The 144,179-nt window shown below is 43.6% G+C and overlaps 1 protein-coding gene across 1 annotated transcript; it reads left to right on the top strand.

Annotated features, from left to right (window-relative positions):
• The first annotated feature begins 53,625 nt into the window (after positions 1 to 53,625).
• KRCC1 (lysine rich coiled-coil 1) lies at positions 53,626 to 135,609 on the top strand. The gene is made up of 8 exons (XM_077477986.1): positions 53,626 to 53,820; positions 96,430 to 96,536; positions 102,534 to 102,641; positions 111,655 to 111,687; positions 115,018 to 115,210; positions 117,486 to 117,752; positions 124,973 to 125,066; positions 134,508 to 135,609. Exons 1-8 carry the CDS (start codon positions 53,679 to 53,681, stop codon positions 135,220 to 135,222), a joined length of 1,659 nt encoding a protein of 552 aa, XP_077334112.1. The 5' UTR covers positions 53,626 to 53,678; the 3' UTR covers positions 135,223 to 135,609.
• The last annotated feature ends 8,570 nt before the right edge of the window (positions 135,610 to 144,179 follow it).

The following is a 144,179-nucleotide window of genomic DNA, read 5'->3' as shown; positions in this document are numbered from 1 at the left end:
CAGTGCATCCAGAAAGTATTCACAGCGCTTCACTTTTTCCAAATTTTTTTATGTTACAGCCTTATTCCAAAATGGATTAACCACTTAAGGACCAAGCCTCTTTTTGAGATTTGTTGTTTACAAGTTAAAAACATTTTTTTTTTGCTAGAAAATTACTTGGAACCCCCAAACATTTTTTTTCTAACACCCTAGAGAATAAAACATTGGTCTTTGCAAAAAATGGATTCCCAACTCACTTTTGAAGCTCATATAAATCAAGTATGCAAGACTTCTTTCTACCACCTTCGTAATATCTCTAAACTTCGTCCTATCCTTTCTTTTTCCGATGCTGAAAGGTTGATTCATGCCTTTGTCTCCTCCAGGCTGGATTATTGCAACGCACTTCTCATTGGGATTCCGAGAAAGAGCATGCAGAGGTTGCAATACGTTCAAAACTCTGCAGCGAGGATCCTAATGAGAGTGCGGAAGCATAAGCATATCACTCCAATTTTAAAATCTCTTCATTGGCTGCCGGTCTCTACAAGGATTGAGTATAAGGTCTCTCTTCTTGTGCATCAATGCATACATGGACAAGCTCCACCTTATCTTAAGGAACTTCTTAGATTGCAAAATCTACCGCGTTCCCTTCGCTCAACTAATTTGAATTGTTTAGAGGTTCCAAAAACTAGGTTGAAAACCATGGGAGATAGGGCTTTTTGTGCTGCTGCCCCACGTCTGTGGAATGCTTTGCCTGATAGTCTGAGGGTTTCTCAGTCTACTGAAAATTTTAAAAAGGGGTTGAAGACTTTTCTTTTTAGCAAATGTTTTGTAAATTAAGCGGTTTGTTTGTTTTTATTGTAATTATGTAGCACTTTGAGGTCTTTTGATGGAAAGTGCATTATAAGGGCCGGTTCACACTGCGGCGCGAGGCGAGGCGACACGGCTCGCCTCGCCTCGCTCCCGCAAGTCGTCCCCATTGAGTACAATGGAACCGTTCTGAGAGGAGCGACTCGAGTCGCTCCGACTCAGAAAAAAGGTTCCTGTACTACTTCGGGGCGACTTCGGGGGCGACTTGCATTGACTTCTATGCAGAAGTCCTCTGCAAGTCGCCGCTGACCCCCCCTGCAAGTCGCGGCGAGGAAGTCGGAGACGCCTCGCCGCGGCTCGCAGTGTGAACCGGCCCTTAATAAAATTTATTATTATTATTATTATTATTATTACTTTCTGTCACACTGTATTTGCACAGCGGTCTTCCAAGCGCACTTTTTTTGGAACAATCGCGGCGATACCTCACATGTGTGGTTTGAACACCATTTTCATATGTGGGCACTGCTCGTGTATGCGTTCGCTTCTGCGCACAAACTTGGCGTGACGTCGCGTGTTTAAAACATTTTAATGTTATTTTTTTCTTATTTATTTTACCTTTTATTTTTATTTTTACACTGTCCTTTAAAAAAATAAAAAAAATGTGTCACTTTTATTCCTATTACAAGGAATGTAAACATCCTTTGTAATAGATAAAAAAAAGCATGATATGACCTCTTAAATATGAGATCTGGGGTCTAAAAGATCTCAGATCTCATATTTACACTAAAATGCAATAAAAAATAAATTATTTTCATTTAAAAATATGTTAAAAAAATGGACCTTTAAGAGCTATGGGCTGAAGTGACGTTTTGACGTCGCTTCTGCCCTGCAATGGTATGGAGATCGGTGGGGGCCATCTTCCCCTCACTCGTCTCCATACCCAGCACGAGAGAGGATCCGATCACCTCGGCCGCTGCCGGCGGCTCCGGTAAGCGGCGGAGGCCACTGGAGTGCAGCGGGATGAGGTGGCCTCTCCCGCCACTGATAAAAGTGATCTCGCTGCAAATCTGCCGCAGAGACCACCATTATCGGAAACCGGACCTCTGGCCGAAGAAGAAGATATCAGGGTTATGGCAGCTAGCTGCTGCCATTACAACAATGTTCAACAAAGTTAGGACGTATATCGGCGTGCGGCGGTCCGGAAGTGGGTAAATTCATTATTTTCCTAAAAATTCTACAGCCAATACCCCAAAATGACAACATGAAAGAAGTTTGTTTGAAATATTTGCAAATTTATTAAAAAAAATAAAAAATCCCATGTACATAAGTATTCACAGCCTTTGCCATGACACTCTAAATTGAGCTCAGGTGCCTCCTGTTTCCACTAATCATCCTTGAGATGTTTCTACAACTTGATTGGAGTCCACCTCTGGTAAATTCAGTTGATTGGACATGATTTGGAAAGGCACACACCTGTCTGTATAAGGCCCCACAGTTAACAGTGCATGTCAGAGCACAAACCAAGCCATGAAGTCCAAGGGATTGTCTGATTGACCTCTGAGACAGGATTGAATGGAGGCACAGATCTGAGAAAGGATACAGGAACATTTCTTCAGCATTGAAGGTCCCAATGAGCACAGTGGCCTTCATCATCTGTAAATGGAAGAAGTTTGGAACCACCAGGACTCTTCCTAGAGCAGTCCACCTGGCCAAACTGAGGGATCGGGGGAGAAGAGCCTTAGTCAGGGAGGTGGCCAACAACCCGATGGTTACTCTGACAGAGCTCCAGAGTTTCTTTGTGGAGAGAGGAGAAGCTTCCAGAAGAACAACTATCTCTGCAGCACTCCACCATTTAGGCCTGTATGGTAGAGTGGCCAGACGGACGCAACTCCTCAGTAAAAGGCATATGACAGCCTGCCTGGAGTCTGTCAAAAGGCACCTGAAGCTCTCCCAGACCATGAGAAACAAAATTCTCTGGTCTGATGAAACAAATATTGAACTCTTTGGCCTGCATGGCAAGCCTTATGTCTGGAGGAAACCAGGCACTGCTCATCACCTAGCCAATACCATCCCTACAGTGAACCATGGTGGTGGCAGCATTATGCTGTGTAGATGGGAGACTAGTCAGGATTTAGGGAAAGATGAATGCAGCAATGTACAGAAACATCCTTGATGAAAACCTGCTCCAGAGCACTCTGGACCTCAGACTGGGGTGAAGGTTCATCTTCCAACAGGACAACTACCCTAAGCACACAGCCAAGATAACAAAGGAGTGGCTGCGGGACAACTCTGTGAATGTCCTTGAGGGGCCCAGCCAGAGCCCCGACTTTAACCCGATTGAACATCTCTGAAGAGATCTGAAAATGGCTGTGCACTGACACTCCCCCCTCCTTATGGAGCTTGAGAGGTCCTACAAAGAAGAATGGGAGAAACTGCCCAAAAATACGTGTGCCAAGCTTGTAGCATCATACTCAAAAATATCTGAGGCTCTAATTGTTGCCAAAGGTGCTTCAACAAAGTATTGAGCAAAGGCTGTGAATACTTATGTACTTTTTATACTTATGTGATTTTTATTTTTTATTTTTATAAATTTGCTTTTTCAGATTTCAAACAAACTTCTTTCACGTTGTCATTATGGGGTATTGTTTGTAGAATTTTGAGGAAAATAATGAATTTAATCCATTTTGGAATAAGGCCATAACATATTAAAATGTGGAAAAAGTGAAGCTCTATGAATACTTTCCGGATGCACTGTATCTACTTTTATTATAGATGAAGTTTAGGTAAGGTCTATATTGCATAGTTACATTGGTCCAACTTGGACCAATGTATGAATGCATGTGCCCTACTGGCTGACCCCCATGGAAGCTGGAAATCACTATAAGAGTCACAGTTCCTACGGTGATTGGCGCTAGCTTCCAGATCCCGTACCAAGGGGCTGCCTTGTTGATAGTCAACACAGGAAGTTGCTCCTTTCAGGCACCATTCAGAGAGCACTTTGCATTTTTTTACCAAAAATATGTACAAGTATACATATTGGCCTAAACTGATGAAGAAATTTGTTTTTTGTTTTTTAATTTGGGGGGATATTTATTATAGCAAAAAGTAAAAAATATTGTATTTGTTTTTTTTAAATTGTCGCTCTTTTTTTATTTAAAGCGCAAAAAATATAAACCACAGAGGTGATCAAATACCACCAAAAGAAAGCTCTATTTGTGAGAAAAAAGGAAGTAAATTTTGTTTGGATACAGCGTCGCACGACCGCGCAATTGTCAGTTAAATCGACGCAGTGCCATATCACAAAAAATGGCCTGGTCATTAAGGGGGAAAATCTTCCGGGGCTGAAGTGGTTAATATAAAGCTTTCTTCGTAGAAATATGCAACAATGCATTGTTGACCTTTTTCTGGAAATGCTAATTACCTGGCAGCATCCATGATTTTTTCCAGGAAGGATTACCTTTAAAAAGAAGGTGTTCTTGTTTCATATTTATCCAACATTTATAGACCAGGTTTTTCAGATTTCTTAGGCTGGGTTCACACTGCTGCGGTGATGAGATCGGATGTGACTCGCACCGCACTGCAGTGCAAATCACATCCGATCTCTGTGCGATGCGAGTTCAGCCATACAGATAGTATGGCTGAATTCGCATCGCATCCGGCCCAAACTCGCACAGGACCCTTTTTTTGGTCCGCAGCAGAATCGGATCGCATGGGTGTTCACACCATGCGATCCGATTCCTGTCCGAGTTTGCAGATCGCACTGCGATATGCGAACTGATCTGGGGGTGTCATTAACGTTTCACTGACACTCCCAGCAGTTCGCATAGGGCAGTGTGAACTGCCGCCGGGAGGCATGCGATGCGGGAACCTGCAGCGGATTCACAGCGTTCCTGCATCGCAGCAGTGTGAACCTAATGCTTTTTCGGTCTGATTTCTTTCCTGAGTATAAAAAAAATCTGGTTTTGACAGGCAATGCTCACTGATTGGTTGACTGTGTTGTAATTGCAGTGTCAGCAGCAAGTTGCCAGGAGCCTGTAAATTAGTGCGATCGCTAAATGGCTTCTGTTCAGAATATAAACACTTGATATCTGCTGCTGTGAGTTGGTGAAAAGTATTGTATTGTAGCTGATGCATTCTTTCCAGAGTTTATTCTGAAGCAGCACTGTTTAGCGATGTAGAGATTAAGCAGACAAAGAAATTAAATCACAGAGACGGCTCACATGTTCTTTGGACTAGTCCACGAATCTAAATAAACGGATGCACTATTCAATGATATAATGCACACTTAACATTTTTATTCGATCAATGTGTGATTTAGTCAAAGCTTTCAAATCCACAAATGATCGAATTGTCATAATTTCCCTTGTGATCAATTTAGACAATTTCGATCGGATTCACACTGAGTCGATTACCGTTTTGTATCATTCACAGCATTATTGTACTTTATTCAGTTGGACAAAAAAGAAGTCCTTCCACTGACACCAATAAATGGGGCACTATTTCTTCCACTGAAACCAATCATGGGGCGCTATTCCTTCCATTGACACCAACACTGGGGCACTATACCTTCCACTGACACTAATGATGAGTCACTGTTTCTTCCACTAACACCAATAATGGGTCACTATTCCTTCCATTGTGTCAGGGCTGGGCTCATTCCTTCCTTCTCTGAGTGGGCCACTCAGCTGTTGGCTAATTGCCAACTCCCATCTCTCTCCACAGTTACCCAGCTGTTGTTGATTCTGCTCGTCAGTCCTGCCTACTTAAAGCCATCCAGCTCACTTGATCCCTGCCTTCGCCACGGCCACATCACAAGATACCATCTCCTGCGGTCCTGTTTAAAGACTGGCTTTGCTGACATCCCTTCTGGCTCCTTATCCTGCTTGCTGTTCCTCTACTTGGATCCCTGACTTCTGGCCTGGCTGATTAACTGATCTGGTTACTGAACTCTGTCTTGGCCAATTACCCGATCTGGTTACTGAACTCTAGATCGGCCGATTACCCGATCTGGTTACTGAACTCTGGCTTGGCCGATTACCCGATCTGGTTACTGAACTCTGGCTTGGCCAATTACCCGATCTGGTTACTGAACTCTGGCTTGGCTGACTAACCAATCCGTTTACTGGACTCTGGCTATGCTTTCAATACGCTTACTCTATTTACCTTTTTATTATTATTAATAAACAAGTGTGATTTTACTGTACTTCTGTCTTTGGTCTGGTTCATGGTTTCTGACACATTGACACCAACAATGGGGCACTATTCCTTCCACTGAAACTAATGATGGGGCAGTATTCCTTGCATTGACACCAACAATAGGGCACTAGTCCTTCCACCGACACCAACGTTGGGGCACTATATCTTCCACTGACATTAATGATGGGTCACTATTCCTTCCATTGACACCAACAATAGGGCACTATTACTTCTATTGACACCAATGATGGGGCACTATTCCTTCTATTGACACCAATGCTGAGGCACTATTCCTTCCATTGACACGAACAATAGAACACTATTACTTCCACTGACCCTAAAGATGGGGCATTACTCCCCCCACTTACACCAATGATGGGGCACTGTTTCTCCCGCTGACACCCACTATGGGCCACTATTTTTTCCACTAACACTGACTATGGGGCACTATTCCTTCCACTGACACCATAGATAGGCCACTATACCTTCCGCTGACACCAATGATGGGCCACTATTTCTCCCACTGACACCAATGATGGGTCACAAATCCTTCGACTGACACCAATGATGTGGCACTGTTTCTCCCACTGACACCAACTATGAGGCACTATTCCTTCCACTGACACCATTGATATACCACTATACCTTCCGCTGACACCAATAATGGGCCACTATTTCTCCCACTGACACCAATGATGGGTCACAAATCCTTCCACTGACACTATCAAGGGGGCACTTACTATTCCTCCCACTGATAGCAATGACAGGGCCCTCTTCTTTCCAATCACACTAACCATGGGACACTATTCCTTCCACTGACATGCTTTAATTTTTTATTTGATCAATGCATGATTCATAATTTCCCTTCTGATTGATTTAGACAATTTAGATCAGATTCACTCACACCAGCGATTCGGCACTGCGTCGCTTTAACTGACAACTGCGCAGTTGTGCGATGTGGCTCCCAAACAAAATTGGCGTCCTTTTTTTCCCAAAAATAGAGCTTTCTTTTGATGGTATTTGATCACCTCTGCGGTTTTAATTTTTTGCGCTATAGACAAATATGGAGCGTCAATTTTGAAAAAAATTCAATATTTTTCCCTTTTTGCTATGATAAATATCCTCAAAAAACATATAAAAAAAACATTTTTTTCCTCAGTTTAGGCTGATACGTATTCTTCTACATGTTTTTGGTTAAAAAAAAATTGCAAAAAGTGTTTATTGATTGGTTTTCACAAAAGTTATAGCGTCTACAAAATAGGGGATAGTTTTATTATTATTATTATTATACAGGTTTTATATAGCGCCAACAGTTTGCTCAGCACTTTACAACATGAAGGCAGACATTACAGCTACATTACAATTTGGTACAAGAGGAATCAGAGGGCCCTGCTCGTTAGAGCTTACAATCTAAAAAGGAAGGGTCAATTGGTACAAAAGGTAATAGCTGTGGGGGGATGAGCTGATGGAGGAAGTAAAACAGTGTTAGTTAGAAGCAGGATAGGCTTCTTTGAAGAGAAGGGTTTTCAGGGATCGTCTAAAGATGGATAGATTAGGGGACAGTCGGACAGATTGGGATAGGGAGTTCCAAAGGATGGGAGAAGCTCTGGAGAAATCCTGGAGATGAGCATGGGAGGAGGTGACAATGGAACTAGAGAGCAGGAGGTCTTGAGATGACCGAAGAGGGCAGTTTGGTTGGTATTTTGGGACTAGGTTAGTGATGTAACTAGGGGCAGAGTTATGGATGGCTTTGTAAATTATTGTTAGTACATTGAATTTTATTTGTTGGGTGAGTGGAAGCCAGTGGAGGGATTGGCAGAGAGGGGTGGAGGACACTGAATGGCTGGTAAGGTGGATGAGTCTGGCAGCGGCATTCATTATGGACTGGAGGGGGGATAGTCTATGTAAAGGTAATCCAATGAGGAGGGAGTTGCAGTAGTCGAGGCGAGAGATGACCAGGGAGTGAATAAGAAGCTTGGTGCAGGGCCAGATTAAGAACATCGTGGGCCTGGTGCTGAGGATTTTGATGGGGCCTTTTATAAACAATAAATAAATAAAAATGCTAACTATTTTTTGTTATAACAAATTAAATTAAAGAGAGAGAGGGAGGAAGAGAGAGAGAGAAAGGGGATGAAAGAGGTGTGAGGGGTAAGGGAGGGAGGATGAGAGAGAAAGGGGGGGATGGGAGAAAGAGGGAATGACATCAACGCAGCCTGGCCAAGGCAAATGACGGAAGGCACAGAACCCAGAAGGAAGACCGGGTGAAGATGGAAGTGCCCGGGCCCCGCTGAACTGATCACAGCACAGCACTGGATGTCTGACAGGTAAGTGTACCCTAATGTGCTAATATGCTGGGCACACTTGTACATTATGGCATAACCTCCCCAAGGGCCTCTAAAAAGTAGTAATGTTAGAAAAGTTTACTACCGCTTCACTATCACCGGAGCCTCTCATGGGGCCCCTACTGACCCTGTGGCCCTTGGGCAGTGCCTAAGTACATGGTTGTCAACATTTCAAATATATTTTAGGGACGCTTTTTTTACAAGTGCTATATTTAGAGTAGCTGACATCTCCCGTGTTCCTCTATACATCACAATAGTAATTACAAAATAAAATAAGTACTAATAATGGGGCAGAACAAATATGAAGACTGTGAGATTTCCTTTAGTGGAACTGACAAAAGTGCCCATTCTAGAGCTGGTAACATTGAGGAACATATAATTTTAACATATAATTTTAAAGAACAGTTTTTGTGGGTAAGAGGCATAGGGGAGGAGTGTGGATGGTATAAAAGTGTGAAGTATGTGCAGGTGAGGGAGAGGAATGTGGAGGGTCTAACAGTGGGCACTATGTACAGGAGAGGAGTGCAGAGGGTATGGCAGAAGGCACAATGTACAGGAGAGGAGTGTGAAGGGTAAGACAGTGGGCAGTATGCACAGCAGAGGAGTGTAGAGGGTATGAAATTTGGCACTATGTATAAGAGAAGAGTGTGGAGGGTATGACAGTGGGCACTATGTACAGGAGAGTAGGACAGTAAGCAGTAATTACAGGAGAGGAGTGTGGATGGAGGGTAAGACGGTGGACACTATGTATAGGAGAGGAGTATGGAGGGTATGAAAGTTAGTAGTATGTACAGAGGTGGAGGGTATGACAGTGGGCACTATGTATAGGAGAGAAGTGTTGGAGGTATGGCAGTGGGCACTATGTATAGGAGAGAAGTGTTGGAGGTATGACAGTGGGCACTATGTATAGGAGAGGAGTGTGGAGGGTATGACAGTGAGTAGTATGTACAGGAGAGGAGTATGGAGGGTATAGCGGTGGGCACTATGTATAGGAGAGGAGTATGGAGGGTATGGCGGTGGGCACTATGTATAGGAGAGGAGTATGGAGGGTATGTCGGTGGGCACTGTATAGGAGAGGAGTGTGAAGGGTACGACAGTGGACACTATGTACAGGAGAGAAGTGTATGACAGCGGGCACTATGTACAGGTGAGGAGAGTGTAGGATATGACAGCTGGCGTTATGTATAGGAGAGAAGTGTGGAGGGTATGACAGTGGGCACTATGTATAGGAGAGAAGTGTGGAGAGTATGACAGTGGGCACTATGTATAGGAGAGAAGTGTGGAGAGTATGACAGTGGGCACTATGTATAGGAGAGAAGTGTGGAGAGTATGACAGTGTGCATTATATATAAGAGAGGAGGATGAAGTAATCTGGGAAGGAAAAATTTAAAGATTTGTGGAAGGATGTTTAGGGACTGCGTAGTGGTTAAGCGGGCCAGACATGGATTGAAATTACACCAATTAAGCAGAGACCAGCCATAGTCGATCTATGTATGGGCTAGCTGGTTTTATGCAAGTCAACCTATTAAGCGACTTGAGTGCAACCAGCCTGTCAGGTTTTCCCCAAAACAATCAGTGCTGCCAGCTATAGTTAGCAACACTGATCATTGTATTCACTGGCAGAACACAATAACACTGCGGGAGTGATCGCCTCATTCACAGGTCAGCAGTAGGGATGAGCTTCGTGTTCGAGTCGAACATACGTTCGACTCGAACATTGGCTGTTCGGCCGTTCGGCGAATTCCGAACGTTTGGGCCGTTCGCGTCAAAATTCGAGTGACGCGCGCGCGGACCACAATGCACTGCGGTGGTGCAGTGCATTGCTGCCCCATGATTGGCCAAGCACTGTGACCCCGCATGCTTGGCCAATCGCAGCGCCGGCAGCGGGGAGAGCCATGATTGGCCACAGGCATCCTGCCTGTGGCCAATCATAGCTCAGGCTGTGTAGTGCACGCCCCACACTATATAAGGCCGCCTTTGAGGCGGCCTCGTGTAGTGTGTTACTTAGCATCTGAAGCAGTGGGTGTTCTGTGTACCTTCAACACAGTACACACCAATCGTTTTTGGCTGATTTCCTATCTTGCTGCTGTGTAGTGGTTGTTGTCTGTGCCCTGACTGCAGTATACACCACTATATTCACCTCACCTATATAGCTAGTGATCTAGCTTTAACCACTTAACAACTGCCCATTGCCGATTAACGGCTTCAGGGCGGTTGTTTAACTCTGAGAGGCCGTTAATTAACGGCCTCCCAGAATTCTGCTCTCGCGTGCCCCGAGGTGTGCGCACTCGAGAGCATCCGTGACTGCCGGGTCGCATCACGGATCACGGTAAACGGCCGCTCATAGCGGCCGTTTACCACGTGATTGCTCCGTCAAATGACGGAGTGATCACTTGGAAACAAACCGGCGTCATGTTATGACGCCTGTTCCTCCCTCCCCTCTCTGTACCGATCGGTACAGCGGAGGGGAAAGAGATCGGTGTCAGCAGCGATGTGGGCTGCATCTGCAGTGCCCACATTGCTGCTCACCGAATTTAACCCCTCAATTCCCTGCCAATACTCTGCAATACCAGTGCATACTCTGCAGTACCCTGCCATTACTCTGCAGTACCCCGCCATTACTCTGCAGTGCAGTACCCTGCCATTACTCTGCAGTGCAGTACCCTGCCATTACTCTGCAGTACCCCCCATTACTCTGCAGTAACCCCCATTACTCTGCAGTACCCCCCAATACTCTGCAGTACCCGCCATAACTCTGCAGTACCCACCATTACTCTGCAGTACCCCCAATACTCTGCAGTACCCTGCCATTACTCTGTAGTACCCCCCAATACTCTGCAGTACCCTGCTATTACTCTGTAGTACCCCGCCAATACCCCGCCAATACTCTGTAATACCCTGCCATAAATTGCCATACCCAGCCATACTCAGAGATACCCAGCCATACTCGGTGATACCCTGAAATACCCAGCCATAGACGCCCCCCACCCCTCACCGCCCTCCGGTGCTTCTACCAACTCGCCAGTACGATCAAAGCCAGAATCTTTTTTTTATTTTTTATTTCAGGCTTCCCAGCCTAGAGGTGAGATGTGGGGTCATATTGACCCCCCAGATTTCACTGTAAAGAGGACCTGTCACCCCATATTCCTATTACAAGGGATGTTTACATTTCTTGTAATAGGAATAAAAGTGATCAAAAATATATTTTTGGGGAAAAAAATGTCAAACTAAAATAAATAAAGTAAAATGAACAATAAAAAAATAAAATAAAAATTAAAGCGCCCATGTCCCCATGTGCTCGCATGTGCCACACATGTGAGGTATCGCCGAGAATGTTAGAGCGAGAGCAATAATTCTAGTCCTAGACCTCCTCTGCAACTCAAAACATGTAACCAGTAAAAAAAAAATTAAAGTGTCGCCTATGGGGATTTTTTAAGTAGCGACGTTTGGCGCCATTCCACGGGCATGTGCAATTTTGAAGAGTGACATGTTTGATATCTATTTACTCAGCATAACTTCATCTTTCACTTTATGCAAACATTGGGCTAACAAGTGGTTAATAATAGAGCTTGCAGTCAGTAGTGTTAGGAGATAGTGCGTGCTGTCTGCGTGCTCTGTACCCAGTACATACCGCTATAATATAGGGCAGGCCCCTACTTTCAAACATCCAACTTACAAACATCTCCTACTTGCAAACGCAAGGAGACAGCAGCAAGTGAGATGAAAAAAGATGGACGACAAAACAAATTATACAGGGGTGATAACCCTTCCCTATGTTTTCCAAAAAGCTTAAAGATCGTTTTTTTGACTGGAGCTACACTTTAAAAATGTACCGGTTGAAAATGACAAACAGATTCAACTTAACACAACAAACCTACACAGTCCCTGTCTTGTTTGCACCGCCTGTATACTGCTGTTCTGAGTATATAGGGCCTGGGGGCCACACGCATTTCCTTTTTTTAATATGGGTACGGGGTTCCCCTTAATATGCGTACAAGACCCAAATAGGCTGGTAATGGGCAGGGAGGGCTACCCATGCCATTTTTCTCAATGATTTTCAACCATATTGCAGGAACCAGATATAACATTAAAACTGCAAGCAGTTTTAAATGGTGTTATTTCCGTTTAATGTCATTTTGTGCAGGGACTGTTCTAAACACGGGAAACACGTGGCACTTCACAGGCATACTACAGACACCCCCCAGGCACCATATTTAAAGGAATATTTCTTTTTTTTTTTTTTCACTTTAATCGTCATTAAAATCAGTGCTCCCGCCAAAACGGCAGTTTTTAAAACTTTTTTTTGCAGTGACCCATTTCCCCTGAGGCAGGAGGCAGGTCCCCAAACCCTTTTTAGGACACTATCTTGCATATGAGCCGTTAAAATTAGCACATTCCAATTCGAACGTTCGAGTCCCATAGACTTCAATGGGGTTCTAACGTTCATACCGAACGCGGGGGTCGTTCGCAAGTTCTGGTACGAACCGAACCGGGGGGTGTTCGGCTCATCCCTAGTCAGCAGGTGAGAGGGTGTGTGGGGACAGGCTGGGGAGAGATACTAGTCAGTCCCTGGGTAGGTACTGGTTAGTATCAGAGCCAGATACACACAGGTTACATACGCCAAGATCATTAGAGCGAGAGCAATAATTCTAGCACTAGACCTCCTCTGTAAAAATGTAAAGCATCGCTTAGTACACAACAAAAAATCGTGATAACTTTAGTGTTTTTTTTTATGAATGAAACAGTTTCTTTCCAACATAAAAAGTTGCAAATACCACCATTTTATTCCATAGGGTGTCGGCTAAAACAATATATAATGCTTGAGGGTTGTGAGTAATTTTCTAGCATAAAAAAATGATGATTTTTACATGTAGGAGAGAAGTCTCAGAATGGGCCTTGGTGGCAAGGGGTTAATTATCATAAGTAATATACAAATAATTATTATGAGCTCTGTGAGGTCATCCTCTCCGTCTGCAGCAGAGTGTTCCAGCTTGTATTTATACTGCCGCTCTGTATGTAGCTTCTGACAGGCTGCGCAAGGAGACTTGTATCTCCGGAACCATATATGATAGCAGCCCCATATTTTAACCAGTGCTGGGGTGGGTCTCTAGCTACATACCCACCAAATATGGGGTCTCTGTGACTCCTGATCGCCGAGCTACAATCCTCGAAGTCGATCTTTTTTTTTTTTTTTTTTTTTTTTTTTCTGGGCAAATGGGCCTATCTTGAGAAAGGGGCCTGGAGCTGCAGCTCCAATAGCCCCTATGTTAATCCGGCCCTGGCTTGGTGGTGTCATTAGTTAAAAAGGGGCGTATTCTGGAAATGTTGCAGGGGGTTAGGTTACATGATTTGGACAGGGCTTGTATGTGGGCCTGAAAGGACAGTTCGGAGTCTAAGGTTACCCCTAGCACCCTGGCATGTGGGGACAGACTGATAGATGTGCCATTGATCTTGACAGAGAAGTCAGGCGAAGGGGCACGTGGGGGAGGAAATATTAAGAGCTCGGTTTTAGATAGATTAAGTTTGAGGAAGTGGTGTGACATCCAGGCTGATACGTCTGTTAGTAGATCAGTGATGTGTGAGGAGATTGATGGGGTGAGCTGAGGGGTAGAGAGATAGATTTGGGTGTCATCAGCATATAAATGGTAGTGAAAGCCATGGGAGGCTATGAGCTGACCCAGGGAGGACGTGTAGATCGAGAATAGTAGAGGTCCAAGGACAGAACCTTGGGGGACCCCCAACGGAAAGGGGAGTTGGAGAAGAGGAAGTGGAGTTGTAAGTGACACTGAAGGTGCGATGAGATAGGTAAGATTCAAACCAACGGAGAGTGCAGCCATGGAGACCAAGAAAATTGAGTTTTTTGAGGAGGAGGGGGTGGTCAACGGTATCAAAGGCAGCAGAAAGGTCCAAGAATAAGAGTATGGAATAATGGCATTTTTATTAATAATTTTTTTTTCACTAGCAATGGCAGTGATCAGCGATTTTTATTGTGACTGCGACATTATGGCGGACACATTGGACATTTTTGACACATTTTTGGGACCAGTGGCATTAATACAGCGATCAGTGCGATTAAAAATGCACTGATTACTGTAAAAATGTCACTGGCAGTGAAGGGGTTAACACTAGGGGATAGTGTAGGGGTTAAGTGTGACATAATGTGTGTTTTTTTAACTGTAGGGGGCGTGGCTTGGCGTGTGAGGTCACTGACCGTCTTTCCCTATGACAGGGAACAGACGATCATTGACAGGCTCACTAGGAAGCATGGGATGAGGTTTGTTTACGCTTACTTCTTCCCGTTCTTCAGCTCAGTGACCTGATCGCAGGACACCGTCACGGTCACAGAGCTCAGGACCGGGTCGGGAGTGCACCGCGGCGGGACGCGCGGGACCTATGGCTGGGCTCTTAAAGGGCAACGTACCTGTATGTGCTTGTGCCCAGCCGTGCCATTCTATACATCTTACATGAATGTAGAAAACCTTCAGTATGCAGCTCCCCCCCTGACCCCCCAATACTTACCTGAGCCCCATCTTGATCCAGTGATGTGCACAAGAGTAGCTGCTTTCCTGGGTCTCTCCCTCCTCATTGGCTAAGACACAGCAGTGAGAGCCATTTGTTCCCAATGTTTTCAATCACAGCCAGTGAGGAGAGAGTGGGATAGGGCCGAACTGAGCTCTGTGTATTATGGACACACAGAGATGGCTCGGGAGTGAGCATGCACAAGTGCCCCCACAGCAAGCGGCTTGCTATGGGGGCACTCGGCAAGGGAAAGAATCCAGGCCTTTTTCAAAACAATATACTGAGCTGGCCAGAACCAGCTCCGGAGGGAGACCTCCACATTTTCACAGATCTTAGGCCCCTTTCACACTGAGGTGCTTTGCAGGCGCTAAAGTGCTAAAAATAGCGCCTGCAAAGCGCCCTGAAAGAGCCGCTCATTGCACTCCAATGTGAAAGCCCTGAGGACTTTCACACTCGAACGGTGCACTTGCAGGAAGGTCAAAAAAGTCCTGCAAGCAACATCTTTGGCGCGCTGTAGGAGCGGTGTATTTAACGCTCCTAAAGTGCCCCTTCCCATTGAAAACAATGGGGCAGCGCTCCAAACCCGCCTGCAAAGCGCCGCTACAGTGGCACTTTGCAGGCGGTTTTAACCCTTTTTCGCCCGCTAAATATATCGCCGCTTTACCGCCAGCACGCTGAGCGCCCAAGTGTGAAAGTAGCCTTACTGTGAAAAAACCTTTCCGTATTTGGGGATTAAATCTTTTTTCCTCTGAATAACTCTGCACCAAGTTCACTATATGGACCCCTTATGTACTTGTACATATTGATCATACCCCCCCCTTTATCTCCTTTTCTTAAGAGAAAATACCTTCAGTTTCTCTAATCTTTCATCATAGCTGAGCTCCTCAATGCCCCTTATCAGTTTGGTTGCTCTTCTCTGCACTTTCTCCAGTTCCCTGATATCCTTTTTAAAAACTGGTGCCCAAAACTGACCTACATATTCCATATGAGGTCTTACTAATGACTGTCAGGAGTCTTTATGTCTTCATGGACCTTGCTTTGTGCACTGGTCCAAATCATTTGGTGGAGGGGGGATTATGGTGTGGGGTTGTTTTTCAGGGGTTAGGCTTGGACCCTTAGTTCCAGTGAAGGGAACTCTTAAGGCATCAGCATACCAAGACATTTTGGCCAATTTCATGCTCCCAACTTTGTGGGAATAGTTTGGAGATGGCCCCTTCCTGTTCCAACATGACTGTACACCAGTTCACAAAGCAAGGTCCATAAAGGCACCAATGAGTGAGTTTGGGGTGGAGGAACTTGGTTGGCCTGCACATAGTCCTGACCTCAACCTGATAGAACACCTTTGGGATGAATTATGCTGCATACAAATGATCGGACATTCTGACAACAAAACCGTGGATTTTTTTCCGAAGGATGTTGGCTCAAACTTGTCTTGCATACACACGGTCACATAAATGTCGAACGTCAAGAACGCGGTGATGTACAAGACATACGACGAGCTGAGAAAAATTAAGTTCAATAGCCAGTGTGGCTCTTCTGCTTGATTCCGAGCATGCGCGGAATATTATGTGTCGGAATTGTGTACTCACGATCAGAAAATTTGGGACCCAGCTCTCAAACATTTGTTGTCAGAAATTCCGACAGAAAATGTCCAATGGAGCATACACACGGTCGGATTTTCCGACAACAAGCTCAAATCGAACATTTGTTGACGGAAATTCCGACAGTGTGTACGCAGCATTACAGCGGAGACTGCGAGCCAGGCCTTCTTGTCCATATCAGTGCCTGACCTCACAAATGCCCTTCTGGAAGAATGGTCAAACATTCCCATAGACACACTTCTAAACCTTGTGGACAGCCTTCCCAGAAGAGTTGAAGCTGTTAAAGCTGCAAAGGGTGAGCCGACTCAATATTGAACCCCCACGGACGAAGACTGTAATGCCATTAAAGTTCATGTGTGTGTAAAGGCAGGTGTCCCAATACTTTTGACAATATAGAGTACATAAAATATGCAAAACAGATTGACTACAGTACATGCGTACAAGCTATATCTGCCTACCTGTATGCAGGCAGTCTGCCTTCAGGGAGTCTTATGCAGCCCTGTACGCATGTAATCACTTGGATTTGCGTATACTTGAATATATTTGCATACAGCCACCACCTGTCATTGATTTGTCAAGGATGACTGCCAGAAGCTGTGCGTTCCAGTCAGTGTTGAACAAGGTCACCTGGAGCCCAGGGCAAACATACCAAACTACACCCCCCCCCCCCACCCAAGATGTATCACCCCTCCTAGCACAAATGCTCAACCCCTCCTAGCGCAACCTCTCCTAACCCTCAAATTACACATCTCCCCCCCCCCACTCCAAATCCCCCCCCATCATCTCTACTAGCACAACCCCCCAACCCCCCAAATATTTGCTATCCCCCAGCACAAATGCCCCCCTCAAAAAAAATCACCCGTCCAAGCACAAATCCTCGATCCCTCCTAGCACAACCCTTCCTACCCCTCAAATTTACCCTCGAAGTACACATCCTTCCCCCCACTCCAAATCCCCCCCAGAACAAATACCCCCCCAATCATCCCTACCAGCACAACCTCCCACAAATCTTTGCCATCCCCCTGCACAAATGCCCCCCTCATCAAAAATAAATAAATCACCTCTCTTAGTACAAATCCTTAACCCCTCCTAGCACGACCCCTCAATTTTCCCCTTGATGTACACATCCCCCCCACTCCAAATCCCCCCCAGCACAAATATCCCCCTCCAATCATCCCTACCAGCACAACCCCCCCCCCCCAAACCCCCCCTCCCCCAGACACACACACACACACATATACACAAATTTCCTTACCCCCTGCTGTCCCCAAATTCCCTCTCCCAACACAAATCCTCCCCACCACTTGTAGTGCCCCCTAACCGCACATAATACCACAGTGCCCAGGGCGGCCGCCTCCCTCCTGCCCACCCCTTGTCTCAGCCATGGTTGCAGTTGTCACTCCCGACTAAGAAAATCTGCCCATGTATGGCCATGTGCATAAAGAGCACACCTGATATTTCTGTGTATTTTAGGAGTGATTTACTAAAGAAGAACTTATTTTGTTTATTTTTTATTTTTTTTATCTAACTAGTTTTTGCACTTTGAATCCCTGATCATGTGCAGAGGAATGGAATAAAAAACTGTATTTTCTTGGCACATGATTGGATGACTGGGTAGAGCTTCAAAGAGCTAAGTTAGAAACACATTCAAAAAGCATCCAAGACTAGAGAGAGTTTTCTAAACATAAATGTATGCAAAGTGTCCACATCTGATAACAGATAGTATTCCAATAAGGAGAGATTATAGGAAGGAAACATAAATAGCATCAGTCCTAAGTGGAAAATGCAATGCCAAATTCCTCCTTTATCTGAAGCTCAGCAATACCCAATTCCAGACTCTTGAACACACATGTAATATCTAAATATAGCTGACAATAGATATTTGTCTTTTTACTTAATCCAGGATCCCAGAACAACAAGCCTAGGTGACAGCTGCTGGAATCAGACTAGTACAGCCAGCGCTGACTTGATTTTCCTGCGAACTCCACATTCATGTGATTTTTTAAATAATTACCAGTATACTATAATGTCTCGGTTATTTTGGTGGTAGTTGATCACCTCTGCGTTTTTTTTTTTTTTACGTTTTGTCATATAAACGAAAAAAACTGACATTTTAACCACTTCCTATAGTAATATGATGTCCGCAGGAGGGATCTCCCATCCTGGGCAGGTGTTATATGACGTCCTGGGCTTCCCGGCCGTCTATGGGGCGCCTGCACCCGCCGCGTCGCTCGTGAGCCGTCAATCGCGCAACTGCGATTGCCCCGATAACAGAGCAGGACAGGCTCCTCCCCTCCCCCCACAGTTAGAATCACTCCCTAGGTAACACACTTAACCCCTTGATTGCCCCCTAGTGTTAACCCCTTCCCTGCCAGTGACATTTATACAGTAATCCGCGCATTTTTATACCACTGATCGTGGTCCCAAAATAGCGTCAAAAGTGTCCGATGTGTCCACCGCAAAGTCACGATAAAAAAAAATCGCAGATCGCCGCCATTACTAGTAAAAAAAAATGATAATAAAAATGCCATAAAACTATGCCCTATTTTGTAGACGCTATAACTTTTGCGCAAACCAATCAATAAACAATTATTGCATTTTTTTTTACCAAAAATATGTAGAAGAATACATATCAGCCTAAACTGAAGGAAAAAATATGTTGTTGTTTTTTTTTAAAAAATGTAGATATTTATTATAGCAAAAAGTAAAAAATATGTTTTTTTCAAACTTGCCACTCTTCTTTTTTTTATAGCTCGAAAAATAATAACCTCAGAAGTGATAAAATACCACCAAAAGAAATCTCTAATTTGGGTGCAGTGTCGCATGACCACGCAATTGTCATTCAAAATGTGACAGCGCTGAAAACTGAAAATTGGCCTGGGCATAAAAGGGGTGAAAATGCCCTGTATTGAAGTGGTTAAAAAAAAACAATATTTTTTACTTTCTGCTATAAAACATATCCAATAAATTAAAAAAAAAAAATCGAATTTCTTTATAAATGTATTCTGCTACATGTTTTTGATAAAAAAGAAAAAAGAATCCAAATAAGTGTATATTGAGTGGTTTGCATGAAAGTTATAGTGTCTACAAACTATGGTATAAACATGGGAATTTTTATTTACTTTTTTATACTAGTAATGGCGGCGATCAGCGACTTATAGCGGGACTGCAATAGTATGGTGGGCAGTCGGACACTAACTGCCACTTCTTGGGAAGCAAGTGGCACTAAGGCTGGGTTCACATACTGTATATGTCAATTGTATATGGGTTTCCAATTCAAGTGTGACCGACTCTCAATGGGGCCGGTTCACACAGGTCCAGGGCGGCCACGTTCCGGATTGCAGAAGGGTCCTGTGTGCGTCTTTGGGTCCAATTCCAGTATATATATATATATATATATATATATATATATATATATATACAGTGGTGTGAAAAAGTGTTTGCCCCCTTCCTCATTTCCTGTTCCTTTGCATGTTTGTCACACTTAAGTGTTTCGGAACATCAAACCAATTTAAACAATATTCAAGGACAACACAAGTAAACACAAAATGCAATTTGTAAATGAAGGTGTTTATTATTAAAGGTGAAAAAAAATCCAAACCATCATGGCCCTGTGTGAAAAAGTGATTGCCCCCTAAACCTAATAACTGGTTGGGCCACCCTTAGCAGCAACAACTGCAACCAAGCGTTTGCGATAACGTGCAATGAGGCTTTTACAGCGTCCTGGAGGAATTTTGGCCCACTCATCTTTGCAGAATTGTCCTAATTCAGTTACATTAGAGGGTTTTCGAGCATGAACGGCCTTTTTAAGGTCATACCACAACATCTCAATAGGATTCAGGTCAGGACTTTGGCTAGGCCACTCCAAAGTCTTCATTTTGTTTTTCTTCAGCCATTCGGTGGTGGACTTGCTGGTGTGTTTAGGATCATTGTCCTGCTGCAGAACCCAAGTTCGTTTCAGCTTGAGTACACGAACAGATGGTCGGACATTCTCCTTCAGGATCTCTTGGTAGACAGCAGAATTCATAGTTCCTTTTATCACGGCAAGTCTTCCAGGTCCTGAAGCAGCAAAACAGCCCCAGACCATCACACTACCACCACCATATTTTACTGTTGGTATAATGTTCTTTTTATGAAATGCAGTGTTCCTTCTACGCCAGATATACTTGGACACACACCTTCCAAAGAGTTCCACTTTTGTCTCATCGGTCCACAGATTGTTGTCCCAAAAGTCTTGGGGATCATCAAGATGTGTTGTGGAGAAATTGAGACGAGCTTTGATGTTCTTTTTGCTCAGCAGTGGTTTTCTCCTTGGAACTCTGCCATGCAGGCCATTTTTGCCCAGTCTTTTCCTGATGGTGGAGGCATGAACGCTGACCTTAACTGAGGCAAGTGAGGCCTGCAGTTCCTTGGACGTTGTTGTGGGGTCTTTTGTGACCTCTTGGATGAGTCGTCGCTGCGCTCTTGGGGTAATTTTGGGCGGCCGGCCACTCCTGAGAAGGTTTACCACTGTTCCATGTCTTCGCCATTTGTGGATAATGGCTCTCACTGTGGTTCGCTGGATTCCCAAAGCTTTGGAAATGGCTTTATAACCCTTTCCAGACTGATAGATCTCAATTACTTTCTTTCTCAATTGTTCCTGAATTTCTTTGGGTCTCGGCATGATGTGTAGCTTTTAAAGATCTTCTGGTGGACCTTACTGTGTCAAGCAGCTCCTATTTAAGTGATGCCTTGATTGTGAACAGGTGTGGCAATAATCAGGCCTGGGTGTGGCTAGAGAAATTGAACTCAGGTGTGGACAACCACAGTTATAGTATGTTTTAACAAGGGGGGCAATTACTTTTTCACACAGGGCCATGATGGTTTGGATTTTTTTTCACCTTTAATAATAAACACCTTCATTTACAAATTGCATTTTGTGTTTACTTGTGTTGTCCTTGACTATTGTTTAAATTGGTTTGATGTTCCGAAACACTTACGTGTGACAAACATGCAAAGGAACAGGAAATGAGGAAGGGGGCAAACACTTTTTCACACCACTGTATATATACAGGACTTTTTTCTCAGAGAATAGGTGCAGGAACACCCCCTTTTGGGAGTTACCCATTGTCTTCGCCCCTACCTACCTCTGAGCACCAGTGCTTGGTTCCACCCCCTACCCACCTCCCAGCACTGCCCCTTTTAGAGAATACAAAGCCAAGTAACATTTGTGGTACTAAGTAATTTGTATGGAATTTGTTATTGATAACAAGAAAAGTAGTAAAATAGACCCCCCCACAGCCAACAACAATAGACCCACCAGCAACAATAGATCCCCCCCACAACAATGGACCACCTACAACAAAATACCCACAGCAACAATAGACCCTCTAGCAGCCAGCTATAATAGACTGCTCCCTCAATGGTAGATCCATCCCAGCGACAACTGACCCCCAGCAACATAAGACCCACCCCAGCAACAATAGATTTCCCACCAGCAACAATAGACCTCCCTAGCAGAAATCAACCCTTCTGCAGAAATAGATCCCCTCCAGCAACAATAGATTCACCAACAGCCAGCATCAATAGACACTGTAGTACAACCCAGCACTCCTTGCCATTACATACATTCAGTGGTAGAGGTGCCGGAACTGCGTTCCCGCTGAAAAAAAGCAATATATATATATATATATATATATATATATATATATATATATATATATATACATATATATACACACACATACATATAAATACACACACTGACATTTTTATACATTTTTCTTTATACTGCTAATGGGGGGGAACTGACTATCTGCCACAGACATCACCAGTGCCATTAATACAATGATCAGTGCTAAAGATATACACTGTCACTGTACTAATGACACTGACTGGGAAGGGGTTAACATCTAGGGCGATCAAGGGGTTAAACATGGGCCTAACTATGTGTAATGTGTGTAAAGTGTGCTGATTTTTTACTACTGATCTCTCAGTTTCTCATCCCTGAAACCGACAGCTTCCTGTGTACAGCGCTCTGTGTTGAATGACAATCACAGCCAGAGCCAGCCGGCGGGCACGCATGCGCGTGTTCTAAATCCAGAAGTAGGCAGCAATGTACCAGTATGTCACTTAAGCGTTAAGTGGTTAAAGGTTGAAACTACAACTTGGTTTGTAGATATAAATATTTTTTATTATGGTCATAACTAAAAAGCATTAATTAATACATTTTTTCAGCACAGATAATTATAAAATGTGGCAGATTAAAGCATACTTTCCATACAAAGAGTCAGGTTCCCTGCCAGCCCCCACTGTCAATACAAATAAATTGTAAATAAAACAATAAAATATTGATTTCACTGGAGATGCCTACTACACATATGGTGGGACTGGACGCTCATCCATCCCTTTTGGAAAGAAGTTCACCATTTAACTACAAATATCACGTCATACTCCACCGATTACACAGCCGCGCAATTTCTCCTTCACCATACTTCAATCCCCCAATCGGTGTATCGGAAGTCCCTGACCCTCTACTTAATCAATGTGGCCAAATTGTGCATTCCCATGCATTTGAAAGACCCCCCCCCCCCCCCCCAACAATTGCTGAATGGCTACAATGCATTAAAAAAACTGCGGAAATTGAGCACTTGGTTCACCAGGCCCATGCGACCCCCACCAAACTGCAAAACCTGGGCATGCTGGCACAACTTCAGAGAATCAGCAGAATACACCAGGCTCACGAACGTTTAGAACCCTAAAGCCCCATACACACTATCAGTTTTTCTGCAGAGTTTTTCCTTCAGATTTACCAAAACCATATAATATGAGGTCAAACCTTAGGAGTTTCAATGTGTATGCAATCAAGCAGGCCCTTCTACTACATGGTTTTGGTAAACCTGAAGGAAAAAATCAGCAGAAAATCTGATAGTGTGTATGGGGCATTATAGCGTACGGGAGTTTTACCTACATTGAGAAAAAGAACCTAGGGACAAGGGTTTTTCTGAGATTTGGTGTTTCCAAGTTAAAAACATTTTTTTTTGCTAGAAAATTACTTAGAACCCCGAAACATTATATATTTTGTTCTAACACCCTAGAGCAGTGATTGGTGAACCTCGGCACCCCAGATGTTTTGGAACTACATTTCCCATGATGCTCAACTACACTGCAGAGTGCAAGAGCATCATGGGAAATGTAGTTTCAAAACATCTGGGGTGCCAAGGTTTGCCATCACTGCCCTAGAGAATAGTTGCAATACTTTCTGTCACACCGCATTGGTGCAGCGGTCTTACAAGCGCACTTTTTTTGGAAAAAATACACATTTTGAATTACAAAACAAGACAACAGTAAAGTTAGCCCAATTTTTAATTTTTTTTTATATTGTGAAAGATAATGTTACACCGAGTAAATTGAAAAAAAATGGAGTCACTTTTATTCCTATTACAAGGAATGTAAACATCCCTTGTAATAAAAAAAAAAGCATGACCTCTTAACCACTTGCCGCCCACCATATAGCAATATGACGTTGGCAAAGAGGTTGCATTATCCTGACCGGATGTCATATGATGTCGCCAGGATATCAAGCTGCTGCGCACCCCCGGGGGCACGCATTGCGCCGATCGTTGTTGCGGTGTGTCACGCTGACACACCGCAATTCCGATCTAGGTAAAGAGTCTCTGATAGAGACTCTTTACCATGTGATCAGCTGTGTCCAATCACGGTTGTAAACAGGAAGAGCCGTTGATCGTCTTTTCCTCACTCGTGTCTGTCAGACGCGGGTAGAGGAGAGCTGATCGGCTGCTCCTCTGATGGGGGGGTCTGTGCTGATTAATTGTCAGCACAGCCCACCGAGGATGCCCACACTGGACCACCAGGGAAACCACCAGGACCACCAGGGATGCCTACCACTAGTCACCACCAGATATGCCATCCATGGCCACCAGAGATGCCAATCAATTCCCACAATGGATGCCAATCAGTGCCCACAATGGATGCCAATTAGTGCCAAACAATATTGCCTGCCAATCAGGGATGCCCATCAGTACCATCTATTAGTGTACATCAGTGCCACCTATCAGTGCACATCCGTGCCGCCTATCAGTGCCCATCCATGCTGCCTTTCAGTGCCCATCCATGCCACCTTTCAGTGCCCATCAGTGCCAGCTTTCAGTGCCCATCAATATTGCCTGTCAATCAGGGATTCCCATCAGTACCATCTATTAGTGTACATCAGTGCCACCAATCAGTGCACATCCGTGCCACCTATCAGTGCCCATCCATGCCGCCTATCAGTGCCCACCCATGCTGCCTTTCAGTGCCCATCCATGCCACCTTTCAGTGCACATCAGTGCCAGCTTTCAGTGCCCATCAATATTGCCTGCCAATCAGGGATGCCTATCAGTACCATCTATTAGTGTACATCAGTGCCACCTATCAGTGCCCATCCATGCCGCCTATCAGTGCCCATCCATGCTGCCTTTCAGTGCCCATCCGTGCCAGCTTTCAGTGCTCATTAGTGCCAGCTTTCAGTGCCCATCAGTGCCTATCAGTGCCACTTATCAGTGCCCATCATCAGTACCACCTCATCAGCGCCCATCAGTGCCACCTTATCAGTGCCTGTCAGTGCAGCCCCACCGGGGCCCATCAGTGAATCAGAAAACTTACTTAGTTTTGTAACAAAAACAACATTTTTTTATGTGTTTAGCAGAAAATGAAAATCCCAGAGGTGATTAAATACCACCAAAAAGAAAGCACTGTTTGTGGGAATAAAATTATAAAAATTTAGTTTGGGTACAGTGTAGCATGACCGCTAGTTAGCTGCTGCCATAATGCCCTGTACACATGGTCGGAAATTCGGATGGAAAAGGTCCGATCAGATTATATTGTCGGAAAATCCGATCGTGTGTTGGCTATATCGAACTTTTTCCGTCGGAGAATCCCACGGAAAAAATTTGAAGCAGGATCTCAAATTTTCCGCCCAAAAAAATCAGATCTGACTTTTTCCAATCGTTTGTAGGGAATTCCGATTGGACAAAGTGCCACGCATGCTCAGATCAAATTACGAGACCAAAGCTATTGGCTACTAGCCTGAACGTAGTCCCGTCGTAACAAATGAACGTCATCACTTTCCGAACGATCGGATTTTTTGGTCGGAATGTCCGACCATGTGTACAAGACATGTACACACGGTCGGACATTCCGACCACAAAATCTGTGAAAGGGGCCTTACAGAGTCGTCACCGGAAAGGACTTTTATTCAGACCAAGCATAGCTGTTCTGCTATGCTATTTTGCTAACTCATAGTGCTCTAGAAATCCTAGAAATTGATTAAATGTTTATTATAAAACAAAGTCTGTAAAAAAAATATATATATAGAAAACAACAGTTTTAGTCTCAGTTCACACTATGAACCGCATAGGAAACGCACCGCATTGCTGTTTAATACACATGGGGCTCAGTGCAGTGCGATTTGAGTCTATTCATCATGAATGGATTCAAATCACACCTCATTACACCAAAGTCATGCATGCACCGATTTTGGAACCCCACTGCAACTGTATCGCATGGTCGTTTTGTAACATGTGATCCGGTGTAGGCAAACACACTGCATTTGAGTTTGGGGTCTTGTTAAGATTGTACTGACACCCACTGCAGATCGAAAGTGCAATGCGATCTGAATGCAGTGTGGGAAACATGCATGGGTCATGGGTTTTCCCGCACTGCATTCTAGTGTGAACCTGAGTGTAAAACATAAACTTAAAAAAAAAATGATTAAAACATTATATGAGACTGCGTACACTTTGGAATGTGCCTGGTGGTCCATGCAGGTCCATGCACCCGGCCACCTGTCATTGATTTCAACAGGCTGCCTGCACAACCTTGCAAAGAACACCTGTGCATCCCGGACAGCTGTAGGCTGCCCTTCGCTCAGTACGCCTGTGTGAACGAGGCTATACAGAGGGTCAATATTCAAATCTCTCTCCCCTCTATCCAAAGCAAAACCAAAAAATCTTTGCTTTTAGTTTTTCTTTAACCACTTGCTTACTGGGCACTTAACCCCAACCCCCCCCCCCCCCCCCCCCCCCCGCCGGCCCAGACCAGAACAATTTTTAGCTTTCATCACTGTCACACTTTGAATTGTGCAGTCATGCTACACTGTACTCAAATGAAATTTTTATAATTTCTTTCACAAAAATTGAGCTTTCTTTTGGTGGTATTTAATCATCACTTGGGTTTTTATGTTTTGCTAAACAAACAAAAAAAAAAGTTTCATAGCTTGTTATAAAATTTTGCAAATGGTAATTTTTCTCCTTCATTGATATTCATTGATATTCACGGATGAGGCTGCACTGATGGGCACTGATGGGCTGCACTGATAGGCACTGATGGGCTGCATTGATAGGCACTGATAAGACGGCACTGATGGGCCCTGATGGGTGGCATTGATAGATGTCACTGATGGGCACTGGTAGGTGGTATTGATAGGCAACACTGGTGATGAGGCACTGATTGGTGACATTTAAAGGTGGCACTGTGGGCACTGATAGGTGACACTGGGGGCATTGATAGGTGACACTGTGGGCACTGATGGGTGACACCGTGGGCACTGGTAGGTGGAGCTAGTGGGCACTGGTAGGCAGCACTGTTGTGCACTGGTTGTACACTAGTAGGTGGCACAGGTGGGCACAAAAGCCTCTGCAGAGGCTCCACAATCGGGACTGATGTCCCTCTCACAGCCGCCGGTGATCAACTCTGTTTACATCACATGTTCAACTGTCATTGGCTGACAGTTGATCCCCTGGTAAGGGGTTGGGAACGACCCCTTACTCCTATCTGTGATCAGCCGCATCTCATAGACTCAGTGATCACAGAGCGTGCGGCACGTGCCCTACAGGGGGCGCGCAGGACGCTTGAGCCTTCCCGGCAAAGTAGGTCCGCACTGTAGCCATCTTTCAGTTAACCACTTGACCTTTAGAAGATTTACCCCCTTCATGACCAGATATTTTTTTATTTTTAACAGATTTTTTTTTTTTAGTGAGCAACCAATAAAGTGCAAAAACATCTGCATGTTAACAATTAATAACAATGCATGACAATACAGTCCACACTAGTAACTCCAATGTAGATTTCCTAGTTGGGCTACACTACAGCATACATACACCAAATAATGCAATCGGTAAGAATTATAAAAATTATTCAAAGCAAAGCAGAATATAATTTCAAACATTAGGACACAACTACCTATGTGCTACCCACTACAGATAGCAAAGGGATTGGGATAAGGGTGTAAGGGGGGAGGGGGGGGAGGGGAGCAGGGAGACAAACGTTATTCAGGAATGGATGGGGGGAGGGGGGGAGCCAGGGACAATAAATCCCAGACAAGGATATACAAAGGTAGTCGCATAGCATATGTTGCTGGGCTCTAGCCACACGCATCAATCCAGTTCAACTTCTTCGGGCAATTTTTACTCTTATATGTAAGTCTATATAATGGTAACACCTTATTAATAATCTGCCGCCACGAGGCTCTCGAAGGGAGCTCCACTGATTTCCATTGTAACAGGATTTCCCATCTTGCATAAAATAAGGTGAAGGTTGTACAGAGCTTGGTATACCTGTCTCCCTCTATGTCCTCCAGGTAACGCCAAACCTTAGGCAGCATTCACACTGGGGCGGGGGTCCGTAAAAGGTAAAATGCCGCTAGTTTGAGCGGCACTTTATCGTTGTTTTAGCTGTGCTTTTCAGGCCACTAGCGGGAAGCTTTTAACTGCTAGTGGCCAAAGAAAGGGTTAAAAGCTCCCATATTGCGGCGCTTCCGAAACGCTTTTCAGGTGCCTAGGAAGTGCTGCCCATGCATTCCAATGGGCAAGGGCAGTGTAGGAGTGGTGTATAAAGCACTCCTACACCCCCTCAAAGACGCTGCTTGCAGGAATTTTGTTCCCGTCCCGCAAGCGCACCGCCCCACTGTGAAAGCACTCGGGCATTCACACTGGGGAGGCTTGAGAGGCAGGTTTCAGGTGCTCTACAGGTGCTATTTTTAGCGCTAAAACGCGTGAAAACTGCCTCAGGGTGAAAGTAGCCTGATGCCCCATACACACGATCAGAAATTCTGCCAGAAAAAGTCGGATGTGAGCTTTTGTTCAGAAATTCCGACCGTGTGTATGCTCCATCGGACTTTTGCTGGCAGAATTCCCGCCAGCAAAAGATTGAGAGCAGGTTCTCTATTTTTCGGTCAGAAAAAGTTCCTATCCAAATATGCGTTTATCTGTATGCAATTTGGACGTGCAAAAAATCATGCATGCTCGGAAACAATTTGATGCATGCTCAGAAGCATTTTACTTCATTTTCTCATCGCGTCGTAGTGTTGTACGTCATCGCGTTCTTGACTTTTGTGTGACCGTGTGTATGCAAGCCAAGCTTCAGCGGAATTCTGTCGGAAAAACAGAAAAAGTTTTTTCTGACGGAATTCCTGATCGTGTGTATGAGGCATTAGGGTCCAGCTGTAGCGCTGCATTATCTTAACCACTTTAGCCCCGGAAGATTTTACCCCCTTCCTGAACAGAGTGCTTTTTGCGATTCGGCACTGCGTCGCTTTAACTGACAATTGAAAAAGAGCTTTCTTTTGAAGATTTGATCACCCCTGAAGTTTTTATTTTTTGCGCTATAAACAAAAGTAGAGTGACAATTTTGAAAAAAACGCATTATTTTTTAATTTTGCTATAATAAATATCCCACAAAAATATATATATAAACGATTTTTTTCCTCAGCTTAGGCCAATGTATTCTTCTACATATTTTTGGTAAAAAAAAACGCAATAAGCGTTTATTGATTGGTTTGCGCAAAAGTTATAACCTTTACAAAATAGGGGATAGTTTTATGGCACTTTTTATTAATATATTTGTTTTTTTAAATGGCGGCGATCAGCGATTTTTATCGTGACTGCGACATTATGGCGGATGTTAGGGTTAATTCTGTGTCTAGGGGGGTCCCTTCAACCTCTCAGACCTTAGATCCAATGTATTGTATAAATTCAGAGTACTCTGGAATCAATTCTCAAAGGACAAATAAATTCACACACACACCATGGCGTCCTTCGAGAACTAATTGTATTGAGATTTTACAAAGCAAATAATATAGTGTATTTTACGTCATACAGAATAAGACATGCGCAGTAGACATCAAGACGATTACAGCTGGTCAAGACAAATTGCTATTGTTCTTTGTTCTAAGCTAGCTGAATTAATATAAGAAAAAGATACATAATTCCTTCTGTAGCTAAAGCAATGCTGAGAAACAGTGTGAAGGTTATAGATAAGTGTGTGAGAACACACGGGTTAGAAGAATCTCATGTTGAGACAGTTATCTGAGAAGTTAAAGGGGTGTTCAAACTGTACATATTGTGAAATGGAAGTTTGTGAATATTAAGATGGCTGACAGAAACAAGATGGATGCTTAGCATAACCTTTCAACCCCCTCTTTAAGTCATGAAATGACTTCTACAGATCCGCAGCCTCCTGAAATCTACGGTTCTTGCTACGTTTGTTATATTCTTTTACATAAAGCTGCAGATATTGTGTATATGCGTGAGAAGGTTGGTCTGGTGTAGTACACTTGCTAATACAAAGTAGAATAAGCTTGAAAATCAAGTAGCCTATCAATCCTAACAATAGTACTATGATAATCATAATCACTATGTCCTTTAACCATGAAAACATTCCACCTAAACCCAAACTAGAAAAGGGATTCCATCCATAATTACCTATGTCCCTTGCTTGTTTCATTAATTCATTTACCTGTGTTCGGTGTTGATTAATAACATCATAGTAGTCTGGGATTTCCAGGCTGGTATTGTGAAACCATGTACAACATTCATAATCTTGGGTCATTTCGCATAAACCTGTCAGAGCTGCACTCATGCTTTCAATAGCTAATTCGTGTAACTCTAGTTGTCTTCTAATTGCTTTGAGCTCGACATTGAGTAGTCCTATATCTTGGGAGTTTTTTTCCATAACATCATTTATTAAACTAGTGTAGTTATTTAATTTGTCCATCATGGTTATGCCCCATCCTGTCCAGGATGGAAACCATGTCCATGACTTATCTGAAGTAGAAAACATAGGTGGGTTTTCTCTCTTGTATTTATAAGTTAACCTATGTACTGGACTTGAAGTAACTTGTATGTGATGTTCCTGATTCTGGCCTAGGGCTGACATGACTGGTACCAACTGTGCTAAATAACACCATCCTTTCACTCCTGCGGGGATCCATGGGTAACAAATTTTAGCACAGCATACATATGTATTGTTTCCCAATGAAAAACTTCTTAGAGAACTACGTTGGGGCTCAGTTCCAGCCTCAAATGCAGCACTAACAAGTTTACTCACAAGTATCCCAGAGGTTGTGTTCCTGTATGTAGTAAGTTCACTAATGGTGTTGTTAAGGGATTGATTTTTGTAACTACACATATGACCTATGATAATGTTACTGGTATGGAAGGGAATACCCTTTGAAATGTTAAATACAGACTTGGAACACATACCTATTCCGTTGGATGTATTGCCTAACTGAACACACCACTCAGGTTCATGTGTCTTTCCTAAAGTGTAAAACATAATACTCTGATTGCGGTACCCTTCCGAGACATTCTTAATACTTAAGACTAGAGTATTTTCCAATAATGACTTGAGGTTCAGAGGGACAGCTAAGAGTGGGATTTTAGCAGTTTCTGGGTGCAACCTACTACAAATCCAGCATTTTTCATATCCTGACTTTCTAGCGTAAGCATATTTAAATTTTAACAGTAACATTTTTCCAGAAAAACTTGTTTCTTTGATCAATTCATTAGAGACATCTCTTTTACTGCGATTTCTGAGGTGAAAGTCAGTATGGTTGGTGTGTATTTCGCTTTTACCACATATGAGTTTCAAGGCACCTAAGTCTTCAGGATGAAAAATACAGTTAGTTATTATCCACACTGGGACAAAGATCAGAAGTAGAAACATCACCAGAAGGCAAAAGGCCTTCCCAGAAGTCTGTGGTGAAATGAGTGACATCACTGTCCTTTATGTCTGCGCTTGTCTTTTGAGGACTTAAAACACCTGCTTCACCTCTTTTCAGCCTTTCTTGAATTCCTGGGCTTAGATCAACCTTCTTTACTCTGCTGGCATGGATCCAAGTAGGACTTTCCTCTGTAAGGATGGCGGTCCTGGTGACGGCTACCACTTTGGTCACTGGTCCGAATGGAACCTCTTGCGGCTTTCGACCTTTCTGAAGCCTTTGGACCACAACTTGATCACCGACCTGGAACGGGTGGGTTGGTATCTGTGAAGAAGAAGGAGAGGTGCGAGCAACTCTTCTTTCGACAATATCAAGAGTTTCAATCAGTTTTTTTACATATTCCTCCTGTATTTGTTCCAAATCACCTTTCTCTACCATCAAGGGATGATTAGCCCACGGTGTGGGGAATGGCCTACCCATGAGTACCTCAAAAGGGGGAATAACCCGTCACACTGTGAGGGGTCATTCTGATTTCAGCTAATACAGCTGGGAGAACTTTTTTCCACTTGCCAAAATTCCCACCCGTAGCTTTCCTTATCCTGTCTTTAATTGTTCTATTCATTCTTTCTACAATTCCTGAACTCTGTGGATGGTAGGGGAGGTGAAATTTCCAGTCTATTTTTAGTACTTTTACAAGATCTTGGCATATTTTAGCTGTGAAAGCTGGGCCATTGTCTGAATTTATTTGCAATGGACACCCCCATCTAGGAATAATTTCCTGTGTGAGGATCTTCACTACAGTTTGTGCGTTTTCATTGTTGGTGACAAAAATTTCGGGCCAGCGTGACATTATGTCCACGATAACCAAAAGATATTGTTGTTTCTTTCCTTCTTTGGGCATATGTGTAAAGTCTATCTGTAAATGGGTAAACGGTGTTGTTGGGTATTCAAGATGTTCATGCTTTGATTTCTTTGGGTTTGTTGGATTGTTCCTAATGCAAGTGACACATCTCCTTACAAAAGCTTTGACTAGATTAGGTAATCCTGCAATGAAAAAATCTGCATCTAGAAGTTCACATGTGGCATGCCATCCCTTGTGACCCAGTCCATGGTATTGTGCAATGAACAGGGGGGCGCTAGCAACAGGAATACACGGCTTCCCCTCTTTGAAGATTAATCCTGTTTTAGGATCCTTTTGTATCATCCCATCACAGTTCCATTGCGCAATATCATCAGGGGTGGCAAAAGCCTGTAGTTCCGTGAGCCAATGTGTCTCTTTCAGGGAACATGGCTGAGGTGTCAGCATGGGCATTTGAATGTTTGCCTTTTGTGTAGATGCAGCTTCTTTAGCTATTCTGTCAGCTAGTGCATTACCTTTGGCTATATCAGTCATTTGGCCTGTATGTGCCTTACAGTGCATGATAGCTAGTTTTGAAGGCAACTGAATTGCATCTAGTAATGCTGTGACTAGGTCAGAGTGTGAGATGCTCTTTCCATCTGCTGCCACATATCCTCTGCGAAGCCATATCACACCATGGTCCCAAACCACACCATGAGCATACCTGGAATCAGTGTAAATGTTTACCTCTTTTCCTGCAAACAGCTGGCATGCACGGGTTAATGCTATCAATTCAGCAGCTTGTGCAGACTGATAGGGTATTGGATTGGCCTCGAGGACAGTATCCGGCAGTTGGACAACAGCATATCCTGCATGATAGACATTATCACTCGGTCTGCTGCAAGAGCCATCAACAAAAACTGTTTGTGCAGTAGGAATTGGTACTGAAAGCATATCTGCTCTAGGTGAAGTGTCCTGATGTATTGATTGTGTACAGTCATGAGGTGGTGGTAAGTCATCCTGTTCTCCTTTAAGACCTAATAAGGCATTCAAAATTGGAGCTGGGCCAGAGTTTATATTTGAACTTTTTATTTTCAGGTTTGGATTGGACAGGAGGATGACTTCATACCCACTCAATCTTTGTGCTGACATATGCTGAGTATGTAAAGTTTTGAGGAGTGTGGTAACGCTGTGTGAGGTGTATAAAGTAGTGTTATGGCCCAAAGTAAATGGTGCTGCCAACTCTGCGACCATAGAACAAGAAGCCAACGCTCTGAGGCAAGCAGGCATGCCTTGCACCTGTACTGGAACCACCTTTGAAAAAAAAGCTACAGGGCGCAGTCTCCCACCATGTTCCTGGGCCAGTACTCCCGCCATGGTTCTGCAATTTTCCCTAGCAAACAAGTGAAACATTTTGCTAAAATCAGGGAGGCCGAGGCTCGGGCTGGTAACCATTGCACTTTTCAACATGGTAAAAGCATTTAACATTTCATCAGACCATTTTACAATATCAGACATTTCAGAGAGGGTTGCTTGTCTCAATATATTGTCATAGAAAGAGCAGTCAGGTATCCATTGGCGGCAGTAACCAATCATTCCAAGAAAGGTTAGCAGGTCTTTCTTGGTAAGTGGGCGGGGCAGACCCACTATAGCAACAATTCTTTTGTGACTGACTTTCCTAACTCCCGGAGACAGCACAAACCCTAGGTACTCAACCTCCTGTTTACACCATTGTAATTTTTTCTTAGACACTTTGTGACCACACGTATGTAACCATTTCAATAAGGATAGGCTATCAGCTCGGCAGTCCTCCTCTGAAGAACTACAAATCAAAAGATCATCAACATATTGCAACAGTACAGAACCATGAGGGGCAGTCCAAGGCCTGAGGGTGGCTTGGAGTACTATAGAATAGACCACAGGTGAGTCTATATATCCCTGGGGCATTCTACACCAGGTAAACTGGCGATTGTGTTGGTCAATCGACACAGTAAAAGCAAAGAGTGGCCTTGTCTCCTTGTCTACAAGGACAGAGAAAAAAGCATTCTTTAAATCAATCACAGTAAAACATTTGGCTGTTGCTGGAATGGAGGACAGCAGAGATGGAACATCAGGTACAATGGGTGCTATTGGGACTATGAGGTCATTTATGGCCCTCAAGTCCTGTACAAATCTGAAGGAGCCATCCGGCTTCTTTACAGGGTTAACAGGTGTGTTGTATGGAGAAATAATTTCCTCCAGGATTCCATCCTGCAGAAACTTTTTCACCATTGGCACTATGCCATCCATCTTTTCTTTAGAGAGTGGATACTGTTTGTGATAGATAGGAAATGCACCTTCTTTGAGAGTGGCCTTGTATGGTGTGCATGAAATAAGTCCTACATCCAGATCTGATGTAGACCAGACCTGGGGGTCTATATCCTCAAAATCTTCTTCACTATTTTGTTGTGACAGCATCAATGAACCTGGTTTGCATGCTACTATAGTGATTTTATCTGAGGAAATGTCTAGACCTCCTTCTGAGTTGGTTCTAATTGTGATTCCTAGTGGCCCAAACAAGTCTCTTCCCAACAAATTTACAGGACACCTTGGTATTATCCTGAAAGAATGTGTGCATATGGTGTACCCTTCATCATCTTCTATTGGTAGGGGTGGAGTCCTATATGTTTTTGTCAGTATCCCATTAATTCCCAAAGAGGGTTCCGCTGGTTCCCATTTGCCTCTGAAATGATCTTCACAAATAGTACTCCTAGTGGCCCCGCTATCAACAAGATAGGGGAGGAGTCTCCCATTTATTGAAATAGCAACCATTGGACTGTCAGTGAAATCATCTGAGACAAAAGGAAAAGCTGGGACACTACCCTCCGGGCAACATCATTGTTGTTGATTTCCCCATTTGATTGGAAATGTTGGACCTTGTTGGATGGATGCCTGTGGTTGTTGTGTCTGGTTAGGGACAGAGCTGGAATCGGGAGTCTGAGAAGGGGTGGGGTGAGGACACTGACTCACCCAGTGATCCTCAGCACCGCAATTGAAACATCCATTGTTTCTAGAGCGACTCATCCCTCTTCCATTTCTGCCTCTAAATCTGCCTCTAAAATTTCCTCTGCCTCTAAAGTTCCCCTTATTCCCTTGGAAATGTTGTGTGGAGACATCTTTCTGTGAAAGAGCTTTGCCAAAGTCAGTTCTAGAAAGTGTTGACCATTCAGTAATCATTTGTTTGACTGGGACCACTAAATGGGGTTTGAGATTACTCAGGAAAGTCTGGATCAATAATGGATCCATAGTTGGCACAACACCCAAACCGGCTTTCTGTCCATCCTGCCATATGGTCCACCTAAGGGTTAACTAGGCATTGCTCCGTTTCATTTTCCTATGAAAGCAAAACAATTTATTTGCTTGACTGCCACCTAGCGGTGCAGACAATCAGACAATTAGGCAATACCTCAACCTAGATTCCTTTAACAAAAACTATCAGTACTGTCCGTGACACTTTTTTGTACTAATACAGCTACAATCACTTCAAGACTGTAACAGAATAAATTTGGAACAAGTTCAAGAGTATTTCAGACATACAATAAACACACAATCTTGCTCATGGAGCTGCCGTTTTGTTTCAGACAAATTTAAACCACAGATGAATTTAACTTGCAATGTACATTAATCTGTTTACCTTTCACAAAATAACTTTACCCAAATTGTAACTTTATAACCTTCAGGAATACTACTCACCAAGTATGCCTTTTGGTTCTGGAAACAAAATAGCAGTCCACATATACACACTCAGCGCAATTCATTCAGCGTGATACATTTAAAGCAAAGCAGTTATACAATCATACACAAAGTTTACACAATACATTGATCGTCAGTCACCAGTTCTGTGCCGAACAGAACGAAAACTCTAGAGTACTCTGTAAATTTTTCTAGGTCCCCAAAACCTATTCTTCTAAGATTACCAAAACCTTTTCTTTTAAGGTCACCAAAACCTTTACAAGTGTCCCCAAAACACTATATGACCTCCAAGGTCATGACCGGTCAACTTATGTATACTTATGAGAGGTTCTATAACCCAACAGCAATCTCTGTGGGATGGAAGCCAAGTCACACACCTGACACCTGGACTGCGGCAAGTCAATTTCACTCAATAAGAATAGAATTCACTTACCGAGCCGTTAGTAGCTTTCCAAGTCCTTTAAGGGTTAATAAACATCCATCCCGAGACGAGCCCCCAGTTCTGTTAGGGTTAATTCTGTGTCTAGGGGGGTCCCTTCAACCTCTCAGACCTTAGATCCAATGTATTGTATAAATTCAGAGTACTCTGGAATCAATTCTCAAAGGACAAATAAATTCACACACACACCATGGCGTCCTTCGAGAACTAATTGTATTGAGATTTTACAAAGCAAATAATATAGTGTATTTTACGTCATACAGAATAAGACATGCGCAGTAGACATCAAGACGATTACAGCTGGTCAAGACAAATCGCTATTGTTCTTTGTTCTAAGCTAGCTGAATTAATATAAGAAAAAGATACATAATTCCTTCTGTAGCTAAAGCAATGCTGAGAAACAGTGTGAAGGTTATAGATAAGTGTGTGAGAACACACGGGTTAGAAGAATCTCATGTTGAGACAGTTATCTGAGAAGTTAAAGGGGTGTTCAAACTGTACATATTGTGAAATGGAAGTTTGTGAATATTAAGATGGCTGACAGAAACAAGATGGATGCTTAGCATAACCTTTCAGCGGACACATCGGACATTTTTGACACATTTTTGGGACCATTGTCATTTATACAGCAATCAGTGCTATACAAATGCACTGATATGACACTGGTAGTGAAGGAGTTAACCACTAAGTGGCAGTGTGGGGGTTAAGTGTGTCCTGGGGCATGTTTCTATATTATCTCTGCTCCCGCTCACAGAACGGGAGATGTTTGTTTACATTAGCATCTCTCCATTCTTCCTCCCCGTGAGGTGAGTATCCCTGTGGCGATCGAGTCTGCAGGACCCACAACCCGACTCATGGAGCTTGCCGCTGGCCGCCTCTTAAAGGGCAATGTACAGGTATGTGATTCTGCCTGTACGAGCCCTTCTGCCAACGTATATTGTCGTGAGGCGGTCGGCAAGCGGTTAACTGACAATTGTGTGGTCGTGCAATGCTGTACTCAAATGAGATTTATAATTTTTTCACCACAAATAGAGCTTTATTGGTGGTATTGGTGGTATTGATAAGCACTACTGCGCTTTTTATTTTTTGTGCTATAAATGAAAAAAGACTGACAATTTTGAAACAAAACAATAATTGTATCTGCTTTAAAACATATCCAATAAAATAATTTTAAAAAATCGAATTTCTTCATCAATTTAGGCCAATATGTATTCTGCATATTTTTGGTAAGAAAAATCCCAATAAGCATACATTGATTGGTTTGCGCAAAAGTTATAACGTCTACAAACTATGAGATATATACTGGACATTGTATTTTTATTTTTTTTACTAGTAATGGTGGCGATCAGTGACTTGTGATATTGTGACGAACATTTGGACATTTGGAACCAGTGACACTAATACAGTAATCAATGCTAAAATATTGACTGTCACTGTACTAATGTCATTGGCTGGGAAGGGGTTAAACACCAGGGTCTATCAAAGGGTTAAATGTGTGGGTAACTAGTATTTTTGTGTACACAGTGTGGTGCTTTTACTAAAGAAAGTAATGGATTTTATTCCCTGCTTTGTGGGGAAAGAAAATCCATGACTTCCCCACTGGCAGGACAGGGCTTTGTCCGGAGTGAATTCATGATAATCGGCAGGTGCCAGTGGTATTCCATTGGCCGGCACCCGCTGATCGACATCTGCTGTATTTTAATCACAGCACAGCCAGGTCGCCGGCGGTGTGCACACACCCCTTACCCGGAAGTGCCGGATCACATAACTAGTACATGTGGTGTAGGCATGGGAGAGCCGGCCTTCCCACCGTATATGTATGTGTAGGGGTCTCCCAGACTTCCAAAGGCCTGATGGTGACCCCCAGAACCAGGGAGAACTGACATTCCTCCTCAGGGTGCAGGTTACTAGGCATAGAGGGTGTGGTGCAAGGTGGAGAGATTGGGCTCCATTCCCTTTTTAAATTAACAAAGAGATTTTATTTCTCTTAACAGGAACGCTGGGGACAGAAGGTTTAGGGCACAGGACACCCTTAGGCAAATGCAATAGCAATAGGCAAACTTTGCAGACAAAAATAGAATTAGGCAGACAGCAATACAGAAAGAGGGCCTTTAAGCTGAATGCAGCGATCTGTATCTTGTAGCAACTGCTGTCTCCTATAGCAACAACTTCTTTCACAGCATCCCATTATAGATCTTCCAGCTTATCTCACAGTATCCCACTGTAAATCCTCAAGCTAAACTTGCCATCTCTCAATAGACTTCTTAGACTCTCAGCTACCTGCTGGATCTCTCGAGCTTCACCCACAGGTAACCGCTACTTATCTTCAAGCTTTAATCACAGGTACCCACTGTATTCCTGGATTAGTCTCCACTGAAGCTTTCCCACTACTTCACCGTCCCGGGCTAGTGAAGCATCTGCTCTGGTACTCCTTCAGAACTTCATCCCTATCCAAACTTGCCTGTGGTAACAGGAGTGGTCTTCCCTCTGGCAACTGCTTCTCCTTTACCCCCGGCAACAATCAGCCTCTAACATACGTGGTTCTGCCCCAGGCTTTGGGCTTAACCTTTGCTGCTCCTCCTTTGCGGAAACCCTGAATTACTGGAGAGGCCTCATGTAGACCTAGCATCCAGTAGGACTCCTGGATAGGCCTCATGTAGACCTAGCAGCCAGTAGGACTCCTGGATAGGCCTCAGGCTTCAAGCCTAGCAGCCTGGAGCTGTCTGACACACATCCACCCAGGCCGCAGCCCCAGGTGGGAATAACCCCAATCACCTGACTCCTCCCTAATAAATAGCCTATCCCAGCATGCACAGCGGCCAAAGAAACTCCTGCTGATTGTCTGAGACAACTTATTTACCCATCACCTCTATTCACTGTAATCCATCACCCTAGTACCAAAGGCAACAGTGCCACCTATTGATAGAAGAGAGAGACTACAAATTGAACTCAAACTTAGGACAGAAATCAGTGGATCAAAGATCACCAATTAGCCAGCCTAGTTACCACCTAGCACAATTAGATTTATTATTAGCCCTGTTTAGAACCAGGCTGCTATACGGTTGGCAAGAGGTTAAGGCTGGGTTCACACCTATGCAAATTGGATGCGGGTTTCAATTTGCATGACAGCAGATTGTGAGCCGGTTCATACATCTCCGGGGGAGCTGCGGAGAAAATTGCACAGAGGTCCTGTGCATCTGATCCTGTGGTGTTGCTGAGCTCACGGTGCATTCTTTCTTTTTAAGGATGTTCCAAACAGTTGATTTGGCCCCACCTAATGTTTTGCTATTTCTCTGATGGGTTTGATTTGTTTTTTCAGCCTAATGATGGCTTGCTTCACTGATAGTGACAGCTCTCTGGATCTCATATTGGGCGTTGACAGCAACAGATTCCAAATGCAAATAGCACACTTCAAATGAACTCTGGACCTTTTATCTGCTCCTTATAAATAGGATATTGAGGGAATAACACACACCTGGCCGTGAAACAGCCGAGCAGCCAATTGTCCCATTACTTTTGGTCCCTTAAAAAGTGAGAGGCACATATACAAACTGTTCTAAATTTCTACACCACTCACCTGATTTCTATGTTAATACCCTCAAATTAAAGCTGAACATCTGGAGTTAAAGTGCATCTTGCTCGTTTCATTTCAAATCCATTGTGGTGGTGTATAGAGCCAAAAAGATTAGAATTCTGTTAATGTCCCAATATTTATAGACCTGACTGTATGTTTATTGATGATATACTGATAAGATGCTAAAAAAAAAAAATACAATTAAGATAAGAGAGGTAAGTAAGTGCGTAGAGTTTTGCAGTTAAAGCGGGAGTCCGCCCGGAGTTCCGCCGTTTTTTTTTTTTTTAAAGCCAGCAGCTACAAATACTGCAGCTGCTGACTTTTAAAGTAAGGACACTTACCCGCCCAGCGCGCCCGCGATGTCGGCACCCAAAGCCGATCTCTCGATCGTCTCTCGAGTGCTGCCGCCGCCATCTTGGGTATGGGAATCAGGAAGTGAAGCCTTTCGGCTTCATTTCCTGGTTCCCTACTGCGCATGCGCGAGTCGCTCTGCGCAATAAGGATGGTCCCCGCTGTCTCTGGGATCCATGTGTTTCCCAGCAGGCAGCGGGGGAACTTCGGAAAGGGGCGTAGATTCTGCGGAAAGGGGCGTACCTTCTGCAGAATCTACGCCAGAAGTGGGTGCAGATACCTGTACTGTACAGGTACCTGCACCCCCCTCCCCCCTGAAAGGTGGCAATTGTGGCGCCAGAGGGGGGGAGGGTTCCAATGAGCGGAAGGTCCACTTTAGGGTGGACCTCCGCTTTAAGTGTGTTGGTAAGTATGTATGTACAGTTGTGCTCATAAGTTTACATACCCTGGCAAAATTATTCCTTAGCCATTTTTCAGAGAATATGAAGAATAACACAAATACTTTTTCTTCACTCATGGTTAGTGCTTGGCTGAAGCCATGTATTATCAATCAACTGTGTTTACTCATAATCACAACAGAAACTACCCAAATGACCCTGATCAAAAGTTTACATACCCCAATACTTAATATTGTGTATTCCCCCCTTTTACATCAATGACAGCTTGAAATATTTTGTGGTATTTGTGCATGAGGCTCTTCATCTTCTCAGATGGTAAATTCTTCTTGGCAAAAAGCCTCCAGTTCCTGCAAATTCTTGCGCTGTCTTGCATGAACTGCATGTTTGAGATCTCCCCAGAGTGGCTCAATGATATTGACTTTTTTCTGCTGTAGCCAATGACAAGTCGACTTGGCCTTGTACTTTTTATTTTTTTAATTATCTTATCAGTATATCTATATACATACATACTTACCAACATACTTACCTGCAAAACTCTACACACTCACTTATCTATCTTATCTTTCTTTTTTTTTTTATTCCAGCCTCCAACCTTCTCTTATAGCCGGCCAAGCACACTCCTTTATTGCTAGATGGTAAAACAGTAGACATGTGCATTCGTTTTCGTCCGAATGCATTTTCGTACGAATTTCAGCTATTTTCGTTTTCGTTTTGACAAACGATAACGAAAGCAAAAATCCGAAAAACGAAAGATCCGACATAAATAAATGCTTTATTTTCGTTCGTTTTCATTGTTACAACAGTTCGATATAGAATAGGAGATTGGGTCCTGCCCCAGGGGACATGTATCAATGCAAAAAAAAGTTTTAAAAACGGCCGTTTTTTCGGGAGCAGTGATTTTAATAATGATTAAAGTGAAACAATAAAAGTGTAATATTCCTTTAAATTTCGTAGGGGGGGGTTGTCTATACTATGCCTGTGAAGGGGCGCATGTTTCCCGTGCTTAGAATTGTCCCTGCACAAAGTGTCATTTATGCAGGAAAAAAAGTCCTTTAAAATCACTCGCAGCTATAATGAATTGTCGGCTCCGTAATACAGAGAACACTCATTGAAAGTCATTGATAAAAAAATAAATAAATACATTTTAAAAAAAGCGTGGGGGGTCCCCCAAATTCAATTACCAGGCCCTTCAGGTCTGGTATGGATATTAAGGGGAACCCTGCCTCAAATTTAAGAAAAAATTTGACGTGGGGTTCCCCCTAAATATCCATAACCAGACCCTTCAGGTCTGGTATGGATATTAAGGGGAACCCTGCATCAAATTTAAAAAAAAATTGACGTGGGGTTCCCCCTAAAAATCCATACCAGACCCTTTATCCGAGCACGCAACCTGGCAGGCCGCAGGAAAAGAGGGGGGGACAAGAGAGCGGCCCCCCCTCCCTCCTGAACCGTACCAGGCCACATGCCCTCAACATTGGGAGGATGCTTTGGGGGTCTGTGACCCCTCAAAGCACCTTGTCCCCATGTTGATGAGGACAAGGGCCTCATCCCCACAACCCTGGCCGGTGGTTGTGGAGGTCTGCGGGCGGGGGGCTTATCAGAATCTGGAAGCCCCCTTTAACAAGGGGACCCCCAGATCCCGGCCCCCCCCTGTTTGAAATGGTAAGGGGGTACAAAAGTACCCCTACCATTTCACAAAGAAAGTGTAAAAAATGGTTAAATAAAACAAACACACTTTTGAAAAATTCCTTTATTAAAAATAAAAAAATAAAAAAAAGATTCCAGCGGCGGTAATCCACTCTTGCTATCCAGCGACGGACGATCATCTCTCCAGCGATGTCTCATCTCATCCAGCGCAGCGAATACATCCTTCTTCTGTCTCCTCCACGGAGACACTGCAGGCAGGCTGACGTTTCTTATATACGGAGGGCGGGGCCACCCGTCACCTGACCCCGCCCCCCCCTCTGACGCAAGGGGAAACCCGGGGTTCCCTGTGACGTAGGGGTGACCCGCACCCCTCTGATGTAACACAGGCAGGTTTCCGTTACATCAGAGGGGGGGCGGGGTCACCCATACGTCACGGGGAACCCCGGGTTTCCCCTTGCGTCAGAGGGGGCGGGGTCAGGTGACGGGTGGCCCCGCCCTCCGTATATAAGAAACGTCAGCCGCCGGAATGCCTGTAGTGTCTCCGTGGAGGAGACAGAAGAAGGATGGATCGCTGCGCTGGATGAGATGAGACATCGCTGGAGAGATGACCGTCCGTCGCTGGATAGCAAGAGTGGATTACCGCCGCTGGAATCTTTTTTTTATTTTTTTATTTTTAATAAAGGAATTTTTCAAAAGTGTGTTTGTTTTATTTAACCATTTTTTACATTTTCTTTGTGAAATGGTAGGGGTACTTTTGTGAAATGGGGGGGGGCCGGGATCTGGGGGTCCCCTTGTTAAAGGGGGCTTCCAGATTCTGATAAGCCCCCCGCCCGCAGACCTCCACAACCACCGGCCAGGGTTGTGGGGATGAGGCCCTTGTCCTCATCAACATGGGGACAAGGTGCTTTGAGGGGTCACAGACCCCCAAAGCATCCTCCCAATGTTGAGGGCATGTGGCCTGGTATGGTTCAGGAGGGAGGGGGGGCCGCTCTCTCGTCCCCCCCTCTTTTCCTGCGGCCTGCCAGGTTGCGTGCTCGGATAAAGGGTCTGGTATGGATTTTTAGGGGGAACCCCACGTCAATTTTTTTTAAAATTTGACGCGGGGTTCCCCTTAATATCCATACCAGACCTGAAGGGTCTGGTTATGGATATTTAGGGGGAACCCAACGTCAAATTTTTTCTTAAATTTGAGGCAGGGTTTCCCTTAATATCCATACCAGACCTGAAGGGCCTGGTAATTGAATTTGGGGGACCCCCACGCTTTTTTATTTATTTATTTATTTTTTTTTTTTATCAATGACTTTCAATGAGTGTTCTCTGTATTACGGAGCCGACAATTCATTATAGCTGCGAGTGATTTTAAAGGACTTTTTTTCCTGCATAAATGACACTTTGTGCAGGGACAATTCTAAGCACGGGAAACATGCGCCCCTTCACAGGCATACTATAGACAACCCCCCCCCTACGAAATTTAAAGGAATATTACACTTTTATTGTTTCACTTTAATCATTATTAAAATCACTGCTCCCGAAAAAACGGACGTTTTTAAAACTTTTTTTTGCATTGATACATGTCCCCTGGGGCAGGACCCGGGTCCCCAAACACTTTTTAGGACAGTAACTTGCAAATTAGCCTTTAAAATTAGCACTTTAGATTTTGAACGTTGGAGTCCCATAGACTTTAATAGGGTTCTAAAGTATGCTATATAGTTAGCTCCGTCAAATCTTCTTTATACATTGACAGACACCATAAGCCTTCCAAGACAGATTCGAACGTATTTCATGTGGATTTTCGGACGAATGCAATTTTTGAACGAAAAACGAAATAAATAAAAACGACTTTCGGGAGTAACTAAATAAATTAAGTTTTCGGACGAAAACGAAATTCCGAAACGAAATATTTTACTCTGCACATGTCTATAAAACAGTATATCTATACACATACATACTTACCAACAAACTATTTTTTAAACTGTTAAGGCCCCTTTCACACATGCGGACAGTATGTCCATATTTCATCCATCCGTTTGCGGATGAAATACGGACATACATGCATCCCTATGGGATAGCGGATGTCTGTGGATGAACATCCGCAGACACCCGCTATTGTCCGCCTCCGCAATTGTCCGATTCTGCAGACGGAGGAAAATCCTATTTTTCTATCCGTCTGCAGAGCGGATCTGATGAACACGGACAGACGGTCCGTGTTCATCCGATCCCCCATAGAGGAGAGCGGGGAGCTGACAGGGCGGTCCCTGCACAGCGTGCAGAGACCGCCCTGTCCACTGCCGGCTCAGCGGGGACAACGGAGCAATCCCCGCTGAGCGAGCGGATCATCGCGGGGCGGATCATTACTGATCCGTCCCGTGTGAAAGGGGCCTAAGTTTAAAAAAATTAAAAAAAAAAGATAGATAAGATAGTATAGTTTGTATAGTTTTGCAGGTAAGTATATATATATATATATATATATATATATATATATATATATATACTGTTTTACCATTTAACAGTAAAGCAGTGTGCTTGGCCGGCTATAAGGGGAGGTTGGAGGCCGGATTAAAAAAAAAGAAATATAAGATAGATAAGTGAGTGTGTAGCATTTTGCAGGTAAGTATGTTGGTAAGTATGTATGTATATAGATGATATACTGATAAGATAGCTAAAAAAATAAAATAAATTAAGATAAGATAGGTAAGTGTGTAGAGTTTTGCAAGTAAATATGTATGTATATAGTGATAAGATAGTTAAAAAAACAAAAAAAAATGAAAGATAAAGAAAAGTGAGTGTGGTTGGTAAGTATGTATGTATATAGATGATATACTGATAAGATAGTTTAAAAAAATAAAATAAAGATAAGTTAGATAAGTGAGTGTGTAGAGTTTTGTATGTTGGTAAGTATGTTTATATATATAGATATACTTTTTTACCATCTAGCAATAAAGGAGTGTGCTTAGCCAACTATAAGGGGATGTTGAAGGCTGGAATTTAAGATAATCTAAAAAACAAAAACCATTAAAGATAAGATAGGTAAGTGTGTAGAATTTTGTAGGTAAGTATGTATGTATATAGATATACTGATAAGATAGTTAAAAAAAAAATGAATTAAATAAAGGAGTGTGCTTAGTCGACTATAAGTGGAGGTTGGAGGCCGGAACAAATAAATAAAAAGAAAAAAAATGTTTTTATACAAAGATAAGATGTATAATTAATTTATATACATATAAGATATAGAGGGATAGGATAGAAATTATATTGTAAGTTAACCACTTGACAACTGGGCACTTAAACCCCGCTCGTGAGACCAATTTTCAGTTTTCAGTGCTCTCACACTTTGAATGACAATTACTCAGTCATGCAACACTGTACCCAAATGAATTTTGAATTTTTTGTCCTTTTTTTCCCACAAATAGAGCTTTCTTTTGGTGGTATTTGATCACCTCTGGGTTTTTTATTTTTTGCGCTATAAATGAAAAAAGACCGAAAATTTGGAAAAAAAACAAATTTTTCTTTGTTTCTGTGATAACATTTTGCAAATTATTATTTTTTCATTAATTTTGGCCACAATTTATACTGCTACATATAAAAATATAAAAAATAACCAAAATTTGTGGATATTATTTGGTCTTTGTGAAAGTTAGAGAGTCTACAAACTGTGGTGCAAATCATACAAAATTGATCACATCTGATGTACTGGTGGCCTCACTCATTTCTTGCGACCTGAACAAGCCAGAAAAGTACAAATACCCCCCAAATGATCCCTTTTTTGAAAGTAGACATTCCAAGGTATTTAGTAAGAGGCATAGTGAGCTTTTTGGTGTTGTCATTTTTTTCCCACAATTCTTTGCAAAATGAAGATTTTATTTTTAATTTTTATTTTTTTCACAAAATTGTCATTGTAATAGGTTATTTCTCTCACTTACGCATGTGCATACCACAGATAACGCTACAAAATAAATTCTGCTACTCCTTCTGACTATTATGATACCACATATGTGGGACTTTTCCACAGCCTGGCCTCTTAGAGAGGCCCAACATGCAGGGAGCGCCATCAGGTGTTCTAGGAGCATAAATTACACATCTAGTTGTCTTGTTGACTACCTATTACACTTTTGGAGGCCCTGGAGCACCAGGACAGTGACACTAACGTGGCACTGATGACAGATGGCACTGCTCCGTGGCACTGATGACACGTGACACTGATGTGGTACTGATAAAGGATGCCACTAACACGTGGCACTGATGACACGTGACACTGATGACAGATGGCACTAATATGTGGCACTGATGACACATGGCATTAATATGTGGCACTGACAGATGGCACTAATACGTGGCACTGATGACAGATGGCACTAATACGTGGCACTGACACGTGACACTGATGACAGATGGCACTGATACGTGGCATTGATGACACGTGACACTGATAACAGATGGCACGTGACACTGACAGATGGCACTGATGACAGATGGCACTGATACGTGGCACTGATGACAGATGGCACTAATAAGTGGCACTGATGACACGTGAAAGTGATATGGCACTGATGACAGATGGCACTATGTTGCACTGATGACACGTGGCACTGATGACAGATGGCATTATATGTGGCACTGATGACAGATGGCACTTATACGTGGCACTGGGGAAGATGGCACTGACAGGTGGCACTGGGGACAGGTGGCACTGGGGACAGGTGGCACTGACAGGTGGCACACTGGGGACAGATGGCGCTGACAGGTGGCACACTGGGGACAGATTTATTGGCACACTGGGGACAGATGGCACACTGGGTACAGATTTATCGGCACACTGGGGACAGATTTATCGGCACACTGGGGACAGATTACTTACGGCCGCTGCAGCCGCTAATCTCTCCCTCCTCACACGCTGTCTGTGTGAGGAGGGAAAGCCAGCGATGAGAGATGATCTCATATGCTTACATATGAGATCATCTCTCATTGGGCACGCTGATCGTGCTGTAAATGGCCGCTGTGATTGGCCGTTTACAGCGATCAGTGACTGGCTGTGTCCAGGGGACACAGCCAGCACAGAACTTCCCCGATGCACGCTCGTGGGAGCGTGCAACGCGGAAGTAAACAGGAGGACTTCCAGGGACGGCCTCCCGGCAATTGCCATCCGCGCTGCAGCCGTCTTTCGGCTATAGCGCGGACGACTAGTGGTTAAGATAAGGTATAAGATAAGATAGATGGATAAGATAAGTTGTAAATGTTTGTCTTTGCTTTTTATTTTACTAACTAGAAATAAAGGAGTGTGTTTGCCCAGTTATAAGGGGAGGCTGGAGGCCGTTTTTCTTTTCTTTTTTTAAACAAAATAACAAAAAAATAAAAAGTTTAGAGATGAGATTAATAATTGCCCTATATATGTATAAGATAGATGTATAGGATAGAAGTGTTATTGTAAGATAAGATAAAGATATTACATAGAAGAGGATAAGATACCTACACTCATCCCAAAGGTAAGTGTGTAGCGCTGTGTAGAAAATTATGTAGGTAAGTAGGTATTTCCATATTAATAAAATAAGATAGATATACTGATAAGATAGCTAAAAAGAAAATCATGTACACTGCTGCTGGTAAACGGACGTTTAGGAGCCGTTGGGCGTTTTTTTCAGCTGTCCCTGAACTCTCCTCTATGTTATCTTATCAGTACATATACATTTATAGTAGTTTCTAGGCAGTTTGGAAGCATTTTCTGGAAAGCAAAAAAATGCATTCAGGACGGCTGTTCAGAGGCATTTGAAACGCCAAATGCCTATAAAAGCCTGTAAACGCGGTAACTCACGTTTAGCCGCATTTAGTTTACAGACGTTTTTCATTTTTGACTATTTGCAAAAAGAAAAAAATATATATATATTTTTTTTAAATGCAAGGGAAGGTTGGCGGTGCGGAAGCAATGTATACAGTCCACGAAAACTACCCCATGCACAAACTTGAGTTCCTGGCCTTGAAGTGGGTGGTGGTGGATAAGGTGAGGGATTACCTGTATGGAGCGAACTTCGTGATCAAGACTGACAACAATCCTCTCACCTACATCCTCACTACCACATCCTCACATCCTCACTACCACCAAGTTGGACGCCACGGGTCACAGATGGTTGGCTGCTCTATCAGGGTTTATTTTCAGCCTGAAGTATCGATCGGGGTCGGGAAACAAGATGCGGATGCTTTGTCAAGAATGCCACATTGTTCCAGAGACCCTCCAGAAGAATAGGCCCAGCTGACACCTGAAGGGATTATGTCAAGGAGCAGAACATCAACTTGGATTAGGATACAGGACCGAAGAGGTTGGAATATCAGCTGGTGTCCTCAGATGTTATTGCAATGTTGCCTAAGTTGGGGATGAAGGTCTGCCTAAGCTGTCAAAGAAAGACCTGCAGAGGGACCAGTTGGAGGACCCCTTCTGTAGCTTGGGATTGAAGGCCTTGGAGAGCCAATGCCCTGACTTGCTCCTCACCGACTCCCCGAAGGAAACCCATCTGCTGCACCAAGAGTGGGATCGGTTTCAGGTGCACAGAGGGTTGGTCTAACAAAGGGGCCCCTCTGACAATTCTGAAGAAAAATGCCAGCTATTCCTACCTGAAAAACATAGGGAGACAGTATTAACTGCCCTACATGACAACCATGGCCACCTAGGGCCCAAGAGGACTTTTCACCTGGTGAGGGACCGGTTCTTCTGGCCCTGCCTGCAGGCAGAAGTTGAGGACTATTGCCACTCCTGCATCAGATGTATCCAAAGAAAGACTTTGCCTCACCGAGTTGCCCCAATGGGCTATCTTCAGAGTGAGGGACCCATGGTGTGCATTGACATTCTGTGCTTGGAGCCTGATCTGAGTGGGCAGGGAAATATCCTGACAGTGATTGTCCATTTCCCTCGGTATGCCCAGGCGTTTTCCACAAGGGACCAACAAGCATCCATGGTGGCCAAGATCTTCGCTGAGAAATTGTTTGTGCACTATGGTCTGTCCCAACGCATCCACTCTGATCAAGGGAGAGATTTCGAGAGTAGTCTCATCAAGAGGCTTTTAGACCTGTTGGGCATCAGGAAGTCTAAAACCAGCCCGTATCATCCTCAAGGAGATCCTCAACCAGAGATTCAATCGAACCCTCCTGGATTTGCTCAGAACTCTAATTCAGAGCAAAAGCAGCACTGGAGCAACATACAGTGGCTATTGTGCATGCTTATAACAGCATGCCACGGTTACTCTCCCTATAGTTTGGTGTTCAGACCGTAGGCCCGGCTGCAAGTAGACTTGGCCTTCGGCACATCCCTCGACCATACCTCAGCAACTTCCCACAGAAGGTATGTGAATCGCCTGCAGAGACGTCTGAAAACCACCTATGATAAGGCCCAAGCTGCCTCATATGCCCAAGGACAGAGAAACAAAATAAACTTGTGTGCAGGACCTACAGCCAGATGACAAGGCACTGCTGAGAAACCTGGGTGCCCCTGGAAAGCACAAGTTGGCTGACCACTGAAAGTTGCAGCCCTATGTCATTTGCAAGCATCTGCCAGGACACCCAGTATATCAAATCTGGCCAGAGGGAAGCACAGGCCCGCTGAAGACTTGGTATCACAATCATCTGTTGCCTCTGTCAGAAGCAGTTTTACTTTTATTATTAAACAAGTTTGATTTAACTGTATTTCTGTCTTGGCCTGATTTCTTGGTTTCTGACACTCACTCCCTGGCACATCTAGCTGGGCCATTCCAGTTAAGGTGGCCTGTAGGCAGGACAACCTCCTCTCCTATGCTAATTGGTGGGATGTTCCTCTGCCAGGGTTTTATGCAGATTTAAATTGTATGGTTTCCTGTGCACACTAACCTTTTTTTTTCCATGTGTATATCAAAAGCATGTAACAGGTCATAGACTCTTCACCTCCTTTGACGGACCAAAGGTTCTTTGGTGGGGGGAGTGTGTAGCGGGGGCTACTCTATCACCCGTGGCCCCGCACCTCCTGCCATTCCCGGCAGCGACCACTGGACTGAATAGACACTGACACAGGCACTCACTGAGGGAGAGCATGCCTGTCAGTCCCTGTGGGGGATTTCTCCCCCTCCCTCTCCTCTTTCTATGTCCCTATTGGTAGGGAGAGGGAGCCAATCAAGCAGCAGCAGGCAGAGGACCATGGGACTTGAAGCCTCATCACAATACAGCCCCATTGATTTCTACAGGGGGTGGAAATACCAAGCCCAGCCTGCTTTGCAAGAGGGGGGCTAGCTAAAGACTAAGACCCCATTCACACCTGAGCGTTTTGTAGCTTGACGCCTGAAGCTACAAAACGCTGGAGGGGAAAAAATCCATTATTCTCAATGGAGATGGTTCACATCTCCACTCCAAGTCGCCTGAAGCCCTACGCCTGAAGCTCAAACAAGTTCCGGACCCTTTTTTGTCGAATCGGGCTGATTTGGGCGTTTTTATTCCCATAGAAACTAATGGAAACGCTCGATTCAAGCGTTTAGCGCGACAACAAGCGTTTCTATGGGCGTTTTGTCGCTGTATCTGCTCAAGAGAAAATATAATTTACATACGGAAATGACATAAATTACATAAAAAATTCACAGGAAGTGCACAGATCACCATTTTTAGCTCAAATGGAGACCAGCAATATGGAAGGAGAACTGGATGAGACAGTATGTCTCCTAGATCAGGAGAGCTTCATAAGAATGGTGAAGGAGCACCCCTGTCTGTATGATACTAGAGATCCATGCTACAAACTGCGAGCGAGCAAGAGGAGGGCATGGAACCAGATTGCCATCCAAGTTTTTACAAACTGGGCAGACCTAACTGGCCGTGTGAAGGATGAGAAAGGTAAGAGAAACCCCTGCAAACATAACCACAATAGGGACATAATAGGATGATTAGTACATTATAAGGCCCCTTTCACACTGGGGCAGTGCGGGTGTTGGTGGGTTGGCGCTTTGCCGTCGTTTTGTTGGCGATATGCGGCCGCTAGCGGGGCTGTTTTAACCCCCGCTAGGGGCCGAAAAAGGGTTAAAATCGCACACAAAGCGCCGCTGCAGCGGCGCTTTGCCAGCGTTCTAGCGGCCGCTAGCAGGGCGGTTTTAACCCCCGCTAGTGGCCGAAAAAGGGTTAAAATCGCACACAAAGCACCCCTGCATTAACCCTTTTTCGGCCGCTAGCAGGGGTTAAAACTGCCCTGCTAGCGGGCGCTAGAACGCTGGCAAAGGGCCGCTGCAGCAGTGCTTTGTGTGCGATTGCGGCCCTTTGCCAGCGTTCTAGCGGCCGCTAGCAGGGCGGTTTTAACCTCCGCTAGCGGCCGAAAAAGGGTTAAAATTGCACACAAAGCAACAGCGGATGCTGCCACAAAACATGCCATCTCATCATCACTCATCTTTGTAGTAGGTAGTAGATAGTAGATATGGAGCAGGGAGCACAATGCTGAACCGGAAGTACAATAACCAAGTGCGGTACCCAGGAAGCAGATGAAAAAAGAGATGAATATTTTTCCTATTGGCTGAAAAAAAACGCTGAAGTTAAAAAATGCTGGAAAACTATGTCTGCAAACGCGCGCATACGCGCGACAAAACGCTGGTAAAAGCCTCAAAAACGCTACGCTGAGGTGTGAATGCAGCCTTAAGCTTGTTAATCTGAGGAGAGATCACTATGAGGCAGGGAGGTGAACGAAGGTGTGAGGAGAGACTACAGGCACCCGCTGAAGAACCATACAAAGATGGTTCCAGAGACCATCCAGAGACAGTCGAAGATGGATGTACATTCTGTACCACCTAACATCTCTATTTTTATGTGGAATATCTCTGAAATTATGTGAGAACTAACATTAAAACCACTTGATCTTACCGGATCTAACGAATATCTATTAGCCTGAATGATTTTTTTTGGGGGGGGGGGGGCAACCTGTCCTTATGTACCACCTAATATCTCTATTTTTATGTGGAATTATGTGTAGGTGGTAATGCTGGGGTTTAGTATTGCGTCCGCTGACTCCAGTGCTGGGGGTTAATATTGTGTCCGTTGACACCAGTGCTGGGGGTTAATATTGTGTCCACTGACACCAGTGCTGGGGGGTTAATATTGCGTCCGCTGACACCAGTGCTGGGGGTTAATAGTGTGTCTGCTGACACCAGTGCTGGGGGTTAATATTGTGCTGGCTGACACCAGTGCTGGGGGTTAATATTGCGTCCACTGACACCAGTGCTGGGGGTTAATAGTGTGTCTGCTGACACCAGTGCTGGGGGTTAATATTGTGTCCACTGACACCAGTGCTGGGGGTTAATATTGCGTCCACTGACACCAGTGCTGGGGGTTAATATTGCGTCCGCTGACAGCAGTGCTAGGGGTTAATATTGCGTCCGCTGACACCAGTGCTGGGGGTTAATGGTGCGTCCGCTGACACAAGTTCTGGGGGTTAATATTGCGCCTGCTGACACCAGTGCTGGGGGTTAATGGTGCGTCCGCTGACACCAGTGCTGGGGGTTAATATTGGGTCCTCTGACACCAGTGCTGTGGGTTAATATTGCGTCCGCTGACAGCAGTGCTGGGGGTTAATGGTGCGTCCGCTGACACCAGTGCTGGGGGATAATATTGTGTCCAATGACACCAGTGCTGGGGGTTAATAGTGCATCCACTGACACCATTGCTGGGGGTTAATAGTGCATCCACTGACGCCAGTGATGGGGGTTAATATTGTGTCCACTGACACCAGTGCTGGAGGTTAATAGTGCGTCCGCTGACACCATTGCTGGGGGTTAATAGTGCATCCACTGACGCTGACACCAGTGCTGGGGGGAAAGGACAGTTTGCATGTGGCCCCCATTGGATGTGAAAATTTGTCTTGTGGCCATCAGGTAATTTGAGTTTGAGACCCCTGGTTTATACTATAAAAAATTGTGTTCGGGGTTTGACTTGAAGAAAGGGTGGCAACCCTAGAAGTTATCTTCTTTTTTTTTAAGGGAAACAAGCTTCCAAGCATGCTCACATGCTCACACAAATAAACGAATCTTAGCGCCCAAAATGTTTTCTATTAAACTTAAATAACATTGTTTTTCTTTTCCGGTAGTTTTTAAAAGCACGTAGTACGTCCACAGGAAGCCTAGAGGCGCTTGACCACAACAAAGATGGCGCTACCACGCAGCGCGAATCGCAAACAACTTCCGGTCACGGGACTCGCCCAGCCGCTGGGATCTGTCCATGCGTCACGGAGTGACGTCGCCGGCCCACACCCTACTGCTAGACCAGTCCCTCCGGAGGGGTGGGGAAAGTAGGAGAGTGAGACATGGCGTCGGAGGGTGCCATCAGCCCGCAGCTAGTGGAGAGTATAACACAGAGCAGCAGCCCCTCCGCACCCACTTGTAGCGTGCCTATGGCGGGGGGTGACATTAGTAGTAGTGCCCAACCCACCATCCCCTGCCAGACAGGTGAGTGTGAGTGAGCCCAGCCAGGGACAGGCCCCAAACATGGGGGGAGGGGAGGAGGGACTCAGCCTGCCCCATAGGGCTCTCTATGCCTGCTATGGGTGGGGAATGCTGGGACTTGTAGTTCCTCAAGGTTGCCCAGCCCTGAGTCTGGTTTGTTATGAGACATTACACTAGTCACTATTACTATGGGGCTTGGTTGCCTAGACTGCCCATGTTTGTTTATGTTGTGGGACTTCCCTTGGTCCCTGTAGATGGTGGGGGAGGCGGCCTCTGGCTGTCCTGGTTGCCATGGCACCCCCAATGCCCCCCTATCTGCCACTTCAGCCACAAAGTCCTGATCTGTGGGGTGCAGCAAGGCCGGTGTAAGGTGTCCACTTCTCTGAGCCCCCATCTGTAGCATCAACGTGACCAAATATTGGGGGTGGGGTGCGTCCGGGCGCCGCAATCATCTACATTTGTACCCTTAAGGACTTGTTTACACTTGCAATTGGAGGCAGGGGGGCTTTAAAGAAGATCTCGTGCCCCCCCCCCCCTCCAAACCAAAACATTTAAAGGGAAAAATCTGTAAGGTGAACCTTACACAGGCCCAGCTACACGTCCCCCCACGCCCGCTGACCTGGAGCATGGCAATCTTCGGATCTAAGCCCCGGTATATCCGCGCCAAGCGTCTGGGGCTCAGAAATCCTCTCTTCTGCAGGCACTGACCAATTAGAAGGCTCCAAAACGTCCCTCCCAACTAGGGTTGTTTTGGACATTCATCTAGGGATTTCTAAGCCCCGTACTCATGCCGCGGATGTACCGGGGCTTAGAACCGGAGATTGCCGCAGGGGGAGGGGGACCTATGTAAGTTCACCTCCACAGGTTTTTCTGCAAAGGGGAACTTACACTTTAGGCTGCATTCGCACCTGAGCGTTTCAAAGTCGCATGTTTTTACTGTGATTTGCTGCGATTTTGTTCAGGCGCTAATGTAGAAGGCAGAGAAATGCTTGTAATCTGCCCCAAAGAAGCTCATGTTCTTTTTTGAGCTTATGGCGTTTTCCAGGTGACAAAACGCTAAGATGTGAACAAGTGCCGTTGAAATTAATGGGATTTGGCTTCTTGGGTGTTTTTCAATCGCATTTCCAGGCGTTTTATAAGCTGAAAACGCTCGGGTGTGAATGCAGCCTTAAAGTCAGCAGCGTAAAATACTGTAGCTGCTTATTTTTAGGGCACGCACTTGTCCAGGGATCCCGCAATGTCGGCACCCCAGGCAATTTTTCTATCGGCTCTTGGGTTCCCTACTGTGCACGAGCGCTGCGCTTTGTGAATAGCCTGCCGGTGGGGAAAGGAGGAGGGTGCCAGACTTCCGGGCAAAGGCACGAGGAAGTGGGTACCTATCAAAAACAGGTACCTGCTCCCCCTCCCACAACCCAAAAAGGTGCCAAATGTGGCAGCAAACAAGCGGAGCTTCCCCCTTTTGGGTGCAGCTCTGCTTTAGCTGGGTTCCCACTGTGTGCGGAGCCGCTCGCTGGCAGCAGGGGGTCTGGTGCGTCCCTGTTCTCCATTTCAGGGGCAAATCGGGTCTGAATTTTGGGCTCATTTTGGACCTTAAACGGAGGAGCCAAAGACACAGAAGACTCTTCTGCAGTGTGCTCTGTGGCTGCCCCAGAAATGTGTGAACTGGCTCCATTGAGAGCTTGTGACAGTCTCCTGTCATGCGAATTGGATGCGGAGAAACCCACATCCAATTCCCAATAGTGTCAATCCTGCCTCAAACCAAATGGTTGGGCTTCATTTTTACCCCTCACCCCCCCCCCCCCCCCCCAATACTACCACCTTCCCATTTTCCTGCAGCCGCCAGGGGAGCATGTCATGAAGCTTTGGAACTATACCCCCGTCTCACGCAGCGGGCGATACTGCATGCTGTGGGTGACCCATTCAAGTGAATGGGGCCATACTGCAACATGCACAACACATGGTATTTAGGGGGTTATAGCGGATAACGAGGATTTGATGCATCGTCTCCCCACCGCCTTGCTTAAGGGCGGACTCACACTGGTGCACTGCGGTTTAGGTGCAGTCTGATTTATCCCATTGGCTTTGGTTAGAAGGTGCATTTTTAAGAAAGAGCAGCAAGGTCCTGCATCTGCTTTGATGCCCTTTCAGAAAATGCAAACGTAGAACTCCATGGGAACCGTGTGTAAAATACGGATACATTCGTGATGTGACCGAACCACAGCGCATTGGTGTGAGCCCAACCTACTTCTCTGTGAAGGACAAAGCCAGGTGGAAACCATCCTTAAGTGTCGGTTCACACAGGGCCGGCTTCAAAGTCGTCCGACTGTGAAGCTGCCCCGTACAGCGCGGCTTGCAAAACCACTTCTGTATAGAAGTCAATGCAAGCTGCTCCGAAGTCGCCCCAAAGTAATGGTCATAACAGCTGCTATAGAGCTTGGGGAAAGAGGGAAGCCCCAATAGGTAGGCCATTAGGCAAGTTTAAGTATATACACACACACTCCACTGAGCTGTGGGCTGGGTCTTTCCGAACAAGAAAACCTCTAAACTTCACCAATCAGCTGTTACGTACAAGCAGGTACTGAGCACGTAGTGCTAGGCTTTCTCTCACCTTAAAGCCTGTTTTCTTAAATTAATTCTGTTTGCCATAAACTGTGATGGGGTGCTTTCATTTTGAATGCCCCCCGTTTGCACACTCATGGATATTAATGCTCTGTGCCTTATGGTATATCGCTTTGCAAAAAAAAAAAAGTGCAGTTGTGTGACCTAAGCGTTAGCAGACCATGCAGCTGCTATGGGGTCGGGATGGAGGGGGCCCCCAATAGGTAAACTTGATGTGGGAGCTAGAGATGAGTTTGGACTCATCTCTAACCAAAACTCATGCTTTTTTGTACTCTTGTGAGCCACAAGGTGAGGAATAACCCAGCACACAGCTCATTGGAGTGTAAAGTTTGGGTTCGAAGGTTGTCCAAGTTCGTCTATAGTTGCTTAGCGTTTAGCACTTCTGCCTTGAAGCATGGTGGTCTTCGGTTTAGTCCCAGTCAGGACACTACCTGTATGGAGTTTGCATGTTCTCCCTGTGTTTCCTTTTGGAGTCTCCAGGTTCCTCCCACACTGCAAAGACATGCCGATAGGTAAACTGGCTTCAGTTTGATGTTCTACTTTACAGGCCCAGGATGGTTGCCTCACCATTTTCCCTATCGGCATGTAGAGTCCTCTGAGGAAAAATTAGAGGAAGTAAACCCTGATGACGTTGGCGCATGCGTATATGTTAAATATCTTCTAAACTGTACAGGTTTAAAAGATATTACCAGTCCAAGGCTTACCTGTAGGAAAAATATGGTCTGTAAGGGTTTGCAACCACTTTGCTTCCAGCATGGAAGTGCTGAAGTCAGACCTCAAAATCATTGCTGGACACAGATCCCTTCTGTGCAGTAAGAAGTGTTTGCTGTACAGTTTTAAAGAATAATTTCACTTTGGAAAAAAATAAAAAGAAATGCACATTCTTTTGCAGGTAAAAAAAAGTGCATTTATTATTGTTGCAGGAGCCTGGGAAGCATTGCACCAGTGATCAGTAGATAGCTGATGCAATGCATGTCTCCTGCACAGTGTATCTGCTTGCCTGTACATCTCATACGGGTTCAATGATACTCACGGACAGGAAGACTCGATGAACTACCACAGCGCTATGGTAGTGCATTGAGAACTACAAGCTGACGGCTGCAAAAGATGTTAGGGCTTGTAGTTCATTCAGACACACAGAGCTCTGCGTCTGAATGACGTGGCCGCGTGGGCAGAGCTCCCACAGTTCGCTGTTTTTCAAACCGTGGCAGCTAGTACAGGAAACTTCTCCCCGTACGGCTGCCACAGGGAGGGGGCTGCAGCACTGGGAACATGGAACATGTTCCACCCTAAGAACAGATGGAACATGTTTCCAAAGGTGAACTTATGTTTTAACCTGGCTATACACCGTTGAAAATTTCAGCTAGTTTCTGATGAAGCGGATGATATTCGCTCAGCTGGTGGCCCTGGGGCCCCATGATTCATTGTTTTTGAATCATGTTTTGGTGCAATGTCTTTTTTTTTTTTTTTTTGCAAAGTCAGACTGGCACAACACCACGATTCTGACATTGAAAGGTCTGGCTTTGAAGCCACCCAGAAAAGACACCCGAATACTGCTCAGTTTCTGCAATAAAACAGCTGATCGTTAGAAGTTCTGAGTGGGAAGCTCTTTCCAATTAGCTGCAAGGGGGGATTTCTAGCCTGGGTTTAAGTGACACCATACACTCTCCTTGATCCAGTGTACATTTTGGGACTTTGTGGCGTTCTTTATTGAAAAAACAAGAATCCTTTCCCCAGTAGAAGCCTCTGATCTCCCTTTTATTGTCCTGGGAGTAATTATAGTCTCATTAATGTATGTTATGGGAGTGGGATTTACCGCGCAGTGTGATTTGGGACTAGTGCTCTTTCCAGTTCTCCTGGATGCACAGTATGTGAGTAAGAGAATCTATAAAACATATCTTCTGTTTGTAGTATGCCGATGGGAATCTCTTAAAGGTTCCAAAATGCGTAATATGCATCTAGGGATGTAACCAATATCCTCAGTGCAAGTATAATCACAGCAGTCAACACCGGTGTCCCTGGACTAGTAAGTGTATAATCTATTGTGAGACGTCCTGTTCCTCATGTGTGTCTATTCTTGCCAAAGTATGTAATCAATTCAACAGGCCATGGAATTTCCCTGCAAATAAATTCCCCTTAATTTTTCTTTTGGAAGTTCCTAAGTTTTTAAATGGGACTTTATTAAACACAATTTCATGTTTTTATTTTTATTTTTCTTACATGGCTGAAGTTTGCACCTTACTATTTTGCTTTCATATATGATGTGATTGGGAGCCCCCTGGATCTGGTCTATGGTACATGATGGAACTGGGGAGCCCCTTTATCATTTCTATATATGGATTAATAAAGTTAACCACACCCTCCTTGACAGCCTCTCCATGTAATTTGACTTAAATATACAGTTTTGGTTTAGTTTTGTGTTTGCATCCTTTGAATTTTTATGTTGAGAGATGACCATACTTTCTGTGTTCTTAGAAATAGGGATGGATACATCTTCTTCGTAGCTAATACACCTCATTGCAACCAAAACCTTTGGAGCATCAGTTTATGTCGGAGGACAATGTTCTCTGGCTCCTTAATTATCAGACTGGACCTACTGTCTGCTGATTTCTTTGGTACATTCATAATACATGTAGGCCAGTTATTCTGGACTCCAAAAACGTGTCATTTTAGTTTTGCTTCTGTCAGCTGAGCCAAGATCTTTTTTTATCTATTTATACCTATCATTAGTTTGGCTGTTTTTCAACTGATCAATGCTGACCTGTAGTTCTCCTTGCTGTTCCATCAGTATGGCCTCATGCAGACTGGGCATTTACCCCTTGTGCTCGAGATCTCTGTTTAAGTGCCAGTGGGTGGTGCGAGTTCGCATGTAATTCGCACCGCACTGCAAATCACATGCAATGTCCATGCAATGCGATTTCAGCCATACAGATAGTATGGCTGAGTTCACATCGCATTCAGACCAACTCTCACAGGACCCTCCCCTTTTTTTTTTTTTGGTGTGCACCAGACTGGGATTGCTTGAGTGTTCACACCCATGCGATTGGATTCATGTCAAAACTGTCAGTTTGCAGTGCGATATGCAAACTAAAATGGAGGTGTCATTAACATTGTATTGACACTTCCCGCAGTTGGCATATGGCAGTGTGAACTACCTTGCGAGTCAGGTGCGATGCGGGAACTCAGTGGGTTTCTGCATCGCACAAGTACGAACCGGCACTTGGTGTGGTAGAAGACACTGGTGCACCGTCCAGCCCTGCTACTGGCAGCCTGTAAAACAGAGGCTGAAAGCTGCTGCAGCTGGATGGTGCACAGGGTGGTATGAACATTTAGGCTGGGCTTACACTATTGTGAATTGGATTCGCGTTTCCTGCATCCATTTCACAGTAGCAGGTGATTTTGACCGGGTCTCTGCCAGTTCACATATCTCTGGTGCAAATTTGCACAGGAGCCCTGTGTATCTTTTGATCTGTTTCAGGTCCGAATTCAGCCAAAATTTTGGTCTGAAATCGGACCTGAAATAGTGAATGGGGATGTACCGGACCCCCGCTGTGAGCCACATGTGAAGATGGTGTGAACCCAGCCTAAGGTTAGTATGTATGCAGGGAGAAACGCCTGGAATGCAGAATACTTGTGTTCTTGGCATTCATCCCTGGGTGCTTAATGGTGTAAATGTCATTAGCCCTTGGTGCACTGTCCAGCCACAGGAGCTTTCAGTGTCTCATAGAGTTTAACAGGCTGTCGGCAGTGGGATTGATTGGGTGTACCTGTGTCTTCTGCCTGCACAAAAGTGCCAGGATCTCGCTCTAAATGCCCAGTGTACACAAGGCCTATGACAGCCACTCTTGTTAAGACACAAAAGATCGCATGTAAGCAAGGCCTTTAAATGCTGAGCTTGCTACTTTTTAAAATGGCACACTTTCCTAGTATGTGCTGTTTCCAGCATACAACCGTCCAGCTACGTTTTGACCAGTGGGGAAATGTTTGAATTTTTCTTGTGTTCTTATTGCTATTGCCCCACCAGAGAGATTTCCCCTTTTCCTGTTCTTTTGACAGCAGGAGAAACCATTGTCGATAGAACAGGGAGTGACTGCTATAAAAGCCCCATAGTTTCTAAAGAGGAGCTTTGGGCGTGAATTAAAAATGGGCCAACAGATATGCTTTGTCTCTTCTGCATTAAAAGAAAAGGTTTTTTTTTTTTTTTTTTTTTTTTTTTTTTTTTTTTTATAGAAATCGTACTTGGGTGAATGCAGTATTGGCTCTAAGACCGAGAACTGAGCAATCAAACACCGCTGATCGCTCAGTTCTCAGAATGCTCTGTGAGCAGAGCTGGTGACTCAGTCACCGCTGTCCTGTGCCCTCCCACACTTGGAGCACTGGGTTGTGGGGGAGGGGGGGCAGGAGTGGCTAGGGTTAGCTCAGGCTCTCAACGGCTCGCTGAGAGGCTGAGCCAGGTGATGATCCAGGCTCGTGAGTGAAACGTAACCATATGTTCACAATCTTTTCTCAGCTGGCTCTGACATCTGCTAAAAACAGGTCACAGGAGTGCAGAACGAGCTGCACTTCTGTGATCTATAAAAGTACAGCCAAACGGCAGAGTTTCAGTCGATTTTGTGTTTATTAAAAGTCAGCCGCTACAAAATTGTAGCTGCTGACTTTTATTAAACACACACTCGTCTGTCCCATGGTCCAGTGATGCGGCTGCCCGAAGCGTTGGCTCAAGTGTGGGCACCTGGCTGTGACAGCTTGCGGATTCACATCTGGATGCTCATGCGCGAGTTGCGCAGCGCCTACCCATTGGTCCGGCAATCTTCTGGGACCTGTGACGTGTCCCAGAAGATTACAAGATGGGAGGGGCAGAGAACTTCCGCTTGAGCCACCTAGGTAGCCCGAGTGGAAGTGGGAATAGGTACCTGCTCCTCCAACCCCCCCCCCCCCCCCCACACACACACCCCAAAAATGGACATCACAAATGTTGGAAATTTTGGGGGAGGGGGGTTTTGGAGTGCTTGAAGCGAAACTTCCCCTTTGGAATAGAGCTCCGCTTTAAAATTTTAACTGGATTTTATTGTGGTGAGATTTATATTTATGGGATCATACATTTGCAATCGGAGGACAAGTTCACCTTTTGTAACATGTTATAACCATATTTAGGGTGTAACATGTTACTGTAGCACCGGCCACCACACCCCCCTGTTGTGACGGCGAGTGGGGATCATCTCCCCCGCTCACAATAAAAAATAAATAAAATACGCGGCCGTGTTCTGTGAATGTGAAAACTAGAAGCCTTTGTGGCTGTCAGCTTGTAGTTCTCACTGAACTACCAGGGCACCGTTGAGCGCTCTATGTAGTAAATCGAATCTTCTTGGCGGTGTGGTACTGCCTACTTAGAGTAGACGGTTTACACGGAATGTCTGGGTTCACAGGTTCGATGCTTTGCAGGTTTATAGTAAAAAAAAAAAAAAAATGAAATAAAAGCCAATTTTATTTATTTTATTTTTTTTACCTGTAAAAAGTGCATTTAATTAATATTGGACCCGGAAGCCAGCCGCAACAAGACGTCGGCTTTGGAACTCCACATCCCTGGAGCCAAGGTGAGTATCATTCCACTTAACTCTTACCCTAGCCTTTCTTGGCCACAGTTCCTCCAGAGGTTGCTAGGGGTTCCCCAAATTGTGTTTGATCGACTTATCTGATGGCGCCTGCATAGTTTTGGGTCTAACGCCACTTGGCAGGGCCAGCAGCATGACACTTATTATATTTTAGCTACCTATAAGGGTGGCATTCTTCCTACTAACAGTGTTTCCCTCTCTCTCTATAAATTACACTTGGCAGGGAGCCCTGAGACTTGAAAATGGTTTCAAGGGTTCCTCTGGGGCAGGGGGTCTCAAACTGGCAGATTGGGTAAGGCAGCCTTCCAGCTGTTGCAAAACTACAAGTCCCATGAGGCATTGCAAGACCGACAGTTACAAGCATGACTCCCACCAAAAGAGGCATGATGGGACTTGTAGTTTCACAACAGCTGGAGGGCTGCCAGTTTGAGACCCCTGCTCTGGGGTAATACGTTTAAGGGCTGCCTTACCCAATCTACCATAAATAGTTTTTTTTTTAATTAATGTTGGTGTGCCCAATGGAGAGATTCCCTGTCACTTGCTGTTTTCTATGACATCCTGCTACCAAAACAAGGTGAAATTGCACCAATGAGGACATGTCGTTAAAAACCCACTTTGAGGCTGGGTTCACATTAGTGCGAATTGGATGTGTGTCTCCACATTCAATTCGCATGACAGGAGATTGGGACTGGATCTCAATGGAGCCGGTTTGTATATTTCAGGGCGGCTGGAGAGCCTTTGGCCCTGAAACCGAGGATAGGGGAGCACTGGATCCCTGCCGTAAGCCGCATGTGGCTTGCATGTGAACCCAGCCTAAAGAAAGCTTTTGAGAGAAAAACGTAGGTTGCTATTGGTGAAGTCTTTCTGAAATGCCAGTTGTCTAGCTGTTTTGGCCTTCAGTACATTGATCAAGAACATTTATTTGTTCCAATTCTGTGACTCAGAATAATTAAAGTGCAAATTCACCCAAAAAGGGGAAGGTTCCACTCTTCCGGCCCCAACCCCACCCCACTTGAAAGAAATAATTTTTTTGGAGGGAGTGGTTATGGCAGGTTCCCACTCCCACTTGAATCACAGTGGCAGATCCACCAGAGGTTGTCGTCCCCCCCCCCCATGCAGTTGGAAGCTGGCTGCCCACATTTAACATGCCTGTGATCCGAAGACTGGTGAAGAATTGGCACGGGTGAGAATGGCGCTGGATCTTTACACAGGTGAGTGTCTGTTTAAAGTCAGCAGCTACAGTTTTTGTAGCTGCTGACTTAATTTTTGCACAAGTGGCTAAAGGTCCACTTTAAATCATTGGTGCCACATGACAGTGAGACAACCTCATGTGTTATATGTAGCTATCTTGAACACTGGCAAAAAAGACTTCCTTGCCACCCCCAGCTAGCCTCAGTTTTTGGCTATTATCCTTAGGTGAAGTCTTCTCTCTACTGAGAGAAGGTTACCTATTTTATATATGGATATTTATTTTTCTATCAAGAGGCCTGGCTGCACCATAGTCACTGTAGCTCCTCACCTGAACCTTGACTTTGTTGCATGTTGCTTCAGTGATCTGTGAACATTTCCTGTGTTCAGCCACCTATAGTGCCTCATCCTTCCCCAGGGACACGCGACCTAGCACATTACCTCAATCAAATTTTATTGTGGTAATGCACTAGGTCGGTGCACCGTTTTATTTTTATTGTCTTTTAGTCTGAGGATACCCATTGTCCTAAGAGGGCACAAGAGCATTGGTGCTAAGGGCTTTTGCACTGTGTACCCCTGGGTTAACCACTGCAAACACAAGAGAATGTTTGTTCTTTACTATGGGCACCTGGCTGTGACAGCTTGCGGCTTCACAGACGGGTGTCCACTGGCCATTTTTGAGCGGAACTGCACTCTGGTCCCAAAGTCTTCTGGGACCTGTCTTGTGTCCCCGAAGGCTTTTGGGTGGGGTGAAGGAAAAAGCCTAAGGTGAGCAGAAGTGGGAGCGGGTACCTAACAAAGTTAGGTACCTGCTTCCCCCTCCTCCTCAAAAGCACCATTTCACTACGGGGAGGAGGCCTTAAAGTGGAACTTCCCCTTTTGGGTGGAGCTCCACTTTAAAGTTGTAATACCCCTTTGGGGACAGTTTGCACCTCACATGGCAGATCGCAAGCTGCTGATACCTTGACTGATCAGTATACAAGTAATTATTTGATCTCCTGCAGATTTTGTAAGTGTGTCCGCTTTCAGAGAAATGAAGGGTCTATAATTTAGTATCATGGGTGTATTTTAAATGATAGAGACAAAACATCAACCAAAAATCCAGAAAAAACATGATACAAATGTTATAAATTGAATTGCAATTCATTGAGTAAACTAAGTATTTGATTCCTTACCAACCAACAATAATCCTGGCTCTACCAGCCTGCCTACAGTATGTGCTCACGTATGGTACACAGATTAGTCCGGTCAATTTTAAAGCAGAGTTCCACTCAAAAGTGGAATTTTCGCTTATCCACATTTGGCACCTTGAAGGGGAGGAACAAGTACCTGTTTTTAATAGGTACTGGTCCCCCCTTCTGGGGGATGGGATAGTGGCCTCGTCTCCTGGAAGTTTGTGTCTCTCCCCCCCCCCCCCCCCCCCCCCCACAGACCAATTAGAAAGCGTAGCGCACGTCACACATGTGCAGGGTTCCCTTACTAGGAATGGCTGCAGTGCCGACATTGCATGCTCCCTGTACAGGCAAGGGTGCATATATTAAAAGTTAGCAGCTGCAGTATTTCCTCTTTAAGAAAGTGCTCCTAATGACAACTTGTGTGTAAAATACACCTGTCCACAGAATCTTCCTTCCATTCAAACCCGCCATCATGGGCAAGACCAGAGCTGTCAGACATGGCTGCACAAGCTAGAATGGGCTACAAGACCATCAGCAAGAAGCTTGGTAAAAATGGAGACAACTGTTAGTGATTATTCGCATATAAAAGAAATACAAAATAACCTTCATTCACCCTTCTTCTGGAGCTTCATGCAATTCACCTCATGGGGTTAGGATGGTCATGAGAAAAGTGAGGGCTTGGCCCAGAAATACACGGGAGGAGCTTGTGAATGATCTTAAAGAGGAACTGCAGTCTGCTCACATAATTTGTAATAAAAACATCTTTGCCATTCTGAAGCTTCCCTCCAACCACTTTGCATATTATTTTATATATATACTGCGATTCTGTACTTTCCAAATATGCTGCAGAAATCTCCCCCCGTTAAGTCTGGCTGTAACCATCTTAACTGTGGGCAGCTGAAGCTGCTGCCTGTTCACTTCCTGGATTCACACACCTCCAGCTTTGGTTGCCCCTCTTATAACTCGCCCCCCACCCCACCCCTCCTTCCTGATAAAATCACACAAGTTAGAGAGCTGTGCATGATGTCATAAGCCTAGGCTTTTTACCAGACATGAACAGGAAGTGGGCTGTATAAGGTATTTACTGGCAGAAAAATAATGTTTTACTATCCAAAGTTAAAACAACAAGGGCAGAAGATTTAATAGATGGAAAGTTGAAAAAGTGAATGAAGGTCCACTTTAGGCAGTTGGGACCAGAGTCACCAAACAAACCATTGATTAAAATCCTTCAAGGTCCCCCTCCTCAAGACACATGTACAGGCCTGTCTGAAGTCTGCCAGTGAACATCTACATGATTCAGAGACTGATTGAAGAAAGTGCTGTGCTCAGATGAGACCAAAAGTGAGCTCTTTGTCATTAACTCAACTTGCCGTATTTGGAGGAAGAAAAAAAGCTGACTATGACCCTAAGAATACCATCCCTATAGTCGAACACAGAGATAGAAATGTTATGTCTCTGCTAAAGGTGCAGACCGACTTTCCCGCATTGAGGTGCCAATGGACGGGGCCAGTTATTGAAAAATCTTGGATGAGAACCTTCTTCCCTCAGCCAGAACACTGACGAGTCATAAATAGGCCTTCCAGCATGATAATGGCCCAGAGTATACCCCCAAGGCAACAAAGGAGTGGTTCAAGGAGAAGCAAATTAAAGGAGTTTTAAATGCAGAGTTTTTTTATCTTAATGTGTTCTATGCCTAAAGATAAAAGCCTTCTGTGCAGCAGCCGCCCCAGTACCCCCCAATACTTACCTGAGCTCCATCTTTGTCCAGCGATGTCCTTGAGTGTCTTAGCCATTCAAAACTCTCCCTCCCTATTGTGCCATTGGCTCCTGCTGCTGTCAGTCAACCAATCAGGAGAGAGAGGGTGGGGCTGAGCCACAGCTTCATGTCTGAATGGACACAGGGAGCTGTGACTTGGCTTGGGTGCCCCTAAAGCAAGCTGCTTGCTGTGGGGTTACTCACCAGGAGGGAGAGGCCAGGAGCACAGAGGGACCCAAGAAGAGGAGGATCCATGCTGCTCTGTGCAAATCCACTGCACAGAACAGGTAAGTATAACGTGTTTGTCATTATTGAAAAAAAACAAGACTTTACAATCACTTTAAGGTCATGGAGTGGCTTAGTCAGTCTCCAGACCTTAATCCTATAGAAAATTTACGGAGGGAGCTGAAACTTCGAGTTGCCAAGAAACCTTAAAGCCCCATGCACACTATCCGTTTTTCTGCTGAGTTTTTCCTTCAGTTTACCAAAACCATGTAGTGCAAGGGCCTGCCTGATTGCATATGAATTGAAACTCCTAAGGTTTGACCTCCTATTATGTTTTTGGTAAATCTGAAGGAAAAACTGATAATGTGTATGGGGCTTAAGGATTTAGAGAAGATCTGTAAAGAATAGTGGACGTAAATCCCTCCTGAGATGTGTGCAAACCTGATCACCAACTACAAGAAACGTCTTACCACTGTGCTTGCCAACAAGGGTTTCTCCAAGTGCTAAGTCATTTGTTGCTTGGGGATCAAATACTTATTTTAGTTCACTGAACTGCAACAGAATTTTATAACATTTTGTTTCATGTGTTTTTTCGGGTTTGATTTTTGGTTGATATTCTGTCTCTATCATTTAAGATACACCCATGATAAAAATGATAGACCCTTCATTTCTTTGTAAGTGTGCAAACTTAAAAAAAAAATCTGCGGGGGATAATATTTTCCCCACTGTATAGACCATGAATATCCAACCTCTTCTAAGGAACCAGATCAGGATGAGATGCATTTGGTGGTGATTTCATCCAAATTTAGGAACCTTTTTGTTGACCTCGTCTAGTTTAACATTAGAGCAGCCCGAGTATGCTCACCCCAAAGTCTCTGCCAAGGCCTCCCCTAAAATTGCCCAGACCTTTGTAGACCTCCTCAGACCATTCACTATCAGAGCCTATCTTGTATGGCAGCTGGTCTCTCCCTGAAAAACTCCTTGCTCCTCCATAAAGTTTTACTCAGCAATATCATTTTGAGGGACCATAACCTGGTTCTTTCAGTCTTTCAAGGGCTGCCCTTGGAATGTATTTGGGATATCCCCTTATCTGACCTCATTGGCAATGTCATCCTACTCGCTGCTATCACCTCTGCTGCCAGTTTCAGGCATAAGATGCTACAATACAAGCTCCTCTTTAAATGGTGGTGAACCTTTCTTCACCTGTTATGTGGCCCGTTTGGCATTCATTTGCTGTTTTGTCCCAGTCTGCAATTGGACTGCTTTTGTATGTCCCATAATTAAAGAGGGATTTCACCTACAAAAAAAATATTAAAAGCCAGCAGCTATAAATACTACAGCTGCTGACTTTTAATAAATGGACACTCACCTGTCCCGGGTTCCAGCGAGGCCGATCGATCTCTCGGCTGCTGCCGCCACCATTCTAGGTGAGGGAATCAGGAAGTGAAGCGAATCGGCTTCACTTCCCGGTTCCCTACTGCGCATGCGCGAGTCGCGCAGCGCAATAGGAATTGTCCGCGCTGTCTCTGAGACCCGTGTGTGTCCCAGCAGACAGTGCGGCGGGACAGGAAATGGCGTAGACTCCCACGGGAGTCTATGCCCGGAAGTGGGTGTAAATACCTGTCTTTGACAGGTATCTGCACTCCCCCTGAAAGGTGCCAATTGTGACACCGGAGGGGGGGAGGGTTCCGATCAGCGGAAGTTCCACTTTAGGGTGGAACCCCGCTTTAGGGACCAAAGATCCTATGTCGTGTACTATATGATTAAGAAAATAGGATTTTTGACTTGAAATCCATTTCTTCAAGTACAGGACACTGGTCCCCCCCCTGTGCTTTGATATCCCTATAGTTTGCTCCAAAACTAAGGCTAGCTAGTTCTGTGTAAGGGGTTATATAGAGAATGTACCTGCAGCTTTTTTGTTTGCCAGTGCCCAATCAGCTGAAGCTAGCTGCATATAACCCATGGTTAAAGTGGGAACTTCAGTAATTTTTTCATCATTCCATCTATTAAATCTGCTGCCCTTGTTTTAACTTTGGATAGTAATTTTTTTTTCTGCCAGTAAATACCTCATACAACCCACTTCATCTTTCTTGTCTGGTAAAAGGCCTAGGCTTATGACATGCACAGCTCTTTACACTTGTGAGAGTTTGCCGGGGGGTGGGGTCAGTCATGAGGGGCAATGAGAGCTGCAGAGCTGGAGGCGTGTGTCCGCGTAAATCCAGGAAGTGAAGCTTCAGCTGCCCACAGTTAAAATGTCTGCAGCCAGACTCTGGAGGGAGATTTCTGCAGCAAATTTGGCAAGTATAGAATCGCAGTATATATAAAATATGCAAAGTGGTGGGAAGCTTCAGAATGGCAAAGATGTTTTTATTACAAATTATGTGAGCAGACTGCATTTCCTCATTAAAGACCAAGGATCCGGTGTCCTATACTGTACTCCCAAGAAGCTGATTTTGTTGGAAAGTCTAAATTTTTCAGAAGGTGGTCAGCAGTGGCCTCTCTACATGCTTCCTGTAAGCTGTACTGTGGTGCTCCCTGAACAAATGGAAGCCAAGTTCTGCCAGCAGTCTTGAATGGTTTATTTCATGTCCTCCAGTGATTGTTTGGATTGAGGAGTGACAGATGCTAGTATTTACAGCATACTACAAACACTGTGCGCTCCTGGATACCCTGAACGTGTGTGCTAAACTGTGTATGGTGGGATAGAGCTCTTTTCCAATCCTCTTCCAGGGCAACAATAATAGACCTGATGGGTCCTATTCTATACAGCAAACACAAGCAGACAAAAAAACCCTACCGATCCCTCATACCTCAGTTTAGGTTTCCCTACCGTCCAAGAGCGCACCGAAAACTTCTCGTTTTCCTCCTGACTGGAAAGGTGTTGGGTCTGTGGTCCACCACTTCTAGGCCCAGATTTGCAATGGTCTATCTGACTTAATGGAAAACTTACTATATCTCTGCTCTTAGTGCAAATAACAATCAAATGTAAAACGTTAGAACTGTGAAAAAGCAACATCCACGAATATCCATAAACGGATATTAAATAATACCAATATGTGTTGTGCGCTCATTTTAAAGTCAGTAAGTATAGCCAATTCATATATGTGTAAAACTTTTCAACATAATATAGTTTATGATTCTGTCCCTTTTTTAAGGGATTAATAAATCAAAGCAAATCATGTAATTGTAATTCATAATTACCGTAGAATGAGACCCTTTAGGGGGCCTATTGCACCTTCCCAAACAACAGATTAATATGCATAGCATCCATGGGCGGGTTCCTCTACTGCAGTGTTTCTCAACTCCAGTCCTCAAGGTGCCCCAACAGGTCATGTTTTCAGGCTTTCCATTATTTTGCACAGGTGATTTGATCAGTCTCATTGCCATTAGCAATTACCACATCTGAGGGAAATCCTGAAAACACGACCTGTTGGTGCGTCTTGAGGACTGGAGCTGAAAAACCCTGCTCTACTGCACCAACACCTATACAGCAATGGCATTTTTTTCTTTTTTTTTTTTTTAAAGAAAAACAAAAAAACATGGCCATATTTGGAAAAGAGAGCACTCCACATAGCATGATACCATAAAATGACTTGTGGATTTATTAAATAATGTCAATATAAGCAAGGCATAAGAACAGGCATCTGTGATAAGCCAATCTACTCTGTACAGGATGTCCTATTGCATGCGCCGCCCTACGCCTTGTTAGAAATGACCATAGGGGGCCAGGGACTTCCCTGCTAGTTTGCCCCCCCCCCCCTGTAATACAAGGCCTGCTCTCTGCTTATCCTCATTGCTACGTCTCCTGACCTCCTTCTGCATGCATTAGGGGCTTAGTGATGCTGCAACTGTTGCATCGTCCTGGCACCTGTCTCTATTCTCAGTGGCTTACAAATAGTAGTGCACACTGCATTGCTTATGCGCTGCAGGCAAGTGTACACAAAAAAAGGTAAAGCTGTTTTTGTAGCGATGTATACAGTGAGGGGGAAAAAGTATTTGAACCCCTGCTGATTTTGTACGTTTGCCCATTGACAATCAGTCTATAATTTTAATGGTAGGTTTATTTTAACAGTGAGAGACAGAATAACAAAAATATCCAGAAAAAGGCATTTAAAAAAAGTTATACATTTTAATTGCACTTTAATAAGGGAAATAAAGTATTTGGCCCCTTCGCAAAACATGAATTAGTACATGGTGGCAAAACCCTTGTTGGCAATCAGAGGTCAGACATTTCTTGTAGTTGGCCATTAGGTTCGCACACATCTCAGGAGGGTTTTCGTCCCACTCCTCTTTGCAGATCCTCTCCAAGTCATTAAGGGTTCAAGGCTGACGTATGCCAACTCGAACCTTCAGCTCCCTCCACATGTTTTCTATGGGATTAAGGTCTGGAGACTGGCCAGGCCACTCCAAGACCTTAATTGGGCTTCTTCTTGAGCCACTCCTTTGTTGCCTTTAGCCATGTGTTTTGGGTCATTGTCATGCTGGAATACCCATCCGTGGCCCGTTTTCAATGCCCTGGCTGAGGGAAGGAGGTTCTCACCCAAGATTTAACGGTACATGGCCCTGTCCATCGTCCCTTTGGGATATGGTTGTTCTGTCCACTTAGCAGAAAAACACCTTCAAAGCATAAGGTTTCCACCTCCATGTTTGATGGTGGGGATGGTGTTCTTGGGGTCATAGGCAGCATTCCTACTCCTCCGAGTTGAGTTGATGCCAAAGAGCTTGGTTTTGGTCTCTTCTGACCACAACACTTTCACCCAGTTCTCCTCTGAATCATTCACATGTTCATTAGCAAACGTCAGACGTGCCTGTACATGTGCTTTTTTTGAGCAGGAGGGACCTTGCCGGCGCTGCAGGATTTTAGTCCTTCAGGGCGTAGTGTGTTACCAATTGTTTATTTGGTGACTATGGACCCAGCTGCCTTGAGATCATTGACAAGATTCTCCCATGTAGTTCTGGGCTGATTCTTCAATATTCTCATGATCATTGAAACTCCATGAGGTGAGATCTGAGTTCTATCTCGCTGTTTAAATAAACCTACCATTAAAAATAGAGTAATCATTTCTTTGCCAGTGGGTACTTTTTTTTTTTTTTCCCCCTCACTGTAGGTACATCTATCAAAAGGCTTGTCTTTAAGGCTACTTTCACACTGGGTCATTGAGGGCATTGGCGGTAAAGCGCCGCTATTTTTTGCAGAGGTTTTTGGCCGCTAGCGGGGTGCTTTTAACCCCCGCTAGCGGCCGAAAAAGGTTAAAACAGCCCGCAAAGCGCCGCTGCAGCACACAATGGAGTGAGAGGAGAGGCTCTTTACAGGTGCTATTTTTTTTGTAGCGCCTGTTAAGCGCCTCAGTGTGAAAGCAGCCTAATTGTGCCTCATTTTTAAGGGTCTCTAAAAAAAAAAAATATTTAATATATTGTAGCTTAGCAGTTCTTAGATTTGGCACTGCATTCGTTTTGGCTTTCAGGCTTTTCTTTTCTTTATTTTTACCTGACACTCCTACCAGTAACATGTTTCCTGTCCTAGGGTGACAATGCACACATAGGGACATTTTTGTAAAGCTGTGAATCAGATATTCACCAATATTCTTTTCCGATCAGTTTGTTTTATGACCGTGATTGATTCACACCAGTGAATGTTTGGTAAAAATCCTATACACTGCTTTATAAAAGTTCTCCTTAGGACTCGTTTACATGTGCGGCATCCTTTGCCGCTTCTCTGAAAGCAATTGGTGTTTTATTACTTTTCGGAGACCTCTGACAGGCAGTGGGAGGGCAATGTCTCCTCCTTGCTGCCTGTTTTAACTAGGGGTTGACCGATATAGTTTTTTTCAGGGCCGATAGAGTACCGTTTTTTTCGGCCACTTTTCGGTCCGATAGCCGATGTGGGGTGCCGAATATTTTGTACATTTAAAGTTTTTATTTTCACACTGTCCTTTACATTTATTTTTTATTTTTATTGCTGTTACAAGAAATGTAACATCTTTGTGACCATAATAGGCAGTGACAGGTTCTTTTTATGGAGAGATCTGGGGTCTGAGACCCCCAAACCCCTCCTCTGCACTTGAAAGTATTCAAACAACAATTTGAAGCCATATTGGTCTGTATCTGGCCAATACCAATGCTTTGGAAAATGTGAATATCGACCCCCAATAATCGGTCGACCCCTAGTTTTAACCCTGAAAGTGTCGCCCCACTGTTTTGCATTTGGCGGTACAACCTGCTGAATGGGACATACTTTTGCCACGACATGTGTACAGCATGTCCTTGTCTTAGGCTGGATTCACACCTATGCATTTTTAGTGCATTTTGCATATTTGCACTACAGAACGTGTTCCATAGGAAACCATGTTAAATGGACTGTAGTGCAAATCTGCAAAAAGCACTAAAAATGCATAGGTGTGAATCCAGCCTTATAGGGCCGTAAAACTGTAGCTCAACCGTCTGCATTTACTGCCCCCTGGACATCCGTGCACAAGCCCCAATTGTGTCTATGAAGAAGCAGTGATGTCAACCTAGACTGCTCACTTGAAGAAACCTCAAAAAAAAACTTGGGATATGAGGAGGAAAGTACTGGATTTAATGAACAAGTAAGTATGGGTTTTTATGCCACATGATGGAAAATATGACCCCTCTTATCCACTTCTTCCCACCTTCTTCCACGCTGCAAGGTTTTCCTCTTTTCTGCTGAAGAAAGTTATACTCAAGTACCTCATGCAGGTCCCTCTCTGCTGCCAATTCCAGGTGCGGGGCCCCCAACCAGATGTGTCCAAGACAAAGTCCAAAGATCAGTTAGTGGGGTGAACTTTATCCTAGAGATGGGATTTAATATTCTACAGAAACAGTACTTGGAGCTGCTGATTTTATATTGCAATCTGTTTATTCAAGTAAGACAGAAGTATTCCATCAGGAAAAAAAATTGACGTTGGGTACTATTTGTAAAAGAACAGAACAATGGGTGTAGACAAACGGAATAAGTAGAAATGCAAGCTCAACATACAAGATATCTGTATTGTTAAAGTGGATGTAAACCCAATGTCATCCTTTCTAAACTACTGCCATAGGGTTTATCTATAAGGATATACATGCCTACTGCATGTATCTTTACCTGTAAATTTCTCCCTTCTGTCTGTTATGAGACCCGAAAAACTGCATATTCTGTGGGTGGTCTGTTGTCTGGAGCTCGGTGGGTGGAGTCGTGATGTCAGTAGACTCTCCGCCCACCTCTACATTCCCCTTGTCACTATGCATTTTCTCCTGTGTGTTTCTTACACTGAACTTCTGCTATGATCACTAACATCCAGTGAAAAGACAGGAAAGTAACCACATGAAGTGTGGAACATCCAATCCTGGCAGAACAGCAGAAGAAAGGAGTGGGAGGGAATTAAAAAAATAATGCATGTCTCTTAGGCTAGTGCACGAGATATGTAAATCACCTGTCACTCACAGCAAGGGGGGGGGAGGATTTCACAAAGTTTTTCTCTGTTTGTCAAGATTTATCTCACTGAACAAAAAGATGATTGCTCAGAGCTGCATTAACTCTTTGTGGCAAGACTGGGCTCAAATGATAGGAAATCTTATACTCTACATTATGACATAAAAAAAAAAAACATTTTGGGTTTACATCCACTTTAACATAATGGAAGTTCCAAACCATAATAAAGACAGAGCTATTAAAAGGTTGATATGCAGAAATCTAATCTAGTTTGCTTTACGTTAAGTCAACCTAATTTTTAGCAAAGATTGGTACAGTAGAAGTCTCAGTATATACTCAGCGTAAGACGTATTATTGCTGCACATATAAGGGAGAAAAAAAGAGCAGAGCAATAGGAAAGGTGCTCCTGAGGCCTCGCTAGTCCACCAACAAATCATGAATCCAAGGGTCCCAAGTTCTGTTAAATTTTTATTTTTTTGGTTATTTTGATGAATACATGCAAGTTTATCACTAATCATAACCCAATTCAATTTTTGTTTAACATAATCAAATTGCACCATCGACTGGTTCCAACTTCTCACAATTTCAATTCTAGCAGCAAGGATTATGTAACAGTTCAGTCCTAGTGTTTTTTTTTTTTTTTTTTTTTTTGTCTTGTTTGGTATTTTTGGGGGGGGGGGATTTTATTGTCCAGTTTGTGGAAGAGCGCCATTTCTGGTGATCTGGGGATATTTATCCCTGTTACTGGATAGTCTAAACCAGAATATGTTTACCATACCATATGTGGAATATACAGAGAGGCAAAAACATATTTGATCCCCTGCCGATTTTGTATGTTTGCCCACTGACAAGAAATAAGCCGATCATTTTAAGGGTAGGTTTATTTTAACAGAGAGAGACAGAATAACAATAAAAAAAATCTAAAAAGACACATTTCAAAAAGTTGTAAATTGATTTGCATTTTAATGAGTGAAATAAGTATTTGACCCCTCCGCAAAACTTGACTTAGTACTTGGTGGCAATCACAGAGGTCAGACGTTGTAGTTGGCCACCAGGTTTGCACACATCTCTCAGGAAGTCCTTGGAAGTTCTCCTTTTACAGAAAAATTGGTAAGGTGAACTTACGTTGGACCCCCCCCCCCCCCCCCCCCCTGGTCCCACTGACCCGCAGTGCAGTGATATCCTGATATGAGCCCTGATATAGCCGCATCACTGGTTGGGGCTTAGAAATCCCCTGCAGCTTAATCTGCAAAATGTACCCCATCAGTGGGTACGTTTAGGAACATTTTAATTGGTCGACGCCGACCAATCGAAACCTGCATAGCCCATCCTGTCAGCAGGGGGGAAGAGGAGAGAAAGCTGAGGGGATGACACCATACCAAGCCTCGTAGCTGGATATCCTGTGTAAGTTTACCTTACAGAATTTTCTGTAAAGGTGAACTTACACTTTAAGGTTTTGAGGCTCAAGTTTGGTAACTCAAACCTTCAGCTTCCTCCACTTATTATTCTATGGCATTAAGGTCTAGAGACTGGCTCTGCAACTCCAGGGCCTTAATATGCTACTTCTTGAGCCACTTCTTTGTTGCCTTGGCTGTGTGTTTTCGGTCATTATCATGCTGGAATACCCAACCACCAACCCATTTTCAATGCCCTAGCTGAGGGAAGGGGGTTCTTACCCAAGATTTTGACAGTACATGGCCCTGACCATTGTACCTTTGATGCACTGAAGTTGTCTTGTCCCCTTAGCAGAAAAACACCCCCCAAATCGCAATGTTTCCACCTCCATGTTTGACGATGGAGATAGTGTTGTTGGGGTCATAGGTAGCATTTCTCCTTCAAACACGGCGAGTTGAGTTGATGCCAAAGAGCTTGATTTTAGTCTCATCTGACCACAACACTTTTACCCAGTTCTCCTTTTGAATCATTCAGATGTTCATTAGCAAACTTCAGATGGGCATGTACATGCGCTTTCTTGAGCAGAGGTACCTTGCTGGGGCTGCAGGATTCCAGTACCTCAAGGCATATGGTGTTACCAATTGTTTTCTTGGAGACTATGGTCCCAGACATGATTCTCCCATGTAGTTTTGTGCTGATTCCTCACCGTTCTCCTGATCATTGAAACTCCACAAGGTGAGATCCTGTATGGAGCCCCACACCGAGGGAGATTGAAAAAGTATTCACACCCCTTGACATTTTACAACCAAAAACGTACATGTATTTTATTGGGATTTTATGTGATAGACCAACATAAAGTGGCACATAATTGTGAAGTAGAAGGAAAATAAATTGTTTTCAATTTTTTTTTTTTTTTTTTTTTTTTACAAATATGTGAAAAGTGTGGCATGCATTTGTATTCAGCCCCCGAGTCAATACTTTGTAGAACCACCTTTCACTGCAATTACAGCTGCAAGTCATTTTAGGTATGTCTCTACCAGTTTTGCACATCTAGAGTGAAATTTTTGCCCATTCTTTTTTGCGAAATAGCTCAAGCTCTGTTAGACTGAAAGGAGAGCATCTGTGAACAGCAATTTTCAAGTCTAGCCACAGATTCTCAATTGGATTTAGGTCTGGACTTTGACTGGGCCATTCTAACACATGAATATGCTTTGATCTAAACCAGGAGTCTCCAAACTTTCTAAACAAAGGACCAATTTACTGTCCTTCAGACTTTAGGGGTACTGGCCATTGGGAGTACAAAATGTTCCAGTGTTAGTGGGAATAAACAATCTCCCATCGTTGGTGCTTTTGGGAGGAATTGTGCCCCGTCGTTGGTGCTTTTGGGAGGAATTATGCCCCGTCGTTGGTGCTATTGGGGGGAATTGTGCCCCGTCGTTGGTGCTTTTGGGAGGAATTGTGCCCCGTCGTTGGTGCTATTGGGAGGAATTGTGCCCCGTCGTTGGTGCTATTGGGAGGAATTGTGCCCCGTCGTTGGTGTCATTGGGCCCCATTGGTGTCCTTGGGAGGAACTGTGCTCCATCGTTGATGTCCGGGAATAAAATAGCACCCCAAGGGCCACATAAAAGCAAGCAAAGGACCACATCCAGCTCCTGGGCCGCAGTTTGGAGACTACCGATCCAAACCATTACATTGTATCTCTGGCTGTATGTTTAGGGTCATTGTCTTGCTGGAAGGTGAACCTCCTCCCCAGTCACAAGTCTTCGGCAGACTCTTAACAGGTTTTCTAAGATTGCCCTGTATTTGACTCCATCCATCTTCCAAGCAACTCTGACCAGCCTTCCTGTCCTTGCTGAAGATAAGCATCCCTATGACCTGATGCTGCCACCACCATGTTAAACGGTGGGGGCGGTGTATTCAGGGTGATGTGCGGTGTTAGTTTTCAGCCACACACAGCATTTTGCTTTTAGGCCAAAAAGTAAAATTTTGGTCTCATCTGACCAGAGCACCTTCTTTCACATGTTTGCTGTGTCCCCCATGTGGCTTCTTGCAGACTACAAATGGGACGTCTTATGGCTTTCTTTCAACAATGGCTTTCTTCCATAAAGGCCAGATTTGTGGTGTGCATGATTAATAGCTGTCCTTTGGACAGATTCTCCCACCTGAGCTGTGGATCTCTGCAGCTCCTCCAGAGTTATCATGGGTCTCTTGGCTGCTTCTCTGATTAATGCTCTCCTTGCCCGGCCTGTGCGTTTAGATGGACGGCCATGTCTTGGTAGGTTTGCAGTTGTGCCATACTCTTTCCATTTTCGGATGATGGATTTGAGCAGTGCTTTGTGAGATGTTCAAAGCTTGGGATAGGTTATAAAAGAAATAACCCTACTTTAAACTTCTCCACAACTTTTATCCCTGACCTGACTGGTGTTTTCCTTGGGCTTTATGATGCTGTTTGTTCACTATTGTTCTCTAACAAACTTCAGAGGGCTTCAGAGAGCAGCTGTTTTTTATAGTGACATTAAATTACACACAGGTGGATTCTGTTTAATAATTAGGTGACTTCTGAAGGCAATCGGTTCCACTAGATTTTAGTTAGGAGTATCAAAGTAAAGGGGGCTGAATACAAATGCACGCCACACTTTTTACATTTATTTGTAAAATTGAAAACCATTTATCGCACTTTACGTGCGTGCGTTAAGTCTGCGAAGCGTGTCTATCCAGCATTCTGATTCCTGTAGTTTTTGGGATGTCCAAATAAAAAGGATTTTTGATCTACAGTGGTGTGCGGACATTTATTCTAATTTCATTGTGTGCAGAAGCGAGCCGAGCTAAGCACCTACTGGATCGTTAGGATTCCTGGTCTCACCTGGAGCTGTGGTTGTCTTTTTCCATTGTTGTAAGCTGGAACCCAGGGTGCTGCACAGCTCGTCTGTGAGATTCAGTAACATGCAAAATCTGGAATATTGCTGCACTCTTTGGTATCTTGAAGCATTAAAATCACATCACAGGTATGATAGGAATGTACAAGGTAACAAGTTTCTAAAGTGTGCTAAAGTCAGCTCTTACTCAAAGGTTTGAGTAAGCACTGATTAGTGCGAAACACGTTACCGTTTACGTTCCTGTTATACCTCTGGTGTGATTTTAACGCTTCAATAAAGATACCAAGGAGTGCAGCAATATTCCGGATTTTGCATGTTACTGATGTCTAACATGGAATTGAGATCTTGCTCCCCCTGAGAAGATTATTCAACGTTTTAATTTAGCGGCAGGAAAAGGTTGTAATTTGGTTTTATTGAAACATAGCAGCTGATTTTACTCGACATGACAAGCAGGCAGCTAGCATTTTTAGAAAGGGTGATCGGCATTGGCGGCCTTCATACCTCCGGACACGGATTCTTTAGGCAAAGTGTGTTAGCGTTCAATTCACATTGAATAGTATAATAAAGGAAAATCTGAACATTGATGCCTTCACAGCAAAACCTTAATCTCTTGACACGCTTCAGCCCACGGTTCTTTGCCCAATAGACTTAATCATAGAGGATCAGTGTCAGATGTGCACACAGAAGTGGTCTTTATAATAAAAGTATGACCTGACACCCTTTTGAAGCCCATTTTTAGCATTGGGCTGTAGAGAGCTGTGATCTGCCAGCTCCTTAAGAGACGTTTTGTGAAAAGAAGTCTTACACACCTGGGCAGATGCAGCATCGGTCCCCTGCTGCCTCAGTTCTTGGTCAGCAGTGAGCTGTGGTGGGGGGACTGGGAGTGGCATGCTGAGAGGCTGAGCCAGCAGCCATTTGGGGTCTGGGTGGATGCTGGATTTAGCCCACTGTCGGTGGAAAACTAGTCACAGGAGTGCAGAACTAAGTGCTCAACTTCCCCAATTACTTGCAGGTACCCCATCATCCGCCGCCCAGCAACCATCTGGGACACGTCACAGGTCTCAGAAGGCTGTCGGACCATTCACACGGCACAGCTCGCACATGCACAGTGGGCCGCAGGGAATCCAAGTCAGTTCTCAGTAAATATAGTAGTATTAGTACTATAGTATTTGTAGCTGCTGACTTTTTTTTGTTTTCAAATAGGGTGAAGAACCTCTTTTTAAAGAGGAAGTAAACCCTGATGGGTTTACTTTCTCTGTCTCCCTGCAAAGTTAAGCATAATGGGCTACTAAGCATTGTATAGTAGCCCATTATGTGTCACTTACCTGACACAGGAGCCAGCGATGTCACCGCTGTCCCCTGTAGCACGGAGTGTCCATCTTTTGGGTATCGCTGCTCCGGCCACTCACAATGCTGGAGCAGCAATGACGTCACTCGTGCGCATGCCCACGTGTGCTACAACTAAGGGCATATCACCGTTAGCGGCATGCCTAGTGCACCTGCACGTCGCTGTCTACCACGCATGCACCGTAGGCAGTGCTGTCTGTCTTTTTGTAAATGTCTCCTAAACCGTGTAGGTTTACACCTAGGGTTTACAACCACTTTAACCTACCTTACTGTACAGGTCACATACAGTTGGATAGAGATAAGGAGGTAATGTGTGAGATAAGGGAGGTGAAGGATACAGGTGAGAGACAGGATAAAGATGTACAGTTAATACTCTGGGGGGACGGGGGATGGTGTGTAACAAGAAAAAACCCACAAATTAAAACCTCCCACCTTGTATATGTTCAAGGTACCCTTCAATCATTAACCACTTGGGATCCGCGCTATTGCCAAATGACGGCATTAGCGCGCACCTACTTTTCCGGGACTACGTCTATTGACGTCGTCCCGTGCACGAGCGCCCTGCGCGCCCCGCTCTGTGATCGGCGAGTCCGCGAGACTCGCCTGATCACCGATCCGAGCAAGGGGTCGATCCCGACCCCTTATCACGTGATCAGCTGTCAGCCAATGACAGCTGATCATGTGATAGAACGGAGCCGGTAATCGGCTATTATTCCTCCTCGCGCTGGCAGCGCGAGGAGAAAAGAGCCGATCACCGGCGGCCGTGATCGGGACATCAGTCCCGATCATGGCCAGCCCTGCTAGTGCCCACCTGCCCCCTGCCAGTGCCCACCTGCCCACCAACATTAATAAAATGTTAGTGCCACCCAGCAGTGCCCACAGTGCCACCCAGCAGTGCCCACAATCTGCCTCAACAAAGGTGCTGCACCCCAGTGCCACATATCCGTGCCCATCAGTGTCATCTACCAGTGCCCATCAGTGCTGCCCATCAGTACCTATCAGAGCCACCTATCAGTGCCCAACAGTCCCATCCATCCGTGCCACCCATCCGTGCCATCTTATCTGTGCCCATCAGTGCCGCCTTATCTGTGCCTATTAGTGCCGCCTTAACTATGCCTATCAGTGCCGCCTCATCAGCGCACTTCAATGAAGGAGAAAAATGACCTGTTTGCAAAATTTTATACCAAACTATTAAACATGAGTTGTTTTTTTTTTTTTTTTTTGCATCTTTTTTTGTTTGTTTAGCAAAAAATAAAACTCCGAGCTGTAATTAAATACCACCAAAAGAAAGCTCTATTTGTGGGAAAAAAATGATAAAAATGTCATTTGGGTAAAGTGTTGTATGACCGCGCAATTGTCATTCAAAGTGCATCAGCGCTGAAAGCTGAAAATTGGTCTGGGACTGAGGGGGGTTTAAGTGCCCAGTAAGCAAGTGGTTAAGCACTTGCCCACCGGCAACAGTACTTTTACTGCTGGTGGCAGGCAGCACAGTTGGGCTGGGTTAGGGGCACTCTGGAGAGGACAGAGCAGATTTTGGCTCCCGATTATCTAGGGCCTGGTGAGCATGGAATCACATGATCACAATGTCAACAAACCTGTTATGAATGTACCTGGGCCAATCGCAAAACAAAAAAAACAATTGCTGTTACAATAATCATTGTAACAGCAATCAGTGTTAAATATGATTTTTATTTTTATTTTATTTTTTTAAATTGCATCCCTGCTTCTCAAAGGAGCTTGCAAACAAGTGTACCTAATACATTCAGGTCAGCTTTAAAGCGGTTGAAAACTGCTGGACTTTTTTTTTTTTTTTTAATACCCTGCAAGATAAAGGCATAATGTGCTAGTATGCATTGCATACTAGCACATTATGTTAACCTTACCTTAAAACAAAGCCCTCCACACTGAGATCTCAGAGCAGCACCAGGTTTCTATCTTCACCTGTCTTGCTTCTGGGTTTGCGGATTCTGCCTCTGACTGTCCGGAGCTGTAATGATGCCACTCCCACGTATGGGAGCTGTCGATTACGGCACAAGGCTCGGAAGGATTGGCACGGCTGGCCGTTCCTTCAAATCGATTGCGCCAGTGATGTCACTGGCTACATGTAATGTAAATATCTCCTCAACATTGAGATATTTACACTACCTGTAGGTAAGCCTTATAGGTAAAAGTAATGTGTGGAACTTTACTTCCACTTTAAGTGGAAGCCAGTTAACCTGCTAAAAGATTTTTGGATTGTGGGAGGAGGTTAAACAAACCACGCGATCATAGGAGCATACAAACTTCATACAGATAAGTGACTCTGATCTTAGGCCTGCAAGGCAGGAGTGCTAACCACTATTCCCTATTGAATTAAAGGCCAGGTTCATATTTTTAGGAAAACGGACTGAGGTCTACAGGCCCCGGTGTATTGAAATATGCTGTGAAATATTTTCCTGTGTTTGAAACCTTTACCATTCAGCCATGAGGGACATCCTTCAAAGCCTTCCAAAAAAAATCTCAACTGAGACAATGCCATCCTGCCCAAGATCTTTTCCATTAGAAGCTTATTCCCAGCATCCCAGGAGCGAGTGCGCTTCCATGTTTCAAACCCATATGTGCGCTCCCTCAGCTCCTGCTTCTACGGGGTGTGGGAGAGATTCTTAAAGTGAACTCCTAACAATGGGAGCATCCTAGAACTTGGGCAGGACAGGCTAATGGCCTCAGTGGGAGTTTTTCTGGTGGGCTTTTGTGATGTCCCTCACTAATGACGATGGCGTGCTGCATTTTTAACACACTGGGCCCCTAGGCCGCGTAGTCTGTTCTTGAAAAGGTGAACTTGGCCTTTACATTCTGTGCTACGCTCATCAATATACAACTTCTATAACAAGCTTTTACTCTTGGAAGTATTGTTTTGGAATATTGAATTGCAGTGGAGTTAACCTGAATTGATTTTGACATTGATCAACAGGAAACTTTCCACTCAAAGTGAAAACGCAAACCTGCAAAGGTTATATAAAAGAGGGTAGGGGGTGTAATGATGGAAAAAGTGGGTGGGGAGGATGAAGTTCTTCTCGAAGTGTTTCTTTACCATCTGTTGATATCCTAGGTCAGGATTGAATGGGGTGATGGTTTACAACAGTGGTCTCCAAACTACAGCCTGGGGGGCCAGATGTGGCCCATGGCTTGCCTTTATCTGGCCCTCGGGGAACTATTTCTCCCACCGATACCACATACTATTCCTCCTGCTGACACCAATGATGGCGCACTATTCCTCCCACTAATACCAATGATGGCGCACTATTCCTCCCACTAATACCAATGATGGCGCACTATTCCTCCCACTAATACCAATGATGGCGCACTATTCCTCCCACTAATACCAATGATGGCGCACTATTCCTCCCACTAATACCAATGATGGTGCACTGTTCCTCCCACTAATACCAATGATGGCGCACTGTTCCTCCCACTAATACCAATGAAGGCGCACTATTCCTCCCACTAATACCAATGAAGATGCACTATTCCTCCCACTAATACCAATGAAGGCGCACTGTTCCTCCCACTAATACCAATGAAGGCGCACTGTTCCTCCCACTAATACCAATGATGGCGCACTGTTCCTCCCACTAATACCAATGAAGGCGCACTGTTCCTCCCACTAATACCAATGAAGGCGCACTTTTCCTCCCACTAATACCAATGATGGCGCACTGTTCCTCCCACTAATACCAATGATGGCGCACTGTTCCTCCCACTAATACCAATGATGGCGCACTGTTCCTCCCACTAATACCAATGATGGCGCACTGTTCCTCCCACTAATACCAATGATGGCGCACTGTTCCTCCCACTAATACCAATGATGGCGCACTGTTCCTCCCACTAATACCAATGATGGAGCACTGTTCCTCACTAATACCAATGATGGGGCACTGTTCCTCTCACTAACACCAATGATGGGGCACTATTCCTCCCACTAACACCAATGATGGGGCACTATTCCTCCCACTAACACCAATGATGGGGCACTATTCCTCCTACGAATACCAATGATGGGACACTATTCCTCCTGCTGACACCTATGATGGGGTGCTATTGCTTGCACTGACACCAATGATGGGGCACTATTTCTTCCCCTGATACCAACCCACTAATGCTAATGATGGTGCATTTTTACTCCCATTGATGCCAGGGCACTTTCTACTCACACTAGCCACAGTCCAGCCCCCACAAAGTCTGAAGGACATTAAACGGCCTCTTAAAAAGTTTGGAGACCCCTGGTTTGCAAGAGTTCTTTTTTTCAATTATTGGACATGGCGGTGAATGCATTTTAGTTTTGAAAGTACTTTTGTGGACATTATTTATGTTCATTATGCCTTGAACTAGCAGATTATATACACATTGATCTCACAACTGTGTATGGACCTGTAGAAGACTAATAGTCAATGGCACATAAGCACACTAATGGCTAGCCGATGAAGTAGTGATGAGGGATGACCTGAATTTGGGTTCAATTGCATTTGAGAATATTTGAATGGCTGGAACAAGGCCATCAGTAAGGTTAGACATGCCCCAGGAACGGGTTTCGATGCAGCACAATTCCAACTGCAAAACAAAAAACCCTTTAACCTTTCGATGCTCCTACCTGCACCCTAATCGCACAACAGTGTGCCACCAGCACAGACTGACTGCCCTGCCCCTGTACTAGAGAGGAATACAGGGGCAGAAGCTATGACTGTGTGGAATTCTGGTTTAAGTTAGGCTAAAGCCCCATACACACGGTCGGACTTTGTACAAACTTTTCCGTGGACTTTTGTACAAAGGGCGTGGTCCACAAGTTTGTATTGCATACACACGGTCGGACTTTTTGACAACAAACACGAACGTAATGACGTCACAACGTACTGACGCCGCTTCAAAAGAGGACGTTCAATGACTCCTGCGCCACTTTTGGTCAACTTCTGTATTGTAGTCTGATCGTTTGCATAGGCTCTGAGCATGCGTGTTTGTACCTTGTACAAAAGTCCGATGCCTTTGCATACACACGGTCGGACTTTGCTCCTTCGGACTTCTGTTGTCAAAAAGTTTGTCCGTTCGCACAGCCAACAAAAGTCCGATGAAAACAGAAAAAGTTTGTCCGATGGAGCGTACACACAGTCGGATGTTGCTCCAAAGCAGCTAATTTGCATGTTTGTTGTCAAAAAGTCCGACCGTGTGTACGGGCCTTAAGAGTCCTACAACTTGGAGGTCTGGGTGGCAGCTATGGGAATCTGAAAATGTATTTTTATTAAAAAGGTAAAGTTGGGCTTCAAATCTATTATTCAATGTGTGTATTGGTTTCCTTCTCTCAAGCCAAATCTCTGCCGCTCTGTCTTCAGCACCAGGTGCAGGTGGTATAATGAGCTGTCCATGCTCCAACACATTACACGTAGAGATAGGAGACTGCCTCTGAGTAAGGCCTGTTGGGTGAAACGCATCCACAGGGAGTTCCCTACAGTGGTTGTCCGCTTCAATAAACGGGAATTTGTGATGTCATCCGAATGCGGCCGTTTGCTTTTTTTTCTTTCCTATCAAATTGTGTTGTCATCGGTGAACTAAAAGGCTACATAAGAAAAAGAAGGGTAGGGAAAAAACTCCCAAATGAATGGGTAGGGAAAAAGATATATGAAAATGAGGTAGTTACGGCGCTCTCCTATGCTAGTAGAATAAATCGCTTGCTATTCGTAAATGAAAATCGCATGACATAGAAATCGCATAAGGGTTGAATTATCACTTCAATTTTTAGTGTTGCTAAATCGCAGTGTAAATAACATATATTAGTGCAAAAGTTTTTTATAAACCAAATACAAAACTTATATAGCAGTGAAAAAACATACAAGAAGAAATAAAAAACCATTAAACAACTACTGTGCAAAAAGTGCTAAGGTGCTACTGTGTGAATTGGTGCATCCAGTACCTGATTAGCTTACGTTTATTGTACATAAACAAGACTTTTTTTTTATTTTTTTTTTTTTTTTAAAGTGCATCAAAAAACCAAAAACAATTGAAAAAAATTCATTGAAAAAATTACAATTCTAAAAAAATAAATAAAAAAAAAATAAAAAAAATTTTTTTTAAAGGAAAAGTTTTGATTAGAAAAACAATCCTCAAGGAGAGTGCAGTCCCTCTGAAAAAAGTTTTATTCTTCCAAGAATTTTTCATAAACAGTCAAAGTGCCTCGTGCTCAGTGCCTTGGTGTATATTGAAAAACAACCGGTGCGTTATCCACGCATGAAGCAAATTGCCGCGCTCACCAGCTCCCCTGCCCCTGCAGGGGTTAACTCGCCTCCACTGTGTCGCTATGTAAAGCTGGTCCAGTATGCTGTTCAATTGTTCCTCATTTGCTAATATAAAAAGAGATACAGAGACTTCCATAGTGCAAAACTGTATTATGAATCAATGCCTTTATTGTAAACAAGCAAGTGGCTACTCACATATATGTAGATTAAAACGTTCGTATATTCACAAGGAGTAAAAACACAGCCACCGCCTTATGAGAGAGAGGTTGTTTTTCAATATACACCAAGGCACTGAGCACGAGGCACTTTGACTGTTTATGAAAAATTCTTGGAAGAATAAAACTTTTTTCAGAGGGACTGCACTCTCCTTGAGGATTGTTTTTCTAATCAAAACTTTTCCTTTTAAAAAAAAATTATTTTTTTTTTATTTTTATTTTTTTTAATTGTAATTTTTTCAATGAATTTTTTTCAATTGTTTTTGGTTTTTTGATGCACTTTAAAAAAAAAAAAAAAAAGAGTCTTTTTTATGTACAGTAAACGTAAGCTAATCAGGTACTGGATGCACCAATTCACACAGTAGCACCTTAGCACTTTTGCACAGTAGTTGTTTAATGGTTTTTTATTTCTTCTTGTATGTTTTTTCACTGCTATATAAGTTTTGTATTTGGTTTATAAAAAACTTTTGCACTAATATATGTTATTTACACTGCGATTTAGCAACACTAAAAATTGAAGTGATAATTCAACCCTTATGCGATTTCTATGTCATGCGATTTTCATTTACGAATAGCAAGCGATTTATTCTACTAGCATAGGAGAGCGCCGTAACTACCACCTCATTTTCATAAAAGGCTAATAAACCTTATTAAAGTATTGCTAAAGGTACAAAAAAAAAATTATATATAAATTTTATACTTGCCTGCTCTGTACAATGGTATTGCACAAAGCACCCTGGAACAACCTTCTTTGGAGTCCCATACCGGTGATCTTGGTTGCACTTCTCCATGTGCCCCCATAGCAAATCTTTTGCTAAGGGGGCACACAGGTGTGTTCCCACTGTTGCCTGAGTCCCTATGTAAAGAGGAGCGATCCAGTTGTGTACAGTGATGGATCGATCGAGGACTCGGGTAAGTATTTAGGTAGGTTGGTGGAGGACGGCAAGCAACTAACATGTTGTCTTAATGCAGGGAATGCATTAAAGCAGAGCTCCAGGCTCCTTCAGAAAAAATATGTCAGCAACTACAAATACGACTTTTAATATAAGGATTATTACTTACCTGTCCACGAATCCAGTGGTGTCTTCACTCGAGCCGATTTTACAGTCTGGGCTCGGGTGCTGCTGTTGTAGCTGCCATCTTGGCTAAGGGAAACCAGCAAGCCTTCCCTACTGCACATGCGCAAAGCACGCTGCACGTTATGTATGGCCCAGCAGCGGGGAATGAGGAGGGGGGCCGAACTTCGGGCTAAGTTTGCTGTGGCAAAGTCAGCTGGATGTGGGAGCAGGTACCTGTCAAAATCAGGTACCTGCTTTCCTCCCAAAAGTGCCAAATGTGTCAGGGGAGTGGAGGGGGAGAAGGCAAACAGGCGGAGCTTTCCTTTTGGGTGAAGCTCCGCTATAATAAATGTGTTGGCTTTAGAACCACTTTACAATCTTTTCCTTGCTGGCTATGACATCAAAACTTTGTCACGCATGCTCAGAGAATGCAGTTATAGGCATGAGTTCTATACAACCAAACAGTTGCTGCTAGCAACTTATAACTTATGTATGAACCCATTAGGCTTAACTACTTCCTGCCTGTAGGACGTAATTGTACACCCTCTGGTCTCAGAGTTTTCTTCAGCCAGCCAATGCTGTTTAATGTAAAAATGATCCTAGTGGCTAAATAGCTGCTGGATTGCTTTTACATGTTGTGGAAAGGATCCCCCCTGCCGTCTTCCGCAGCCTTTCTGGGCTCTCCTATTCTGCCAGTGAGGCCAGGACTGAAGCTTGTGGCTCCGTCAGCTTACCATAGAGATAATCAATGACCGGAAGTTCCCTGATCTTTATGGTCTAAGAAATTGGAACCGACAAGGCTTTTGTCAACTGCCGGTTTTGCTCATATATGAATAGCCATTACTGGCTTTTGAAAAACATCTGATTAAACCAATCTCAGTTGGATCAGATGCTGTTAGGAGCAGAGGAGAGATCTTGGGTCTAAGGCTGGGTTCACACCATTGCAAATTGGATGCAGGATCCCATATCCAATTTGCAATAGCAGTAGATTTTGACCAGCTCTCTATGGAGTCGGTGCACATATCTCATATTTCAGACCTGAAACAGTGAACCAGCACACAATGGACCCCTGCTGTGAGCCACATGTGGCTCATATGTGAACCAAGCCTGAAATACCCCAGAACTCTCAGCATATAGTGGTAAAAAAAAGAGGCCGTGTAAAAATAAAACCATTTAATTAAAATAAGAAAATTATTTTAAAGCGCCGGCGTGCTTACTCCCAAAGGAGAACACATATGTAGGTCCCGCACACATATGTAAATAGTGTTCACACCACACGAGGTATCACTGCGAGGGTTATAGCAAGAGCAATTATTCTAGCACTAGACCTCCTGTGTAGTGCTAAACTGGTAACCTGTAAAGGCTGTTAAAGCCTTGTCTATGGAGATTTTTAATTACTGTAGTTTGTCGCCATTCCACCGTACAGTATTTATCGTCGTATAACAAAATGAAAAATAGGGGGAAAATTGTGGGTGCCTGTTATATGCTGACAGTGTACCCGGGGAGGGTGGGGACAAGTGCCGCTGGAAATCGCCAAGCCGTCATCTTCTCTCCGCTCGACTCTCACTCGGCTCGCACGTCACACAACACACAGTCCTGCCTCCGCCACCGGCATTGGACCAATGTTCTATGCATCACAGGAGCTGGTCCAATGCCGATGGCGGAGGCCGGGCTGTGTGTCACTGCCGACTGAGAGCCGAGGAAACAGACGAGGGCTCATGATTTCATATGAGATGATGAGCTGCATTGATGGGGGAGATGGGCACAGAACAGGCTGCAGATGGGTACAGTTGAGGCTGCATTGATTTTCACAGAGCATTATTTTGCCTCAAAGTGGTTTATTTAAAAAGGGAAAAAAAAAAATACACCGATAAATACAGTAATTTTAAAGTGTTATATGTTAGGCATCTATTTACTTATGAAATCATATCTTTATATTTTACAGAAAAATGGGTATTATGTTGTGTTTTTGTGCATTATACTGCAGCTGCAGGCATCATCCCAGTATTGTTTTTTAGAGCCGACAGTTGGCTCTCTTGTAAAATCAATTGTAGGGGCTAACTGCTGGATTGCTTTTACATGCAGCGGGAGGGGATGTTTCCATCCTCCACAGCTTTCTCTGGTTCTCCCATCCCACCAGGAGACCCAACCGACCAGCTGCCGTTCTGTTCGCCTCTGATATAGGGAACTGGAAATGTTGAGCATACATCACTTCTGGTTTCCATAGATGTAAACCGTGCCATTTTATTATTTTTTTTATTTATTTTTTTATGAAAAGCATCTGATCACACCAATCTTGGGATGATCAAATGCTTTTAAGGGCAGAGGAGGCCTCTGGGATTTATTACACCCCAGATCTCTCCATAAAGAGTACTTGTCACTACTTATAGATATCACAGGGGATATTTATATATCGCTGTTTTACTAACCTGACAGCTTATTCTAAATAGGAAACCTTCATTTTGTTTGCAAATATTAAAGATTCTAACTACCAGCAAGAATAATTCCTTACATTTAAAGAGCACCTGTTTCAGATCCATCATGGCAACGCCTGTTAGCGGGCATCCACTCACGTGCTGCCGCCACATCCCTCGCCTTGTTGTGTCACTGCTGCATAACCAGCCCTCCCATTAGTGAATTAGACTCTAGGTGAGTCAACAGCGGGTCAGAGAAGGAGCCGATACAGGACAGAGATAACAGTTGCTCTTTTAAAAGTTATGCCTTAAATCAAGCCTTTTTACTAGGGTTTCACTGATGCCAAGTATTTGCCCGAGTACTTGTACGCGAGAAAATGCTCCGATGCTTGATCCAATACCTGGGCAGTCGGGTGATCGGCGAGGGGGAGTTACAAGCTCCGATCCCCCTGTATAGATTTCAATAAAGCAGCTGACAGTCACTTTTCCTCCTCTCCCTCCTGTGGCTTTCAGCTGCTTTATTGAAATCTATACAGGGGGATCGGTGATTGTAACTCCCCCCACCCCCGCATTGATCACCCATGACTGTCCCCATATCCGCCTCCAGTCCCCCTCTGTGTGCTCCTCCTTTCCCCCCCATCTTACGCTCCGCTCCTGTCACCCTTCGTGCTCCTCCACCCCTTTTGCCCTCGAACTGTCAGGATGGAGAGCAGATCGAGGAGCCGGTAAATCGGTCATTTACCAGCTCTTTTCTTTTCCGAATGAACAGAGTCAATGATCACTGATTCTGTCCGTTCGTAACTGAGCATCGTAAACAGTGTTTACGATGCTTCAGTTTATGAATGGAATAAATTGTAAATATTATAAAAAATAAACACACAGACCGTACACTCGCCACCTCCCACACCCCAAAAAAAAAGCTTTGTAAAAAAAAAAAAAAAAATTGTAAAAAAAAAAACTACTAACATAGTCCACACCTCATTAGTGCTGCATATTGGTGCCACTGTCTCATGACAATATAAAATGTATCGGCGAGTACTTGAAAAAAGTATCGGTCTTACAAAAGTGGTATCGGTGCAACCCTACTTTTTACTAGTGATTTAAATCAACTTGATTTAAATCAAATCCACCCAGGCAAATATCAAGCATTTTACATTTTGCCTAGAGGCTGATAACAAGTGCCACCAAATGACACCAGTTGGTAACTGGCACAATACAGAGAATTTAAATGTAGAAATGTAAGGCAGCCGTTCTCAATGAGAGTTCTGTGGAACCCTAGGTTTCCTCCTCCAGAGGTTGTTAGGGTTTCCTTGAGCTGTTGCTGAGTTATCTGATGGTGCCTGCATAGTGTCTGGTCAATGCCATTCGACAGCTATCAGCAGGACGCAAACAATATTTAATTTTTTTTTTTTTTTTTAAGCATGTCTGTAAGGTGGAGGGGTGGCATTCCTCCTGACCCCTGATAAATTAATTTTATTAGGGGCTTTCTTGGGTAAAAAAGGTTGAGAGGTGCCAATATAAGAGGTACTTGAGAAGGTTTATCTACTTGCCCTCCGGAAGGTTTTACCCCTCCATGACCAGGCCAATTTTTGCTATTCAACACTGTGCTACTTATTTTTATTTTTTATTGTAATCCTTTTTTTATTTTTATCATGCTTATGCCATACAAAAGAAAAAAATAGGATTATTTTTAAACAAGAATATAATATCTATAAATAACTTGCCATCATTTCATTTCTTAATATACATATAGAAAAACAACAACAAAAGACAATGAGAACACCCAAAAAACAAAAACTAGCAAGACAAAGCAACAACAAACATACACCTCTATCTTTTTTTTTATATTATAGACTTCTCATCATATTGAATTGTTATAGATCGATCTCCTCCCCCTCCCCTCCATATGAGCCATCATATAGTGGGTTATTCGAGTCAATCCAATAATGCCAAATTTTAACAAATTTTTGAGGGACTCCTCTGTGTTTGTATGCTAATCTCTCTTTTCTTAATATATAGTTTATTTTATTACCCCATTGTTTATGGGTTGCATCTCTCCATAAAGGGGACCTGTCGCACCATTCCTATTACAAGGGCTGTTTACACCCCTTGTAATAGGAATAAAAGTGATCAAATAAATAAAAAAAAGTGCAAAAATAAAAAATTAAGTAAAATATATATATATATATATATATATATATATATATATATATATATATATATATATATATATATATATATATATATATATATATATATATATATATATATATATATATATATATATATATATATATATATTTTTTTTTTTTTAAATGCCCCTGTCCCCCGTAGCTCGCGTTCAGAAGCGAATGCACATGTAAGTCCCGCCCACATATGTAAACGCCGTTCAAACCACACATGTGAGGTATCGTCGCGTGCTTTAGAGCGTGTGCAACAATTCCAGCACTAGACCTCCTCTGTACCCCTACACTGGTAACCTGTAAAAAAATTTCAAAGCGTCACCTATGGAGATTTTTAAGTACCAAAGTTTGGCGCCATTCCATGAGTGTGTGCAATTTCGCGATTTTAAAGCGTGACATGTTGGGTATCTATTTACTTGGCACAACATCGTCTTTCACATGATACAAAAAAATTGCGCTAACTTTACTGTTTTGTTATTTTTTAATTCATAAAACATTTTTTTTTGTCCAAAAAAGGTGTTTGAAAAATTATTGCGCAAATACTGTGCAAGATAAAAAGTTGCAATAACTGCCATTTTATTCCCTAGGGTGTCTGTTAAAAAAAGCATATATATAACGTTTTTGGGTTCTGAGTAATTTTCGAGAAAAAAAAATGATTTTTACGTGTAGAAGAGAAGTGCCAGAATAGGCCCGGTATTGAAGTGGTTAAAGGTAACGTTTTCTTAGAGATCTGTGTCTCTAGCATGCCAGTTTCAAGCGCATATTTGGTTGTCAGTTGAAAAGAAGTGTAAAGTGATCTTAGCAACCACTGGGGCAATGCAGAACCGTGGGCAGGAGACCCATGAGTGACTGGACTGGACACTATGAAGATGCAGATCTCTGGATCTTGTCCTTTAGTTCGTTACATCTCGACTAGAGACCTTGCCTGGTTGGACATTAAGAACCACCAGTCTGCAGTGTACTAAACCAAAGTGGTATGCAGAGCTTTGTGCATGGTGTAGACTGGTGCAGCTTGATCCCCATCTGTATGTAGGAGAAACTGGTGTTTGTGGAAGATTCACCTCCAGGTGGGGTTATGAAGGAATAGAAGGGGATCTTGCTGCACCAGTCTGTGTACTCCCTGCCTGTAATACAATGCATTAAGTTATTGTTGTCACCTTAGGAAGTGTGCTACTGGCAACATCACCAGTTGAAAATTAAAAAAAGCTTGAAAGAAGACAAATGCAACCACTTTATCTAAGGACTGGTAATGTGCAAAGGAATGGTAGGGAGACCCTGTCCACAGATGGGGCTTAACCACTTACTGACCACCCACATAACATTTATGTCATTACTTTGCCATTTAATACATGATGCCATTAACCCCACTATGATTTTGTTCTGTGGGTGATTTGGCATCAAAGTGATTCCAGTGGCGGATTTACCACAGGATCACTTTTAGAGACTGCGGGAGAGGTGTCTCCCCTCGGCCGCTTCCCAGTCATTTACGAGCTTACTGGAGTCATCGGTATGCCCGGAACCAATCCGATGCGGCTGACGGCTAGACAGGAAGTCAAGTGAGGGCAAGATGGCCCCACTCCACTACAAGACCTCCTCTATAACTAAACGGGTAACCTGTAAAAAAAAAAAAATGTAAAGCTTCACCTCTGAAGACTTTTAAGTACCTTAGTTTGTCGCCATTCCACAAACGTGAGCAATTTTAAAGCATAACAAGTTGGGTATCTATTTACTTGGCATAACATCATCTTTCACATTATACAAAAAAAATTGGGATAACTTTAGTATTTTTTATTAAAGTGTATTTTTCCCAATAAATTGTGTTTTGAAAGACCGCTGCACGAATACAGTGTGACAAAAAATATTGCAACGATTGCAATTTTATTCTCTAGGGTCTCTGCTAAAAAAAAAAAAAAAAAAAAAGTTTAGGGGTTCGCAGTAATTTTCTAGCAAAAAATACAATTTAAACATGTAAACAAAAAGTTCCAGAAAAGGACTGGTCAGCAAGTGGTCAATTTCTCTTTGGGCAGTATAGGTCATGTTCTAGGAAAAGGATGCCCAACCAGTGGCCTGTGGAGCCCTCAGATGTGGCCCCCCGACTTCCTGCTCTGGGTTGGCAAGCCTAGATCGCGGGTTGCTTACCCACCATTCCAAAGCATCAGTGTTGTGCCAAGGATAGAGGAAGCGAGCAAAGCCACATAAGCTGATGCCAACAGCCCACGATACCTGAATGGAAGACTGTTATTAAAGATAAGTGTATTACTAAAAAATAACAGACACAGGGACAGACACATATTTTTATGTTACAGAGGGGATGGGAGGTTTTTATAGTAGTGGCTTAACAACCACTTAAGGACATGTGCGATGCTGTCTGAAGATTCATCCATGTTTGGATCACATTTAAGAGAGCATTTCACAGGCAGTGAGGAGACATATTGCCTCCTCATCGCCTGATTTAACCCCTTGGACCCTGCACAAGCAACCCTATTCACTTGAATGGGTCACATTCAGCAGGCACACAGGGGGGTTAGAATTCCTGCCACAGCTGTGAGGCAAAGCATCGTGCCTCTGCAGCTAAAGGGGGTTTGGCGGTTAAAGGGTTGTAAAACCGCTGCTAAACCACGAGTGAGTGAGCCCTAGTGCAGCCAGTCACTGTTCTCCAATCACCAGCCACCATGTCGTCTGACTAGTGTGGCTAGAATCCACTTTCCTGATTGGCCTGTTTGTTGACCTTATTTCTGCATGTTGCTTGGACTGATCCTTTGCCTGTTTGACCATGTCTCTGCCTGCGCCTGAATGGACCCATCTTCACATTCGACTGTCTATGTTCCTGCATGACCCCAGTCCCAGCCATCCCCTACAAACAACCACACTCCTGGAACCACAGAAACTATTTTGTTCTTCCTTTAAGCCTCCTGTACCCCCTGGCCAGTAAACATAGCATTCCTGGAGGCAGCCAGGTACCAGTAGACTAGGCTTTCTTGGTTTAAAGTCATAGGGACTGCTAAAGTTGACACTACACTAAGCTATACTCCCTAACCACTTGTATAGAGGCGGCCATTACAGTAAATTGGTTTTGATACAATTGGTTGATTTGTTTGATACACAAGATACAATGTCTGCTACATTATCAGTCCAGATGCTGAAAAAGTCTCACACGTGGTATCGTCATACTCAGGAGTAGCAGAACGTGTTTTGGACTGTAGTTCCAAGTATGCCCATGCTGTGTATGAGAAATATGTAATTAAAGGGGTTAGCCTTGTGTTTTTTCACCTTCATGCTTGAATCAGAAAACACGTCTGAAATTGACCAGCCCACCATTTTACTCACCTGAACCCGTTTGTTCCCTCGGCAGAGATGCACTCACCCGGGGTTCTCCGCTCTTGATTGGATAGATTAATAGCAGCGCAGCCATTGGCCCCCGCTGCTTTCAATCAAATCCAATGACACGGGCACCGAGGGTGGACCAGAGTCCGGCATTCTGTCTATTGACGCAAATTCTGGACTTGGGAGCGTGCCCGCAAGGTAACCCCCAGGGTGAACGCTTCTCCTAGGGCAGTGATGGCGAACCTTGGCAGCCCAGATGTTTTGAAACTACATTTCCCATGATGCTCAACTACACTGCAGAGTACATGAGCATCATGGGAAATGTAGTTCCAAAATATCTGGGGTGCCAAGGTTCACCATCACTGTCCTAGGGGGTTTACCAATTCAAGGAGGAGCCACGAGCGCCGTTAGGAGATGCCAGAAGATGAGGATCAGGGCCACACTGCAAAACAAACTGCACAGTGGAGGTAAGTACCATATGTTTGTTGTTTTTTTTTTTTTTTTTTTTTTTTTAAAAGAGGGTTTACAACCCCTTTTTTAAACTGACAATTTTGTGGAAAAAATAACATTTTCATTCTGCGTTTTCCAAAAACTTGTGGCAAAAAAAATGCTGTAAAAAGTCTTAAAAAGACGCACTATGGATCTTAGAAGATACGTTAGGGTGTTTACTTTACAAAATATGGTAATTTTATGGGCGTCTCTACTGTCCTGGTGCTCCAGAGCCCCCAAAAATGTAATGGGTAGACAGGAAATTAGATGCATAATGTAGAAATCCTGAAGTTTCTCCCTGGATTTTGGCCCCCTCTGTCTGGCCAGGCTGTGAAAAAAGTCCCACATGTGGTATCCCCATAATGGGGGGGGGGGGGGGGTAGCAGAATGTGTTTTTGGGGTGTATTAAGAAGTAGGCCTATGCTGTGTGTGAGATGTAACTTATTAAAATAACAAATAACTTTTGTGAAAAACAAATTATTTTATTAATTTTCCCCCAAAAAAGTGAGAAAAAAATTACGTTAATAAAAGGCATGGCAAGTTTTTTTTAATATCTTGGAGTGACTACTTTCCAAAAAGGGGGTCATTTTTTTTGGGGGGGGGGGGGGGGTTGTACTGTCCTGGCATTTTAGTGTGTCAAGAAATGAGATCAGTACACTTGGAGAAGAGGAGGAGCCAAGATCACCAGTGGGTGAACGGAGAAGAGGAGGTTCAGGGCTGCTCTGAGCAATATCATTGCACAGAGCGGGTCAGTATAACATGTTTATTATTTTATATTTAAAAAAACTTCGCTTTACAGCCACTTTGATAGATTAGTGGAACTGATTGGTGACATGTCAAGGGGGAGTACTTGCAATGTGAAAATCTTATCCTCCACACTCTCCCTCGCCAATGCACAACTGCACTAGCAGTTATATTTTGCGGAAGCATATCACGTTCTGTTTCTTCAATCATGGGGCAAAAAACAAAATAAATATAATAAGTCCCTATATTACTATGCTTTGTGTTTTTTTTCTAATTCATTTTCTTTTTTCTTCACAGAAGTAGTTTTGGATGAGATAACCAAAAAGGAACTCTTCACCGACACCTTCTGTAGAGTGTGTGGAGCAGTCCTTCAATTCGAATCCCACAGAAATGCACATTATGAGGTATGTTACTAGTTAATAAAGTTGATTCAGATAACTTCTTATGCCGCGTACACGCGACCGGACTTAGGTCCGACAGACTTTCGACGGAGTTCTGACGGACTTTCCGAATGAACGGACTTGGCCACACACAATCACACCAAAGTCCGACGGATTTGAACGTGATGACGTATGACCGGACTAGAATAAGGAAGTTCGTAGCCAATAGCTGCCCTAGCATCAGTTTTTGTCCGTCGGACTAGCATACACGCGAGCGGATTTCTTGGTAGGAACTGGGTCCGGCAGAGTTCTGGCTGAAAAATTTGAAACATGTTCCATTTCAAAAGTCTGTCAGACTTTTGCAAATCAAAAGTCCGCTGCAGCCCACACATGATCGAATAGTCTGCCGGAATTGTTCCGTCGGACCTTTGATGTTGAAAAGTCCGGTCGTGTGTACACGGCATTAGTTACCAGGCTGGCACTCATTCTTTGACAGTAGTCTGCCACATTTCAATCCCAAATATGACAGTTCTCCATGGCATTGATACTCTACTTACGCTTCTGGAGGGCAGTGCTCTGGACTTGCTCTGCCAGTTGCCAGGCCTAAGCACTGTCACATGGGGGTGTGCCGATCAGTTAAAAGGGACTATCAGCAGTGGCGAAGCTAGACCTTCTTATGCTGGCCATACACTATATATGAAAAATCGGGCGAACCCAATTTCGAAAAAAACTAACACTTGGCCACGAGCGTAAACGATGCTGCCATCGACCGATAAAGGGTTCAGTGGACATAAATACATTTTATGTTAGTTTTTTTTACATATAACTAGTGCAGACAGGTCGGACGGGAAACGCATTAACCTTTCAATTTATCGTTCGATCAAATTTCTAAACTTGTCCTTCGTTTTTTCTCTTATTTTCACCGACTGACACGGCTCCTCTCTGTCACTAAATGGGTTGTATAGCCTGCCATTAGGAGAAACTAGGCAAAATTGTTACACAATACACAGAACTTTAATCCCACCCCTGGGGGGCAGACCCTGTGCTATCAACCCTTCCCACTGCTCCCAGCAGCTTCAGTTTTTATTTTGCCTAGTAAGGAGAATGACCTAGGAAACCCTGCGGGCCTCTCGGTCCATGTTTTTGCTGCAGGTTTGCTGCTTTTTGTGAAAGATGAAAGATCCTGAGATCTTCTATCAACTGCCGGATGGGTCACAGGCTGGTTAAATGTCCTTGTAGTCTCCCCAGTCTGGCCATCGAGCGTGAGCAGGCCGCATCTAAGGCTCGGCAGGCCACGACATACCTCGGCTCCAGAGGTGGTTGTGAGCTTCAATGCTCTGGGCTATACATATGACCGGGCTACTGCTGTCTGGATCACAGTATACCGGGCCAGCAGCTACCCTGTAACTGTGCAGGAGTAGATCTGTGATGGAATGTCTCCCAGCTCTTCAGGACTGGTAAGTACGGCTCTCCCTGCCTCGGTGGGGTGAGCAGCTGGGCATTCCCTGGGGGATTGATTCAGGGGCCACCTCACCTCCCTATCTTCTCTCCTAAGTCCCTATTACCCCTCCTTCCCCCCTCCTGAGGGGGGGTGGCTGTGTGTGTGTGTGTGTGTGTGTGTGTGTTCGCTGTTTTCTCACCTGTGGGGGGGCTCTGGGGGGGTCCCAAAAAGGTATTTGTGGAGGTTGTTCTGACTGTTAGCAGGCAGCGCGTTTTCATTTTTTGTTCTCTTACCGCATGGCGCTGTACGGCGGCCATCTTGGAAGAGGGAAAGCTGATATTCACCTGATGAGCTTTAGCAGCCATTTTCTTTTTTCACCACTGTTCTCTTGTGGCAGCATTACATGTGCTATCACTTGCTGTTTCTTGTGTCCACTGTGTGTTCAAATTTCAGCCTTGGCTGTCTTTTTTTCAGCGACCCCTGTAGTCTCACTCATTAGTGAGTACCTTTTGTTCAGGGGGTACGACATGTAGTCCCCCCGGTGCGTCCTCCGTTACCCCCATGGGATTTGAACCTGGTGTTGGCGCTTCAGAAGCCGCCATTTGAAAATATCAGGGATATGCCCCTGTTGACCCTTTCACAGAAGGTGGTTTTTCTAGTGGCCATCACATCGGCCAGGAGGGTTTCGGAATTGGCGGCCTTGTCCTGCAAGTCTCATTATCTGGTCATCCACAGGGATAAGGTTGCGTCCTTTCTACCGAAGGTGGTTTCAGCTTTTCATATCAATGAGGACATTGTATTGTAAGCCGAAGCACCCCAAGGAGGTGGCCCTTCACGCTCTCGATGTGGTTAGGGTTCTGAGGGTGTACTTGTCTGCCACAGCTCCCTTTCGGAAGTCAGACTCACTGTTTGTTTTGGTGGCTGGTCCTAAGAAAGGCATAGCGGTTTCGTCGGCCACCATTTCCAGGTGGATCAGACAGATTGTAGTCCAAGCCTACGCCTTGAAGGGGCAGGTGCCCCCCTTTCCAGTCACGGCCCACTCTACAAGAGCAATCGGAACGTCTTGGTCCTTCCGACACCAAGTGTCTGTCGCTCAGGTGTGTAAGGCGGCGACCTGGTCGTCTGTCCATATGTTTACCAAGTTCTACAAGGTAGACGTCAGTGCATCGGCTGATGCCTGTTTTGGCCGCAAAGTTTTGCAGGCGGTCGTGTAGTTGCAATTTAATTTTTTCCTGGTTTTTCAATAAAAACGCAGTACTGTTTTGTTAATGCACTGCTGCATTGCTTCTGCAATGTTGCGGTCTTGGGGATCACTCCTGATACCCGGTTATATAGGGGTGTTTTTCTACACACTGCTGTTTTTTTGTGGGTTTAGTTTCACTAGTTCCCACTTGCCATAGTGGATGAGGGTTTTTATGCTGTTTTTTTCCCCACCTCTCGTTTTGGCACTGCTTGGGGACATCCCATTTAGTTACAGAGAGGAGCTGTGTCAGTCGGTGAATATAAGAGAAAATAGGATTTTTTGGACTCGCCGTAAAATCCTTTTCTCTGTAATTCACCGACCGACACAGCACCCACCCCTCCTTTCTCTACATGATTAAAGTTCTGTGTATTGTGTAACAATTTTGCCTAGTTTCTCTTAATGGCAGGCTATACAACAGATTTAGTTATAGAGGAGCTGTGTCGTTGGGTGAATTACAGAGAAAAGGATTTTACGGTGAGTACAAAAAAATCCTATTTTTCAGGCTCAAAAACATCCAAATGATAAATGGAAAAAAAACGGTCTAATGGCCGAATTTTGGCCTATTTTTCGTATAGTGTATGGCCAGCATTAATGGACTTAGTTTGCCCCCCCCAAGAGGGTGGTGTCAGTAAGGCAGAGATTGGTGAAAGTAGGGCAGTGGATAGTGTCACTACTTTTTATTTTTTTTTTATTTTTTTTTATTTTAAAATATTATTTTTTATTTACATTTTTTTTTTTTCCCTGTTTTGATGCTTTGATGAAATATCAGGGGTCTAAAAAGACTTCTGATGGCTCAGTTGTGAGAAAGGGACGGAGAGCAGATTACCCAGTTCCTTTCTCTGCAGGGCATCAGTCAGATATGGTCTGTACATTGTTCCAGCTCAGACCAATTTAACTATGTATAATATAGCTTATGTCTGAAATTATTCTTTAAATTGCCTATGGATGTTCAGTACTGTAGCCATCCCCACTGCTTCGATTCTGAAACTTAGGCTTCATGTACACGGGACGTTTTTACAACCTCTCCTGAACGATTTAACTTGACAGATAGTAACCCACGTTTAAAACGTCTGTTTTGACGCATTTACATCCCGTTTTGCGGCATTTTGGCGTGTTTTGAAAAAAAAATAAAAGTTTTTTAAATGGCCAGAAATTAAAAACACCTGTAAACGAAATGCAGCAAGATGCCTCAGAGGCATCCAGCAAAGGACCTATTCTGTGGTGGGAAGGAGGAGAGACAAGCACACATGTAGCGAAGCCAAGAATGGGTTCCTTTGCTGGATGCTTCTGAGGCTCATGAGTGGTCTTACAGTCCGATATGATTGGGGTACTTCTCTGATGAAGAACTGTTTTGACTTGTGCTCAAAACACATTGGAAGCTCCAGCTGAATCTCAATGCGGGGGTAACATCCCAGCTAGCGGACAACTGATCCCACCACTATCTGACAAGTTTATTCCTGTATATGTAGACCCTCCGTTATCTTTGGTAAATAATTACTGTTTTTAATATGCCACAGGTTTAAGTGGTGACTATTTTATGATGTAAAATGAATAAAGAAATCTATATTTGTACTTTTTAAATGAAGTGTCTGTGTGTTTTATATGGTTGCCGACAAAATCCCCCCCCCCCCCCCCAAAAAAAAATTCAATATTAAATGGTGATATTAGGGATGGTGGCAACCCACACCTACACTTGAAGGGATAGAATAATTTCTATCATAAAGTTTTTTTTTTTTAAAGTTATCATATGCACTATGAATCTACTTTTACAGTTGTGCTCATAAATTTATGATTTCTTGGCCATTTTTCAGAGAATATGAATGATGACACAAACTTTTTTCTTTCACTCATGATTAGTGCTTGGCTGAAGTCATTTATTATCAATCAATGGTGTTTACTCTTTTTTAAAATCATAATGGCAACAGAAACTACCAAAATGACCCTGATCAAAAGTTTACATACCCTGGTGATTTTGGCCTGATAACATGCACACAAGTTGACACAAAGGGGTTTGAATGGCTATTAAAGGTAACCATCCTCACCTGCCATCTGTTTGCTTGTAATTAGTGTCCGTGTATAAAAGGTCAATGCGTTTCTGGACTCCTGACAGACTCGTGCATCTTTCATCCAGTGCTGCACTGACGTTTCTGGATTCTGTGTCATGGGGAAAGCAAAAGAATTGTCAAAGGATCCGTGGGAAAAGGTAGTTGAACTGTATAAAACAGGAAAGGGATTTAAAAAGATATCCAAGGAATTGAGAATGGCAATCAGCAGTGTTCAAACTCTAATCAAGAAGTGGAAAATGACGGGTTCTGTTGAAACCAAACCACGTTCAGGTAGACCAACTAAAATTTCAGCCACAACTGCCAGGAAAATTGTTCGGGGTTCAAAGAAAAACCCACAAATAACTTCAGGTGAAATACAGGACTGTGAAAACATGTGGTGTGGCTGTTTCCAGATTCACAATAAGGAAGCACTTGAAGAAAGATGGGCTGCATGGTCGAGTTGCCAGAAGAAAGCCATTACTATGCAAATGCCACAAAGTATGCCTCTTACAATATGGCAAACCGCACAGAGACAAGCCTTTAAATCTTCTGGCACAAAGTCTTTTGGAGTGATGAGACCAAAATTGAGCTTTTTGGCCACAATCATAAATGTTACGTTTTGTAGAGGCGTCGACCAGGCCTATGATGAAAGGTACGGAGGTGGATCGCTGATGTTTGGTGATGTGTGATCTACGAAGGCACAGGAAATTTGGTCAAAATTTATGGCAAGATGAATACCGTATGTTATCAAAAAATACTGGAGAAACATTTGCATTCATCAGCCAGGAAGCTGTGCATGGGACATACTTGGACATCCAACATGACAATGATCTAAAACACAAGGCCAAGTTGACCTGTCATTGGCTACAACATAAAAAGTGAAAGTTCTGGAGTGGCCATCTCAGTCTCCTGACTTTAATATCATTGAGCCACTCTGGGGAGATCTCAAACATGCAGTTCATGCAAGACAGCCCAAGAATTTACAGGAACTGGATGCTATTTGCCAAGAAGAATGGGCAGCTTTACCATCTGAGAAGATAAAGAGCCTCATCCACATCTACCACAAAAGACTTCAAGCTGTCATTGATCTTAAAGGGGGCAATACACGGTATTAAGAACTGGGGTATGTAAACTTTTGATCAGGGTCATTTGGGTAGTTTCTGTTGCTATTATGATTTAAAAAGAGTAAATACAGTTGATTGAGAATATATTGCTTCAGCCAAACACTAACCGTGAGTGAAAAAAGTTTTTCATAGAATACTGCTTTAATGCTTTGATTACTCTTTTTGCAGGGTAAGAGACACGCTCAGAAAGTTCGCCTTTACTTCTTAAATAAAGAACTGGAAGAAATGGCTTTTAAGAAGAGAGCAGATCAGAAAGCAGAGCGCATTCATTCTCGTGTAAGATTTCCTCTTTCTCCAGTGTTTCCGTATTTTGAATTTTATTTAGTATTCCAATGAAGAGTCGTGGCATCTAGCTTTATACGAATACTAACTTAGGAAAAGTTGGTATTTGTGTGGCATCTTTGGGGCTGGGGCTTAGGAGCACTTTGTGGCATGCTATTCAGGTGCAGTTACCTTGCCTTGTGACCCTCGTGCTCCCCTGCTGTACTTTGTCCCTCTGCTGGTACTGTTGGAAATGGTGTTTGTGGCTTTCTTCCCAGGATGCAGTGTTTGCTCCAAACACTGTCATTTATGGAGGCCAAGAAAGTTATAAAAGATTCGCTTTAACCTTACGCTAACAAAGACACTTTGAAATCTGCAGCAATGCGTATTTTCCTTTTCCTCCCCGTTCTGCTCACAGAGGTCATTTTCACTAAGGGAGATGAATCCATCTCCCTTTACTATCTGTCTGCTTCCTAGAACACGTGACAGAGCACATCGTCAGAGGCGAGAAGCACTGGTGATGTAGCCTTCCCAGGATGCATCTATGAGGCTAGGTCTACATCAGCAGTGCCCCACTCAACCAAGAAGTGGAAAAACAATCATTCTAAGTAAGGCTCCATTCACACTTGTGCGACCTGTGATGCAACATGGACATTGTTTTCCAATAATAACCATTCATATATGTTCGAGTTACAGCATTGTAAAGTTGCAGCAACTTCATAGCAGTTTATGCACTACTTAGGTTCGACTTTCATACAAATTGAAGGCCGTAGACGTCAATGTTAACCCTTGAATGTTGTATGAAAGTCTTACCTGAATGTTATATAATACAAAAGTTGTCTATTATCACTGGTCAAAGCCAAAGTAGCATCCATGAGTTGCGTCAAAGTTGCACTCCAAAGTCGGCGCAACTTTGGATTTGAACAAGTGTGAATGGAGATCACTAGTTCTTAGTTCCATGACCAGGACTGCGTTACTTATATGCTAATTGTTTAAAGGTGGAGTCTGTTTAGGTATACATATTAAGCTTGCCATATCTGTTTTAAACTAGCTACGACTACGGTTTCTGCCGAAACGCGTCAGTCGATTGTTATATTGTCACGCTGATGTACCAGTAAACGACACTTCAACGATTTCAGTGTTGCCGGCTCTTTCTACTGTTTGACTGCGTTACTTTAACTGACAATTGCATGATCGTGTGACACTGTCCTCACGTGAAATTTGTTATTTCTTTTTTTCCCCACAAATAGCGCTTTTTATGATCACCTCTGCGGTTTGTTTTTTGCACTATAAACAAAAAAGACTGACAATTTTGAAAAAAATTTTTTTTTTACTTTCTGCTTTAAAAAATATCCAATAAAAAATGTATAAAATTTAATTTCTTCATTAATTTAGACCAATATGTATTCTGCTACATATTCTTGATAAAAAAAATCCTAATAGGTGTATATTGGTTTGCGCAAATGTTATAGCGTCTACAAACTATTGGATACTTTTATGGAATTTTTATTTATTTAGTAATGGCGGCGATCAGCGACTTATACTGCAGCAGACAAATCAGTCCCTAAGTGACACTTGGGGACCAGTGACACCAATACAGTGATCAGTGCTAAAAATATGCACTGTCACTGTACTAATGACACTGGCAGGGAAGAGGTTAACATCGGGGGTCATCAAAGGGTTAAATGTGTGCCTAAAATGTGCTTACTAAAGCCTCGTACACACGCTTAGATTTTCGGAAGACCAAACGTCCCTTTTTTTTTGTGGCATGCTAGTCTCATGTTTAAAGTGAAGAGGTTACTCACAATACGAAAATTTTCATACGACAGAATACAACGTCAGAAGTGACGTGATGTGTTGAATAGTTTTGTATGTATTTTTTTTTTTCTGAGCAATTTTAGGTCCCTTTCACACTGGGGCGGGAGCGGAGTCGGCGGTAAAGCGGCGCTATTTTTAGCGCCACTTTACCGTAGTTTTAGCAGTGGTATTCAGCCACTAGTGGGGCGGTTCTAACCCCCGCTAGAGGCCGAAAAAGGGTTAAAACCGCCTGCTAAGCGCAGCGACGCTTTGCTGGCGGTATAGCCGCGCTGCCCCATTGATTTCAGTTGGTAGGAGCGGTGAATACACCGCTCCTTCACCGCTCCAAAGATGCTGTTAGCAGGACTTTTTTCACCGTCTTGCTAGCGCACCGATCCAAAGTGAAAGGACCCTTTTCTTTTCAGGCGCTATTTTTAAATGTCGGTTACTATCTGTCAAGTTAAAGCGTCCCATGTATATTAAAGCAGAGTTCCACCCATAAAATTTACTTTGCAGTATTCCGCAGAAATAAACCTAAGCAACAACATTGGGGTTTTTTTTTTTTTTTTTTCCTTCTCGCTCTTTCCTGGCTGTTGCTAAGGGGTGCCTTGTAATCTGCCTCTTTCTCTCCCTTGCGCCTGGCGTCATTTACCTCTGCACCTGTGCTCGCTAGTGCTCCTGGGAGATATGTGTCGTCATTTCCCAAGAGTCAGTGGGCCCCACGAGGGCTTTGTTGCCATCACAACGGGGTGGGCACTTCCGAAGACGCCGCCCGATGTGATGATAATGTCAGAAGTGTATGGCGCTGTGAGCCGTACCTCCTGCGCATGCACGAGAACAGCGGTGCATGCTGGTAATACAGCAGCATCGTATCCAGGAAGGTGTATACTTGTGGGCTTCACCTGCCCACAACTAAGATGGGAATGCCCAAGCATGAATAATTTAAAGCGGAGGTCCACCCTAAAATGGACCTCCGCTCATCGGAATCCCCCCCCCCCCCCTCCGGCGCCACAATTGGCACCTTTCAGGGGGGAGGGGGGTGCAGTTACCTGGATAATCCAGGTAACTGCACCCACTTCCGGGATAGCTGTCTGCCGAAAGGGGCGTAGATTACGCCCCTTTCCGCAACTGCCCGCCCCTTTGCGCAAGTGCCCCGCTGCCTGCTGGGAAACGCACAGTTCCCAGAGGCAGCGGGGACCGTCCGGATTGCGCCGCGCGGCTCGCGCATGCGCTGTAGGGAACCGGGAAATGAAGCCGAAAGGCTCCATTTCCTGATTCCCATACCCAAGATGGCGGCGGCAGGACCCGACAGACGACCTAGCGATCGGCTTCGGGTGCCGACATCGCGGGCGCGCTGGACAGGTAAGTGTCACTATTTTAAAAGTCAGCAGCTGCAGTATTTGTAGCTGCTGGCTTTTAAAAAAAAAAAAAAAACGCGGAGTCCCGGTGGACTCCCGCTTTAAGGTAACTTTTATAATAAAATGGTAATTAAAGCGGTGCTATTTACGAGAATAACGTTTGTTAATTCAACATTATAAGATAGAAAGAGAATGATTTACTTGTACATTGCCCTTTAACCACCTACAGACCGGACCATTTTGCTGGTAAATGACCAGAGGTCTTTTTACAATTTGGCACTGCGCTGCTTTAACTGGTAATTGCGCGGTCATGCAATGTTGTACCCAAACAAAATTTGCGTCCTTTTCTTCCCACAAATAGAGCTTTCTTTTGATGGTATTTGATTGCCTCTGCGATTTTTATTTTTTGCGATATAAACGTAAAAAGACCGCAAATTTTGAAAAAAAATGATATTTTCTACTTTGTTATTAGAAAAATCCAATAAACTCAATTTTAGTCATACATTTAGGCCAAAATGTATTCAGCCACATGTCTTTGGTAAAAAAAAAGTCAATAACTGTATATTTATTGGTTTGCGCAAAAGTTGTCACATCTACAAACTAAGGTACGTTTTCTGGAATTTACGCAGCTTTTAGTTTACGACTGCCTATCTCATTTCTTGAGGTGCTAAAATGGCAGGGCAGTACAAAACCCCCCCAAATGACCCCATTTTGGAAAGTAGACACCCTAAGGAAATTGATAAGTGGCATGTTGAGCCCATTGAATATTTTATTTTTTTGCCTCAAGCGATTGAATAATGACAAAAAATAATTTTTTTTTTTTTTTTTTACACAAAGTTGTCACTAAATGATATATTGCTCACACATGCTATGGGCATATGTGAAATGACACCCCAAAATAAATTCTGCTGCTTCTCCTGAGTACGGGGATACCACATATGTGGGACTTTTTGGGAGCCTAGCCGCGTACGGGGCCCCGAAAGCCAAGAACCGCCTTCAGGCTTTCTAAGGGCGTTACAGTTTTGAAGGCCATAAAATGCCAAGATGGCACAAACCCCCCCCCCCCCCCAAATGACCCCATTTTGGAAAGTAGACACCCCTAAATTTAGGGGTACACTAGTGAGACTAGGTAATAAATGGCGGGTGCCCTGAAACTATAAAAAAAATAACTAACCAACCAGCGTCACCTGTAACAGTTATATGGTGATCACTGGTGAAAGGGTTAACTAGGGGGCAATCAGGGGGCTTTATGCGGTAGTATATGGGGGTCCCTGGCGCTATAAAAAGCTGCGGCGAACCTAAATACCTACCTGCCTAACTAGCGTCACCTGTGACACTAATGCAGTGATCAGAAAAATGATCCCTATAAACGTAAAAAGACTGCAAATTTTTTAAAAAAATTATATTTTCTACTTTTTGTTATTAGAAAAATCCAATAAACTCAATTTTAGTCATACATTTAGGCCAAAATGTATTCAGCCACATGTCTTTGGTAAAAAAAAAGTCAATAACTGTATATTGGTTTGCGCAAAAGTTGTCACAACTACAAACTAAGGTACGTTTTCTGGAATTTACGCAGCTTTTAGTTTATGACTGCCTATCTCATTTCTTGAGGTGCTAAAATGGCAGGGCAGTACAAACCCCCCCAAATGACCCCATTTTGGAAAGTAGACACTCTAAGGAAATTGATAAGAGGCATGTTGAGCCCATTGAATATTTTATTTTTTTGCCTCAAGCGATTGAATAATGACAAAAAAAATTTTTTTTTTTTTACACAAAGTTGTCACTAAATGATATATATTGCTCACACATGCCATGGTTATATGTGGAATTGTACCCCAAAATACATTCTGCTGCTTCTCCTGAGTACGGGGATACCACATGTGGTCGACTTTTTGGAAGCCTAGCCGCGTACGGGGCCCCGAAAGCCAAGCACCGCCTTCAGGATTTCTAAGGGCATACATTTGTAATTTCACTCCTCACTACCTATCACAGTTTTGAAGGCCATAAAATGCCAAGATGGCACAAAACACCCACAAATGATCCCATTTTAGAAAGTAGACACCCCAAGCTATTTGCTGAGAGGCATGTTGAGTCCATGGAATATTTTATATTTGGCACAAGTTGCGGGAAAATTACAAACTTTTATTTATTTTTATTTTTTTTCACAAAGTTGTCACTAAATGATATATTGCTCACACATGCTATGGGCATATGTGAAATGACACCCCAAAATAATTTTTGCTGCTTCTCCTGAGTACGGGGATACCACATGTGTGGGACTTTTTGGGAGCCTAGCCGTGTACGGGGCCCCGAAAGCCAAGAACCGCCTTCAGGCTTTCTAAGGGCGTAAATTTTTGACTTCACTCCTCACTACCTATTACAGTTTTAAAGGCCATAAAATGCCAAGATGGCACAAAACCCCCACAAATGACCCCATTTTAGAAAGTAGACACCCCAAGCTATTTGCTGAGAGGCATGTTGAGTCCATGGAATATTTTATATTTTGACACAAGTTGCGGGAATATTACAAACCTTTTTTTTTTCACAAAGTTGTCACTAAATGATATATTGCTCACACATGCCATGGGCATATGTAAAATGACACCCCAAAATAAATTCTGCTGCTTCTCCTGAGTAGGGGGATACCACATGTGTGGGACTTTTTGGGAGCCTGGCCGCGTACGGGGCCCCGAAAACCAAGCACCGCCTTCAGGATTTCTAAGGGTGTAAATTTTTGATTTCACTCCTCACTACCTATCGCAGTTTTGAAGGCCATAAAATGCCAAGATGGCACAACCCCCCCCCCCCCCCCCCCCAAATGACCCTATTTTGGAAAGTAGACACCCCTAAATTTAGGGGTACACTAGTGAGACTCACAGGTAAAAAAGCACCTAGGCTGTCAGCGACTGTATCAAAACGCTACAAAAAAAACTGTTAGCGATTGCAGGGATCAGGCCTGACTCTGCGAACGCTGCAGTTATGTGTGTTGTGTTTTGTAAGTGACAGTGATCGATCGATACTGCACTTGGCTGGGCTGGGCTTGGCGGAGGGGCTAAATGCAGGTGCTAGCAGGTATCTGGGCTGATCCCGCTAACAATGCGTTTTGGGAAACCTAAACTGCTGGCGACGCTAATATAGATCTGATCAGATACTATATTACTAAGGGAGGTGTATGCTTTGCGCGTGGGTGTTAGCGGTACTGGCACTAACCTGACACTGCCTGGGGCGACGCAGACCTTATCTGACCCTCAAACTTATATCACCCGCCGGGTGATCAGGGGGTTAAACCTTTATTAGGTAATAAATGGCGGGTGCCCTGAAACTATAAAAAAAAAACTAACCAACCAGCGTCACCTGTAACAGTTATATGGTGATCACTGGTGAAAGGGTTAACTAGGGGGCAATCAGGGGGCTTTATGCGGTAGTATATGGGGGTCCCTGGCGCTATAAAAAGCTGCCGCGAACCTAAATACCTACCTGCCTAACTAGCGTCATCTGTGACACTAATACAGCGATCAGAAAAACGATCGCTTATTAGGCTGGGTTCACACTGGAGCGATGCGGGAACGCCACAAATCCACGGCGGGTTCCCGCATCGCATGCCTCCCGGCGGCAGTTCACACTGCCCTATGCGAACTGCTGGGAGTGTCAGTGAAATGTTAATGACACCCCCAGATCAGTTCGCATATCGCAGTGCGATCTGCAAACTCGGATCGCATGGTGTGAACACCCATGCGATCCGATTCTGCTGCGGACCAAAAAAAGGGTCCCGTGCGAGTTTGCGGCGGGTGCGACGCGAATTCAGCCATACTATCTGTATGGCTGAACTCGAATCGCACAGAGATCGGATGTGATTTGCACTGCAGTGCGGTGCGAATCACATCCGTTCTCATAAACCGCTGCAATGTGAACCCAGCCTTTAGTGACACTGGCGACGGGGGGTGATCACGGGCTTAAACCTTTATTGGGGGGGTTAGGGGGTACCTTAGAACTAAAGGGGGCTAACCCTAACTGCCCTAACAGTTATTACAGTCACAAATGACACCAATGCAAAAAATAAAAAATGCAATTGGTGTCACTGTGACTGGGGGGGCAGGGGTGATTAGGGGGGTGATCAGGGGGTGAAGGGGGGGTGAGAGTGTGCCTGGCATGTTCTACTGTGTAGTGTAGTGTTGGTGCAACTCACCGATCCTCTCTCCTCGGTGCCGGAACGAAAAATACCGACACGGAGGAGAGATTACATCACTTCCTCTGCCTGTGTTTACATTACAGGAGAGAAAGTGATGTCATGCTTCACTTCCATTCGTCAGGAGCGATCGCGAGGGGGTGGCCATGAACGAATGGCCGCCCCCTCATCCCGGATCGCTCCTGAACGGATACCGACCGCCGCTGGCACCGGGGGGGGGGGGCCCGATCGGGCCCCCCACCCGTGGGAAGGCAGGGACGTACATGTACGCCAATATGCCTGCCCGTGCCATTCTGTCGACGTACATCGTCGTGCGGCGGTCGGCAAGTGGTTAAACCAGTATTAAAAAACCCTGCCTTTTCACTTTGCCCTGCAGGCAAACTTTTATAATAAGTCTTACCTGTAAGGTGCCTTGGAAACCGTATAAACCTGCACTGTTTTGTAGATGTTCATATCGGCTGAGGCCGATGACATTTCTGGTGCATGCGCAGTACACTTTGTATTCACGGCATACTCTGTGTGCCGAGATTCCAGAGAGCACCGTGCCATAACAGTGACTCCCGTGCGCATGGGATGTCCTCATCATTCAAGTGGCCGAAGAGAGAAAACCCAAAAGGAGGATGGAAGCGGTGGGAACGATAAGTTAGTCATAATATACTACTATGCAGTCCATGCTAGCACATTATGACATAAAACTGTAGAGGGACCATTTATTTTATTTTTTATTTTGCTGAGTTCAGTACCTTCTTTAATTCTTTCTGCCAATGCTTTCAACTTTTACATCATTCTTGCAGTATCCAGCTGAGTGTCCAGTTTATGAAACCTTATTCATCATTGTAATTGTTGTTATTATAAACTCAAGTGAGGTAGGGTGGGACTTTGTACCTTTTGTGGGGTTTGAATAATGATGTATGCCACAAATTTAAAAGAAATGTGATTTAACTTAAATTTTCATGTGTTATTTAAAAACATATTACAGTTTTACAGATAGTTACTGTTGGGTCCAGGACGTGCCGATCCTGGTACGATTAATCAAAATGTAAGGCCTATGCGTTTCGTGGGAAACCCCGCTTCGTCAGGGCCTTAGAATAGCACGACTACAATAGCAATATTGCAATAACCTAAGAATACGTTATTGACAGAATTATAAATTGATATTAACAAATATTGATTTATTTTTTTTATATATAAAAGACATACAAATTTATAAAACATTAACATCAAGAGTTTATAAAGTATTCAGTTGCCCAAATATTCTTATAGCGAGCTTTATATAACAATTTTCTATCAAGAATGCCGTACAGCTTATTTGATATCAAGCGGTATCTCATAGACTAGGGGCAAGCCAAGGAGACTCAGAGTCTTTTCAGATTCTCAAACTATTGAATGAAGACTTATATTCTTCTATTTCAATTAGTTTGTCTTATCAATTTGTTTACCTTTTAAAACTGTAAAACTTGAAAAACTTGACTGGTCCAGTGGAATTTTATTTTATTTTGCTGAGTTTAGTACCTCCTTTAATTCTTTCTGCCAATACTTTCCACTTTTAAATCATTCTTGCATTATACAGCTGAGTGTCCAGTTTATGAAACCATCCATTATTATTATTATTCTTTAATTGGACGTGTCCAATTCTTTTGTACAGATTAGCTCTTGACCCTCATGTCTGTCCATATTTCTTTAGATTTCAAGATCTGTATCACAGAACAGCACTTCCGTAAGTATAAATGCATAAAATTTGTGCTTTTATTGTAATTTTTTTTTTTTTTTTTACAATGTATTAAATCATGTTTAGCTCGTTTACCAAATGTAATATTATAAAATTTCCTATAATAGGAGGCTGTTAGCGTTGTCCATGTTAGACCCATTTCACACCACACCGCCCATAGCGTGGGCGGTAAAATGCCACCATTTTTAGCGGCGTTTTACCCCCGCTAGCGGCCAAGAGAGGGTCAAAACCGCCAGCAATACGCCGCAATAGCGGCGTTTTGCCAGCGGTATTGCAGCGCTGCTCCATTGATTTCAATGGGGAGCAGCGGTGGAGGAGCGGTAAACACACCGCTCCTTCACCGCTTCAATGCTTGCAGGACTTTTCCCTGACGTCCTGCCAGCGCACCGCTGTAGTGTGAAAGCCCTCGGGCTTTCACACCCAAGACAATGGTGCAGCTTCTTTAGGGCGGATTGCAGGCGCTATTTCTAACGCTATAGCGCCTGCAAAATGCCCTGGTGTGAAAGGGGTCTTAAATCTTGGTGTGTAACGAATCTGCAATCCATATGTTGTATCCTTTTTAGATTTACTAAAACTGGTGCACCCAGAATCTGGTGCAGCTGTGCATCATAATCAGATCCCAGGTTTTATTGTCAAAGCTTAATTAAACAAGCTGACGTTAGAAGCTGATTGGTTACTATGCACAGCTGCACCGGATTCTGAATGCACCAGTTTTAGTAAATTTCTGCCATTGCGGTAATCCACAAGAAAAGAAAAAGTCCTGTTGCGAATCACACCTTTAGGACACCAGTAGCTTTGGGCTGCATTGTCTAAAGCTGGATACACACTATGCCAGTGATGGCAAACCTTGGCACCCCAGATGTTTTGGAACTACATTTCCCATGATGCTTAGCTACACTGCAGCGTGCTTGAGCATCATGAGAAATGTAGTTCCAAAACATCTGGGGTGCCAAGGTTCGCCATCACTGCACTATGCAGTTATGTTTGTAGAGGTTTTTTTTACCAAAAGCATATAATATGGGTTCAAACCTAAACGCTTTCAATTTTTATGCAATCAGGCAGGCCCTTGCACTACATAGTTGAAGGTAAATCTAAAGGAAATCTAACAACAAAAGTTTTGTATAGTGTGTATGCAGCTTTACAGTGTCTCAGTGCAAGAAAAATGCAATTTGCCTCGTGTCCTATGTTTTCAGTTCACACCAACACTACGTTGATGTTGCATTTTCATGCAGCATGTTCTCATGCACTATGATGCTTTGCAATGCATGTTAATAGCTGGTTACGAACCACACTCCATCATGCACATGTGCATATGTAAACAACTTTTTTTGTACTTTTTTGTGAAGCAGCCTTTGGCATTCTGGTTGCCTCCTTTATATATACTGCTGTGGCACCATTAAATGTCATATGAAGAGATCATCTTACCGTAAACTTGTTTTTTTTTTTGTTTTGTTTTTTTAGCACTGTAGCTCATACCCTGCAATTAGAGCAAAGATTAGGGGCTACTTTGGTGTAGGGGGATCAATGAAGGTTCAAAATGGCATCACTTTGTCACATAAAGGAATTCTAAGCAAATGTGTAAACTAGTATAGTCCATTATATGTATAGTCAGTATATCTTAAATATAAAAAATATATATAGTGATTTAATGTGAAAATGCCTGTCTTTTTTTTTATCAGTTATCCTTTTTCACACAAAGTGATACATCATCTTGGGCTGGGAGTGTGTGTACTGACTGGTGGAAAGCGGAAAATTAGTGATTGAAATCTGTAGTCAGTCTCTGTCTGTCATGTGTACAATGGAAGTAGAGTTAAGTTGGCCATACTCCGTTCAAATTTCAACCATTTCTCCGTAATTGGGCAAAAATTGAGCTGTGGATGGCCCCTTATGGCTGAAACCTGATTGAAAGTTTGAAGAAGCTGGGTTGAAAATTATTAGTCGATCAGTAACTGCATACTATCACATACAGTCACTGTTCAGTGTTTCAGACAGCCGCATATGCTGCAGGTGGATGAATACAATAGCTTGCACGGGAGATTTCCTCCATCAGTGCTGTTTAGCGTAGATTGAGAAACATGTTGATTTCTCTCATTCAGGCCCCACAGGCTGAGTGAGAGAAATTTAAATGTGTATGAATAGCTTTAACCACTTGCCGACCACGCACATGACGAACTTCCCATCCCACTCCCGAATCAAAATCAAGCCAGGCTGAGTGCTGCTCAGCCACTCACAGGGAGCTTTGCACGCTATGAACCAATTACAAAGCTTTGGCTGAGGTGGGTGAATTACATAATGATCTTTGACCCAGCCAATCAAGGAAGCTTTGAATTCATTAGACTACAAACCTCCTTGTGAAAGCACCGCTCAGCCCGACTCGATTATGTTCCAGGAGTGGAACTGGAAGTTCCCAACCTTCACCCGAAACACACAGCTGTAGTTTATACAGTGCTACCAGCTGCTGCATCTATTAGCGAAGGTAATAGTTTATTAATTTGGACTAGCCTGGTCCAAATTAACTATTTAAACTTCAGGAGATCAGCTTTTTAAACACTTGCCAACCGCGCTATAGCCGAATGCTGGCTACAGTGTAGCCGGCTAGTTCTGGCACACTGCTGACCACAGATTGAGGTAAAGAGCCAATCAGCAGCTCTTTACCATGTGATCATCTGTGTCCAATCACAGCTGGTCACAGATGTAAATAGAGGTCGGTTTTCGGCACTCCTTTTATCATGCTGACAGCATGAGAAGAGGAAAAGGGGCATGTACACTGATAATCAGGACAACAGTGTCCACCAGTGTTGCCAATCAGTGCCACCTCATCAGCACACATCAGTGAAGGAGGAAAATGACCTGTTTGTAAAGTTTTAGAACAAGCTATGAAAACTTATTATTTTTTTTATTTTTATTTTTTTTTTTATATATATTTTCGTTTCTTATTCGTTTACTTTGCAAAAAAAATAAAAAACCCCAGTGGTGAATGAATACCAAAAGAAAGTCTTTATTTTTTTATTTATTTATTTATTTTTTTTTGTGAAAAAAATGATAAAACTAATTTGAGTACAGTGTAGCATGACCGTGCAATTGTCATTCAAAGTGTGACAGCTCTGAAAGCTGAAAATTGGCCTGGGCAGGAAGGGGGTAAAAGGGCCCAGTAGGAAAGTGGTTAAGCTAAAGCAGCCGTGGGGGACACTGATAGAGAATCGAGAACTGCAGACTGGCAATCATCAGAACTGCTCGAGTATCTATACTTCTGTTTGACTGATGTCCTTTTAAAGGAAGTTTTTATTACAGGTGTCTAATGCTACTTTCTGATTTCAGGGGGATCAACAATTAGCACAGGATAAAAACAAGTTTTGTAGTTTGTGCAACATGGTGTTCAGTTCTCCAGTTGTCGCCCAGTCACATTATGTGGGGAAAATTCACAGCAAGAAGCTGAGGCAGTTGTCTGGCGAAACGAGTGAGTGGATAGCTGAAGTCGGTGAGTCCTCAGTGACCGGTCCGGATGAAGCAGGTGAGAATGTGCGCCAAAGAGGAATTTTTGGTTAATTTACCTGCATAGAAAAGTTGGTAATCACGCGTTTGGTCCAGACATGTCTTCTCTGGTGAGGAGTGTATTCTGGAGCCATGTTTAGGTATACTCAGACAACGGAGACCACTTCCCTCTTTCCCCCATAGTCTCTATAGTCTTGTGACTTTCCACACAAGGGGGCTCTCAAACATAATACAGGCAATGTAACTGATGTATAGTACTGCCCTGTGTTAATATTACATAAATAGTATTCATAGCATCTCCATACAAAAGAGGTACACTTACTGCATATATGTGCAAAATGCAACATGTCAAGAGTGGCTGCATTGTTTTGTTGTCCTGTCAAAAAAAAAAAAATGGTTTCATTAGAGGCAATAGTTTGTACAGATGGTACAAAAACAATTGAATGGAGCAGAGAAACCTGCCATGAACACTGTCTGTAATGGGACTAATCTAAAACAGGGATCGCCAGACATTCTAAACAAAGGGTCAATTTGCTGTCCTTCCGACTTTAAGGGGGCCGGACCATGGCCAGTGGGAGTAGGAAATGTCTTGGCATCAGTGGAAGTAAACAATGTCTCATCTTTGGTATTAGAGTAATTTGTGACCCATTATTGGTGTCAGTGGGAGGAAGCGTGCCCCATTATTGGTGTCAGTGGGAGGAAGCGTGCCCCATTATTGGTGTCAGTGGGAGGAAGCGTGCCCCATTATTGGTGTCAGTGGGAGGAAGAGTGCCCCATTATTGGTGTCAGTGGGAGGAAGAGTGCCCCATTATTGGTGTCAGTGGGAGGAAGAGTGCCCCATTATTGGTGTCAGTGGGAGGAAGAGTGCCCCATTATTGGTGTCAGTGGGAGGAAGAGTGCCCCATTATTGGTGTCAGTGGGAGGAAGAGTGCCCCATTATTGGTGTCAGTGGGAGGAAGAGTGCCCCATTATTGGTGTCAGTGGGAGGAAGAGTGCCCCATTATTGGTGTCAGTGGGAGGAAGAGTGCCCCATTATTGGTGTCAGTGGGAGGAAGAGTGCCCCATTATTGGTGTCAGTGGGAGGAAGAGTGCCCCATTATTGGTGTCAGTGGGAGGAAGAGTGCCCCATTATTGGTGTCAGTGGGAGGAAGAGTGCCCCATTATTGGTGTCAGTGGGAGGAAGAGTGCCCCATTATTGGTGTCAGTGGGAGGAAGAGTGCCCCATTATTGGTGTCAGTGGGAGGAAGAGTGCCCCATTATTGGTGTCAGTGGGAGGAAGAGTGCCCCATTATTGGTGTCAGTGGGAGGAAGAGTGCCCCATCATTGGTGTCGGTGGGAGGAAGGGGGTCCCATGAAGGAATGTCGGTGGGAGGAAGGGGGTCCCATGAAGGGATGTCGGTGGGAGGAAGGGGGTCCCATGAAGGGGTGTTGGGAGGAAGGGGGTCCCATGAAGGGGTGTCGGTGGGAGGAAGGGGGCCTCATCAAGGGGTGTCGGTGGGTGGAAAGGGGCCCCATCAAGGGGTGTCGGTGGGAGGAAGCGTACCCCATGATGGGTGATAGTGGGAGGAAGACTGCCTCATATCAGTGGGAGCAAAAGTGCCACGAAGGCCAGATAAAGGCATGCAAAGGGCCGGAGTTTGTAGACCACTTCCAAACCCTTGATAGGTCAGATGGAAGCTTACACATTTATCCTCCACCTCCTTGTTACATGGTAATGTTTAGGACTGCTGATTGACTGCATCCTGGGAGAAGTTTGCATGCTCCCCCTAAGAGCTCCGTCGGAAGTGATGCGGAAGCAAGACAAATCTAAATAGGGGGGTGGGTGTTCTTACTAGACAACCTGAATGGGCAACATCACGTGTTCTTTTTTTAAGATGGGATTGAATGGCCAGTTAGCCCTTATATAAAATGTTGACACCTTTGCCACTATACTGTTTTTTTCAGAGATTGAATTAGTGCCATTTATGAGTTTATATTCCAAGGCCTGCACACCTGTGCTTGTAATTACAATTTTACTTTGAATTTTTAATGTATTATTTATAGACAAAAAAGTATGCCATGAAGAATAAGATGTGTGGGATTTGCCAGATGGTACTTGGGTGCAGCAAATACTGATGGTATTTTACAATAGGGGACATGTTTGGAAAGAATTCTGGCCACTTGTTAGCAATTAAATCATATGATTCCCTGCTCTGTTGACTTGTTTAAGTAACCCCACTTATGTGTACATCACACCATCTGTAGTGCCAGTTGCTTTTCAGCTGTTTACTTTGCCTTTCTCTGTACTATTCCAGCTGTTCCCCCTGCCGGTGAGCAAGACGATGTCACGTCCCCTCTGCCAGAGAAATCCAGCCAGCAGGAAGCCAGCACAGAGCCATCCTCGGCCGATACTGAGATTGATCTCACTGACCCGAACAAGTACTGCAAGCTCTGCTGTGCCTCTTTCAACAACCCATCAGTGGCCCAGCAGCACTACAATGGCAAGAAACACGCTCGCAATGAGTTACGGCGGAAATTGATGGAGGAGATGGAGGATACGGGGCTCTCAGTGGACTCGGGGGGTAAGATTAGAAGGGAACACAAGACCTTCAAAGTTCTACATAAACACCTATTAATAGGTTTAATAAAAGATTGCACAGACTTCCACACAGCCACATTAAAGAGGAAGTAAACCCTGATGAGTTTACTTCGTCTTTCATTCCCTGCAAAGGTAAAGCATAATGGACTACTATGCATCGCATAGTAGTCCATTATGTGTCACTTACCTGACACAGGAGCCAGCAAAGTCACCGCTGTCCCCTGTAGTCCGGCGCATCCATCTTCTCGGTGGGTCTCGCTGCTCCGCCGCTGTCATTCGGCGAAGCCGCGATGACGTCACTCCCGAGCATGCACACGGGAGCCGCCACTCACTGCATATCGTCGACCGCGGCGCGCTCAGTGCGCCGTCTACGGTGCATGCGCCGTAGACAGCGGTGCCTGTCTTTCAGCAAATATCTCCTAAACCGTGTAGGTTTAGGAGATATTTCTTGGACCTACAGTTAACCCTTAATCTAGGCTTACCTGTTGGTTGTAAGGATTTACAACCACTTTAAACCACTATCTGCAAGGGGATTTTTGCCATGACAATACTTTCACACTATAGAGGACTCACATCCTCTACCCCTAACAGTTCTGTGCTGTCTCTTGCCATTTTGTTGGTTTTTATGAACATTTACTCTGGCAAGTCTTTTGGATTTGCCGCCTTCCCACTTTGGCCATTCAGGGGTCCCTGATTATGTAACTTGTGTGTTGTTTTTTTTTTGTTTTTTGCTCAATTTAATATTGAAGATCAGTCAGTTAATTCACAGGTTGTATCTGCAAATCTAATGTTTGTGATGTTTGACAGGCCAATCTGAATTCAAGATGTGCTTCAAACATCTCAGATCAGGCAGTCGTCAGTACATGTTCAGTGCTGTGAAGAAGTATTTGCCCCTTCCTGATTTTTTTCTTTTTTTGCATATTTGTCACACTTAAATTATTCAGATCATTAATCAGATTGTAATATTACACAAAGATAACCCAATTTAAATACAAAATGCAGTTTTTAAATTATTTATTAAGGGAATAAAAGCTGTTCAAACCTGCCTTGTCCTATGTGAAAAAGTAATCCCCCCCCCCCTTTGCTAAACCATGAATGAACTGTGATTGACCACATTTTTTTTTTTTTGAAAAGCTGAGTTAGTTGTCTTGCAACAACCATGCCTGATTACTGCCAGACCTGTCGAATCAGGAAATAATAAATAGAAGCTGCCTGAAACATGCTAAAATATCTCAAAAAGCAACACCGCATGCTGCGATCTAAAGAAATTCAAGAACAGGTGAGAAAGTAATTTGATGTGTTCCAGTCTAGAAAGGGTTACAGGCTTTGGGACTTTGGTAAACTACAGTGACAGCCGTTACCCACAAATAAAGAAAACTTGGAAGAGTGGTGAGCCTTCCCAGGAGTGGCCAGCCTACCAAAATTACTCCAAGAGCATGACAACTCATCCAGGAGGTCATAAAAGAACCCAGAACAACATCTAAAGAACTTCAGGCCTCACTTGCCTCAGGTAAGATCAGTATTCAGGATTCAACAAGAAAGGCACTGGGCAAAAATCGCATCCATGGGAGAGGTCCAAGGCGAAAGCCACTGCTTACAAAAAAGAACACACAGGCTCATCTCAAATTTCCCAAAAAGCATCTTGATTATCCCCAAGAATTTTGGGCAAATATTCTGAGGACTGATGAGACAAAAGTTGAACTTTTTGGAAGGTGTGTATTCTGAAATATCTGGCTTAAAACTAACACAGCATTTCGTAAAAAGGACATCATACCAACAGTCACACATGGTGGTAGTGTGATGGTCTGGGGCTGCTTTGCAGCTTCAGGACCTAGATGACTTGTCATAATTGATGGAGCCATGAATTCTCCACTATACCAGAAAATCCTTAGAGGATGTACAGCCATCAGTTTCTGACCTCAAGCTCAAGTGCACTTGGGTTATGGAGGACAATGATCCAAAACACACCGGCAAGTCCACCTCTGGCTCAAAAAAAACAAAATTAAGGTTTTGGCGTGGCCTATTCAAAGTCCTGACTTAAATCTGAATGAGTTCCTTTGACATGACCTTAAACAGGCTGTTCATGCTTGAAAACACTCCAATGTGGTTGAATTAAAAGAATTCTACAAAGAAGAGTGGGCCACAATTTCTCCACAGCGATATGAAAGACTCATTGTCAGTTATCGCAAATGCTTGACTGCAGTTGTTGCCGCCAAGGGTGGCACAATCGGTTATTAGGTTTAGGGGGCAAATATTTTTTCACATAGGGCCAGGCAGGTTTGGACAGCTTTTTTTCTCTTAAAAAAAAAAAAACACATGAAAACGGTGGTCAAACCACACATGTAAGCTTTCGCCCGATCGGTAGAGTGAGAGCAATAATTCTAGCGCTAGACCTCCTCTGTAATGCAAAACATGCAACCTGTAGAATTTATTAAACATCGTCTATGGAGATTTTTGAGGGTAAAAGTTTGCTTGCAAGACTGCTGCACAAATACGGTGTGAAAATAAGTATTGGAATGACCGCCATTTTATTCTCTAGGGTGTTAGAGAAAAAAAAAACAATAATAATGTTTGGAGCTTCCAAGTAATTTTCTAGCAAAAAAAATCTCTGTTTTAAACATGTAAACACCTAAATTCCAAAACGAGGCTGGTCCATAAGTGGTTAAAAACCACCTTTTGTATTTTCTCGGGTTATCTTTGTGTAATAATAAAAAATACCTTTTCACAACACTGTAGATGTGAGTCGATATTCTGGTAAATTGACTTCTCTATAACAAAAAAATATTAGTGAAAATGTTTTTGTGGTATATTGTTTTTTTTACTTCTATCCTGGCACTGGTCAGATTTACAGAGGCAGTTGCAGGGAGATCCATCACAGATAAGTAATATCAGATTAGGTCAGACAAATCTGCACAGGTCTCACTTTGTGATTTTCCTCTAAGGCCCCTTGCACACGAGGCTGTCCATTTTTAGTACTCCTCTTGCTCAGCGGAGATGGCTCCGTTGGTCCCCGCTGAGTCAGCGGATGACAAGTCCGTCTCTGTGCAGGGACAGGCCTGTCAGAGTCCGCTCTCCCATATGGGGGGGATCAGATGATTATGGACCGCCTGTCTGTTTTCTTCCGATAGACGGCTGGAAAATAGGGTTTGCATCCGTCTGGATTTTGCGGATCGGATGTCAGCAGACATGTCACCGCTGACATCCGTCTCTCCATATAGCTGTATGGAACGACTGTTCAGATCTGCCTAAAAAACTGACAGGTGGATCATAACGGTCCGCACATGTGAAAGGGGCCTAATGATCAAAAGTTGTGCTGAACATCACTGTGGCCAATATTTAAAGCTAGCCATATATGGCTCAAATTTCAGTAGATTTCTGTTAAATCGGCTGATATTTGAGCTATGAGTGGCTCTGTTGGCACCATTTGGCTAGACCAACTTTAATTTGAAAATCAAATGGGATAGGCAGAAAATTCTCAGCCAGGCGGGGATTGCAGTAAATTAACCCCCCTAGCGGTAATCCCGAGTCTGGCTCGGGTTGGGATTTTACTGACAGGAGCGGTAACTCCGAGCCAGACTCGGGATCGCATCGCTGGATACAGGGAGGACACAGTGAGAGTTACTTACCTTGTCCCCTGGATCCAGCGATGTCCTCCACGTTGTGTGAGCTGTCCTCCGCTCGATTCACAGTGCCGAATGCCACCGAGCTCCGTTCCCTGCGGCGTTACGGTGGCAAATTCAAAAAAGTAAAAACACACAACACACAAAAATCTACAGATTGCAGTACCTTTGTCCCTAGTGGTCTGTGCAGTGCCCTGCATGCACTTTTATATTATAAATACAGTTTTTTTTTTTTTTTTGCCTGAAATTTGGAGATTGTCCATAGCAACCAAAAAGTGTCCCTTTTTCAGTGTTTTAGGATTACATTATTGAATATTTTTTATTATTCTTTATAATATAATAAACTTTATCATACCGGGGATGTCTGCTAGACTCTGGTTTGAACAGATTTAAGAGCGTTATTCCTAAGAATTACAGGACTACAATATAAAACGCCAAATTTCCATGCAAAATAGTTGTACTGCTTTCAGCACCTAAATCCAGACTGAATCATACCGCCAGGGAGGTTAAATGCAGTCGCGTTTCAGGTATTCTGGCAGCTGCTTCTCCAATAGAGAGTAGGGGAGATTCCTTCATCTATGCTATTTAGCAGGGATGGAGGAATCGATTGATGTCTCTGGGTTTAGCCCATGTAGTGTGTGCCATTTCCAAGGGAAATGAAATGGCTTAATACATTTATCCAAAAATGGCTACATGTGATTTTCCATGTATAGTGCATAAATCAGTTTCTAAATAAGTCAGTTGTAATTTGGATGCAGCTTCCCTGAATCCTTTCTACTGTGTGTTTTTTTTTTTTGCTCCCTGAAACCATATTAAAAAAGAAAAAACAGCACTGCAGAGCGATCAGAACTGGCAGTTGTGTTTTAGGACATCATGTGGTTGGCGGGCAGTTAATAGTATGCAATGGAATCTACACTCCTTGAGTAGCAATAGATTTGAAAAACTTGCTTCTGAGCTTTTTTTTTTAATGTGTTTTCAGCCTGCATTCACACATGAGTGTAGCATTTTCAAGCAGAAAATCGCGCGAATTTACAGCGATTTTGCTACGTTTTTTATACCGCGATTTGCCGCCATTTTGTGCAGGGCAAAAGGTCACCAATGTTAAAAGAAGGAAACCGCCGAAATCTGCTCAATTTCTGCGACAAAAAAGGGTCCGCAACTTGTTTGAGCTTCAGGCGACGTGGAGATGTGAACCATCTCCATTGAGAATAATAGATTTTTTTTCCCCTCTAGCGTTTTGTAGCTTCCGGCTTCAAGCTACAAAACGGTCAGGTGTGAATGGGGTCTAAGAAACATGTATAGTAAATGTCAGCTTCACCTCTAAGGCCTCTTTTACACGGTGGCCAGGGAATGGTAAAAAACAGTGGTTGCGCTGTATTTTTTCCTGACCCACAGATTTATACAGCATGTTGCATTCACATGGCAGTACGACCGCCAAATGCGTAGCCACCCAAGTAAATGGGGACGCATTGCAACCGCAAACTGTGTGTCCCAATGGGAAGATTTCACTTCCTGTCCTATAGCCAGAAGTGAGAGGAAATCCTTCCAATGTGAGTGAATCCCTTGTTTTCCCCAGGGTCACTAGAACTAGTGTCCTCATTGTAAGATTTCCCCTCTACCGCGGAACCTCGGATTGCGAGTAACGTGGTTTATAAGTGTTTCACAATACAGGCAATTTTTTTCTGACTCGCTTTACAAGTGTTTTCTCACAAGATGAGCAGGATTCAAGCTGTTAGGGTGTGCAGTACTGCATTTGGCCAGAGGTGTGGGGGCTCCGGTGACACTCGGAAACACTCTGGAACGGAGTGGACGGCGAGCGTCTCCGGTGCCCCCACTCCTGTGGCCACATGCGGTACTACATAGACGAGCAGTGGCTGTGGAACGGATTATTTGAGTTTCCATTATTTCCTATGGGGAAACCCGCTTTGATATACAAGTGTTTGGATTGCTGTATATTACGGTTTTAGGAACAACCCAAAATTTGGGATTTTCTTTTACTTTAACAATAAACATGACAATTTGGGTGCATTTCCCTAACAGGGACGCAGCTTATTAAAATTGTGTTTTATTCATACTTTTGCCTTTTATTGGCAAGTAAATGTTTAATATCCCTTGATCTGCCAGTTTCTGCACTTTTTATACGTAAAGGGAGCAAAGATGGGACTCCCGCCTATTAAAAATAGTAGCACTCACCGAATACATATCGGGAGATGTGATCAAAAATTTGACTACATCAACACAAAAAAATGGGCTAACATATAGGGGATATAGGGATTGGTGTTTTTTCTATGTACATTGCTTTTTTAGGCAAAATAAATAATTGTAGTTTAAGTCATGCAGGTGTGTGGATATCTATTTGTTTTTATTTTTTTGTGTTGATGTAGTTTCTGCACTTTCTAAAGTCTTCTTTAAAGCTCATCTTTTGAAAGTATTAAAAAAATATCTCTGCAGTAGGGCTCACCAACTGCAGGGATTAAATAAATGTTTTTGAATAGAGTACAATAAAAAAATGGCTTTAGCTACATTATTGCTCACTTGGCAGCTCCCGTTCAATTTTTTGCTCCGACACTTCAGGTTGTAGCAGGCCCTTGGTGTCCTCACTTACAATGCAGAACTGCTGGTCCCTCATGTAGGTGATGACATCACAGTGTGAATGCTGGCCCGAGCACTGAACAGGGGAGTGTTTGGGGGACTGGCCACTGGCTGAGCCTCTGGGAGTAAAGGATGAGTTAAAGTGGAACTTTAGTCAGAAAGGTAAATCCTACTAGATCACTTCAGGCTGGCTCCTTTTGCATGTATAGCTATGTAAAGCATTAAGGCCTGGTTCAAACCTGTGCATTTTCAGTTTTGCAGAAACGCACTACAGGCCATTTAACATGGTTTCCTATGGGTCATGTTCACATCTGTGCATTTTATGGAAAGGGCCAGGGACTTTTTCTGGTTTTTGGTTCCATAGACTTCAATAGATCCAAATCGTGTATTGAAAAAACACAAAATGCACCTGGAATATGCAAGCTGCATAGGTGTGAACCAGGCCTAAGAATACATGCCTATACTGTTTAAAATCCAGTAATATGCTGCTCTCACCCTGCTTTGCACATGCTCTGTTGCTCTCTGTAGGCACTGCTGAATTTGTAGAGGCCGATCTGCTGACAGCCTAGAGATTTACTGTTGCTCAGGGGCTCTGAGCGTCAGTAAAATGGCAGCCTCCAGCAAGAAGAAACAGGAACAATGCTGGAGGCAATTTACAGCACATCCTAATTTTGGTAGCATAAATATTAATGTGGAATGTATGTTCCTTGCTAAAGAACATCATTTTTTTATCAAGTTGTTATGGGTAAAATTCCACTTTAAGTAAATGCTCTTTTTTGCTTTTATCATATGAAAAAATAAGCATTTAACCATTGTAGGTTTTAAAGTAAAGATAAAGTAAAAATAAAGTAAAGCTATGTTTTAAATCTAGTCTGGTTGACATTCATGGCTCCCTCTACAGATACAGTGGAGGAGTGATGTAGCCACCCAGGGTCAAGAAGCATGTGTCTTACCTTTTTTTTTTTTTTTTTTTTTTTCTCCCCGCAAACAGGAGATGGGATGTACGTGTGTCCAATCTGCAGCATTACTCTCACCTCCATAGAGATGTACCAATCCCACATGCAAGGAAACAAGCATCAAACCAAGTAAGTAATTACACACCACCTATAGGAAATGCTTTAAGTAAAATATCTTTAAAGTGTTGTAAACCCTCCCCCATAACTTTGTCCCATGTAAATCAGCATAAAAAACTAATGAACACTGCTTGTAGATATCTCCTTACACGCTTAGTATTGTTGTAATCCTTTTTGTTCTTTAGAATTACATCACTGAGCATGCCCAGATCTCCCCTTATTTACGGCACACTCTCTATGTGCTTATCTATCTGTTATTGGGACTTCCTACGGCACACCACTGAAATCCCAGGAGGCTGCATAATCACTCAGTTTCCTCCTACACACCATGTGACATCACATGCTGTGTAAAGCAGGGCATGGGACAGCATTACTGCAGTCTTATCAGCTGAAGCTGATAGGACTCACACAGGCAAACATTAGAAAATCAGCACAAGTAAATACTATGAAATAAAACAAGTCCGCTATAAACAGGGAAGCAGGGTTGCCATAGAAACGTTGGATTGAGAAGGAGGCTTGGTTACAGTACAGTACAGGAAGTGCTCAATGTAAGGGCGGAAATACACTCCACTGTAGACTCAGAAAACAATACTTAAACAATATAAAATGTTTGAGGGTCTAACACCCTAGAGAATAAAATGGCGGTCATTGAAATACTTTTTTTACACCGTATTTGCGCAGCGGTCTTACAAGCGCACTTTTTTTGGGAAAAAATGCACTTTTTTAAATAAAAAAATAAGACAACAGTAAAATTAGCCCAATTTTTTTTTATATTGTGAAAGATAATGGTACGCCAAGTAAATTGATACCCAACATGTCACGCTTCAAAATTGCGCCCGCTCGTGGAATGGCGTCAAACTTTTAGCCTCAAAAATCTCCATAAGCGACATTTAAAAAATTCTACAGGTTGCATTTTTTGCGTTACAGAGGAGGTCTAGGGCTAGAATTATTGCTCTCGCTCTACCGATCGCGGCGATACCTTACATGTGTGGTTTGACCACCGTTTTCATATGCGGGCGCTACTCACGTATGCGCCCGCTTCTGTGCGCAAGCTCGTCGTGACGGGGTGTTTTTAAAAAAAAAATGTTTTCTTATTTATTTTAATTGATTTTTATTTTTACACTGTTTTAAAAAAAAAAAAAATGGATCACTTTTATTCCTATTACAAGGAATGTAAACATCCCTTGTAATAGAAAAAAGCATGACAGGTCCTCTTAAATATGAGATCTGGGGTCAAAAAGTCCTCAGATCTCATATTTGGACTAAAATGCACCAAAAAAAAAAAAAAGAAAATCTGACATTTAAAAAAAATATACCTTTAAGAGGTATGGGCGGAAGTGACGTTTTGGCTCCTATGGTATAGAGACGAGTGGGGGCCATCTTAGCCTCACTTGTCTCTATGCCCAGCTAGGAAGAGGACCCGATCGCCTCCGCCGCTACTGACGGCTCCGGTAAGCGGCGGAAGGTGCGGGAGGGTGGCGGGAGTGGGGGTGGCACCTCTCCTGCCGCCGATAGCGGTGATCTCGCGGTGAATCCGCCGCGGAGACCACCGTTATCGTACAGCCGACCGCCGCCTGAAGAGATGGATATCTCGGTTGTGGCAGCAGCTGCTGCCGTTACCGAGATATCCCTCTTCAAAAATAGGACGTACATCGTCGTGCGGCGGTCGGCAAGTGGTTAAGATGGCGCTGCGAAAAAAAATGTAGCTGGATAGCCACACAAAGTATTCAACTTTATTGCAAAAATATGATTAAAATCATGGCATCTAGGCTAATGTACAGACTAACTGCACAGCAGCACAGGTGGTGTTAAGGGGTTATTCAGACTAGTTGTCGTAATAACATCTGATTTGATTCTATAGCTTCCTGCACTCTTACTAATTATGGCCAGTTACAGACACACTGCCATTTCTGTGTTAAAGATAACAGTCCTTCATCCTCTACTGGATCAGCTGTTTTCTGGACCCCGTTTTCAATTTCATATAGTGTGCACAACCTTTAAAATAATATCGAACAATTAATAGACAAAGTTATACAACAGATAAAAGAAAAAGCTAAACATTTTATATATACACACAAACACACGCACTATATTGTCAAAAGTATTCGAACACCTGCCTTTACACGCACATGATGTGCACTGGTGCACAGTCATGTTGGAATATGAAGGGGCCATCCCCAGACGGTTCCCACAAGGTTAGGAGCATGAAATTGTGCAAAATGTCTTGGTATGCTGACTCATTCAGAGTTCCTTTCATTGGAACTAAGGGGCCAAGCCCAACCCTTGAAAAACAATCCCACACGATAATCCCCCCTCCACCGAATGATTTGGGCCATGGCACAAAGCAAGGTCCATAAAGACATGGATGAGCGAGTTTGGAGATGATGAACTTGAGCGGACTGCACCTAAACCCGAAGAACACCTTTGAAATTATATATATATATATATATATATATATATATATATATATATATATATATATGTGCTCATAAGTTTACATACCCCATATAGAATATATGATTTCTTGGCCATTTTTCAGAGAATATGAATGACACAAAAACTTTTTTATTTCACTCACGGTTAGTGTTTGGCTGAAGCCATTTATTATCAATCAACTGTGTTTACTCATTTTAAATCATAATGGCAACAGAAACTACCCTTAGGCTGGGTTCACACTGAAGCGATGCGGGAACGCCGCGAATCCGCGGCGGGTTCCCGCATCGCATGCCTCCCAGCAGCAGTTCACACTGCCCTATGCAAACTGCTGGGAGTGTCCGTGAAACGTTAATGACACCCCCATATCAGTTTGCATATCGCAGTGCGATCTGCAAACTTGGACAGGAATCGGATCGCATGGTGTGAACACCCATGCGATCCGATTCTGCTGCGGACCAAAAAAATTGTCCTGTCCGAGTTTGGGGCGGGTGCGATGCGAATTCAGCCATACTATGTGTATGGCTGAACTCGCATCGCACAGAAATCGGATGTGATTTGCACTGCAGTGCGGTGCGAATCACATCCGGTTCTCCTAGCCGCAGCAGTGTGAACCCAGCCTTAATGACCCTGATCAAAAGTTTACATTCCCCAGTTCTTAATACCGTTTATTGCTCCCTTTAAAGCGGGATTCCACCCTAAAGTGGAACCTCCGCTGATCGCATCCCTCCCCCCCTCTGGTGTCACAATTGACACCTTTCAGGGGGGAGGGGGGTGGAGATGCCTGTCGAAGACCGGTATTTTCACCCACTTCCGGGCATAGACTCCCGTGGGAGTCTACGCCATTTCCTGCCCTGCCGTGCTGTCTGCTGGGACACACACGGGTCCCAGTGACAGCACGGAGATTTCCTATTGCGCGGCGCGGCTCGCGCATGCGCAGTAGGGAACCGGGAAAGTGAAGCCGATTCGCTTCACTTCCTGATTCCCTCACCTAGAATGGTGGCGGCAGCAGCCGAGAGCCGATCGATCGGCATCGGCTGCCGGCATCTCTGGAACCCGGGACAGGTGAGTGTCCATTTATTAAGTCAGCAGCTGTAGTATTTATAGCTGCTGGCTTTTAATATTTTTTTTGGTGGAATCCCTCTTTTTAAGATCAATGACAGCTTGAAGTCTTTATTGGTATTTGTGGATGAGGCTGTTTATCTTCTCAGATGGTAAAGCTGCCCATTCTTCTTGGAAAAAAGCCTCCAGTTCCTGTAAATTCTTGGGCTGTCTTGCATGAACTGCACGTTTTGAGATCTCCCCAGAGTGGCTCAATGATATTGAGGTCAGGAGACTGAGATGGCCACTCCAGAACCTTCACTTTATTCTGCTGTAGCCAATGACAGGTCGACTTGGCCTTGTGTTTTGGATCATTGTCATGTTGCAATGTCCAAGTACCTTCTGGCACAAAGTCATTTGGAGTGATGAGACCAAAATTTAGCTTTTTGGCCACAACCATAAACACTACATTTGGAGAGGAGTCAACAAGGCCTATGATGAAAGGTACACCATTCCTACTGTGAAACATGGAGGTGGATCGCTGATGTTTTGGGGATGTGTGATCTACAAAGGCACAGGAAATTTGGTCAAAATTGATGGCAAGATGAATAATACTCTTTTAAAATGTATTTGAACTTTACCATTCCCCGCGTTACATGAAAGTTGAACTAATGTAATATAATTCTAATCGGCAGACTTTGTGGATTATAATGGGGCTAAAAATATGGTGGGTGCGCAAATTATGTAACCGATACAGTGGGAAAAATTACAATTATTTTCAATTTACTTTACTACAAAAAATTAAAAATAAAAAAGCAATAAAGATATATGTATCCAAACATGCTACCAAATTAAAGCCCTATCTGTCCATTTGGGAAAAAAAACAATCTGGTAGAATACAAAACCTAAAAGATTTTTTAGGCTTTTAAAGCAGACTGTTAGACTGGACAAGGCGGTTGTTTGCAGGCTGGTCGGGGAGTTGAGCTGGGAATCTTCTTTAGTTTTGTTTGACATGTGTCACCCTTCCATGTGTTCCTTGCTGTGAAGGTCAGGTCCCCTGTGTGGACAGTGGCCATTTGTACTAGTCAACAAAAGGACCTTGCAGCCCCTGCAAGTGCAGATTTGCAAGTTTAAAACAAAATAAATGGTTCTTGGTTACATATGACTCTAAATGATTCCCTGTTTACTAGAATGACAGTTATCCACCAGGTGGCAGGCCAGACTTGAATTATGGCATTTTACTTTCAGATTTAAATTTTCACTGCTACTTTTTTTTTTTTTTTCAGTTGTTATGGTAGCTTACATTAGCCTTTCTTCTAGGGTTGCCTAGTATTTGCATAAGTACTCCAATACCCAAAACCGATACCTTTTGCTGTGCAATTTAAGTCTATACAAAATGAATGACCTCAAATCGCTATGCAAAGAAATGCAGGTGATTTGAACAAGAATGCGATTTGATTGCTGTCCGACTTGCATGTGGTTTCCCGCACTGCTCCTGTGTGAACCCAGGCTTGTCATAGTGACCTCATTCCAGCGGTATCGGTACACGGTATCGGCGAGTAATTGACTAAAAGAATCGGTACTCGTACCCTCCTGTAAAAAAAAAAAAAAAACTAACGGTGCAACCCTACATTTTTCCAACCGCAACATGTTTGGTGTATGATTATTTTATGGAGTAGTATGTTATAAACTTACTTTGTAAATACAGTGGAATTATGTTATTATATGTCAGGGCTAAATAAAAACATATATGGTACATTTCTCCAATACATGCACAAGTCTCCATCTTTTGTCTTGTAAAAACACTGGTGTTGTCAGTCCTGCCCCAGATATAGCCTTCTGGACTACAGAACACCTACCTGTAGGGTTCTGTAGTCCAGCAGAAGAGAACTCAAGCAGAGCTGACATTAAAAAAAAAAAAAAAAAAAAAGAAGCAAAACCCCCCCTTTCAACGTTTTTAAAAAAGGTGGGCACACAGAATCATTAGTCATCTGCTTTTGCTGATCATGTTCTATATGTTGATCATGGAAACCGGTAGCAAGGTAGAAACTGCTCCACTTCCGTGCCCCATTAGGGCTACAGGAAAGCTCTGGTGGCATGATAATCTGGAGCGGTTTATTTACTTTGGGATAAAAGTATATGAGAGAATTGGATGCTGGCATTGGTTTCCTAAGACATTTTGTGCCAAATTTTGCGTAACAAAATCATTAGCTTACTGCTCAGGTTTAAGATTTAGAAGACATCTAAACATTAGATTTGTGAATAAAATCCTGAATTTATACTATATACGGGAATAACATTTTTATATTTTGCGTTAGTTAACCGAATAAGCCAAAAAGAATGTGATTGTTTTATAATAAGGTTCCAATGTTTAACTCAAAGTCCTATTACATGCCCTCCAAGTACGAACCGTCATACTAGTAGTTGTTCTTCATAGGTAAACTTATCCAAATACTGGAAATAAGGATATTTTAAGATAAATAGCCAAAAACGTATTCCTCCACATTTGAGTCTCTCGTGTAAGGAAAATCTTTATTAATTATCAGATGTCTAAACCAGCCCTCAATTTCCACTCGCCTGCTCGCATTTGGCAAGTGGCTGCTTTGGAGAAGGTAGGGAGAGCACTGCTGGCACCTGGGTTTGAATGGAAGTCGTTCTCCCAGCGATCGGCCATGAACGTGGAAGAGAGAAGTGAGGAAGAGGAGAGCCGGCCAGATCACACAGAGCGGAGATCTCTAACTGTGACACAGCGTGGATTTGTATTGTCCAGCAGTTGCAGTCAAATTAAGTCCTGCCCCCTGGACCGGCTCCTATGATAGACAGCACACTGTTGCAATGCCGGGACGTGTGACATCTATCATAGTATGCGGGAACTTCGTTTGGCTGCGGCCGACGGGCAATTGAAATTACAGCTGTGTCATAGCGGGAAATCCCCGCTCTGTGTGATCCAACCGGCTCTCCTCTCTCTGATCTCCATGCGCTGGTGAGACTGAGCTGATGGGCACTAGTGAGGCTGCATTGATGGACACTGATGAGCAGTGTGGATAAAAATCAATGATTTTTTTCATTTATTTTTTTTAAATCTGATTTCAGCACTGACGCACTTTGACAAATGCACGGTCATACAACACTGTACCCAAATGACACTTTTATCATTTTTTTCACACAAATAGAGCTTTCTTTTGGTGGTATTTGATCACTGCTGGGATTTTTATTTTTTGTTAAACAAACAAAAAAAATTGAAAATTTTGAGAGAGAAAAAAAATCACGTTTTGTTATAAAATTTTGCAAACTAATAATTTTTCTTGTTCGTTGATATGCGTTGATGAGGTTGCACTGGTGGCCACTGATAGGCTGCACTGATGGGCAGCACTATTGATGGGTGGCACTGCTAGGTGGCGCTGATGGGCACTGGTAGGCAGCAGTTTTGTGCACTGGTGGATGGCACAGGTGGGCACAGATGAGCTGGTGGGAGCTCTCCTTGATCGGGACTGATGTCACACTGAGAGCCGCCGGTAATCGCCTTTTTTTTTATCTGCTTGCGCTATCCGCTTCCGGCGAAGTAGGACCGCGCAGTAGCCGTCATTCGGCTATAGCACGGATCTGAAGAAGTTTTAAATCAGATTTTTTTTTTTTATCAAATTTATTTTAATAAAATACCTTTTTGGAGTAAAAATCTATCTAATGATAGTTTTCTATTTAAGATGCATTAATAATTTAGTTTATTCAGCATGAAATGGAACTTAGTTATGAAGCATGAGGCTGTATATTCTGCAATATTTACATTTTTTGGTAAACTTATTCAATGAATCCAAGCTCTGCAAGCTGAGATGACATGCGCTGCATTGATGCATTCACACAATTTCACAGTAATCATGAGATAAAACAAAGTTCAGGAATATTTCTTTATCCCATTGTTTTGTAAATCTATGTACACTACAAACTGTATGATTAAATATATTCTGATATTGATGTTTTACTAACCTGACAGCTTATTATTCTAAATAGGAAACCTTCACTTTGTTTGCAAATATTAAAGATTCTAACTACCAGCAAGAATAAATCCTTACATTTAAAGAGCGCCTGTCATTTCAGATCCATCATGGCAGCGCCTGTTGGGCATCCACTCACCTGCTGCCACCACGTCCCTCACCTTGTTGTGTCACTGCCACATCACCAGTCCTCTCATTAAAGTGAATGGGACTGTCGGTGAGTCCACAGCGGGTCAGAGGAGGAGCCGATGTGGGACAGAGATGACAGTTGCTCTTTAAAAATGATGATTTAAATCAAGTCTTTTTACTAGTGATCAGTAGCGGCTGTTTTTTTTTTGGGGGGGGGGCGGCAAACAACCACCCCCCCCAGGTGGCTGGCAGCACCTAAAGCGGAGTTCCACCCTAGATTGGAACTTCCATTTATACGCTTCCTCTCCCTTCCGGTGCCAATGTTTTTGACTAATCCCCTTCCGGAGACGGAGGTGAGGCCCGATTTCACAGAATTTTGGCCCCCATCCTCCTTCCCCTGCCACCGGTCCAATTGGAAAGCACAGCACGCCTCACTCATGAGCAATAAGGAACCGGCTGTAAAGCCAAAAGGCTTCACTGCCAGGTTCCATTACCAGGAATGGTGGCGGCAGCATCCGTAGTCTATCTGAAGATCGACTGGGGTGCCAAAATCGCGGGCTTCCTGGAAAGGTAAGTGCCCTAATATTAAAAGTCAGCAGCTACAATTTTTATAGCTGCTGACTTTAAAAAATGTTTTTACCCAGGCTGGACCTCCTCTTTAACCACCCCTCGTGACACTGATGGATGGCACGGATAGGCAACACTGATTGGCATTGATGGGGTTACACTGATAATCAGGATACCAATGATAAATGTCCTGATTCTCAGTGTAAACAGTGCAGACAGGCTTGCCGGTGATGGGTACTAAAGTTGTTAATATTTATTTTTACAACTTAATTCTGCATAAAACATTTAACAGTGTAATTTCATGAGATCATTTATAAGGGAGTGTTGAGGGGCAGAATTAGGGGCAGGGTAGGGGTTGGATGGGGCAACTGGTGGCGTAACTCTTAAGACCTGGCTTGTAGCTTAGGACTTGAAATTTTGAGCCCTGGTCTAAACACCTGTGTCATTTTAGTATTCAATCTTTGCATTGTAAAGGTGTGTGCAAGCACCAAGCTCGGTGCTATCAGTCTTGGCTTGTTTTTGAAGGTGCAGACTCAAGGGTTGTCAGTCATTAGAACTTTGTGGATCACAGACTTGGGGGAAAAAAAAGCTTGTGCTTTGCAGGTGTCCTGACACCCTAATTCCGACATAATTGTAGCATAGAATGCTCCCTGAGTAGAATTCCTTTCTCCAGGAAACCCAAGGCTTCAGCATAGAGGATACAATATATTGTATGGACATTTGTTAAAAAAAAAAACATTGTTTAGATCTTTTTTTTCAACCAGGGTGCCATGGCATCCTTGGTTGCTTTCTGGATTCTTCAAGAGTGCCTTGGCAAAATGCCTGAAAATTGCTCAAAAATTTTCAACAAGCCAGCAAATTGATCAAACCTACCTTTTTGTTAGTGAAAGCCACAGATTTTTATTGTGCAGCATTACAACCTTGGGCACAATGCAGGTCAGCCACTAGCATTCTAACAATCAATAACAAACATAGGTTGAGGAGAAGGACATTGGGTACCTGCACAACATGTTTGTTTTCCCAGTACTGGGGTAACATTAGCAAAAAGAGGGAAAGAAACGGAGGGAGAAGAGAAATGCTAGTCAGGTGGAGGAATGTGGCCCCCGTTTTTGATTGTTGCTGAAATATGTCAAACTACTTAGTTTAGTCTTACGTTTTAGTATGTGGTACCTCAAGATTTGTAATTTTAACGGGTGCCTCGACTGATTAAAAAAAAGTTGCTAAACACTGGTTTAAACAATGCTAAGATGATTATTATAATAAAAAAATGCTCTTGTCCTATTTTTCTTAGAGAAAACATGGTGGCTAATTTAATGAAGACAACCAAGAAGAATTACGATTCCTTTGAGAATGAATTAGAAGATTATATAAAAGTCCAAAAGGCTCGAGGTCTGGCACCAAAAACTCAGTTTAGACCAGAAAGAGATCAACAAGATAGTGCTGAGGAAACAGAACCTTTACCAACTCATCCACCCCCCAATCCTGCTGCTTACAAATACCTTGGTCATAAGGCCAGACCGTACCGACACTTTAATCCTCACCCTGCCAGTGATCCTAGAATGGCTAACTGGGAACTGGCTTACTGGCCACCAAAACCGCCAAGGATGCCCATGAAAACAGCCCCACTCAGAAAACCTCCTCCTCCCTCCAGCCCCGAATCCAGTGACTACTCTTCCTCCGATGACAGCAGCGACTCCCACAAAAAAGAGAAGCACCATAAAGGGGATCACCGAAGCAAAGAGCGGAAACACCACAGCAAATCAAAGCGAGAAAATGGAAGCAGCGAGAGAAAGAAACGAAAAATTGAGGAAACTGAGTCGGGCAAAGAAGACAGCGAAAAAGAAAAGAAAACAGAGGCTTCTGGAGACAAATTAAAACACAAAAAAGAAAAGAAAGATAAGCTCTCTACTGATAAAGAGAGTAAAAAACACAAAAAGCCCAAAAAAGCAGAGGACCAACGAACAGAGGAGGAGATGTTATGGGACGAATCCATCTTGGGTTTCTGAACACCTCTAGAGTAATTACTATATTAAAAAGATATGTTAAATATCCTTCAGAGAATCATAGGTTGAGAAACTTGGGAGCGGACGACTTTATTATACAATCTTACGCTTCTCTGAATATGAATAAGGTCAGCAAGAGAAAGTAGTCCACCGTCTGACATATATGGCAGGTTTTTGTCTCACCTAGAATGCCGTCTAATTTATTTTACTTTTTTTAACTTTTCTTTTTTTTTTTTTTCTTCTCAGCCAACTGATTGTTTTTCTTTTACACTTTATACTTAAGTTAGGCTCCAAAGTCTCTCAGCTGCTATACAGAGAATTTATAAATTTGTGATGTTCTTATGAGTAAGTTAGCGACTTTTTCTATCAGTAAAAAGAGCCATCTAGAAATTTTTTGTGTTTTATTTTTTTATTGGTATAGCTGGTAGTATTTAAGCTGGCCATACGTTATACAGTTTTCTTATTCAATTTCCTTAAGATTTACCTTCAACTATGTAGTGCAAGGGCCTGCATAATTTTACACAAATATCAAAAGTGTTTAGGTGTGATGCCATATGGTTTTGGTAAGTCTAAAGTAAAATTGTACAATGTATGGCCAGCCTTAATCACATTGAACTTTACTTGTTCTGAAATGTTGAAGACATTTTACTACTCCTGTTAGTCTACTCCGCTCTAATGAGTGCTGGGAACATACCCCAGCGTTAATAGCTACACAGGTAATCCAGTCACCTTAAAAAGGAAGTAAACTTCCTCTTCTAACGTTTACCTATAGGTAAGCCTATAATGAGGCTTACCTATAGGTAGTGTAAATATCTCCTAAACTTGCACCGTTTAAGAGATATTTACATTACATGCAGCCAGTGACATCACTGGGGCATGCGCTCTGAAGGAACGGTCACGGGTGCTGTTCTTTCCAAGCCCTGTACCATGAGCTGATGTGCGCATGCGTGGCAGTGACGCCATCGCGGCTCCCGCCAATCATAGAGCAGGAGCCCCCAAACCCGGAAGCCAGATGGGTGAAAATGGAAGTGGCTACATCGCTGACATTGCGGTGCTGGAACAGCTTCAGTTTAAGGTAAGTTTCACATAACGTGCTAATATGCAATGCCTGTGATCCAATCATATTTTAAATGAGACAATACCCAAACTTAACAGCGAATCCCATTAAAATTCATAGAGGGCAAATCTTTATACAAAATTCTGGCTGATTTCAAGGATAATAGAATAGATGAGTTGCCAAAATCATGGGGAGCTGGACTCTGCCAAAGGGGACATTTATCAAAGCAAAATAATTATTTTGTAAATACTGTACGGCGGGGGGGTCCTCTTAAATCCAGTTTCGATTGAACCATGGAGAGAACACCAATCCTTTTCGTTACATACTTGGGTGACACCTTCAAGCTCTTTGTGGTGTTAATGCACAGTACGATTTTCAAAGAGTGTTCCTCTTTCGTATTCTGTTATCACATTCTTTGTGTAGTTGATTGTAGTCTGGCTTACAACAGCAGCACACCTATCTGATATTAATTTCAACTTGAGGGGAAAAAAAAGTTTTCATCTTAATCTTACAGGACACAACACAGGCAAAAGTATTCGTAGACCCTGGTTTATAGACTCGGACTCATACCTTCAGATCATTGGACAAAGCTTTTGAGGACACGTTCCCTGGGTGCTTTCTCAATAAATGTTATTGTTTTATCTTCGGATTGTTCAACTTTTCAGTCATCTTCACTGTCTCCTAATACAACAATTGAAGTAGTGCACCCAGATCGGCACAACCTTGGTAAAACCTTGGGAGCTTCACACAACCCCATGCCATAAGTACGGCCTGTAATGCTGCTTCAGGCACTGCATACTGCACAGGCACTCGCCTTGTGACAGTGCATTGTAGTAAGGTGCGGGGTCCAGGGCTCTGGTCAACCCTTTGGGAATTGGACCCTAAAGACCCCTTTGAGGGTATGCCCATCAACACAGATGAAGCCAAGACTATACAGTCCAGTGTCATGAACAGGTAAGAGGGTTGTCCTGAATCTCTGACCATTACTGTAAAAGTCGAACTATGTTTGGCATATATTCAGTTTACATTGTAAACTTTTTAAATTTGATGCCAAGACTCAACCCTTTGAAGCTCAGTTTTAGGTGGCTTATCAGGTGTTACATGCCACCACAGGTTGCACACTTTACCACCATTTCTACCTAGAGCACTTGCTGTATAAGGTACTCGGGTGCTTCCTCCTGCCCTTTACCGTGGGGAATTGTTACACCACAGTCTACACCTGAATTGCTGTGTACTTGTTTCAGACACGTTTACTCTATTTTGAGTACCCCATTGCGGAATACCCTCACCCGTGTCTATGGTGGAAACCAGGCAGAAGGGGGTTCAGCTAAATCTCGTGAACATTATCTCTGCTGAAGGCCCACACAACACTCAGCCTCGATGATGATGCTTCCCTTGCCCCGGAGCACGACCCAATTTTTAACACCGGTCTTTGCATCTGATTTTAGCTCTATTTTTTTAGGCACACCACAAGCAGCCTACCTGACTGAGGCAGAAAATTCTGCTTTTAAGTCACAATTCCTTGGATAACGGTTTTAATACAGCCTCTCTTTGTCCAGGGCTACAAATTGCCACGTCCCTTCCCCAGCGCCCCTGTCTCTACCTGAGTCGGATCCCGATATGCCTGAGCTAAATGAGGCAGACACAGAAGTAAATAAGAAGGCTGTGAAAGGTTCCCCCTGCACTCTTATGCCGCGTACACACGGGCGGATTGTATGGCGTACTTAGTTTGTCATACAATCCGACGGACAGTCCGTCGTACTTTCGACTGAACGGACTTGACCACACACGGATGCACAAACAGTCCGTTGAAAGCTTGCGCGATGACGTGTACAGCACGTACAACGGGACTAGAAATAGGAAGTCCAATACACAGCAAAGCACCCTTCCGCCGTGTAAATCCTTTCTGGGCATGCGCCATTCTTAGTCCGTCGAACTAGCATACTGACGAGCGGATTGTCCGCTGAAACCAAAGTACGACGGACAGAATTTCGAAAAATCCGAAATTCTTAGTACGCCAGACTGCACGCTGAAAAAGTCCGCTGAAGCCCACACACGATCGGACTGTCCGCTGAAATGTGTTTCGACGGACTAAGTACGCCATACAGTCCGCCCGTGTGTACGCGGCATTAGTCTTGAAACCGGAGCTTCATGCAGCATGCTTGCTAATGTGGATAAGCTCACTGCTGCAGTGTGCAAAAGCTTTGGCATTGTGGTTGTTAATTCTCCTCTTTTGCTAGAATGTCATGAGACAAATTTTCAGAAATACTCTAATCTCCATTCTCATGCACAGAATCTTGTGGCTCGCAGCCTGGCCAGCTGCCTGCAAAAAGCACCTCCACATGTATCCCCTTTCAAGGCAGATGATGTCTTTGGGGAGTCACTTGATCAAATCCATCAAGAATTCAAAAAAGGTAAGGCTTAACTTCTACAGAAGGAGATTCCAAACTTCCCTCCTCCCCCCCCCCCCCCCCCCACCTCAGGAATCTCTGCCTCCTCAAAATGCGGAGCACCTAACCGCTTTACCCAGGCTTCAAATTCTACCCCCTTACCACTTTCTTCTGTCAAGCCAGCCAAAAAATGCCCAAGGACAGTCAGATTTGCAGAATGCCTTGAACCCTCTCTTGTCCCGGGAGTAGATGTGCCAGTGCCTTGACCAGACTAGTTCAAAGGTTCTATTCAAACCTGTTAACGGTACCAAAGCCCAACTAAGAGTATTTGCGCTACTCTGGATTTAAAATCCCTCAACAAATACCTTCATATTCCAAAATGTCATATGGAATCTGCAGAAATGGTAATTGGCTCCTGAGTCCGATACTACCTGACATCTGTGGACATCCAAGATACCTATCTGCATTATCCTATTTATCCACATTTTTGTTTGTGCTTTTTATCTAGAAGATCTTATCCTAAAGGACACCACCCCCTTCCAGCCATCTGCAAATGTCCACAGGACAATTCAGATGCTCCAGGCCTTTGGTTAATTTCCAAAAATGTGTTCTCCAGGCATTTCTTCAGTTGGAATGCTTATGCTCGATTTGAGACCAACCCAGAATGAGATTCTCCATGAGAGTTCTAGACCTCTTGGTAGCTTCACATCTTGTCCGACTGTACCAAATATCCTCCTTAGCTCAACCTATCCGTGCCTCCTGTCCAACCAAGCAAAAGGGGTGCCCTAACTTGGTGCGTCTCCAGGCCAGCCTTAAAGTGGTTAAAAAGACTATAATTTGTATTTTTTTACTTTAATGTGTTCTCTGTATTAAGGTGATAAACCTTTTCATGTACAGAGTTCTATAAATGAACTACAAGTAAAACACATCCTTTACGGCAGACGGCTTCTAGTTCTCAAACTGTCATGTCACTGGTGAGCGCTCTAGTAGTCCACTGATTCTTCCTGTCATTCAGTAACCACCTGCCCATAAGTACTGGCAGACAGCTACACGGACAGTCTGCCAGGAGCCTTGCATTGCACCTGCAATCTGCTGATCGGGAGTGCAATGCTTTACAGGCACCTAAAAAAAAAAAATACACATACAGCCCGGCTGGGGATTGAATCTGCATCCGTGCCACCATAGGAAGCAGCTTCCTATGTTGGTAGACAGCAAAGAGGAGGAGCCCAGAGCACCGGCAGGAGACACAAGAGTTAGGTTTGGGGCTACATTGTGTAAAACCATTGTACAGAGCAGGTAAGTATAACATGTTTAAGTTATTGTACAGTTTTTTTTTTGTTTGTTTTTTTAACCGTAAGGAAATCTCTTATTCAAAAGCAAAAATAGATGCCAGTAATTTAGGCTAAAGATAAAGTTTCAGTCCCTTACGGTCCAAGGAACATAGTCCTATGTGGAAGCCAAGCTTCCCATCAACAGCCTATAGCTCAAAGTAATACAGATAACGCTGCAACGCTGGACCCTCCTGCAAGGGAAACCAATCTGGGTGCCGTCGGACAATGCCATGGCTGTGGCCTACACAAGCCACCAAGCGGGGCACCAGTAGTGGTGCAGCCTTCTGGAAGCAAGCCAGATAATCTCATGGATGGAAAGTGCTTCAATAATAAAATCTTATGAAACCCCACCACCACTGCTCCCACGGGTCTATGCTCACCTTCAAAAAAGAATAAAACACTTAAAACGTTTATCTCAAAGCACCGAGACCTGTCAATCCTTCCATTTACATGAAACGAAGGGAGAGCAGCAGCAGCGGCCGGTCCGTTGCCGTGATATCTTTGACAGTGTCTGCACCATAGTGATGAGATCTGTAAGCTGTTCCTGTACCTGGTCTTTGTTTGACAAGTGAAATCATTTGCTTTTAATACAAGTGCATCTTTATGAAGTTTTAATACATGATTTTACATCTCCAGAGAGCACTATGGAGCTCTTTTTTTTTTTTTTTTGAGCTTGATTTGTGATTTCCCAGTGGAGATATCACAGTTGAATTTCGTTGCCATTCTTGCATTGACCTTGCCCCAGCCTTAAAGGGGACCATGCATGTATGACCTTTTGATATTGAAAGGTCCAACCATGAAGTTGAATGTAGACCTACGAGAGCGGTGGTGGTGGTGTTTTGATGTTTGCTGTGCATTGCTTGCTACGAAACTGAGGACACTCAGAGTGGGATAGGGTGATAGGGAAGTTGCGCAGGGGCGTGTCCTCAAAATCTTTGCCAGTGTCCAATCACCTGAATGTATAAGCCTATAAATCAGGATCTATGAATACTTTGCCTGTGTCCTGTACTGTACTCCAAGATATGGAATTTACAGGCAAGTCAAAACTCCCCCTTTTTTGGTAGTTTTGGCTGTAACACCTTACTTTTTGTATATGTATTTATTAGTTTATGAAGTAGTGTAAGGCTTAAATCAACAGGTGAAAGTAGGCGCCACAACAAATCTGAAAGCTATAGGAATTTTAAGCCCTGTTCAACCAGAACACAGTGGGGGACACCCACCCTTCCATTCGTGAAATGCACAGCAGTTGTGATCTGCAGCGAGTGTCAATGTTAACATTACGATACCTCAAACGCAGGTCGCAAACCCAGTGCAGCGTGTTTCCTAAAGTAGTACATGCACTACCTTTTGGTGAATGGTCTCAAATCACACTGCACCGAACCGCATGTGAATCACACAGGAACATGCAACGCATTCCTGTTTGATTCCTAGTGTGAACCAGCCCTTATTCTTAAAATAAATTTTAAAGCAGTATTAAATCAAGAAACAAAATGTATGATATTGCAACTAACCAATTCTTAGGTGTGGGGGTTGCATTAGTTTCCTTTTGTTTGTTTTGTTTCCCCCCCCCCCTTTTATTTTCACCTGGTAAACCAGCTGTGGTAGAGCTCTAGGTTATCCCATTCTCTGATTATTTCTTGTGTAAATTACCTCCGAAAATTTTGAAGGCATCCTGCTATTTTACCAATATATAAATCCTGTGAGCTACTCTAGAGCAACCTGAGACGGCAATAAAGTAACCTGAGGTTACAACCTACCATCAAGTATGGTATAACAATTCCTGTGAAACAAAGTGCAAATTCACATCTGCTAAGCATTGATCACAATCCTGTAATCTGTGAAAACATATATATATATATATATATATATATATATATAACCAAAAAAATGCAGCGCTGTGTGATACTGAACCTTACAAATGCATAAATAGTGCCATAAACCATGAAAATCAATATTGCTAAAAAATGTAACTATGAATATAAAAAAAATTGTAAAAAATGTAGTATTATTCCTTAATATCAAGTGTCCAAAAAAGAGCATTTTTTTTTCTAATTTACATCAATCCACAGAGACAAAAGTGTAAATTGGGGTATTATACGTATTAATGTCCAAAGGGTGACTCTAGTGATGATGATCCTGATCAGAAGAGGATGACTTTGCAAATGTGACACCCCCCCCCCCCCTGTGAATGCGCTCACCTCCAACAGTGTGACCGCACACAAGTTTGGTCCACGTAAGCAGTTGAACCACTCCTGAGCTCTAAGTGAATCCCACAGGAAAATCCAGAAATTGTCATATTTTAGGTGCTTCCAGCACAGCAAACTATAAGGCCCCTTTCACACTGGGGCGTTTTTCAGGCGCCTTAGCGTTAAAAAAAAAAAAAAAAAAACGCCTCAATGAATCCTCATCGGCAATCCCAATGTGAAAACCCGAGTGCTTTCACACCGAGACCCCTTTCACTCTGGGGTGTTTTTCAGGCGCTTTAACGTTAACAAAAAGTGCCTGAAAGAAGCCTCATCTGCAATCCCAATGTGAAAGCCCGAGTGCTTTCACACTGAGGCGCTGCGATGGCAGCGCATCAAAAAAAAGTCCCGCAAGCAGCTTCTTTGCAGCGCTTTTGGAGCAGTGAATACACCGCTCCTAAAGCGCCCCTTCCCATTGAAATCAATGGGAAGCGCCTGCAAAGCACTTTTGGCAGCAGCGCTTTTAGCCCTTTATTTGGCCACTAGCAGGGGTTAAAAGCGCCCCGCTAGCGCTCGAAAAACGCTGGTAAAGCACCACTAGTTTAAGCAGTACTTTAGCAGCGTTTTTTGGGCGCTGGCAGTGTGAAAGGGCTCTTAAAGCACTTGGGCTTTCACATTTGGATTGCAGATGAGGCTTCTTTCAAGCGCTTTACAGGTGCTTTTTTAACACTAAAGCGTCCCAGTGTGAAAGGGGTCTAAAAACATTAAGCATAGGATTCCTCTCCAAACTTCTATATGTCAGCAGCTTGTACAAACAAGCATGTATCCAAGCTCCTCCACCGCCCTGGCCCCTCCCCCGCATGTGACGACACAGGGCTAATCGCATGTCTTCCTCGGGGGGAAGTCACCCTCTTCTGATCAGGATTATCATCACTAGAGTCACCTTTTGGACATTAACATGTATAATACCCCAATTTACACTTTTGTCTCTGTGGATTGATGTAAATTGGGAGAAAAAAACAATTTTTTTTGGACACTCGATATTAAGGAATAATACTACATTTTTTAAACTGTGCGCTTGCCTGTTGCACAGAATTTTTTTTTTTTTTTTATATTCTTAGTTACATTTTTTTTTTTTTAGCAATATTGATTTTCATTGTGGCGCTATTTATGCGTTTGTTCGGTATAGCACAGCGCTGCATTTTTTTGTTTTGTATCCTGGTATGTTACCTTTGTATGTTGTGGCCAATGTTATAGTGCTTCTCAGAACTGTGTGTTCTGAGTCCATTAGTTAAAGCGGTGTTTCTCAACTCCTGTCCTCAAGGCGCCCCAACAAGTCAGGCTTTCCATTATATTGCACAGGTGTTTTCACCACTTTCACTGCCTTAGTAATTACCTCAGCTGTTTCATCTGAGGGAATTCCTCAAAACATGACCTGTTGGGACACCTTGAAGACTGGAGTTGAGAAACACTGAGTTAAAGGATACAGTACATAATACAGAATTTTGAATCCCCACATTAGTTGCTTGCAGCCTATTTGTTAAATACTCTACCCCCCCCCCCCTTATTTTTTCCTCTATTTTGAATGGAGTCTGTTACTATTTGAATCTTGTACCTTTTGTTATGTCATGTTCATGTTCATCTCTCTCAAAACCTCTATTCCAGAGAGACTTCTCGACCTGCAAGGTTGATAAACATTAGTTCCTGCTGTTTTCTTCCATTCTCTAGAGCACGGGTGGGGTGCTCAACCTGTGGCCCTCCAGCTGTTGCGGAACTACAAGTCCCAACATGCTTCTGCTTTTGGAAGTCATGTTTGTGTAATTTACAGCCTTGCAATGCTTCATGGGACTTGTAGTTCTTCAACAGCTGGTAGGCCATAGGTTAAGCACCCATGCTCTAGATCATAAGGATATGAGTGACTTTGACGAGGGCCAAACTGTAATGGCTAGTTGACTGGATCAGAGCAACTCCATAACTGCAGCTCTTGTGCGATGTTCCT

The sequence above is a fragment of the Lithobates pipiens genome, unplaced genomic scaffold (assembly GCF_037356315.1).
Source record: "Lithobates pipiens isolate NorthernLeopardFrog02 unplaced genomic scaffold, aLitPip1_a1.2 Scaffold_13, whole genome shotgun sequence".
Classification (NCBI taxonomy): domain Eukaryota; kingdom Metazoa; phylum Chordata; class Amphibia; order Anura; family Ranidae; genus Lithobates; species Lithobates pipiens.
This window is presented reverse-complemented; position numbering and strand designations above follow the sequence as displayed.

What these genes read in the sequence shown, in the direction of transcription:
- KRCC1 (XM_077477986.1), top strand. Translation starts at nt 53,679, where the DNA reads ATGGCGTCGGAGGGTGCCATCAGCCCGCAGCTAGTGGAGAGTATAACA. An exon ending in TATCACAGAACAGCACTTCC is followed by an intron (nt 111,688 to 115,017) that starts GTAAGTATAAAT and finishes TTCTGATTTCAG; the next exon opens with GGGGATCAACAATTAGCACA. An exon ending in GCTCTCAGTGGACTCGGGGG is followed by an intron (nt 117,753 to 124,972) that starts GTAAGATTAGAA and finishes CCCCGCAAACAG; the next exon opens with GAGATGGGATGTACGTGTGT.